The sequence below is a fragment of the Oncorhynchus nerka genome, linkage group LG7, assembly GCF_034236695.1.
Source record: "Oncorhynchus nerka isolate Pitt River linkage group LG7, Oner_Uvic_2.0, whole genome shotgun sequence".
NCBI lineage: Eukaryota > Metazoa > Chordata > Actinopteri > Salmoniformes > Salmonidae > Oncorhynchus > Oncorhynchus nerka.
Genome location: NC_088402.1, coordinates 23,113,234 through 23,257,412, shown reverse-complemented (window position 1 = coordinate 23,257,412; position 144,179 = coordinate 23,113,234). Strand labels below are relative to the sequence as shown.

The 144,179-nt window shown below is 41.9% G+C and overlaps 4 protein-coding genes and 1 pseudogene across 8 annotated transcripts in view; 1 reads left to right on the top strand and 4 right to left on the bottom strand.

Annotated features, from left to right (window-relative positions):
* Window positions 1-32,329: 32,329 nt before the first annotated feature.
* On the bottom strand, window positions 32,330-62,369 carry slc39a4 (solute carrier family 39 member 4). 2 transcript variants are annotated; one of them, XM_029651355.2, is made up of 12 exons: window positions 61,957-62,369; window positions 60,512-60,853; window positions 59,888-60,092; window positions 59,096-59,337; window positions 49,975-50,146; window positions 48,693-48,865; window positions 46,976-47,143; window positions 46,496-46,591; window positions 45,293-45,347; window positions 40,614-40,766; window positions 40,056-40,243; window positions 32,330-33,659 (listed from the first exon to the last, which is right to left on the bottom strand). In XM_029651355.2, exons 1-12 carry the CDS (start codon window positions 62,164-62,166, stop codon window positions 33,546-33,548), a joined length of 2,118 nt encoding a protein of 705 aa, XP_029507215.2. In that variant the 5' UTR covers window positions 62,167-62,369; the 3' UTR covers window positions 32,330-33,545. The 2 variants fall into 2 exon arrangements, with proteins under 2 accessions (XP_029507215.2, XP_029507214.2); XM_029651354.2 differs by lacking the exon at window positions 32,330-33,659 and adding an exon at window positions 39,100-39,777 and having other exon boundaries at window positions 61,957-62,361.
* A 4,612-nt stretch (window positions 62,370-66,981) lies between these two features.
* Window positions 66,982-96,982, bottom strand: LOC115122154 (ATP-dependent DNA helicase Q4-like; annotated as a pseudogene).
* A 111-nt stretch (window positions 96,983-97,093) lies between these two features.
* Window positions 97,094-102,941, top strand: hgh1 (HGH1 homolog (S. cerevisiae)). 2 transcript variants are annotated; one of them, XM_029651351.1, is made up of 7 exons: window positions 97,094-97,143; window positions 97,513-98,145; window positions 98,742-98,842; window positions 99,028-99,126; window positions 100,722-100,813; window positions 101,190-101,312; window positions 102,527-102,941. In XM_029651351.1, the coding sequence occupies exons 2-7, from the start codon at window positions 97,604-97,606 to the stop codon at window positions 102,710-102,712; spliced, it is 1,143 nt and encodes a 380-aa protein (XP_029507211.1). In that variant the 5' UTR covers window positions 97,094-97,143; window positions 97,513-97,603; the 3' UTR covers window positions 102,713-102,941. The 2 variants fall into 2 exon arrangements, with proteins under 2 accessions (XP_029507211.1, XP_029507210.1); XM_029651350.2 differs by having other exon boundaries at window positions 97,096-97,143; window positions 97,571-98,145.
* A 123-nt stretch (window positions 102,942-103,064) lies between these two features.
* On the bottom strand, window positions 103,065-121,843 carry LOC135572618 (testis-specific serine/threonine-protein kinase 5-like). The gene is made up of 8 exons (XM_065021037.1): window positions 121,615-121,843; window positions 121,254-121,361; window positions 116,895-117,097; window positions 107,910-107,965; window positions 107,633-107,765; window positions 107,132-107,247; window positions 106,489-106,668; window positions 103,065-103,477 (listed from the first exon to the last, which is right to left on the bottom strand). The coding sequence occupies exons 1-8, from the start codon at window positions 121,819-121,821 to the stop codon at window positions 103,065-103,067; spliced, it is 1,416 nt and encodes a 471-aa protein (XP_064877109.1). The 5' UTR covers window positions 121,822-121,843.
* Window positions 121,844-140,902: 19,059 nt separating this feature from the next.
* Window positions 140,903-144,179, bottom strand: part of LOC115131278 (ribosome biogenesis protein bop1-like) — a 124,962-nt gene continuing 121,685 nt past the window's right edge. For 2 of the 3 annotated variants that reach the window (XM_065020332.1, XM_065020331.1), the window contains exons 13-16: window positions 142,858-143,149; window positions 142,596-142,680; window positions 142,354-142,461; window positions 140,903-141,997 (exon numbers count right to left, since the gene is read on the bottom strand). In XM_065020332.1, the coding sequence (XP_064876404.1) occupies window positions 141,844-141,997; window positions 142,354-142,461; window positions 142,596-142,680; window positions 142,858-143,149 (639 nt within the window). In that variant the 3' untranslated portion in view covers window positions 140,903-141,843. Of the gene's footprint in view, window positions 141,998-142,353; window positions 142,462-142,595; window positions 142,700-142,857; window positions 143,150-144,179 lie in introns of those variants that run through there. The other variant, XM_065020333.1, reaches the window with a different exon arrangement.

The window sequence follows — 144,179 nt, the reverse complement described above, 5'->3', positions numbered from 1 at the left end:
ATGTTATTACACATGAACGGTTATGTTAGTACTCCTTAATGAATATGTTATTACACGTGAACGGTTATGTTAGTACTCCTTAATGAATATGTTATCACACATGAATGGTTATGTTAGTACTCCTTAATGAATATGTTATTACACATGAATGGTTATGTTAGTACTCCTTAATGAATATGTTATTACACATGAACGGTTATGTTAGCACTCCTTAATATGTTATTACACATGAATGGTTATGTTAGTACTCCTTAATTAATATGTTATTACACATGAACGGTTATGTTAGTACTCCTTAATGAATATGTTATTACACATGAATGGTTATGTTAGTACTCCTTAATGAATATGTTATTACACATGAATGGTTATGTCAGTACTCCTTAATGAATATGTTATTACACATGAACGGTTATGTTAGTACTCCTTAATGAATATGTTATTACACATGAATAGTTATGTTAGTACCACTTAATGAATATGTTATTACACATGAATGGTTGTTAGTACTCCTTAATGAATATGTTATTACACATGAATGGTTATGATAGTACTCCTTAATGAATATGTTATTACACATGAATGGTTATGTTTGTACTCACTTAATGAATATGTTATTACACATGAATGGTTATGTTATTACACATGAATTTATGTATTACTCCTTAATGAATATGTTATTACACATGAATGGTTATGTTAGTACTCCTTAATGAATATGTTATTACACATGAATGGTTGTTAGTACTCCTTAATGAATATGTTATTACACATGAATGGTTATGTTAGTACTCCTTAATGAATATGTTATTACACATGAATGGTTGTTAGTACTCCTTAATGAATATGTTATTACACATGAATGGTTGTTAGTACTCCTTAATGAATATGTTATTACACATGAATGGTTATGTTAGTACTCCTTAATGAATATGTTATTACACATGAATGGTTGTTAGTACTCCTTAATGAATATGTTATTACACATGAATGGTTATGTTAGTACTCCTTAATGAATATGTTATTACACATGAATGGTTGTTAGTACTCCTTAATGAATATGTTATTACACATGAATGGTTATGTTAGTACTCCTTAATGAATATGTTATCACACATGAATGGTTATGTTAGTACCACTTAATGAATATGTTATTACACATGAATGGTTATGTTAGTACTCCTTAATATGTTATTACACATGAATGGTTATGTTAGTACTCCTTAATGAATATGTTATTACACATGAATGGTTATGTCAGTACTCCTTAATGAATATGTTATTACACATGAATGGTTATGTTAGTACTCCTTAATGAATATGTTATCACACATGAATGGTTATGTTAGTACTCCTTAACGAATATGTTATTACACATGAATGGTTATGTTAGTACTCCTTAACGAATATGTTATTACACATGAATGATTATGTTAGTACTCCTTAATAAAATGTTATTACACATGAATGGTTATGTTAGTATTCCTTAATGAATATGTTATCACACATGAATGGTTATGTTAGTACTCCTTAATGAATATGTTATTACACATGAACGGTTATGTTATTACTCCTTAATGAGTATGTTATTACACATGAATGGTTATGTTAGTACTCCTTAATGAGTATGTTATTACACATGAACGGTTATGTTATTACTCCTTAATGAATATGTTATTACACATGAACGGTTATGTTAGTACTCCTTAATGAATATGTTATTACACATGAATGGTTATGTTAGTACTCCTTAATGAATATGTTATTACACATGAATGGTTATGTTAGTACTCCTTAATATGTTATCACACATGAATGGTTATGTTAGTACTCCTTAATGAATATGTTATTACACATGAATGGTTATGTTAGTACTCCTTAATGAATATGTTATTACACATGAATGGTTGTTAGTACTCCTTAATAAATATGTTATTACACATGAATGGTTATGTTAGTACTCCTTAATGAATATGTTATTACACATGAATGGTTATGTTAGTACTCCTTAATGAATATGTTATTACACATGAATGGTTATGTTAGTACTCCTTAATGAATATGTTATTACACATGAATGGTTATGTTAGTACTCCTTAATGAATATGTTATTACACATGACTGGTTATGTCAGTACTCCTTAATTAATATGTTATTACACATGAACGGTTATGTTAGTACTCCTTAATGAATATGTTATTACACATGAATAGTTATGTTAGTACCACTTAATGAATATGTTATTACACATGAATGGTTATGTTAGTACTCCTTAATGAATATGTTATTACACATGAATGGTTATGATAGTACTCCTTAATGAATATGTTATTACACATGAATGGTTATGTTTGTACCACTTAATGAATATGTTATTACACATGAATGGTTATGTTATTACACATGAATTGTTATGTTAGTACTCCTTAATGAATATGTTATTACACATGAATGGTTATGTTAGTACTCCTTAATGAATATGTTATCACACATGAATGGTTATGTTAGTACTCCTTAATGAATATGTTATTACACATGAATGGTTATGTTAGTACTCCTTAATGAATATGTTATTACACATGAATGGTTATGTTAGTACTCCTTAATGAATATGTTATTACACATGAATGGTTATGTTAGTACTCCTTAATTAATATGTTATTACACATGAACGGTTATGTTAGTACTCCTTAATGAATGTGTTATTACACATGAATGGTTATGTTAGTACTCCTTAATATGTTATCACACATGAATGGTTATGTTAGTACTCCTTAATATGTTATCACACATGAATGGTTATGTTAGTACTCCTTAATGAATATGTTATTACACATGAATGGTTATGTTAGTACTCCTTAATGAATATGTTATTACACATGAATGGTTGTTAGTACTCCTTAATAAATATGTTATTACACATGAATGGTTATGTTAGTACTCCTTAATGAATATGTTATTACACATGAATGGTTATGTTAGTACTCCTTAATGAATATGTTATTACACATGAATGGTTATGTTAGTACTCCTTAATGAATATGTTATTACACATGAATGGTTATGTCAGTACTCCTTAATTAATATGTTATTACACATGAACGGTTATGTTAGTACTCCTTAATGAATATGTTATTACACATGAATAGTTATGTTAGTACCACTTAATGAATATGTTATTACACATGAATGGTTGTTAGTACTCCTTAATGAATATGTTATTACACATGAATGGTTATGATAGTACTCCTTAATGAATATGTTATTACACATGAATGGTTATGTTTGTACCACTTAATGAATATGTTATTACACATGAATGGTTATGTTATTACACATGAATGGTTATGTTATTACTCCTTAATGAGTATGTTATTACACATGAATGGTTATGTCAGTACTCCTTAATTAATATGTTATTACACATGAACGGTTATGTTAGTACTCCTTAATGAATATGTTATTACACATGAATAGTTATGTTAGTACCACTTAATGAATATGTTATTACACATGAATGGTTGTTAGTACTCCTTAATGAATATGTTATTACACATGAATGGTTATGATAGTACTCCTTAATGAATATGTTATTACACATGAATGGTTATGTTTGTACCACTTAATGAATATGTTATTACACATGAATGGTTATGTTATTACACATGAATGGTTATGTTATTACTCCTTAATGAGTATGTTATTACACATGAATGGTTATGTTAGTACTCCTTAATGAATAAGTTATTAAACATGAATGGTTATGTTAGTAATCCTTAATGAATATGTTATTACACATGAATGGTTGTTAGTACTCCTTAATGAATATGTTATTACACATGAATGGTTATGTTAGTACTCCTTAATGAATATGTTATTACACATGAATGGTTGTTAGTACTCCTTAATGAATATGTTATTACACATGAACGGTTATGTTAGTACTCCTTAATGAATATGTTATTAAACATGAATGGTTATGTTAGTACTCCTTAATGAATATGTTATTACACATGAATGGTTATGTTAGTACTCCTTAATGAATATGTTATCACACATGAATGGTTATGTTAGTACCACTTAATGAATATGTTATTACACATGAATGGTTATGTTAGTACTCCTTAATATGTTATTACACATGAATGGTTATGTTAGTACTCCTTAATTAATATGTTATTACACATGAACGGTTATGTTAGTACTCCTTAATGAATATGTTATTACACATGAATGGTTATGTTAGTACTCCTTAATGAATATGTTATTACACATGAACGGTTATGTTAGTACTCCTTAATGAATATGTTATTACACATGAACGGTTATGTTAGTACTCCTTAATGAATATGTTATTACACATGAATGGTTATGTTAGTACTCCTTAATGAATATGTTATTACACATGAACGGTTATGTTAGTACTCCTTAATGAATATGTTATTACACATGAACGGTTATGTTAGTACTCCTTAATGAATATGTTATCACACATGAATGGTTATGTTAGTACTCCTTAATGAATATGTTATTACACATGAATGGTTATGTTAGTACTCCTTAATGAATATGTTATTACACATGAACGGTTATGTTAGCACTCCTTAATATGTTATTACACATGAATGGTTATGTTAGTACTCCTTAATTAATATGTTATTACACATGAACGGTTATGTTAGTACTCCTTACTGAATATGTTATTACACATGAATGGTTATGTTAGTACTCCTTAATGAATATGTTATTACACATGAATGGTTATGTCAGTACTCCTTAATGAATATGTTATTACACATGAACGGTTATGTTAGTACTCCTTAATGAATATGTTATTACACATGAATGGTTATGTTAGTACTCCTTAATGAATATGTTATTACACATGAATGGTTATGTTAGTACTCCTTAATTAATATGTTATTACACATGAACGGTTATGTTAGTACTCCTTAATGAATATGTTATTACACATGAATGGTTATGTTAGTACTCCTTAATATGTTATTACACATGAATGGTTATGTTAGTACTCCTTAATTAATATGGTATTACACATGAACGGTTATGTTAGTACTCCTTAATATGTTATCACACATGAATGGTTATGTTAGTACTGCTTAATGAATATGTTATTACACATGAATGGTTATGTTAGCACTCCTTAATGAATATGTTATTACACATGAATGGTTATGTTAGTACTCCTTAATATGTTATCACACATGAATGGTTATGTTAGTACTCCTTAATGAATATGTTATTACACATGAATGGTTATGTCAGTACTCCTTAATTAATATGTTATTACACATGAATGGTTATGTTAGTACTCCTTAATGAATATGTTATTACACATGAATGGTTATGTTAGTACCACTTAATGAATATGTTATTACACATGAATGGTTATGTTATTACACATGAATTGTTATGTTAGTACTCCTTAATGAATATGTTATTACACATGAATGGTTATGTTAGTACTCCTTAATGAATATGTTATCACACATGAATGGTTATGTTAGTACTCCTTAATGAATATGTTATTACACATGAATGGTTGTTAGTACTCCTTAATGAATATGTTATTACACATGAATGGTTATGTTAGTACTCCTTAATGAATATGTTATTACACATGAATGGTTATGTTAGTACTCCTTAATGAATATGTTATTACACATGAATGGTTATGTTAGTACTCCTTAATGAATATGTTATTACACATGAATGGTTATGTTAGTACTCCTTAATATATGTTATTACACATGAATGGTTATGTTAGTACTCCTTAATTAATATGTTATTACACATGAACGGTTATGTTAGTACTCCTTAATGAATATGTTATTACACATGAATGGTTATGTTAGTACTCCTTAATGAATATGTTATCACACATGAATGGTTATGTTAGTACTCCTTAATGAATATGTTATTACACATGAATGGTTATGTCAGTACTCCTTAATTAATATGTTATTACACATGAATGGTTATGTTAGTACTCCTTAATGAATATGTTATTACACATGAATAGTTATGTTAGTACCACTTAATGAATATGTTATTACACATGAATGGTTATGTTAGTACTCCTTAATGAATATGTTATTACACATGAATGGTTATGATAGTACTCCTTAATGAATATGTTATTACACATGAATGGTTATGTTTGTACCACTTAATGAATATGTTATTACATGAATGGTTATGTTATTACACATGAATTGTTATGTTAGTACTCCTTAATGAATATGTTATTACACATGAATGGTTATGTTAGTACTCCTTAATGAATATGTTATCACACATGAATGGTTATGTTAGTACTCCTTAACGAATATGTTATTACACATGAATGGTTATGTTAGTACTCCTTAACGAATATGTTATTACACATGAATGATTATGTTAGTACTCCTTAATAAAAATGTTATTACACATGAATGGTTATGTTAGTACTCCTTAATGAATATGTTATCACACATGAATGGTTATGTTAGTACTCCTTAATGAATATGTTATTACACATGAACGGTTATGTTATTACTCCTTAATGAGTATGTTATTACACATGAATGGTTATGTTAGTACTCCTTAATGAGTATGTTATTACACATGAACGGTTATGTTATTACTCCTTAATGAATATGTTATTACACATGAACGGTTATGTTAGTACTCCTTAATGAATATGTTATTACACATGAATGGTTATGTTAGTACTCCTTAATGAATATGTTATTACACATGAATGGTTATGTTAGTACTCCTTAATATGTTATCACACATGAACGGATATGTTAGTACTCCTTAATGAATATGTTATTACACATGAATGGTTATGTTAGTACTCCTTAATATGTTATCACACATGAATGGTTATGTTAGTACTCCTTAATGAATATGTTATTACACATGAATGGTTATGTTAGTACTCCTTAATGAATATGTTATTACACATGAATGGTTGTTAGTACTCCTTAATAAATATGTTATTACACATGAATGGTTATGTTAGTACTCCTTAATGAATATGTTATTACACATGAATGGTTATGTTAGTACTCCTTAATGAATATGTTATTACACATGAATGGTTATGTTAGTACTCCTTAATGAATATGTTATTACACATGAATGGTTATGTTAGTACTCCTTAATGAATATGTTATTACACATGAATGGTTATGTTAGTACTCCTTAATTAATATGTTATTACACATGAACGGTTATGTTAGTACTCCTTAATGAATATGTTATTACACATGAATAGTTATGTTAGTACCACTTAATGAATATGTTATTACACATGAATGGTTATGTTAGTACTCCTTAATTAATATGTTATTACACATGAATGGTTATGTTAGTACTCCTTAATGAATATGTTATTACACATGAATGGTTATGTTAGTACTCCTTAATGAATATGTTATTACACATGAACGGTTATGTTAGTACTCCTTAATGAATATGTTATTACACATGAACGGTTATGTTAGTACTCCTTAATGAATATGTTATCACACATGAATGGTTATGTTAGTACTCCTTAATGAATATGTTATTACACATGAATGGTTGTTAGTACTCCTTAATGAATATGTTATTACACATGAACGGTTATGTTAGTACTCCTTAATGAATATGTTATTAAACATGAATGGTTATGTTAGTACTCCTTAATGAATATGTTATTACACATGAATGGTTATGTTAGTACTCCTTAATGAATATGTTATCACACATGAATGGTTATGTTAGTACCACTTAATGAATATGTTATTACACATGAACGGTTATGTTAGTACTCCTTAATGAATATGTTATTACACATGAACGGTTATGTTAGTACTCCTTAATGAATATGTTATCACACATGAATGGTTATGTTAGTACTCCTTAATGAATATGTTATTACACATGAACGGTTATGTTAGTACTCCTTAATGAATATGTTATTACACATGAACGGTTATGTTAGTACTCCTTAATGAATATGTTATCACACATGAATGGTTATGTTAGTACTCCTTAATGAATATGTTATTACACATGAATGGTTATGTTAGTACTCCTTAATGAATATGTTATTACACATGAACGGTTATGTTAGCACTCCTTAATATGTTATTACACATGAATGGTTATGTTAGTACTCCTTAATTAATATGTTATTACACATGAACGGTTATGTTAGTACTCCTTACTGAATATGTTATTACACATGAATGGTTATGTTAGTACTCCTTAATGAATATGTTATTACACATGAATGGTTATGTCAGTACTCCTTAATGAATATGTTATTACACATGAACGGTTATGTTAGTACTCCTTAATGAATATGTTATTACACATGAATGGTTATGTTAGTACTCCTTAATGAATATGTTATTACACATGAATGGTTATGTTAGTACTCCTTAATTAATATGTTATTACACATGAACGGTTATGTTAGTACTCCTTAATGAATATGTTATTACACATGAATGGTTATGTTAGTACTCCTTAATATGTTATTACACATGAATGGTTATGTTAGTACTCCTTAATTAATATGGTATTACACATGAACGGTTATGTTAGTACTCCTTAATATGTTATCACACATGAATGGTTATGTTAGTACTGCTTAATGAATATGTTATTACACATGAATGGTTATGTTAGCACTCCTTAATGAATATGTTATTACACATGAATGGTTATGTTAGTACTCCTTAATATGTTATCACACATGAATGGTTATGTTAGTACTCCTTAATGAATATGTTATTACACATGAATGGTTATGTCAGTACTCCTTAATTAATATGTTATTACACATGAATGGTTATGTTAGTACTCCTTAATGAATATGTTATTACACATGAATGGTTATGTTAGTACCACTTAATGAATATGTTATTACACATGAATGGTTATGTTATTACATGAATTGTTATGTTAGTACTCCTTAATGAATATGTTATTACACATGAATGGTTATGTTAGTACTCCTTAATGAATATGTTATCACACATGAATGGTTATGTTAGTACTCCTTAATGAATATGTTATTACACATGAATGGTTGTTAGTACTCCTTAATGAATATGTTATTACACATGAATGGTTATGTTAGTACTCCTTAATGAATATGTTATTACACATGAACGGTTATGTTAGTACTCCTTAATGAATATGTTATTACACATGAATGGTTATGTTAGTACTCCTTAATGAATATGTTATTACACATGAATGGTTATGTTAGTACTCCTTAATATGTTATTACACATGAATGGTTATGTTAGTACTCCTTAATTAATATGTTATTACACATGAACGGTTATGTTAGTACTCCTTAATGAATATGTTATTACACATGAACGGTTATGTTAGTACTCCTTAATGAATATGTTATCACACATGAATGGTTATGTTAGTACTCCTTAATGAATATGTTATTACACATGAATGGTTATGTCAGTACTCCTTAATTAATATGTTATTACACATGAACGGTTATGTTAGTACTCCTTAATGAATATGTTATTACACATGAATAGTTATGTTAGTACCACTTAATGAATATGTTATTACACATGAATGGTTATGTTAGTACTCCTTAATGAATATGTTATTACACATGAATGGTTATGATAGTACTCCTTAATGAATATGTTATTACACATGAATGGTTATGTTTGTACCACTTAATGAATATGTTATTACACATGAATGGTTATGTTATTACACATGAATTGTTATGTTAGTACTCCTTAATGAATATGTTATTACACATGAATGGTTATGTTAGTACTCCTTAATGAATATGTTATCACACATGAATGGTTATGTTAGTACTCCTTAACGAATATGTTATTACACATGAATGGTTATGTTAGTACTCCTTAACGAATATGTTATTACACATGAATGATTATGTTAGTACTCCTTAATAAAAATGTTATTACACATGAATGGTTATGTTAGTACTCCTTAATGAATATGTTATCACACATGAATGGTTATGTTAGTACTCCTTAATGAATATGTTATTACACATGAACGGTTATGTTATTACTCCTTAATGAGTATGTTATTACACATGAATGGTTATGTTAGTACTCCTTAATGAGTATGTTATTACACATGAACGGTTATGTTATTACTCCTTAATGAATATGTTATTACACATGAACGGTTATGTTAGTACTCCTTAATGAATATGTTATTACACATGAATGGTTATGTTAGTACTCCTTAATGAATATGTTATTACACATGAATGGTTATGTTAGTACTCCTTAATATGTTATCACACATGAACGGATATGTTAGTACTCCTTAATGAATATGTTATTACACATGAATGGTTATGTTAGTACTCCTTAATATGTTATCACACATGAATGGTTATGTTAGTACTCCTTAATGAATATGTTATTACACATGAATGGTTATGTTAGTACTCCTTAATGAATATGTTATTACACATGAATGGTTGTTAGTACTCCTTAATAAATATGTTATTACACATGAATGGTTATGTTAGTACTCCTTAATGAATATGTTATTACACATGAATGGTTATGTTAGTACTCCTTAATGAATATGTTATTACACATGAATGGTTATGTTAGTACTCCTTAATGAATATGTTATTACACATGAATGGTTATGTTAGTACTCCTTAATGAATATGTTATTACACATGAATGGTTATGTCAGTACTCCTTAATTAATATGTTATTACACATGAACGGTTATGTTAGTACTCCTTAATGAATATGTTATTACACATGAATAGTTATGTTAGTACCACTTAATGAATATGTTATTACACATGAATGGTTATGTTAGTACTCCTTAATTAATATGTTATTACACATGAACGGTTATGTTAGTACTCCTTAATGAATATGTTATTACACATGAATGGTTATGTTAGTACTCCTTAATGAATATGTTATTACACATGAACGGTTATGTTAGTACTCCTTAATGAATATGTTATTACACATGAACGGTTATGTTAGTACTCCTTAATGAATATGTTATCACACATGAATGGTTATGTTAGTACTCCTTAATGAATATGTTATTACACATGAATGGTTGTTAGTACTCCTTAATGAATATGTTATTACACATGAACGGTTATGTTAGTACTCCTTAATGAATATGTTATTAAACATGAATGGTTATGTTAGTACTCCTTAATGAATATGTTATTACACATGAATGGTTATGTTAGTACTCCTTAATGAATATGTTATCACACATGAATGGTTATGTTAGTACCACTTAATGAATATGTTATTACACATGAATGGTTATGTTAGTACTCCTTAATATGTTATTACACATGAATGGTTATGTTAGTACTCCTTAATTAATATGTTATTATACATGAACGGTTATGTTAGTACTCCTTAATGAATATGTTATTACACATGAATGGTTATGTTAGTACTCCTTAATGAATATGTTATTACACATGAACGGTTATGTTAGTACTCCTTAATGAATATGTTATTACACATGAATGGTTATGTTAGTACTCCTTAATGAATATGTTATTACACATGAATGGTTATGTTAGTACTCCTTAATGAATATGTTATTACACATGAACGGTTATGTTAGTACTCCTTAATGAATATGTTATTACACATGAACGGTTATGTTAGTACTCCTTAATGAATATGTTATCACACATGAATGGTTATGTTAGTACTCCTTAATGAATATGTTATTACACATGAATGGTTATGTTAGTACTCCTTAATGAATATGTTATTACACATGAACGGTTATGTTAGCACTCCTTAATATGTTATTACACATGAATGGTTATGTTAGTACTCCTTAATTAATATGTTATTACACATGAACGGTTATGTTAGTACTCCTTACTGAATATGTTATTACACATGAATGGTTATGTTAGTACTCCTTAATGAATATGTTATTACACATGAATGGTTATGTCAGTACTCCTTAATGAATATGTTATTACACATGAACGGTTATGTTAGTACTCCTTAATGAATATGTTATTACACATGAATGGTTATGTTAGTACTCCTTAATGAATATGTTATTACACATGAATGGTTATGTTAGTACTCCTTAATTAATATGTTATTACACATGAACGTTATGTTAGTACTCCTTAATGAATATGTTATTACACATGAATGGTTATGTTAGTACTCCTTAATATGTTATTACACATGAATGGTTATGTTAGTACTCCTTAATTAATATGGTATTACACATGAACGGTTATGTTAGTACTCCTTAATATGTTATCACACATGAATGGTTATGTTAGTACTGCTTAATGAATATGTTATTACACATGAATGGTTATGTTAGCACTCCTTAATGAATATGTTATTACACATGAATGGTTATGTTAGTACTCCTTAATATGTTATCACACATGAATGGTTATGTTAGTACTCCTTAATGAATATGTTATTACACATGAATGGTTATGTCAGTACTCCTTAATTAATATGTTATTACACATGAATGGTTATGTTAGTACTCCTTAATGAATATGTTATTACACATGAATGGTTATGTTAGTACCACTTAATGAATATGTTATTACACATGAATGGTTATGTTATTACACATGAATTGTTATGTTAGTACTCCTTAATGAATATGTTATTACACATGAATGGTTATGTTAGTACTCCTTAATGAATATGTTATCACACATGAATGGTTATGTTAGTACTCCTTAATGAATATGTTATTACACATGAATGGTTGTTAGTACTCCTTAATGAATATGTTATTACACATGAATGGTTATGTTAGTACTCCTTAATGAATATGTTATTACACATGAACGGTTATGTTAGTACTCCTTAATGAATATGTTATTACACATGAATGGTTATGTTAGTACTCCTTAATGAATATGTTATTACACATGAATGGTTATGTTAGTACTCCTTAATATGTTATTACACATGAATGGTTATGTTAGTACTCCTTAATTAATATGTTATTACACATGAACGGTTATGTTAGTACTCCTTAATGAATATGTTATTACACATGAACGGTTATGTTAGTACTCCTTAATGAATATGTTATCACACATGAATGGTTATGTTAGTACTCCTTAATCAATATGTTATTACACATGAATGGTTATGTCAGTACTCCTTAATTAATATGTTATTACACATGAACGGTTATGTTAGTACTCCTTAATGAATATGTTATTACACATGAATAGTTATGTTAGTACCACTTAATGAATATGTTATTACACATGAATGGTTATGTTAGTACTCCTTAATGAATATGTTATTACACATGAATGGTTATGATAGTACTCCTTAATGAATATGTTATTACACATGAATGGTTATGTTTGTACCACTTAATGAATATGTTATTACACATGAATGGTTATGTTATTACACATGAATTGTTATGTTAGTACTCCTTAATGAATATGTTATTACACATGAATGGTTATGTTAGTACTCCTTAATGAATATGTTATCACACATGAATGGTTATGTTAGTACTCCTTAACGAATATGTTATTACACATGAATGGTTATGTTAGTACTCCTTAACGAATATGTTATTACACATGAATGATTATGTTAGTACTCCTTAATAAAAATGTTATTACACATGAATGGTTATGTTAGTACTCCTTAATGAATATGTTATCACACATGAATGGTTATGTTAGTACTCCTTAATGAATATGTTATTACACATGAACGGTTATGTTATTACTCCTTAATGAGTATGTTATTACACATGAATGGTTATGTTAGTACTCCTTAATGAGTATGTTATTACACATGAACGGTTATGTTATTACTCCTTAATGAATATGTTATTACACATGAACGGTTATGTTAGTACTCCTTAATGAATATGTTATTACACATGAATGGTTATGTTAGTACTCCTTAATGAATATGTTATTACACATGAATGGTTATGTTAGTACTCCTTAATATGTTATCACACATGAACGGATATGTTAGTACTCCTTAATGAATATGTTATTACACATGAATGGTTATGTTAGTACTCCTTAATATGTTATCACACATGAATGGTTATGTTAGTACTCCTTAATGAATATGTTATTACACATGAATGGTTATGTTAGTACTCCTTAATGAATATGTTATTACACATGAATGGTTGTTAGTACTCCTTAATAAATATGTTATTACACATGAATGGTTATGTTAGTACTCCTTAATGAATATGTTATTACACATGAATGGTTATGTTAGTACTCCTTAATGAATATGTTATTACACATTAATGGTTATGTTAGTACTCCTTAATGAATATGTTATTACACATGAATGGTTATGTTAGTACTCCTTAATGAATATGTTATTACACATGAATGGTTATGTTAGTACTCCTTAATGAATATGTTATTACACATGAATGGTTATGTCAGTACTCCTTAATTAATATGTTATTACACATGAACGGTTATGTTAGTACTCCTTAATGAATATGTTATTACACATGAATAGTTATGTTAGTACCACTTAATGAATATGTTATTACACATGAATGGTTATGTTAGTACTCCTTAATTAATATGTTATTACACATGAACGGTTATGTTAGTACTCCTTAATGAATATGTTATTACACATGAATGGTTATGTTAGTACTCCTTAATGAATATGTTATTACACATGAACGGTTATGTTAGTACTCCTTAATGAATATGTTATTACACATGAACGGTTATGTTAGTACTCCTTAATGAATATGTTATCACACATGAATGGTTATGTTAGTACTCCTTAATGAATATGTTATTACACATGAATGGTTATGTTAGTACTCCTTAATGAATATGTTATTACACATGAACGGTTATGTTAGCACTCCTTAATATGTTATTACACATGAATGGTTATGTTAGTACTCCTTAATTAATATGTTATTACACATGAACGGTTATGTTAGTACTCCTTAATGAATATGTTATTACACATGAATGGTTATGTTAGTACTCCTTAATGAATATGTTATTACACATGAATGGTTATGTCAGTACTCCTTAATGAATATGTTATTACACATGAACGGTTATGTTAGTACTCCTTAATGAATATGTTATTACACATGAATAGTTATGTTAGTACCACTTAATGAATATGTTATTACACATGAATGGTTGTTAGTACTCCTTAATGAATATGTTATTACACATGAATGGTTATGATAGTACTCCTTAATGAATATGTTATTACACATGAATGGTTATGTTTGTACCACTTAATGAATATGTTATTACACATGAATGGTTATGTTATTACACATGAATGGTTATGTTATTACTCCTTAATGAGTATGTTATTACACATGAATGGTTATGTTAGTACTCCTTAATGAATATGTTATTACACATGAATGGTTGTTAGTACTCCTTAATGAATATGTTATTACACATGAATGGTTATGTTAGTACTCCTTAATGAATATGTTATTACACATGAATGGTTGTTAGTACTCCTTAATGAATATGTTATTACACATGAATGGTTGTTAGTACTCCTTAATGAATATGTTATTACACATGAATGGTTATGTTAGTACTCCTTAATGAATATGTTATTACACATGAATGGTTGTTAGTACTCCTTAATGAATATGTTATTACACATGAATGGTTATGTTAGTACTCCTTAATGAATATGTTATTACACATGAATGGTTGTTAGTACTCCTTAATGAATATGTTATTACACATGAATGGTTATGTTAGTACTCCTTAATGAATATGTTATCACACATGAATGGTTATGTTAGTACCACTTAATGAATATGTTATTACACATGAATGGTTATGTTAGTACTCCTTAATATGTTATTACACATGAATGGTTATGTTAGTACTCCTTAATGAATATGTTATTACACATGAATGGTTATGTCAGTACTCCTTAATGAATATGTTATTACACATGAATGGTTATGTTAGTACTCCTTAATGAATATGTTATCACACATGAATGGTTATGTTAGTACTCCTTAACGAATATGTTATTACACATGAATGGTTATGTTAGTACTCCTTAACGAATATGTTATTACACATGAATGATTATGTTAGTACTCCTTAATAAAAATGTTATTACACATGAATGGTTATGTTAGTACTCCTTAATGAATATGTTATCACACATGAATGGTTATGTTAGTACTCCTTAATGAATATGTTATTACACATGAACGGTTATGTTATTACTCCTTAATGAGTATGTTATTACACATGAATGGTTATGTTAGTACTCCTTAATGAGTATGTTATTACACATGAACGGTTATGTTATTACTCCTTAATGAATATGTTATTACACATGAACGGTTATGTTAGTACTCCTTAATGAATATGTTATTACACATGAATGGTTATGTTAGTACTCCTTAATGAATATGTTATTACACATGAATGGTTATGTTAGTACTCCTTAATATGTTATCACACATGAATGGTTATGTTAGTACTCCTTAATGAATATGTTATTACACATGAATGGTTATGTTAGTACTCCTTAATGAATATGTTATTACACATGAATGGTTGTTAGTACTCCTTAATAAATATGTTATTACACATGAATGGTTATGTTAGTACTCCTTAATGAATATGTTATTACACATGACTGGTTATGTCAGTACTCCTTAATTAATATGTTATTACACATGAACGGTTATGTTAGTACTCCTTAATGAATATGTTATTACACATGAATAGTTATGTTAGTACCACTTAATGAATATGTTATTACACATGAATGGTTATGTTAGTACTCCTTAATGAATATGTTATTACACATGAATGGTTATGATAGTACTCCTTAATGAATATGTTATTACACATGAATGGTTATGTTTGTACCACTTAATGAATATGTTATTACACATGAATGGTTATGTTATTACACATGAATTGTTATGTTAGTACTCCTTAATGAATATGTTATTACACATGAATGGTTATGTTAGTACTCCTTAATGAATATGTTATCACACATGAATGGTTATGTTAGTACTCCTTAATGAATATGTTATTACACATGAATGGTTATGGTAGTACTCCTTAATGAATATGTTATTACACATGAATGGTTATGTTAGTACTCCTTAATGAATATGTTATTACACATGAATGGTTATGTTAGTACTCCTTAATTAATATGTTATTACACATGAACGGTTATGTTAGTACTCCTTAATGAATGTGTTATTACACATGAATGGTTATGTTAGTACTCCTTAATATGTTATCACACATGAATGGTTATGTTAGTACTCCTTAATATGTTATCACACATGAATGGTTATGTTAGTACTCCTTAATTAATATGTTATTACACATGAATGGTTATGTTAGTACTCCTTAATGAATATGTTATTACACATGAACGGTTATGTTATTACTCCTTAATGAATATGTTATTACACATGAATGGTTATGTTAGTACTCCTTAATGAATGTTATTACACATGAATGGTTATGTTAGTACTCCTTAATGAATATGTTATCACACATGATTATTCTATTATTTTACTGCTTCTATCCCAGACAACAGAGGTTGTATCTCTGGCCCTTCATCTCCATAAAGCTGCTTCACACTGCGTCTCTACAAAGAAAGCATACACAGCATTCTTCACTCTGTAATTTAGCTCCCATAACCAAGGACATTCCTACTTGGAAGCCAAGTTCACCTTGGAAGAAAACAAAAGCAGTTTTCCAAATTGACTTTTCCGGATGAACCAAGGGACAATTACTGTGGATGAACATGTACCCAGTCATCTGTGGAATCTGACGCAAGCTCAACCGCTTACCACACTGAACTGCCCTGTCCCTTAGGAGCATGGGTTTTAGACTTACCCCACCGCCACCAGAAAACTATTTGAGGACACTTGCGATTAAGTGGTTCAAGTAGCGTTTAATTACATATAGAAATGAGGGCTGATTTCTTGTTAATCAAAGCTCTATTAACGGCCAGTGAATCCCAATTAACGTCCAATACATATTTAACAGATAAGGAGCTGGCTGAAAAACACCCTCACCTTTCCTTCCCCCTCTCTTTTTCCCCTCCTATGTAATATTTGTGAAGCGGTGCATATTACCTATCATAACAGGTTTAATTAGCTCTCTGACCTAGCCCTGAAGCATGTAGGACAAAATGGCACCTACTTCTCCAGCACTCTACTCAGCGCCTCTGAAGAGCTCTAGCAGTCACTTTGACCTCATTGTATTCAACACAGAGGTGGTGCTAACCTTCTTTGAACAACGGGAGTAAAATTTGAACCTGGATTAATATTTTTGTTGTTGTTGACACATTAGGAAATAGTATTTCCTTTAAGCAGGCAAAGGAAAAGATTGACCCTCAGTCGAGAAGTGAATTTCAAACACAGATTCAAACACAAAGCCCAGGAGGCTTTCCAATGCCTCGCAAAGAAGGGCATCTATTGGCTGATGGGTAAAAAAAGAAGAAGAAGCAAACATTGAATATACCTTTGAGCCTGGTGAAGTTATTAATTACACTTTGGATGGTGTATCAATACACCCAGCCACTACAAAGATACATGCTTCCTTCATAACTCAGTTGCCGGAGAGGAAGGAAACCACTCATGGATTTCACCATGAGACGAATGGTGACTTTAAAACAGTTACACAGTTTAATGGCTGTGATAGAAGAAAACTGGGGATGGATCAACAACATTATCATAACTCCACAATACTAACCAACCATCCTTATCAAGAAGACAGTGAATGTTCCTGAGTGGCCGAGTTACAATTTTGCTTTATTTCTACTTTAAAATATATGGCAAGACTTGTAAATGGTTGTCTACATGATGATCAACAACCAATTTGACAGAGATTGAAGAATTTTGAAAATAATAATGGGCAAATATTGTATTATCCAGGTGTGCAAAGCTCTTAGAGACTTACCCAGAAAGACTCACAGCTGTAATCACTCCCAAAGGTGATTCTAACATGTATTGAATACTTATGTAAATATATATTTCCTAACATTTCAACAACAAAAAAATGTATCACTTTGACATTATGGGGTATTGCGTGTAGATGGTTGAGAAAAAAATACTTTGGGGCTGTTTTTCTGCAAAGGGACCAGGACGTGTAAAGGAAAGAATGAATGGGGCCATGTATTGTGAGATTTTGAGTGAAAACCTCCTTCCATCAGCAAGGGCATTGAAGATGAAACGTGGCTGGGTCTTTCAGCATGACAATGATCCCAAACACATCGCCCGGGCAACGAAGGAGTGGCTTCGTAAGAAGCATTTCAAGGTCCTGGAGTGGCCTAGCCAGTCTCCAGAACTCAACCCCATATAAAATCTTTGGAGGGAGTTGAAAGTCCGTGTTGCCCAGCAACAGCCCCAAAACATCACTGCTCTAGAGGAGATCTGCATGGAGGAATGGGCCAAAATACCCGCAACAGTGTGTGAAAACCTTGTGAAGACTTACAGAAAACATTTGACCTCTGTCATTGCCAACAAAGGGTATATAACAAAGTATTGAGATAAACTTTTGTTATTGACCAAATACTTATTTTCCACCATAATTTGCAAATAAATTCATTAAAAATCCTACAATGTGATTTTCTGGATTTTTGTTTCTCATTTTGTCTGTCATAGTTGAAGTGTACCTATGATGAAAATTACAGGCCTCTCTCATCTTTTTAAGTGGGAGAACTTGCACAATTGGTGGCTGACTAAATACTTTTTTTGCCCCACTGTAACTAATTATGTGACTTCTGAAGGTAATTGGTTGCACCAGATCTTATATAGGGGCATCATAGCAAAGGGGGTGAATACATATACTTGCACCACTTAAAAACATTTTTTTTGTCTTTTTTTTTCAAACAAGTAATTTTTTTCAATTCACTTCACCAATTGGGACTATTTTGTGTATGTCCATTACATGAAATCCAAATAAAAATCCATTTAAATTACAGGTTGTTACGCAACAAAATAGGAAAAACGCCAAGGGGAATGAATACCTTTGCAAGGCACCGTACACTACTGTTCAAATGTCTGTAGTCACTTTCCTTGTTTTCCATGAAAACATACATGAAATAAGTTGCAAAATGAATAGGAAATATAGTCAAGACATTGACAAGGTAATAAAGAATGATTTTTAATTGAAATAATAATTTTGTCCTTCAAACTTTGCTTTCGTCAAAGAATCCTCCATTTGCAGCAATTACATCCTTTCAGACCTTTGACATTCTAGTTGTCAATTTGTTGAGGTAATCTGAAGAGATTTCACCCCATGCTTCCTGAAGCACCTCCCACAAGTTGGATTGGCTTGCAGGGCACGTACCATACGGTCAAGCTGCTCCCACAACAGCTCAGTAGGGTTGAGATCCAGTGACTCTGCTGGCCACTCCATTATAGACATAATACCAGCTGACTGCTTCTTCCCTAAGTAGTTCTTGTATAGTTTGGAGCTGTGCTTTGGGTCGTTGTCCTGTTGTAGGAGGAAATTGGCTCCAATGAAGCGCTGTCCACAGGGTATGGCATGGCGTTGCAAATTAGAGTGATAGTCTTCCTTCTTCAAGATCCATTTTACCCTGTAAAATTCTCCCACTTTACCACCACTAAAGCACCCCCAGACCATCACATTTCCTCCACCATGCTTCACAGATGGTGTCAAGCACCCCTTCAGCATCTTTTCATTTTTTCTGCGTCTCACAAATGTTCTACTTTGTGATCCAAACACCTCAAACTTAGATTAGTATGTCCATAACACTTTATTCCAATCTTCCTCTGTCCAGTGTCTGTGTTCTTTTGCCCATCTTAATCTTTTCTTTTTATTGGCCAGTCTGAGATATGGCTTTTTCTCTGCAACTCTGCCTAGAAGGCCAGCATCCTGGAGTCGCCTCTTCACTGTTGATGTTGAGACTGGTGTTTTGAGGGTACTCTTTCATGAAGTTGCCAGTTGTGGACACTGTTTCTCAAACTAGACACGAATGTACTTGTTCTCTTGCTCAGTTGCTCAGGCCTCCCACTACTCTTTCTATTCTGGTTAGAGCCAGTTTGCGCTGTTCTGTGAAGGGAGTAGTACACAGCGTTGTACGAGATCTTCAGTTTCTTGGCAATTTCTCGCATGGAATAGCCTTCATTTCTCAGAACAAGAATAGACTGACGAGTTTCAGAGGAAAGTTATTTGTTTCTGGCCATTTTGAGCCTGTAATCGTACCCACAAATGCTGATGCTCCAGATACTCAACTAGTTTAAAAGAAGGTCGGTTTTATTGCTTCTTTAATCAGAACAACAGTTTTCAGCTGTGCTAACATAATTGCAAAAGGGTTTTCTAATGATCAATTAGTCTTTTAAAATGATAAACTTGGATTAGCTAACACAACGTGCCATTGGAACACAGGAGTGATGGTTGCTGATAATGGGCCTCTGTACGCCTATGTAGATATCCTATTTTAAAAATCTGCCATTTCCAGCTACAATAGTGTTAGTGGAATTTCTAAATTCCTATATGTTTTATAGCCAAAATCAAATTCGCACTCGCTCTAGTTCATTAATGAGGTGTAAGTTCATTAATTATGCATGAAGTAGATCGAGACCCGTCTTAAAAGCCAGGTAAACTGCGTTTAATTCAAGTGAATACTAACCAAAAATACAAAGACCCTTACATTATATGAGAGAACATAAAATGACATCATCAAGTTTCTTACACTCTCTCCGATTCCCACCATAGCCCAGTGTTTTCAGGTCCGGAGATGTCTTCCTCTCCCCTCATAAACCAGACATTCCAATCTGTCTAAAAGATATCTTCTCCTCCACAAATGGTACATCAAGGACCATTCTTATCTGTCAGAAAAGATACATCAGCCCTCTCCCTTAAACTTCCTGTGAGGTACAGACAATTAATTCGTTTTGCTTACATTTTCAGTAACAGCTTAACCAAGCACCCATACTTTTCATACCATAACATAATAGTATTAGAATAAATGGTTCTGTCACGAATATTACCGAACGTGACTCCCCTTCTTGTTCGGGTGGTGCTCGGCGGTCGTCGTCGCCGGTCTACTAGCTATCGCCGATCCGTTGTTCTGTGTTCGTTTAGTTCTGTCTAATTGGTAGCACCTGTTTCTTGTTTGGTTGTTAGGATAGGGTTATATATAGTCTGTTCAGCCCGCTTCTGTTTCGTGCGGGCTTGTTCGCCTGTTTTCTTGTTTGAGTGTATTTTTGTTGGCATTTGGGTTTTACGCTGTCCGTTTATATTTCTGTTCATTTGTGTTTCCACTTTTGTTCATGTTATGTTTCCGGGACATTAAAGCGTGTTGTTTTTCCCACATCTTTTGCTCTCTGCGCCTGACTCCACACCTCTTCACTCATTTACTCGTAACAGAAGCCCGCACCTTCTATGGAGTCAGCAGGAGCAGCGATCACTCCTCTTCCCACTATGGAGGAGCGAGTCCAACATCACACGTCCATCCTCCATCGCCTAGGATCAGCGATGGATCAGATGATGGAGAGGATGGATCGTTGGGAGAGGAATGGTTTCCCTACTACTAACCCACCGACCCTCCCACCAGCAACTCTACCATCTCCCCCATCTGGATCCGGTTCCAGCGCTCTGCACATGACGCCTCCGAGGAATTACGATGGAGCAGCGACGGGGTGCCAGGGATTCCTGCTTCAATTAGACCTCTACCTGGCCACCGTTCGGCCGGCCCCCTCGGAGGAGGAGAGAGTAGGGGTCCTCATCACATGCCTGACCGGTAGAGCCCTGGAGTGGGCTAATGCGGTCTGGAACGGGCCCGACTCAGCGAAGGACAACTACCCGGAGTTCATCCGCCGTTTCAGGGCCGTGTTCGATCACCCTCCAGAAGGTCGAGCGGCGGGTGAGAGATTGTTCCATCTTAGACAGGGGACGAGGAGCGCGCAGGACTTCGCGCTGGAGTTCCGGACCTTGGCTGCGGGAGCAGGGTGGAACGACAGGGCCCTGATAGACCATTACAGGTGTAGCCTGAGAGAGGACGTCCGTAGGGAGCTTGCCTGTCGAGATACTACACTCAGCCTGGATGGACTGATAGACCTGTCGATCCGGTTGGACCATCTGCTAGCTGCTCGTGGACGTTCTGAAAGGGTCCTGTCAGTTCTACCTCCTGACCCTCCTGCTCCTATCCCGATGGAGCAAGGAGGGACCGCGTCTAGGGAGATCGGCGGAGGAAGCTCCTCCTGTACCAGTTGTGGCCGGAGAGGGCACACGTCTGGTCGGTGCTGGAGGAATTCATCTGGGAATCGAGAGGGCAGGCAGAACACTCATCGGTCACCCCAGGTGAGTAAGCACCACACTCTCCCAGAGTTTCCTGTTGGTCACATGTTCCTATTAATTTGTTTCCTTAATTATTCTCCTTCTCTCCAGCATAAGGCACTGGTAGATTCAGGCGCAGCTGGAAACTTTATAGATCGCGGACTCGCTCAGAGGTTGAGGATTCCGTTAGTAAAAGTAGACCCCCCTTTTACCGTGCACTCTTTAGATAGTCGACCATTAGGGTCAGGGCTGGTGAAGAGAGCCACAATTTCGTTGGAGATGATTACGCAGGGGAATCACAAGGAGCGAATTAGTTTGTTCCTTATCGATTCACCTGCGTTTCCAGTTGTACTGGGGATTCCCTGGCTAGCTATTCATAATCCTACGATTTCGTGGAAACAGGGAACTCTACAGGGGTGGTCTGATGAGTGTTCAGGCAGGTGTGTAGGGGTTTCCATCGGTGCGACAACGGTGGAGAGTCCAGACCAGGTTTCCACCGTGCGCATTCCAGCTGAGTATGACGATTTGGCTATCGTTTTCAGTAAAAAGAAGGCGACCCAATTACCACCCCATAGGCAGGGGGATTGCGTGATAAACCTCCAGGGTAACGCTGCACTCCCCCGGAGTCATGTGTATCCTTTGTCCCAGGAGGAGAAGGTGGCTATGGAAACTTATATCACCGAGGCTCTGGGACTGGGGTATATTCGGCCCTCCATGTCACCTGTCTCTTCGAGTTTCTTTTTTGTGAAGAAAAAAGATGGTGGTTTACGTCTGTGTATTGATTATAGAGGTCTAAATTCCATCACAGTGGGTTTTAGTTACCCACTACCTCTTATTGCTATGGCAGTGGAACCATTTCACGGAGCGCAGTTCTTCACTAAACTGGATCTCAGGAGTGCTTATAATCTGGTGCGTATTCGGGAGGGAGATGAGTGGAAAACTGCATTTAGCACTACGTCTGGCCATTATGAGTACCTCGTCATGCCATACGGTTTAAAGAATGCTCCAGCTATATTTCAATCCTTCGTGGATGAGATTCTCAGAGACCTGCACGGACAGGGTGTAGTGGTGTATATTGACGATATTTTGATCTACTCCACTACATGCACTGCGCATGTATCTCTTGTGCGCAAGGTTCTTAGACGACTGCTGGAGCATGACCTGTATGTGAAGGCGGAGAAATGTGAGTTTTCCAAACAATCAGTTTCCTTCCTGGGTTATCGCATTTCCAGCTCTGGTTTGGTAATGGAGGGTGACCGCGTAAAGGCTGTGCGTAATTGGCTGACTCCGACCACGGTAAAGGAGGTGCAGCGGTTCTTGGGATTTGCCAATTACTACCGGAGGTTTATCCGGGGTTTTGGTCAGGTAGCTGCCCCTATTACCTCACTGCTGAAGGGGGGGCCGGTGCGTTTGCAGTGGTCAGCAGAGGCGAACGGAGCTTTTCATAAGTTGAAGGCGATGTTTACTGAGGCGCCGGTGTTGGCACATCCGGACCCTTCTTTGGCATTTATAGTAGAGGTGGACGCATCCGAGGCTGGGGTTGGAGCGGTGCTCTCACAGCGTTCGGGTGCGCCACTGAAGCTCCGCCCCTGTGCCTTTTTTTCGAAGAAACTCGGGCCAGCGGAGCGGAATTATGATGTGGGGGATAGGGAGTTGTTGGCTATGGTTAAGGCCCTGAAGGTGTGGAGACACTGGCTTGAGGGGGCTAAGCACCCTTTCCTTATCTGGACTGACCATCGTAACCTGGAGTATATCCGATCAGCTAGGAGACTGAATCCTCGTCAGGCAAGGTGGGCCATGTTTTTCACTAGATTTCGTTTCACTATCTCGTATCGACCAGGTTCCCTCAACACTAAGGCTGACGCGCTGTCAAGACTCTATGACACTGAGGACAGGTCCATCGATCCTACTCCCATCATTCCGGCAGCTAAGCTGGTGGCACCAGTAGTATGGGATGTGGACGCGGACATCGAGCGGGCGTTAAGGGAGGAACCTGCGCCTCCACAGGTTCCGGAGGGTCGTAGGTACGTGCCGCTGGCTGTCCGTGATCAATTGATTCGATGGGCTCATTGTCTACCCTCGTCGGGTCACCCAGGTATTTTTAGGACAGTGAGAGGTCTTGAGAGGAAGTACTGGTGGCCCACTTTGAGGAGGGATGTGCGATTCTATGTTTCCTCCTGTTCGGTGTGCGCCCAGAGTAAGGCTCCTAGACACCTGCCAAGAGGTAAATTACAACCTCTTCCCGTTCCACAACGGCCGTGGACCCATCTATCGGTAGATTTTCTTACTGACCTTCCCCCCTCTCAGGGTAACACTACAATCCTGGTCGTTGTGGATCGGTTCTCTAAGTCCTGCCGTCTTATCCCATTGCCCGGTCTCCCTACGGCCCTACAGACTGCGGAAACTCTTTTCACCCATGTCTTCCGGCACTACGGGGTGCCCGAGGATATAGTTTCTGATCGGGGCCCCCAATTTATCTCCCGTGTTTGGAGGGCATTTATGGAACGTCTGGGGGTCTCGGTCAGCCTGACCTCAGGGTATCACCCGGAGAGTAATGGGCAGGTGGAGAGAGTTAACCAGGAGGTGGGTAGGTTTCTGCGGTCGTATTGCCAGGACCGGCCAGGGGAGTGGGCGAGATATATTCCCTGGGCAGAAATAGCCCAGAACTCACTAAGCCACTCCTCTACCAACATGTCACCATTTGAGTGCGTGTTGGGGTACCAGCCAGTCCTGGCACCGTGGCATCAGAGCCAGACTGAGGCTCCTGCGGTGGAGGAGTGGGTACAGCGCTCTAAGGAGACCTGGAGGGCGGTCCAAGAGTCATTACGCCAAGCGAGTATAAGGCAGAAGAAGAGCGCTGACCGTCACCGCAGTGAGGCCCCCGTGTTTGCACCTGGGGACAGGGTCTGGCTCTCGACCCGAAATCTGCCCCTCCACTTGCCCTGCCGGAAGCTGGGTCCGTAGTGTATAGGGCCATTTAAAGTCCTGAGGAGAATAAATGAGTTTTGTTATCGATTATTACTTCCTTCGTATTATCGTATTAACCCCTCATTTCATGTGTCTCTTCTCAGGCCGGTGGTAGCTGGTCCCATGCAGGAAGATGAGGTTCCGGAGGTTCCTCCGCCCCCTCTGGACATCGAGGGGTCCCCGGCGTACAAGATACGAGCTATTCTGGACTCGAGACGCCGGGTGAGGGGCTTGCAGTACCTCGTTGACTGGGAGGGGTACGGTCCGGAGGAGAGGTGCTGGGTTCCGGTGAGGGATATTCTAGACCCATCTATGTTGAGTGAATTCCATCGCCTCCGTCCGGATCGCCCAGCGCCTCGGCCCCCGGGTCGTCCCCGAGGCCAGCGTCGGCGCGCTGCGGGAGCTGCGTGTCAGGGGGGGGGGGGGTACTGTCACAAATATTACCGAAGGTGACTCCCCTTCTTGTTCGGGTGGCGCTCGGCGGTCGTCGTCGCCGGTCTACTAGCTATCGCCGATCCGTTGTTCTGTGTTCGTTTAGTTCTGTCTAATTGGTAGCACCTGTTTCTTGTTTGGTTGTTAGGATAGGGTTATATATATAGTCTGTTCAGCCCGCATCTGTTTCGTGCGGGCTTGTTCGCCTGTTTTCTTGTTTGAGTGTATTTTTGTTGGCATTTGGGTTTTACGCTGTCCGTTTATATTTCTGTTCATTTGTGTTTCCACTTTTGTTCATGTTATGTTTCCGGGACATTAAAGCGTGTTGTTTTTCCCACATCTTTTGCTCTCTGCGCCTGACTCCACACCTCTTCACTCATTTACTCGTAACAGGTTCTAATTTAAATGTATACATTATTAATCATTTCAACTATAATTTCCTCCATCAAATAGTCATTTACAACATTAACAATGTCTACACTGTATTTTCTGATCAATTTGGTGTTATTTTAATGGACAAAAAAAAACTATTTTCTTTCAAAAACAAGGACATTTCTAAGTGACCCCAAACTTTTGAACTGTAGTGTGTAATTAGTGGATAATATCCAATGCAATTGTGGTGATCCTTCACATAACAATGGACCTCATGGGAGGTTCCTGTTTAGCATACAAGGCCAGGGGACAAACAGCTTGGCAGGGCGATGGTCTACCAACACACATCAAATCAAATTTGATTTGTCACGTGCCGAATACAGCAGGTGTAGTAGACCTTACCATGAAATGTGTACTTACAAGCCCTTAACCAACAATGCAGTTCAAGAAATAGAGCTAAGAAAATATTTATTAAATTAACAACAAGAAAAAATCTATAAATTCAAAAAGTAACACAAGAAAATAACATAACAATAATGAGGCTGTATGGCTATATACAGGGGGTACCGGTAATTTGTTAAGTGACTATGCATAGATAATAAACAGCGAGTAGCAGCAGTGTAAAAACTAAGGGGGGGGGGGGCAATGTAAATAGTTAAGGTGGCCATTTGATTAATTGTTCTGCAGTCTTATGGCTTAGAAGCTGGGGTAGAAGCTGTTAAGGAGCCGTTTGGTCCTTAGACTTAACACTTTTTAAACGGCTAAACGTCACACGTTATTTTCGTAATGGAAACATCAGCAGAGGAAATATAACGGAGTTCTGATTCTGCTTCCTTTTCGGTAGGAGAGAGAGAACAGTCTATGACCTGGGTGATTGGAGTCTTTGACCATTTTTTGGGCCTTCCTCTGACACACCTAGTATATAGGTCTCCTTCACTCATATACTACTCCACCTTTCCAACTCTCCATCCCTCTCCCCACAAACCCTCCATCCCTCATCTCATCAGCCCATGTCCATCACCTCCCATCTGCCTGATGAGGCTGGCCACATGTGACCATTAATGGGAGGTGAGAGACAGCTGAGGTGGTTAGGTATCAGAACAATGTTGGTGGGTGAGTGACATGCAGAGAGGAAACTGGGCATGGCCCTCTAAATCATAGGTCACTTAGCTGTGGCTGGGGGGCGAACATCTCACAGTAGTCATATCAGTAACATTATCTGTGTTAGGAAGAGAGAGAGAGGCACAGAGAGAAAGAGAGACAGAGAGAGAGAGAGAGAGAGCGACAGAGAGAGAGAGACAGAGGGAGGGAGGGAGGGAGGGGAGGGAGGGAGGGAGGGAGGGAGATAGAGAGCGAGAGAGAGAGAGGGAGGGAGGGAGGGAGGGGGAGATAGAGAGAGAGGGTAGAGACAGACGTATTAGAGGGAGAGAGAGAATGATTACAGAGGAGTGAAAAGGTGTTTGATGGAGGAAGACGAAGGGAGAGAGGTTGATGTTCCTCCCAGCTGGTGAGGACAGTCCATGCCCCCCCTCCATCCCTTCATCTTAACTCACGACCACCTCTCCCTTCTGTTCTGACATGTGAGACAGAGCTGCTGTTAATTATCTTAATCACTCTTTACAGCTTTTCTAGGCTTATCGGCCCTCTCACTCCTTCAAAGACACTCACAGAGGCCTTCGCAGCCAACAGCTGAGCCGGCTCCCAAATAACAAAGAGAAGTGGAGAACAGCATTGGGGGGCGGAGGGATAGGGCTACAGGAGGATCTGATCTGAGAAAAGTTCTCCTGAGTACCCATCTTTAGGAAGTGTGTTGAGAACGGTCTTCAGAGATTACCAATGTTTTTTATTTATTTCCGGAGGTAGCAACTTCATGTGAAAGCACAGCGGGAGTCCCAGCTTCAATCAGCCCAACTAGCGCTTGGAGACAAGGACACTGCTTTTCTACTTGGCCATGCTCTTGAAAAATAGAAAGAGGAAAAACACTTTTTAAACGGCTAAATGGATTAGCCGTCACACGTTATTTTCGTAATGGAAACATCAGCAGAGGAAATATAACGGAGTAAGAAGTGAATACATGGAGGGTCGTCCAGTGTAGATGCATCCAGGGTGGCAGTATCATCTGAAAACTCTCCCAGTTGGATAAAGGATCTGCCACTAATGCCACCAATGAGACATTTTCCTTAACCATACCCACTTTGAAATCTGAGGACACCAAAACACACTTTTAATCTGTCCAGTCTTAAGCATCCATGTATTTCAAATGGAAGATGGGCTTTAGTTGGTATGTGATTGAGTAAGTGTGTGTGTGTGTGTGTGTGTGTGTGTGTGTGTGTGTGTGTGTGTGTGTGTGGTGAGGGACTTGATGAATCTCTGTTGAGTGGGGCTACAGGTTCATCTGAAAGCTGACAAAACAGAGAGCGACTGGAGAAAGGGAGATAGAGTGATGGAGGGAAAGAAGGAGGGAGGGAGGGAGTGATGGAGGGAAAGAAGGAGGGAGGGAGGGAGTGATGGAGGGAAAGAAGGAGGGCGAGAGGGAGTGATGAAGGGAAAGAAGGAGGGAGGGAGGGAGTGATTAAGGGAAAGCAGGTCAGTGTGCAGCTAGGACAGTGTGGGGGTTAGGGGCAGCATTGGGTGGTGACGGCAGTGTGTATGTTTGCGTGCATGTGTGTGGTTTAGTCTCAGCTCAGGGATTAGGAACACCACGCCGACCAGGGGAGGAATGAGGGGGGGGGGGCAGATGTCCAGGGTCCCACGGCTGGCCCCAGGGGAAACCAAACGAAGGAACACAGCAGCGGAATCCCGCCCGCCCACTGTCACCATGGCAACGTGCCAGGGCCAGAGCTGCCATACACTGTATCACTATAACGTCTTATACTGAGATAAAAACTTTGGAATCAGATGGTAAACGAAAGGATATATTTAATCAAATGTCTTACCTTCACTTTGAAGACCATGTTCAACAACGGCTAATTTAACCTTGAGTGTGAAACAGCTCTTCCCATCCACTCTGTACACTCTATTGACAGAATGATCCAGAGGGGACTATACTTTACATATGGTAGACTACCACCATCCGTATCACAATGAGGCTATGTGAATCACTGCATTATAAACACTGTAAACTACTGAAGCAAGCCCACCAAGTCAACTTCTCAGATCATCATTTACTACCAAACCTAAAAGGTCCTTGACTCTTGACAGAGTCAATGGAGAATACTGTTGCGTTGCTGCCAGTGTTAGTGATCAGAGCGAGGACGACACAGCCTTAAGGAGTAAACGGCTTCGGCACTGTTCAGGCCCACTGTTCACCAGGCAGGGCATTCATCTTCTTGTGTTAGCATCATCAGCCTCAGCAACACACACACACAGTCTTCTACCCAGCATCACGCTACACACGCACACGCAAACGGACAAGCACACACGTGCGCGCGCACACACACACATGAACACACACACTGTCTCTACCCAGAATCATAGCACTATCTCTCACCGCCACATATTCATCATCCACTCAACTGATGAGGACCACAATACCTGCTCCAGCTATAAAACTTATCATCGTAACGCTACTAGGCATAAATCTTGTGCTAAGGAGACAGGCTACATTGAGGAATGGGGAGCCCGTGTGTTTTGGCTGTATGGGGATTAGATTGATGATTTAGATATGCTTATACTTCCCAGCAGCGTGGTTTATAATATGAGACAATGTTGTGGAACAGGGAACAGGAACATGGGTTTTGAAGTCCGTTCAAGTGAGAAATAAATTGGATGGAGAGCGCGGGTTTTGCTTAGCTGGGCAAGCATGAAGCGTCACATCTAAGAGAAGTCTACTTCACACATCCCCCACAACTGGAATACTGTCATTACTAGACTCTGTTTACACTTGAACTTGATCATCAAAGAACCAAACTTTTCGGTCATTTAGCATCAGACAGAGGTGAGCTAATTGGCCAATTCAGAGTGACAGGACAGGGGGCGAGCAAGGCCCTGAGACAAGTCTCCCAACCCTAACTGCCAATCACAGATTGACACATTGTAATCTCAGAATGTGAGACTGTGAGAGAGTAAATCCCCCTCATCCAGACTCTTGCCCCGGGGCTGTCCTGTCCTGCTTTCCCATAGCTGTCACTAGGCCTCAGAGCTGGGCACATGCACACACACGCACACACACGCACACACACAGGCACAAGCACGCACATAGACATACACAACATGGACGCACACACACAGAGCAGGATAGTTTCTTTCCCCCGTCCCCCAGGCAGTACCGATAATCCTAGCTGGATTAGTAAAATTATGGGGGAGCTGCTGTGGAGGAAGTTTTCTGACCCAGGAGATTAATTTGAGTGTGTGACTAGTCGTTTAACAGCTAAAATGACTCAGACTGACTCCTAATGGCCAGCCACCGCCTGCCTGCTCAGTGTAAATATATAAACTCTGTGTAAATATATATGTATATGATGCTGTGTATAGACAATTCGGGCAGTAAATTAATAGACAAGGTATGTACAGCAGTACTTATATAGGATAGGCCTTGACTAGAATACAGTATATACATATGAAGTGGGTAAAACAGCATGTAAACATTATTAGTGACCATGACTATACGGCAACAGTCTTTAAGTTGCAGGGTTGAGTACCCGGAGATAGCCGGCTAGCAACAGTGACTAAAGTTCAGGGCAGGGTATTGGGTGGACGCGGGTTGGTGGTGAGTCTGGTGACTGACTGTTTAACAGTCTGATGGCCAAGACATAGAAGCTCTTTTTCAGTCTCTCGGTCCCAGCTTTGATGCACCTGTACTGTCTCCGCCTTCTAGATGGCAGCAGGGTGAACAGGCCCTGGCTCGGGTGACGGAGGTCCTTAATTATCTTCTTGGCCTTCCTGTGTGCTGTAGATGTCCTGGAGGGAAGGCAGTGTGCCCCTTGTGATGTACTGGGCTGACCGCACCACCCTCTGGAGAGCACTGCAGTTGCGGACGTTGTAGTTGCCATACCAGGCGGTGATACAGACCACCAGGATGCTCTCACCGGTGCATCTGTAGAAGTTTGTGAGTGTCTTAGGGGCCAAGCCGAATTTCTTCAGTCTCCTGAGGTTGAAGAGGTGCTGTTGCACCTTCTTCACCGCACTGTCTGTGTGGACGTATCATTTCAGGTGATATGCACACTGAGGAACTTAACGCTTTTCACGCTCTCCACTGCTGCCCAGTGGATGTCATTTTATTGACATTGATAAAGCAAATCTGAAGAAAATTCTACCAAAGTTTTATCAACACATCGCCATGCACCCTTGTGGGGCCCCCATGTTGAAGAGCAGTTTTTGCCTACCCTCACCATCTGGGGACGGCCTGTCAGGAAGTCCAGGACCCAGTTGCACAATGCGGGGTTCAGACCCAGGGCCCCGAGCTTAATGATGAGCTTGGAGGGCACTATGGTATTGAAGGCTGAGCTGTAGTCGATGAACAGCACTCCTACATAGGTATTCCTCTTGTCCAGATGGGTATTAAAGTCCTGAGCTACAATAAACGTGATCTCAGCATATGCGGTTTCCAGTTTGCACAAAGTCCAGAGCAGTCGCAGTGTTGGCTTGAGGGGGACTATACACGGCCGTGACAATGTCCAAAGAGAATTCTCTCGGGAGGTAATGCGGTCGGCATTTGATAGTGAGGTATTCCAAATCGGGAGATCAAAAGGACTTGAGTTCTTGTACATTACCACAATCACACCATGAGTAGGTTTTTAAATTTTGTTTTACCTTTATTTAACTAGGCAAGTCAGTTAAGAACAAATTATTATTTTCAATGACGGCCTAGGAACAGTGGGTTAACTGCCTTGTTCAGGGGCAGAACGACAGATTTTTACCTTGTCAGTTTGGGGATTTGATCTTGCAGCGGTTTTCGGTTAATAGTCCAACGCTCTAACCACTAGGCTACCTGCCGCCCCCAGTTCATGGTGAAGCATACACCTCTGCCTTTCTTTTTCCCATAGATGTATTTCTTCCTGTCTGTGCGATGTAAGGAGAACCCCGCTGGTTGTATGGACAGGGACAGTATATCCGGAGAGAGCCATGATTCTGTGAAACAGAGTATGTTACAGTCCCTGATGTCTCTCTGGAAAGAAATCCTCACCCTGAGCTCGTATACTTTATTGTCCAGGGATACTCGGAAGCGGTGGATGCTACAAGTCCACTCGATAATCCTCTTCTCCGTTGGCAGCGTCTTGGAGCAGCCCTTGGGATGAGTGGAAATGCCTCGGGGGATAAGAACAAAGGAACCAAATCAGGAAAGTATTATTTTTTTGAAATTCTGGTGAGTGACTGCTGATCTAATATCCTAAATGTATTTCCGGACTAGCTAATATTGCAAGAAATGTTCTGAGCAAATAATGTAAGAAATAACACAAAAAAATATATATGGCAAAGTTTGTTAGGCGCTAGGAACAGGGCGACCATGTCTGTCGGCACCATCTTGTTCCATCTTGCTCCGTCTCCATCTCTCTCTCTCTCTTGCTCCCTCTCTCACAAGGTGCTCCGCTCGAGCCTTAAAAAGATAAAGAAATAAACAAGAGCGGAATGTTGACAAAGAACCTCTGACACTCACACAAAAAACTACTGGGCAGGAGCAGTCTGAGAGCTGCAGTAGTACAGTTACTGCAGGGCTCTTCTCAATCTCAAATATCCACGAGAGGCTGAAAAAAAACGCTACACACAGGAAGCATTTAGCTGGAGAAACCAAACAAGCTGCAGGGGTCTGGACCAGGCAGGGGGCTGTGGAGTGAAGCCTTTTTCTCTGGGTTGTTTTGGCCATCCAGAGAGGACAGATAGGCGGCGTCTCAAATGGCATTATATTCCCTTTATAGTGTATTAGTTCTGACCAGAGCCCCGTAAGGTCCTGGTCAAAAATAGTGCACTTCATAGGGAATAGGGTGCCATTTGGGATGTACATATAGATCAGTGGTGTCCTATCAAGGCCGGTGTTACTGGGGCTGCGTCTCTCTCCCCCGATGGATGCTCTTTTGTGGAGGGCTAACCTTTAATTGGCTAGTGAAGTGGTGAGGCGAATAGGAGGGTCTGTCTGTCTGTCGATCTGTCTGTCTTTGTGAAGCTAATGACTCTTTGGTCTCAGCCACACATTCCCTTTGAATAGGGAGTGGAGCCCCACTCCCCTGAGAACACGGCGATCTGTTTCTTCATTTAACGCTTCATTTGTGATTGCTGTCACAGTAATGGTGTGCGTGTGTGTGTGTGTGTGTGTGTGTGTGTGTGTGTGTGTGTGTGTGTGTGTGTGTGTGTGTGTCTGTGTGTGCGTGTACGCACATGACAGCATATGTGCTTGTTTGTCAGTAAATTGGTAAGAAAGAATGAAAAAGGAGTGAAACTGAGACACTGAAGGATTTATGTGTGTGTGTGTGTGTGTGTGTATTGGGGAGGGTGTTAGGCAGAGGATGGTGTTAACATCCTCAGTGTGTGTCGTCTATCCAGACACAAAGGGTGTCCCCATGTGGGAGCAGCAGGAGCAACCCTCCCCAGCCCTCCTCAACCCACTATAGGGTCCCACAGGGCACCTAATGGGAATATCATTAACCACACAGACAGCTAGAGCTGAATGGGAATGAGGGGAGAACAGGCCATGGATTAGATTAGAAAGCCATTTATGTCACTCTCCTACTTCAACAGTGAATGACACTAGTGTTCCATGTCAACACATGTCAAACACATGAAATGTTACAATTTTATGATGATTACAAAATGATAGGGATCTTGCAAAGGCAATCTCCATGTAACTCACCAACGTACAGTGCAAATGAAAAATATAAAAAAGAAAACTGTTTTCGAGCAACAGAATGTAGAGCAACATCAATTAGCTCTTTACCTGTTGACATCAAAACATTACAACATCCAAGACCTTAAGTTCTGCTAAAAGTATGAATAACAAAACATTTGCATAATGTATAAATAGATTCTTCACATGATAGTTCAGCTTCTTTATCTTTGTATCTGAGGACCCTCCTGGCATGTCACACCTTTTGTCCGATGCCTACCATATTCCTCCGTATCTGGCACCTAAAACCAAAGTTATTGGATCTTTTCCGCTTTTCCTACAACAAACAATGACACATGCATTCTATCCTGCAGAGCTAAGCATGCCTCTGTGTCTATGAATAAATTAATCGATGCTTTCTAAAGAAGACTGGCAGGCTTACCACAATGGTTCTTAACATTAGCTAAGATTACGCTGCCATCCTATTGGCTCACACAGAAGCTTCACCCCCGCAGGAGGACGATAAGTAACGAATCAGATTCCTGATAGACTCCATGGGTGTGTCTCAAATGGCACCATATTATAGTATATAGTGCACTATTTTTTGAGCAGAGCCCTACGGGCCATTTGGGACGCAAGCTCTGTGTTTACAATCTAGCTCGGGGCTTCTGTGATTCTGAAGGTTCTCCATGCAGTTTAGCACCACAATAGCAGGGATTATAAGGTATCTCCAGTTTGATTCTGAATGGGTACATTGTCGATTTCTAGCTATTTGTAGTTGTAAAGATGACAATTGTATCAACCTTGTTTTCTACAGAATTGTCACATCATTGTCATATTATGATGCTGCTTTCATAAGGTTGGACATGGAGAATATTTGACAGGGAGGAGTTTATGAATAGCCTGACAGTTTGAAATGCTCTGCAGTATTTCTTTGCCTATGTCATCAGCAGTTGCAAAACAGGCAAATTATAGGTGGTAAATCATAAATATTCTAACAACATGTTCAATTAATGTTACTGTTAAGCTGTGACTGTAGTGAACTGACAAGGAAAGCGTAAGTATATTTGTAGCCCTGTTCTGTAAAATGTTCTCTACCATTATACTACTTTAAATACACCAATTCATGTCAAGTTAAAAATAATAAAATATATTTTTTAATTGCTCACACCATTCAAGCCAATGGGGGGGGTTTGGTACTTCAAAGCCAATTATCTTAGAGTCATCTTTTTGCAGATAGAACCTTATAATTTGAAGGTAATGCGACTTATCTATCATTGCTGTGGAAAGACATCCTATGGTGACATACAGTATCTCTCCTCTAATGTGGCCATGTGTCTGGGAAATACATAATATTATGAGTCTCAGAGCTCCCTCCAGTGGTCCATTTCAACACATACACCACTTATAAGCTACTTCATAATTTTTCCTCAATCAAGTCTTTAAAAAAAAGCCTCAATTGACTATAAACTTAACATTGAAATCTTATCTTCAACTCACCATAACCCTCTCACATTCATACACACTGTGTACACTTGCATCAACTTCACACTTCAGAAGATCACAAATTCAAACAGCATCTACCTACAGTGCACACTGCCACGTACAGTAGCATCAGAAAGTATTCATACCTTTTGACTTATTCCACTTGTTGTTGTGTTACAGCCTGAATTCGTAAAGGATTACATGTATTTCTTTTTCTCACCCATCTACACACAATACCTCCTAATGACAAAGTGGAAGCATGTTTTTAGAAATGTTTGTACATTTATTAAAATGAAATACAGAAATATCTCATGTACAGTAAACAAGTATTCACACCCCTGAGTCAATACATGTTAGAATCCCCTTTGGCAGCAACTACAGGTGTGAGTCTTTCTGGGTAAGTCTAAGAGTTTTGCACACCTGGATTCTAAAATATTTTTATTATTATTATTTTAATTTTTTAATTCTTCCAGCTCTGTCAAGTTGGTTGTTGATCATTGCTACACAACCATTTTTAAGTCTTGCTATAGATGTTTGAAAGGCTGGTCATGGCTCACATCAACACCATCATGTCGGAAACCCTAGACCCACTCCAATTCGTATACCGCCCCAACAGATCCACAGATAACGCAATCTCAATCGCACTCCACACTGCACTTTCCCACCTGGACAAAATGATCACCTATGTGAGAATGCTGTTCATTGACTACAGTTCAGCATTCAACACCATAGTACCCACAAAGATCCTCACTAAGCTAAGGACCCTGGGACTAAACACCTCCCTCTGCAACTGGATCCTGGACTTCCTGACGGGACGCCCCCAGGTGGTAAGGGTAGGCAACAACACATCTGCCACACTGATCCCGAACACTGGGGCCCCTCAGGGGTGAGTGCTCAGTCCCCTCCTGTACTCCCTGTTCACCCACGACTGCGTGGCCAAGCACGACTACAACACCATCATTAAGTTTGCTGACGACACAACAGCCTGATCACCGACAACGATGAGACAGCCTATAGAAAGGAGGTCAGAGACATGGCAGTGTGGTGCCAGGACAACAACCTCTCCCTCAATGTGAGCAAGACAAAGGAGCTGATCGTGGACCATAGGAAAAGAAGGTCCGAACAGGCCCCCTGTGGAACGAGTCGAGAGTTTCAAGTTCCTTGGTGTCCACCAACGAACTATCATGGTCCAAACACACCAAGACAGTTGTGAAGAGGGCACGACAACACCTTTTCCCCCTCAGGAGACTGAAAAGATTTAGCATGGATCCCCAGAACCTCAAAAGGTTCTACAGCTGCACCATCGAGAACATCCTGACCAGTTGCATCACCGCCTGGTATGGCAACTGCTCGGCATCTGACCGCAAGGCGCTACAGAGGGTAGTGCGTACGGCTCAGTACATCACTGGGGCCAAGCTTCCTACCATCCAGGACCATCCAAGACCTATATCCAGGACCCCTCTCTTCTTACACTGCTGCTACTCTCTGTTTATTATCTATGCATAGTCACTATACAAAATACCTGGACTAACCTGTACCCCCACATATTGACTCGGTATCGGTATCCCCTGTATATAGCCTCGTTATTGTTATGTAATTTTCTTGTGTTACTTCATTTTTTTACCTTAGTTTATTTAGTAAATATTATCTTAACTCTCTTGAACTGCATTGTTGGTTAAGGGCTTGTAAGTAAGCATTTCACGGTAAAGTCTACACCTGTTGTATTCAGCATTTCACAGTAATATTTGATTTGATGTTCAAGCTGATTTAAGTCAAAACTGTAACTAGGCCACTCAGGAACTTTCAATGTCATCTTGGGAAGCACATCCAGTGTAGATTTGGCCTTGTGTTTAAGGTTATTGTCCTGCTGAAAGGTGAATTTGTCAGACTGTTTTCTTCTAGGATTTTGCCTGTGCTTAGCTCCATTCTGTTTATTTTTTATCATAAAACACTCCCTAGTGCTCTACCGATGGCAAGCATACCTATAACATGATGCAGCTACCACCATGCTTCAAAATATGAAGTGTTACTCCGTGATTTGTTTTGTTGGATTTTCCCCAAACACAACACTTTGTCTTCAGGACATAAAGTTCCTCACTTTGCCACATTATTTGCAGTTTTACTTTAGTGTCTTGTTGCAAATAGGATGCATGTTTTGAAATATTTGTATTCTGTACAGGCTTCCTTATTTTAACTCTGTCAATTAGGTTACTATTGTGGAGTAACTACAATGTTGTTGATCCATCAGTTTTCTCCTGTCACAGCCATTGTAACTGTTTTAAAGTTACCATTGGCCTCACGGTGAAATCCCTGAGCGGTGTCCTTCCTCTCTGGCAACTAGGAAGGACGCCTGTATCTTTGTAGTGACTGGGTGTATTGATACATCATCCAAAGTGTAATTAATAACTTCACCATGCTCAAAAAAATATTCAATGTCTGCTTTTTTCCTTTTAACCCATCTACCAATAGGTGCCCTTCTTTGCGAGGCATTGGAAAACATCCCTGTTCTTTGTGGTTGAAATTCATCGCTCTACTGAGGGACCTTACAGATAATTAATTGTATGTGTGGGGTACAGATATGAGGTAGTCATTAAACAAATGGTGTTAAACACTATTATTGCACACAGAGTGAGTCCATGCAACTTATTATGTGACTTGTTAAGAACAGTTTTACTCCTGAACTTATTTAGGTTTGACATAACAAAGGGGTTGAATACTTATTGACTCAAGAAAGTTCAGCTTTTAATTTTTAATTAATTTGTAAACATTTCTAAAAACATAATTCCCCTTTGACATGATGGGGTATTTTTTATAAGCCAGTGACACAAGATCTCATTTGAATCCATGTGGAAAAAGTCAAGGGGTGTGAATACTTTCTGAAGACACTGTACATGAGGTTAATACAAAAGGTGTGACAATTAGAGAGGAAGTAGCCTGAGGACCTGTGAGTCCCATTATAAATATAGGTTGTATAATTTACAGTTTGAACCAATCACATTCAGATGATATCCCTTCAAATAGTAACATTAGCACCTACGGCAGGATGTGTCCACACAGAAGACCAACAGAATATACTTCTATGTGTTAGATGCATAAGATACACCAGAACTAGCCTGTATGCTCATACTGTGTATAACATAGAGAAAAGTAATGTCAGGAAACGTTGAATCATATAGAAATACCAAGCGTGTTACAGATACAGTAAAACAGATGAAATACAGCATAGCCTACATAGTGTCATTTGTAATTGTATTGTACTGTACAGTGTTAGGAATGGGAGGCTCTAGAAGCCAATTGTATCCTCATATAGAGAGAGGAGGAGCAGGATGCCCCAGCCAGACAGCAGTCCTACGTTCTGCAGCAGGAACATGAGCCAGGGCCTACGGTTGTCCACATGGACCATGGTGGGGAGCTGGGGGATGAGGATTAAGACAATCAAATGCATTTCACTCATTCTTCAAAATATATAATATTTATAGAGGAAATTATGCATTTCTGAAAGGAATAGGAGCAACTGTGTCATAACTCGGGGTCAGAGTTCTTCCTGGTCAGGTCACATGGCCAGGAGATGCTAAAGGCCCAAGTCAAAGCAATTGAACTATTCGTGCGACAGATTCTCATTTGAAAAGAACCACCAAGAAGCTATTCCTCCTATCCTGTTTGAGAATGTGGTAAAACTAGCATACTAACCATATCAGCCAGACCCACGTACAGGAAGAGACCAGAGGTGATGGCAGCGATCCACTGCTTGGTGGCCAGGTCAGTAGAGATGGTGAGGGCGATGTAGAGACCGATGAAGGATGTGAGGGCACTGGCCACGTTCAGCATCAAGGCCTTCTTCACTGACACCCCGCTGTGCAGCAGGATAGCGAAGTCACCTGGGTGATGTAGAGAAAGGAGAAAGGAGGGGTATAATGGGATGACACTGGTGATCAAATGTCAGTCTTAGCTTGATGTCATTGGAAAGATTGTGTGAATTAGAAACAGAGCCAAATGGCTAAACTGTGTATCTGCTAATCATCTACCTTTCATATATTGCTATTAATCCATTCTAATACTTTATTGTTTGAAATGAAAGATAATCTTCTGAAATCAACTAAATATATATATCGAGTTCGATTTGTTTGATTTCAGAAGATTATTGTTCATTTCAAACAATAAAGTATATATATATATATGGCTGGACCTTATTCTCAAGAGCCTTTTTCAACATGGCCAACTAGAGGAATCAGTCGGTGCTCCACTCACCCAGTTCGTGAGGCAGCTCATGACAGAACACAGCCAGAGACGTGGCAAGACCTGACTTCCAGGAAACAGAAAAGGCTGCTCCGATAGCCAGGCCATCGGCAAAGTTATGTATCCCGTCCCCTATGGTAACCATGTAGGGTAGCAGACGCTGTTCTAGTGGAGGGGAGAGACAGAAGGGAAACTCAGAGAGAGGCTCAGTTGTCTAAATAAGTCCATTCAAAATGCAGCTATTGTTAATAATTGTATATATATATTTGTAAATACAGAATATACTGTATGACTACATGACCAAAAGTACTGTATGTGGATACCTACTCGTCGAATATCTAATTTCAAAATCATGGGCATTAATATAGAGTTGGTCCCCGCTTTGCTGCTATAACAGCCTCCACTCTTCTGGGAAGGATTTCCACTAGATATTAGAACATAGCTGTGGGGACTTGCTTCCATTCAGCAACAAGAGCATTAGTGAAGACGAGCACTGATGTTGGGCGATTAAGCCTGGCTCACAGACAGCGTTCCAGTTCATCCCAAATGTGTTCAATGGGGTTGAGGTCAGGGCTCTGCGCAGTCAAGTTCTTCCACACAGATTTCCCTTCATTGGAACTAAGGGGCCTAGTCCGAACCATGAAAAACAGCCCCAGACCATTATTCCTCCTCCACCAAACATTACAGTTGGCATATTACATTGGGGCAGGTAGCGTTCTCCTGGCATCCACCAAACCCTGATTCGTCCATCGGACTACCAGATATTGAAGCGTGATTCATCACTCCAGAGAATGCGTTTCCACTGCTCCAGAGTTCAATGGTGGAGAGCTTTACACCGCTCCAGCCGACACTTGGCATGATGATCTTAGGCTTGTATTGGGCTCCCGACGTACAGTTATTGTGCTGACATTGCTTCCAAAGGCTGTTTGGAACTCGGTAGTGAGTGTTGGAACCAAGGACAGACAATATTTACGTGCTACACGCTTCAGCACACGACGGGCCGTTCTGTGAGCTTGTGTGGCCTACCACTTTGCGGCTGAGCCATTGTTGCTCCTAGATGTTTTCACTTCACAATAACAGCACTTACAGTTGACAGTGGCAGCTCTAGCAGGGCAGAAATCTGACAAACTGACTTGTTGGAAAGGTGGCATCCTTCGGCGGGGCCAAGTTGCAAGTCGCTGAGCTCTTCAGTAAGGCCATTCTACTGCCAATGTTTGTCTATGGAGATTGCATGTCTGTGTGCTCGATTTTATACGCCTGTCAACAACTGGTGTGGCTGAAATAGACGAATCCACTCATTTGAAGGGGTGTCCACATACTTTGTATATATAGTGTGTATATACAGTTGAAGTCGGAAGTTTACATACACTTAGGTTGGAGTCATTAAAACTCGTTTTTCAACCACTCCACACATTTCTATAGTTTTGGCAAGTCGGTTAGGACATATACTCTGTGCATGACACAAGTAATGTTTCCAACAATTGTTTACAGACAGATTATTTCACTTATAATTCACTGTATCACAATTCCAGTGGGTCAGAAGTTTACATATACTAAGTTGACTTAAACAGCTTGAAAAATTCCAGAAAATTCTGTCATGTCTTTAGAAGATTCTGATAGGCTAATTGACATAATTTGAGTCAATTGGAGGTGTACCTGTGGATGTATTTCAAGATCTACCTTCAAACTCAGTGCCTCTACACTTGGCATCATGGGAAAATCAAAAGAAATCAGCCAAAACCCCATTTAAAAAAGTCTGGTTCATCCTTGGGAGCAATTTCCAAACACCTGAAGGTACCACGTTCATCTGTACAAACAATTGTACACAAGTATAAACACCATTGGGGCCACACAGTCGTCAGACAGCTCAGGAAGGAGATGCGTTCTGTCTCCTAGAGATGAGCGTACTTTGGTGCGAAAAGTGCAAATCAATCCCAGAACAACAGCAACGGACCTTGTGAAGATGCTGGAGGAAACAGGTACAAAAGTATCTATATCCACAGTAAAACGAGTCCTATATCAACATAACCTGAAAGACCGCTCAGCAAGGAAGAATCCACTGCTCCAAAACCACCATAAAAAAGCCAGACTACGGTTGGCAACTGCACATAGGGACAAAGATCGTACTTTTTGGAGAAATGTCCTGTGGTCTGATGAAACGAAAATTGAACTGTTTGGCCATAATGACCATCGTTATGTTTGGAGGAAAAAGGGGGAGGCTTGCAAGCCGAAGAACACCGTGAAGCACGGGGGTGGCAGCATCATGCTGTGGGGGTGCTTTGCTGCAGGAGGGACTGGTGCACTTCACAAAATAGATGTCATCATGAGGTAGGAAAATATGTGGATATCTCAAGACATCAGTCGGGAAGTTAAAGCTTGGTCGCAAATGGGTCTTCCAAATGGACAATGACCCCAAGCATACTTCCAAAGTTGTGGAAAAATGGCTTAAGGACAACAAAGTCAAGGTATTGGAGTGGCCATCACAAAGCCCTGACCTCAGTCCTATTGAAAGTTTGTGGGCAGAACTGAAAAAGCGTGTGTGAGCAAGGAGGCCTACGAACCTGACTCAGTTACACCAGCTCTGTCAGGAGGAATGGGCCCAAATTCACCCAACTTATTGTGGGAAGTTTGCAGAAGGCATCAAGAAACATTTGAACAAAGCCAAAGTTAACCATTTAAAGGCAATGCTACCAAATACTAATTGAGTGTATGTAAACTTCTGACCCACTGGGAATGTGATGAAAGAAATAAAAGCTGAAATAAATGATTCTCTCTACTATTATTCTGACATTATTCACACATTCTTAAATGAAGTGGTGATGCTACCTGACCTAAAACAGGGAATTTTTACTAGGATTAAATGTCAGCAATTGTGAAAAACTGAGTTGAAATGTATATGGCTAAGGTGTATGTAAAGTTCCAACTTCAACTGTATATATATATATACATAAATAATGGTGTGAATAGACAGTATGGACAGTATATGAACAGAAGATATGTGTACAGCAGTACCGTAATTGCTGGACTATTAAGCGCACCCGAATATAAACCGCACCCACTGAATTATTAAAAAATATGTATTTCGTACATAAATAAGCCGCACATGTCTATAAGCCGCAGGTGCCTACCGGTACATTGAAACAAATGATAAACTTTACATAGCCTTATTATAACTTTACACAGCCTTTAAACGAAACATGGCTTGTAACAAAAATAAATAGGCTTTAACGAAACACGGCTTGTAACAAAAATTAAACAGTAGCCTACCATTAAAGTCATTGGTCACTATCTTCCTCCTCCTATGCACTGAAACCACTGAAGTCATCTCCTTCGGTGTCGGAGTTGAATAGCCTCAGAATTGCTTCATCCGATGTTGGATCGTTTTCATTGTCGCTCTCGTCACATTCATCCGGAGGCAAATACCCCGCTGAGCTCATGCTGCCCCTTCAACACGCAGCAGTCCAGCCTTTCGAAACCCGTTGATGATAGTGGATTTTTTGACAATGCTCCACGCTGTCAGGACCCACTGGCAGACTTGACCATAAGTTGCTCTTCGCATGCGGCCCGTTTTAGTGAATGATTTCTCCCCACTTGTCATCCAAGCCTCCCACTGAACAAGGAGCGCCACCTTAAATGCATGATTTACACTGATGTCGAGTGGCTGCAAATACTTTGGGCCATCTGCTTTTCTTCCCTCTGAAAGCTTTTGTTGTCTTTTTGCACTGAGTCAGTTCCTCACGCTGCTGTTTCCAACGTCTTATCATCGACTCATTAAGGCCAAGCTCCCGTGCAGCAGCTCTATTTCCTTTTCCAACAGCCAGATCGATCGCCTTCAACTTGAAAGCTGCATCATATGCATTTCTCCGTGTCTTTGCCATGATGAGGGTGACAAAATCATTACTGTAATCAGAATGATGGGAAGTTTGAGCGCGCTCGATTTAGGTCACATTATGTGACGGTGCTCAGTTTTTTGGCGGCATGAATCTTGTGAAAGCGGGAAAAATCCATAAATTAGCCGCGTCATTGTATAAACCGCGAGGTTCAAAGTGTGGGAATAAAGTAGCGGCTTATAGTCCAGAAATTACGGTAGTTATATAGGATGAGTTTTGACTAGAATACAGTATATACATATGGAGTGGCTAAAACAGTACAGTGCTAAACATGATTCAAGTGACCAGTGTTCAATTACTATGTACTGTAGGGCAGCAGTCTAAGGTATCATTGTAAATGATATTATAATTTACAACGATGACGGGTTGTACCTGCAGCTAAAATGTTCTATCCCTTTAGCAAATATCCTTTTTAACTGTTCATTAGAAAAGAACACAGCTCTTTTGTGCACCTTACTCTTTGTCACACTGAATGTGTGTAAACATTGACTAGACCTGAGACTTGACTCGCACAGTAAGTTTACAGTTTGACATTGTAGCTACTTCCTGAATGTCAAACCTTGACCTATTTTTGTATTATTATTATTATTATTATTATTATTATTATCTTTGCTACTCAGTCATGTCTTACTGACTTACTTCAACACATTTCTTAGTCTATATTGTATATTCTTATTGCGTATATATTTCCAAACATTAATATAAAAAGAAAAAGGCTTTCCTGTGCAAGTGACCAATAAACTTTGATTAGATGTAATGTCTTATGAAAAGGTTGTAAGTAGACCCAGAAGACTTTCTTACCTCTTGAGTGTTGGTTTTGTTCTGGAAAGGCTTTCTCTGTGTCATTGCTATCAACCTAGCAGGATCAGAATATTACAGAATAATAACACCTGAATTAAAGCAGTGAAAGGGTTAGTGAGGGACAAGGTGTTCAGAAACACGGATAGTAGAGACGTAAGACTACATGCTGTGCCAGGTAAAATATAGGCTTACTATGAAACTGGCTTTTCAGTCATGGATCTATATCTGACTCAGTTCTCCAAGAGAGAGGTTAGAGGGTTTACAACCTACCAAGTCTGCCTGTGAATAACTGTCACACAACCTACCAGGTCTGTCTGTGAATAACTAGTACATAACCTACCAGGTCTCTGTGAATAACTGGTACAGAACCTACCAGGTCTGTCTGTGAATAACTGGTACAGAACCTACCAGGTATGTCTGTGAATAACTGGTACAGTACCTACCAGGTCTGTCTGTGAATAACTGGTACAGAACCTACCAGGTCTCTGTGAATAACTGGTACAGAACCTACCAGGTATGTCTGTGAATAACTGGTACAGAACCTACCAGGTCTCTGTGAATAACTGGTACAGAACCTACCAGGTGTGTCTGTGAATAACTGGTACAGAACATACCAGGTCTGTCTGTGAATAACTGGTACAGAACCTACCAGGTCTGTCTGTGAATAACTAGTACAGAACATACCAGGTATGTCTGTGAATAACTGGTACAGAACCTACCAGGTCTCTGTGAATAACTGGTACAGAACCTACCAGGTATGTCTGTGAATAACTGGTACAGAACCTACCAGGTCTCTGTGAATAACTGGTACAGAACCTACCAGGTGTGTATGTGAATAACTGGTACAGAACATACCAGGTATGTCTGTGAATAACTGGTACAGAACCTACCAGGTCTGTCTGTGAATAACTGGTACAGAACCTACCAGGTCTGTCTGTGAATAACTGGTACAGAACATACCAGGTCTGTCTGTGAATAACTGGTACAGAACATACCAGGTCTGTCTGTGAATAACTGGTACAGAACATACCAGGTATGTCTGTGAATAACTGGTACAGAACATACCAGGTATGTCTGTGAATAACTGGTACAGAACCTACCAGGTCTCTGTGAATAACTGGTACAGAACCTACCAGGTGTGTCTGTGAATAACTGGTACAGAACCTACCAGGTGTCTCTGTGAATAACTGGTACAGAACCTACCAGGTCTGTCTGCGATACAGACTGCTTGTTATTTTTGTCCTGCAGGTACATCTCCACGACTTTACCATGGTCACAGTGATGGGGCTCAGACTCCACCTGGAAACACAATGAGACAATGTGCTCATAATATCATATCTTTTGATTGCAGACAGCATAGAACATGTATCTACTGTTATTACCTAACAATTATCACATTTTGGAACCAGTAAGACCTGACTAATTTCTGTGACCGAAGCATTGCACTTTATTAAAAGTTTATTGCAAATATACGTGTGTGTTTTTTTTCACCATGGATCCACTGAACCAGTAAGCAGACAGAACAGTGGGGTTCAGTAAGAAGATAACATTTCGAAACAGAGTGAAATTGGGAGGTACTACCTGAAATTGTCCAATTACGTCACAGATTTTTGTTTCTTGATGCAAAACATTTTGCTACATTGAGCCCTACTAAACACAGCCCAGGGGATAGACACTACTTACCCCATGGTGATGCGGAGCATGGTGCGTGGTGATGATGGAGAAAATAGTCTCCATGAGATAGAAGCAGTAGATTCCAGCCATCAGCACCAGTATCTTATAGATGTAGTCTGGAACCTCCTCTGAGTGGCTGTGGTCTGTTCCTTCACTGTGAACATGGAGGCCTAGGAACTGAATCAAAAGAGGAAACACGGTCACAACACGGTCAGACACAGTCAGCCCAATGTCATTATAATGACAGTGTTATGACAGTGTTATGTAACCTTTATGACGGCAATACACAGGGAAGGATAAAACCAAATACTGGTGATGCAATCAACCTGTGGGTCCATTACTCTGAAATGGCCTCCTTCAGATGCCACTGTTCTGACAGATGAATGTTTAGAGTGGAGACTGGTACCTATCCACCATATTGCTTTCACCAATCATGTCCTCTCAATAGGTAGTTGTTAAGGAGAGAAGAGGGGGATAAGAAACCATTTCGGCACCATAGGGACACAGTGTTATTTTACTCTCATCATTGGCTTTGTAATGACCGAAGATTCCCCGAAGCAACATCGGCCCATTTCTCTGTTTGTCCAATGAGAGGGTGTCGTTTCAGTTCCTTAATCACATTATTTGACACTGTAGCTGAGGATAGGGTGTGACAGCCTGCTAATACGTCGTCCTGTGATGTTGGCATGGATCTAAAAGGATTGAGCTACAGGAACAGGAAGTTCTGGATCTCCTTTAGAAGAGTCTGTCTGCCCTGGGGGAAATTAGCCAACTAAACTCAACTCCACGATTTACGATGCAGTTGAGTGGCAACAATGTCATGTGTAAATGCAAGCTACTCTTTGGGTGCTGAAATCAGTATTTCTTGATTAAAAAAAACATTTTATGTGACGTCGTAGCTCCAGTCCGCCCACACTAGTTGCAGCACAACTCCATCGTAAATTGTGGAGTTAAGTTTAATCAAAGGCCCTCAGACATCTAGATGAGCATTGGGTTGCACAGACATTAAAGGCCCAGTGCAGTCAAAACTGGATTTCCTGTGTTTTATATTTATTTCCCACAATATGTAGTTGGAATAATACTGTGAAATTGTGAAAATTATGACAACGGCCATTTGGTGTAAGAGCTGTTTGAAAAGACCCCCTGAAATTTCAGCCTGTTTTGGTGGGATGGAGTTTTGGTCTTCCATGGTGACATCACCATGCAGTAAATTAGTTAACAGAGTTTCAAACCTCTGGCAATAACGGCTAGTTTTCACCCTCCCAACTCAGACCACTCGCAGACAGTCCCAGCAAAAATTCTTGCTTGAGAAATTGCTTTGTTTAGAATCTATTTCTTTATATTTTTTTGTAACATTTTAATTTAAAACAATCACAGTAAGGTACTAAATTGTTACCTAGAAATGATTTGATGTTGAGATAAAAACGGCTGCATTGGATCTTTAATCATAGAAAGAGGCCTAGCTGGTTAGATTGTGATGTTGCGTGTGATGCGCTGCTGGTACAATCTAAAAGGTAATGCTGCTGAACAATAACCAGATGATACCTGATGATATACCTGTTATGCTATAAAGTGAGTATAAAGTCTAAATCTGTGTTTTTTCCCACATTGTCCATTCCAGGCACAGTTCCAGCAACTATGATGGGTGTGTAACCAGGCCAGCACAGTACAGCTCAGCTTGAATCAGCTGGGCTCGGTAATGTGAATATGGTACTGTGGTGCTCACCATAGGCAGGAGGTGCAACAGGGCGTCCCCAGTGAGGGAGCCCACGGCCAGGCTGACACAGAACTGGATGATGAGCTGGAAGACACTACTACAGGAAGTACACAGCAGCACCACAACGCCAACCACAGCGGCCAGACAGATCAGAAGATTGGCGATGGTGGCATACACATACTCTGTGGAGAGAGAGAATTAACATTACTGGGTTCAACGTATACAGTAATAACAGGACAAGCAAATCAGTCAGTCAAGCCATGAAAGGTCTGTTAGATGATAATATATTCCACATACTGTGGATGTTACCTAATGATAACATCCATCTATACTGAACAAAAATATGCAACATGCAACAATTTCAAGTTAAAGTTCATATAAGGAAATCAGTCCATTTAAATCAATTCATTAGGCACTCATCTATGGATGTCACATGACTGGGCAGAGGTGCAGCCATGGGTGGGTCTGGGGAGGTATAGGCCCACCCACTAATCCAATGGGGAGCCAGGCCCAGCCAATCAGAATGAGTTTTTCCCCACAAAAGGGCTTTATTACAGACAAAAATACTCCTCAGTTTCATCAGCTGCCTGGGTGGCTCAGATGAACCCACAGGTGAAGAACGCAGATGTGGAGGTCCTGGGCTTGGCGTTACACATGGTCTGCGGTTGTGAGGCCGGTTGGACGTACTGCCAAATTCTCTAAAACAACGTTGGAGGCGGCTTAAGGTAGAGAAATTAAAATTAAATGATCTGGCAACAGCTCAGGTGGACATTCCTGCAGTCATGCTGTTTAATCAGCTTCTTGATACTTCTTGACCTGTCAGGTGGATGGATTATCTTGGCAAAGGATAAATGCTCACTAACAGGGATGTAAACAAGCATGTGCACAAAATTAGAGAAATAAGCTTTTTGTGTATATGGAACATTTCTGGGATCTTTTATTTCAGCTCATGGAACATGGGACCAACACTTTACATGTTGATTTTATATTTTTGTTCAGTATAGTTTAAATTTTGGAGCGTTTATATTTATGAACATAGTAAATGTATAGGTGCAGAGTCTCACTATCATTCCCTTTTCATTAAAAAGTAAATAGTGACGAATGGGCCTTTCTGTATCAAAAGGAGAGGAGTGAGTGTTGAATAGAGTGTGTATTGTAGTAGTCAATCAATCACATATATTTTATAAATCCCTTTTAACATCAGAAGTTTACATATATCCATCCTAAACTCCCAAAGAGCAAGCAATGCAGAGGCAGAAGCATGGAGCTAGGACTGTAGCAGTCCACTCACTCTCTATGGTGCTGAGCTGGTCTGATGGTCCAGTGGGGGGAGAGGTGCTGTTGCAGGCCCCACTGAGGATCTGCTGGACCAGGGCTGGGCTAAGCCGGGCCACGTCATACCTGGACAGGCTAGATCCATTCAGCCCATGGATCTTTACCAGTTCCTCTGGGCTGAAACATGTCTATATGGAGAAAACAGGGCTTAAACACATCTACATAAGCAGGAAATGCCAACAACGAACAGTCTAACTCATATTTATGCATTAAAAGCACATAATAAAAGAAAAGCATTGTACGTTTTAGTTTTGTAAAGTTGGCGCGGGAGAGGTGGATTTCTTCTTGTTATCGATCAATAATGACAAACCTTCTGGCATTGACAACTTAGATGGAAAGCTACTGAGGAGGGTAGCTGACTATAGCCACTCCTATATGTCATATCTTTAATCTAAGCATACAGGAAAGTGTGTGCTCTCAGGCCTGGAGAGAAGCCAAAGTCATTCTGCTACCCAATCAGAACTATCAGCTTGCTGCCAGCTCTTAGCAAACTGTTGCAAACAAATGCAATACTATTTCTCTGTAAATAAATGTTCTCTGTAAATAAATTGACGTTCAGCATGCTTATCGAGAAGGGCACTCAACATGTACTGCACTGACATAAATGACTGATGATTGGTTGAAATAAATTGATAATAAGAAGATTGTGGGAGCTGTACTGTTCGATTTCAGTGCAGCCTTTGATATTATTGCCAATAACCTGTTGTTGAGAAAACGTATGTTTTATGGCTTTTCAACCTCTGCCATATCGTGGATTCAGAGCTTTTCTTCTAATAGAACTCAGAGTTTGTTTTTATAGAAGCCTCTCTCTAATGTAAAACATGTATGGTATGGTATACAGCAGGCAGGTCTCTAGGCCTGCTATTCTTTTCCATTTGACCAATGACCTGCCACTGGCATTAAACCAAGCCTGTGTGTCCATGTATGCTGATTATTCAACCCTATACGTGTCAGCAACCACCGCTAATGAAGTCACTGAAACTCTTAACAAGGAGTTGCAGTCAGTTTTGGAAAGGGTGGCCAGTATTAAACTGGTCCTGAACATCTCGTAAACTAAGAGCATTGTATTTGGTACAAATCAGTCCCTAAGCTCTAGACCTCTAGCTGAATCTGATAATGAATGGTATGGCTGTTGAACAGGTTGAGGAGACTAAATTACTTGGTGTTCCCTTAGATTGTAAACTGTCATGGTCAAAACATATAGATTCAATGGTTGTAAAGATGGGGAGAGGTCTGTCCATAATAAAGAGATGCTCAGCTTTTTTGACACCACACTCCAAAAATCAAGTCCTGCAGGCGCTAGTTTTGTCTTATCTTGATTATTGTCCAGTCATGTGGTCAAGTTTTGCAAAGAAAGGTCTAGTTAAGCTGCAACTGGCCCAGAACAGAGCGGCACATCTTGCTCTTCACTGTAATAAGAGGGCTAATATAAATACTATGCATTCCAGTCTCGCTTGGCTAAAAGTAGAGGTGAGACTGACTGCATCACTTCTTACTTTTATAAGAAACATTAATGTGCTGAAAATTCTACATTTTTGCATACAGCTCTGATACACACACTTACATACCGGACATGCCACCAGGGGTCTTTTCACAGTCCCCAAATCCAGAACAAAGTCAAGAAAGCTTACAGTATTATATAGAGACATTATTGCATGGAACTCCGTTCCATCTCTTTGCTCAAGTGATCAGCAAACCTGGTTTAAAAAAACAGATGAGGCAATACTTCACGGCACAACGCCTCTCCCCTATTTGACCTAGATATTTTATGTGCATGTATTGATATGTAGGCTACGTCTGCCGTTAAAAAAGTATGTAGTTCTGTCCTTGAGCTGTTCTAGTCTATTATTGTTCTGTATTATGTCATGTTTCATGTTTTGTGTGAACCCCAGGAAGAGTAGCTGCTGCTTTCACAACAGCTAATGGAGATCCTAATAAAATACCAAATACATGGAGGAAACAGTCCTGAAACATGTCTACATTGAGGAAACAGCACTTAAACATGTCTATATGGAGAAAACCAAGATGAAACAAGTATACATGGAGGAAACAGCGCTGAAACATGTCTACATTGAGGAAACAGCACTTAAACATGTCTATATGGAGAAAACCAAGATGAAACAAGTATACATGGAGGAAACAAAGATGAAACAAGTATACATGGAGGAAACAAGTATACATGGAGGAAACAGGGATGACACAAGTATACATGGAGGAAACAAAGATGAAACAAGTATACATGGAGAAAACCAAGATGAAACAAGTATACATGGAGGAAACAAAGATGAAACAAGTATACATGGAGGAAACAGGGATGAAACAAGTATACATGGATGAAACAAAGATGAAACAAGTATACATGGATGAAACAAAGATGAAACAAGTATACAGGGAGGAAACAAAGATGAAACAAGTATACAGGGAGGAAACAAAGATGAAACAAGTATACATGGAGGAAACAAAGATGAAACAAGTATACATGGAGGAAACAAAGATGAAACAAGTATACAGGGAGGAAACAAAGATGAAACAAGTATACATGGAGGAAACAAAGATGAAACAAGTATACATGGAGGAAACAAAGATGAAACAAGTATACAGGGAGGAAACAAAGATGAAACAAGTATACAGGGAGGAAACAAAGATGAAACAAGTATACATGGAGGAAACAAAGATGAAACAAGTATACATGGAGGAAACAGGAATGAAACAAGTATACATGGAGGAAACAAAGATGAAACAAGTATACATGGAAACAAAGATTAAACAAGTATACATGGAGGAAACAGGGCTGAAACAAGTATACATGGAGGAAACAAAGATGAAACAAGTATACATGGAGAAAACCAAGATGAAACAAGTATACATGGATGAAACAAATATGAAACAAGTATACATGGATGAAACAAAGATGAAACAAGTATACAGGGAGGAAACAAAGATGAAAAAAGTATACAGGGAGGAAACAAAGATGAAACAAGTATACATGGAGGAAACAAAGATGAAACAAGTATACATGGAGGAAACAAAGATGAAACAAGTATACAGGGAGGAAACAAAGATGAAACAAGTATACATGGAGGAAACAAAGATGAAACAAGTATACATGGAGGAAACAAAGATGAAACAAGTATACAGGGAGGAAACAAAGATGAAAAAAGTATACAGGGAGGAAACAAAGATGAAACAAGTATACATGGAGGAAACAAAGATGAAACAAGTATACATGGAGGAAACAAAGATGAAACAAGTATACAGGGAGGAAACAAAGATGAAACAAGTATACAGGGAGGAAACAAAGATGAAACAAGTATACATGGAGGAAACAAAGATGAAACAAGTATACATGGAGGAAACAGGAATGAAACAAGTATACATGGAGGAAACAAAGATGAAACAAGTATACATGGAAACAAAGATGAAACAAGTATACATGGAGGAAACAGGGCTGAAACAAGTATACATGGAGGAAACAAAGATGAAACAAGTATACATGGAGAAAACCAAGATGAAACAAGTATACATGGATGAAACAAATATGAAACAAGTATACATGGATGAAACAAAGATGAAACAAGTATACAGGGAGGAAACAAAGATGAAAAAAAGTATACAGGGAGGAAACAAAGATGAAACAAGTATACATGGAGGAAACAAAGATGAAACAAGTATACATGGAGGAAACAAAGATGAAACAAGTATACAGGGAGGAAACAAAGATGAAACAAGTATACATGGAGGAAACAAAGATGAAACAAGTATACATGGAGGAAACAAAGATGAAACAAGTATACAGGGAGGAAACAAAGATGAAAAAAGTATACAGGGAGGAAACAAAGATGAAACAAGTATACATGGAGGAAACAAAGATGAAACAAGTATACATGGAGGAAACAAAGATGAAACAAGTATACAGGGAGGAAACAAAGATGAAACAAGTATACATGGAGGAAACAAAGATGAAACAAGTATACATGGAGGAAACAAAGATGAAACAAGTATACAGGGAGGAAACAAAGATGAAACAAGTATACAGGGAGGAAACAAAGATGAAACAAGTATACATGGAGGAAACAGGGTTGAAACAAGTATACATGGAGGAAACAAAGATGAAACAAGTATACATGGAAACAAAGATGAAACAAGTATACATGGAGGAAACAGGGCTGAAACAAGTATACATGGAGGAAACAAAGATGAAACAAGTATACATGGAGAAAACCAAGATGAAAAAAGTATACATGGAGGAAACAAAGATGAAACAAGTATACATGGAGGAAACAAAGATGAAACAAGTATACATGGAGGAAACAGGGATGAAACAAGTATACATGGAGGAAACAAAGATGAAACAAGTATACATGGATGAAACAAAGATGAAACAAGTATACATGGATGAAACAAAGATAAAACAAGTATACAGGGAGGAAACAAAGATGAAACAAGTATACAGGGAGGAAACAAAGATGAAACAAGTATACATGGAGGAAACAAAGATGAAACAATTATACATGGAGGAAACAAAGATGAAACAAGTATACATGGAGGAAACAAAGATGAAACAAGTATACAGGGAGGAAACAAAGATGAAACAAGTATACAGGGAGGAAACAAAGATGAAACAAGTATACATGGAGGAAACAGGGTTGAAACAAGTATACATGGAGGAAACAAAGATGAAACAAGTATACATGGAAACAAAGATGAAACAAGTATACATCGAGGAAACAGGGCTGAAACAAGTATACATGGAGGAAACAAAGATGAAACAAGTATACATGGAGAAAACCAAGATGAAACAAGTATACATGGAGGAAACAAAGATGAAACAAGTATACATGGAGGAAACAAAGATGAAACAAGTATACAGGGAGGAAACAAAGATGAAACAAGTATACAGGGAGGAAACAAAGATGAAACAAGTATACAGGGAGGAAACAAAGATGAAACAAGTATACATGGAGGAAACAAAGATGAAACAAGTATACATGGAGGAAACAAAGATGAAACAAGTATACAGGGAGGAAACAAAGATGAAACAAGTATACAGGGAGGAAACAAAGATGAAACAAGTATACATGGAGGAAACAAAGATGAAACAAGTATACATGGAGGAAACAAAGATGAAACAAGTATACATGGAGGAAACAAAGATGAAACAAGTATACATGGAGGAAACAAAGATGAAACAAGTATACAGGGAGGAAACAAATATGAAACAAGTATACATGGAGGAAACAAAGATGAAACAAGTATACATGGAGGAAACAAAGATGAAACAAGTATACAGGGAGGAAACAAAGATGAAACAAGTATACATGGAGGAAACAGGGATGAAACAAGTATACATGGAGGAAACAGGGATGAAACAAGTATACATGGAGGAAACAAAGATGAAACAAGTATACATGGAGGAAACAAAGATGAAACAAGTATACATGGAGGAAACAAAGATGAAACAAGTATACAGGGAGGAAACAAATATGAAACAAGTATACATGGAGGAAACAAAGATGAAACAAGTATACATGGAGGAAACAAAGATGAAACAAGTATACAGTGAGGAAACAAAGATGAAACAAGTATACATGGAGGAAACAGGGATGAAACAAGTATACATGGAGGAAACAGGGATGAAACAAGTATACATGGAGGAAACAAAGATGAAACAAGTATACATGGATGAAACAAAGATGAAACAAGTATACATGGATGAAACAAAGATAAAACAAGTATACAGGGAGGAAACAAAGATGAAACAAGTATACAGGGAGGAAACAAAGATGAAACAAGTATACATGGAGGAAACAAAGATGAAACAAGTATACATGGAGGAAACAAAGATGAAACAAGTATACATGGAGGAAACAAAGATTAAACAAGTATACATGGAGGAAACAAAGATGAAACAAGTATACATGGAGGAAACAGGGATGAAACACATGTACAGTGGCTTGCGAAAGTATTCACCCCCCTTGGCATTTTTCCTATTTTGCTGCCTTTCAACTTGGAATTAAAATAGATTTTTTGGGGGGGGTTATATCATTTGATTTACACAACACTTTGAAGATGCAAAATATGTTTTATTGTGAAACAAACAAGAAATAAGACAAAAAACAGAAATCTTGAGAGTGCAAAACTATTCCCCCTCCCAAAGTCAATACTTTGTAGATCCACCTTTTGCAGTAATTACAGTTGCAAGTCTCTTGGGGTATGTCTCTATAAGCTTGGCACATCTAGCCACTGGGATTTTTGCCTATTCTTCAAGGAAAAACTGCTCCAGCTCCTTCAAGTTGGATGGGTTCCTCTGGTGTACAGCAATCTTTAAGTCATACCACAGATTCTCAATTGGATTGAGGTATGGGCTTTGACTAGGCCATTCCAAGACATTTAAATGTTTCCCCTTAAACCACTCGAGTGTTGCTTTATCACTATGCTTAGGGTCATTGTTCTGCTGGAAGGTGAACCTCCATCCCATCCTCAAATCTCTGGAAGACTGAAACAGGTCTCCCTCAAGAATTTCCCTGTATTTAGCGCCATCCATCATTCCTTCAATTTTGACCAGTTTCCCAGTCCCTGCCGAATAAAAACATTCCCACAGCATGATGCTGCTGCCACCATGCTTCACTGTGGGGATGGTGTTCTCGGGGTGATGAGAGGTGTTGGGTTTGCGCCAGACATAGCGCTTTCCTTGACAGCCAAAAAGCAACATTTTTGTCTCATCTGACCAGAGTAACTTCTTCCATATGTTTGGGGTCTCCCACATTCCTTTTGGCGAACACCAAATGTGTTTGCTTATTTTCTTCTTTAAGTAATTGCTTTTTTCTGGCCACTCTTCCGTAAAGCCCAGCTCTGTGGAGTGTACGGCTTAAAGTGGTCCTATGGACAGATACTCCAATCTCCGCTGCGGAGCTTTGCAGCTCCTTCAGGGTTATCTTTGGTCTCTTTGTTGCCTCTCTGATTAATGCCCTCCTTGCCTGGTCTGTGAGTTTAGGTGGGGCGGCCCTCTATTGGCAGATTTGTTGTGGTGCCATATTCTTTCAATTCTTTAATAATGGATTTAATGGTGCTCCATGTGATGTTCAAAGTTTCAGATATTTTTTTATAACCCAACCCTGCTCTGTACTTCTCCACAACTTTGTCCCTGACCTGAGCTGCTTGGTTTTCATGGTTCCCCTTGCTTAGTGGTGCTGTAGACTCTGGAGCCTTTCAGAACATCTGTATATATACTGAGATCATGTGACACTTAGATTTCACAAAAGTGGACTTTATTTAACTAATTATGTGACTTCTGAAGGTAATTGGTTGCACCAGATCTTATTTAGGGGCTTCATAGCAAAGGGGGTGAATACATATGCACACACCACTTTTCTATTTTTTTTCTTGTTTTTCTTCTTTTAAACAAGTGATTTTTTTTCATTTCACTTTGTGTATGTCCATTACCTTAAATCCAAATAAAAATACATTTTAATTACAGGTTGTAATGCAACAGAATAGGAAAAATATCAAGGGGAATGAATACTTTTGCAAGGCACTGTATATGGAGGAAACAGGGCTGTAACACCCTATAGTGCACTGTTTTGGGCACTATGAAGGGAATAGTGTGCCATTTGGGACACAGTCAGATACAGTATTTGGATGAGTAGACAAGTATATTAATTAAATAATTCATTTGCATTTCCATTTTACATTGATGCACTGCACAGCACAGCATGTTCAGCTATTCTTTCAGCTATTTCATCTTTATTTAACCAGGTAGGCTAGTTGAGAACAAGTTCTCATTTACAACTGCGACCTGGCCAAGATAAAGCCAAGCAGTGCGACAGAAACGACAACACAGAGTTACACATAAACAAACGTACAATATAAAAATCTATGTACAGTGTGTGCAAATGTAGAAGAGTAGGGAGGTAGGTAATAAATGGGCCACAGTGGCAAAATAACACTGGAGTGGTAGATGTGCAAGTAGTGATACTGGGGTGCAAAAGAGCAAGAGGGTAAGTAATAATATGGGGATGAGATAGTTGGGTGGGCTATTTACAGATTCACTGTACCTGTACACAGCCATCGGTAAGCTGCTCTGACAGCTGATGCTTAAAGTTAGGGAGGGAGATATAAGACCCCAGCTTCAGTGATTTTTGCAATTCGTTCTAGTCAATGCCTTAAATGTACACTCCTTAATGACTAAAGGAAAGATGTCATTGGGAATTCATTCATCTCTTGTGGAAAGACTATGGAAACATAAATGGTTCATCTGACCAAATTACACAAGATTTTAGTTCTGGGTTTAGTTTGAGATTAGGCATTTATAAAGTGGGGACCACTTTTACAAGTGACATGTCATTATGCCTCAGCTGTGCTCCTTTTCATTCAGATTTCTCCAATAGAGATGTTACCATGGAGGGAATCCTATAGCTCCCAATAGCTCAGGCAATCTAAAGCACATCTAATGCTCATTACAACACACAGGAGGAGCAGCAGACACCATGGGTTTAGCAGTTTGATAATGAATCTGAGTGAAGGAGTGTGTGTGTGTGTGTGTGTGTGTGTGTGTGTGTGTGTGTGTGTGTGTGTGTGTGTGCTGTGCCTTTAAGCCCCGAAGAGAGAGTGAAGCTCAGGCCTTGAACTAATAACCCAACAATTACACACCAAGCACTGAGGTGGTTCAGTGTAATAATTACCCACCAAGCACTGAGGTGGTTCAGTAAAATAATGACACACCAAGCACTGAGGTGGTTTAGTAAAATAATGACACACCAAGCACTGAGGTGGTTCAGTATAATAATGACACACCAAGCACTGAGGTGGTTCAGTATAATAATGACACACCAAGCACTGAGGTGGTTCAGTATAATAATGACACACCAAGCACTGAGGTGGTTCAGTATAATAATTACCCATCAAGCACTGAGGTGGTTCAGTATAATAATTACCCACCAAGCACTGAGGTGGTTCAGTATAATAATTACCCACCAAGCACTGAGGTGGTTCAGTAAAATAATGACACACCAAGCACTGAGGTGGTTCAGTAAAATAATGACACACCAAGCGCTGGGGTGGTTCAGTATAATAATTACCAGGTCCCAGCTGCTGATGTTCCTCTGGTGGTACCCCTCCTCGTGACTCTGCCTGAAGGCTGCACTTCCACCTCGACCCCCCCAACCACTCTGAGCACCTCGACCCCCGCTAGCGGTACTGTGGTGACTATGATCATCATGACCATGGTCATTGTTGTGTCCATCTTGATCTCCATGTTCATGATCGTGTTCCTCTTTGTGGATTCCACCCAGTTGCAAGCTCTTCATAATACCTTCCAGCTCTACGGAGATGAATCAGAATGATATGATTGGTGGTAATGTATATAGCAGGCCATTGGGGAACAGCAGGGGCGAAACTTTGGCTTTAGAAGTGGGGGGGACATATTTTTTTCGTATAACTTTTTTTTCTTCAGTCAGATTAACACTCCAAGAGCCTACCCGGCACCTCGGAGTCGTCAGCATGGTCCTAAAGCACACTGTTGCCTCGTTTTGTATCACATTCCAATGATAAAACTGGGGGGAACATGTCCCCCCCGTCCCCAGTGAAAGTTGCGCCCCTGGGGAAAAGTAATATACACTCTCATTACCAGTGGTTTTCATGGGGTAATGTTAATAACATAGCCCCTCAAGGGTAACATGCTAAATAAATGATGAATTATGTATGACACAACATGGATGAATGAGTAGGTTGAAGTACAGGCAGGAGGATGACATTACATGGCAGTGTAATAAAACTAAAGAATAAGATCAAAATGATTCATACTAATAGGAATATTCACTTGTTATGAGGTAATATGACAGTAACAACATTAAAGGGTTATCGTACGGTACCATGAATAGTGATGTTGTCAGAGCCGAAGCGGTTGAGTATGAAATCCAAAAAATACTCTTCTTCAGGTAGTGCTCTGGCTGTCATGCAGTCACCTCGTAAAGCATGGTACACTATGTATCCAAACACCACATCTGTGTTGTGAGGGTCACCATCACTAGTTGACGCGCTGCTCTCCTCTAAGATGTCTTGACCAGTGAGACAGTGCTAAATGACCATGATAACAAGACAGGACAGACTTACACTGTTGAATAGAAATACTTTGTTGAGACAAATTAACTATTTAGAAAACAGGTCAGTATATACAGTATTTTGCTATTCTTCATTATAAACTGGGTAGTTCCAGCCCTGGATTCCGATTGGCTAAAATGCATGGCATATGAGACAATATACCACAGGTATGACGCAATCTCCTGGTTTACTGTTCTAATTACGTTGGTAACCTGTTTATAAAAGCAATAAGGCACCTCTGGGGGTTTGCAGTATATGGCCAATATAACACGGCTAAGGGCTGTAGCCAGGCACTCTGCATTGTTAAAACTTTAACAGCCCTTAGCCGTGGTATACTGGCAATATACCACACCCCCTCGGGCCTTATTACTTAATTATTACACATCAGCTCCAACCTGGTCGTACTGCTGATCAGGTTTGTAGTGCTTCTCCATGTTTCGGAGCAGAGTCTCTATCCCACTGCTCTCCATGTCTCCGTGTCCATGCCCATCCCTGTGCCTGTGGTGGTCATGGCCTGTGATTTCCTGGATGAGGTGGTCATGGCCTGTGATTTCCTGGATGAGGTGGTCCGTCTCATCCCCCCACCTCCCTGCCCTCACGGCAGAGCAGGCCTCGGTGGGAGAGCTGAGGTAGAGGTGGCATCCTGCCGCTACTCTGAAGAAGCCCTCGTTGTGAAGGAGACCACCAGTGCTGGTAAAGTTACCCACCAGCTGGTCTACTGACTGCACAGAGAGGCACTAGAAACAAGCTTCAGTGTTACATGTAGATTATTTATGTACTAAGGACAAATATAGGTGTAATTTATAAGAGAAAACATAAGGTCGTAAGGTCTTATTGTTTTGTCATTATGACCGCAAGCTAAAGGAAAGGAGTTTGGGTTGGTTTGACTTGGGTGACATTTTCTGATCTTTAAGAGCAGACTATACTCTGGGTTTTTTAGTCAGGACATACAGTGACTTTGCACAGTATCATAATGTAGATAATAGTCCGAATCTACCGCACATCCAAAACCGACTAGTGAATGTGCTGGAGGCTAAATGCAAAACTGGAGGAACAGGAAAAAGTCTCCACACATTTTCAGTCAGCTGTAAATGGATTTTAGAAGAGGCTGAGCTTGATGCAGGTCAGACTGACTGAAAGAAATATGAAATAGAATTTCAGAAATGTAAGGAAAATAGAATGCCTGATCATTAAGATGCAATTTAAACAACCTGCACAGTGAAGGTTGATACAACCAAGACATTCAAATGAATTGGTGATGTAAAAAGCATTAATATAAAATATTATATTGGGTTTATGATCATTGTAATAGTCATATAGAAGGCTATGCTAATACTTGTAACCCAGCCATACGCCATTTAAGCCTAAGACATTGTTCTATAATATCTACTACCCTGCTTTAGTGTTGGTTTTATGTCATTGCAATAGTAAGAACATAAAGGTCGGGATAAATGTTGTTACAAAAATCGGGTACAAAACAATCGGCAATGCTGACGTCGTGTAATATCTCTCTGTGTAATAATAACACGAATCATTATTGTTTTTAATCTATAATACAGTAATAATAACAATATATATATATTTTTTAAAATATTATGGGGCAAGCTTTAACTTTAAAATTGCTCAAGATATATGTATCAATAAAAATGTAAATAAACTCTGTCAGAGGCTGATAAAAAAAACGGATATATTTTAGCTATTGGTCTAACAAAGAACTGTGACTGTACGTACAGCGTAGTCTCCAGTAGTGTAGCGCACGACACAGTACAGTAACAGGTGCAGAATGGACCTCGACCTTTCCTAAAGCGCGAGCTGTAGCGAGTGTAGGAAAAAAAGTTACCTTTTCACACGACACACCAGGGCACTGCACACGCTTCTCTAACAGTTTGAAAAAGGAGCGAACTGACATTTCATCCAGGTATTCCTCTCCTGGCGACACGAGCTCCACCACTTTGTCATATACATCCACAGGTGAATACCACGCATAGCTGAATAGGTTAATACTCAGACATAGGAGAATAACGGGGAAATAATTATATGTAGTTTCCATTGTTATATCTATAAAGATAAAATACTCTATAAACAAATAATCAAAAATAAAGTGCTAAAACAGTGAGTTTAGTCGATGAGTTGTTTCCCGAGTGGCGCAGATCATTCCACACGCGGTTTTTAAGTTCATCATACAGGTCTCTATAATTACGAAGTTAGAGATTTCATCGACCTGTAAGCTTGCCTTTGATTGGTCCAGAGGCGAGATGTGCTTCTCTACCAGTCCATAAATAAGTGACCATTGCAGTTAACCTGAATGAGGGGTACATGTCCAAATCACCTGTCTTCATTGTAGATTCAGCGTAAACTGACCTAAACTGAAATAATGGCAAGTTCGTTTTTTTAAATGTCAGTACAATATGTTGCTAAGAACACAGGCAAAATATGTGTGCCAAGTGACACACTTACACCCTCAATGGCCAGAACTGTCTTGATGATGACCATCACTAGCTGTTGTTATCTAAATATCAAATAATTGTACAATGAAGTACCTTACTGTGAATATTTACATTTAAAATGGTCAAAAATAAACCAAAATAGCTTCTTAGTAAAGGGCAATTTCTCAAGCAAGAATTTTGCTTGGACTGTCTGAATGGTCTAAGTGGGGAGGGGAAAACGCTGCTGTTATTTGCAGAGAGGTTACTGCCTGGTGATGTCTCCATGGAACATGGAAAGCCAAAACTCCATCCTACCAAAACAGGCTGAAATTACAGGTGGTCTTTTCAAACAGCTCTTAAACTAAAAGGGCATAATCATAATTTTCACAATTTCCCAGTATTATTCCAACCCCATAGTGTGGAAATATATCAAACGCAGGGAAATCTCATGTTTTACTGCCCTGGGCCTTTAACACTTCCCTTTACTGACAACAGGTTGTGTATTAGGAAAATTGACAACATGATGTAACGAGACAATGTATTACTGTCAGCGTGGAAGGTGGCTGGTGGAACTTTTGTCAAAACAAATCATTCACATACTGTCATTTCTACAGAACTTTTTCTGTTCAAAAAAATAAAGAGCCAACACATAGTTGAGGAAATGTATTGATGAGTGAATTCAGAGGCCCCATTCTTTACGTATACCCATTTTGTGGAGTAAAAGCACTTTCCATGGACAACATTCAAAATGTTGCATTGACCGTGTGCCTGGATGATTGAGTCCCATAGTTTTTCCTGGCAATGACTAAGAGAAACTTTCTCACGGCAAACCAAGAAGATAAGATGTACCAATGCATACACAACCTTCAGTATAATCTAGAAGCCATATGTTGCCATGTTAACTAATTCACAAAGTGTTCATGTGAATTACCAATGAGGGCATATAGGTGTTCATCTACTTGACCAATGATAATGAGACCAATGTTGTGTTACATGTTGTGTAAGTACAACGAGCAGGAGTAAAATGTATGTTTGGCAAGGTGTTGTCTGAGCACGATCCTTCCATCGCAATGTAAATGAAAGACTGGAGTAAAATACTTTCCATGGACATCCATCATTTGTATTGACCGTGTGGCTGGATGATTGGGTCCAGTATTTAGGGACAATAGTTTTTCCTTACCATGACTAAGATAAACTCCTGGCCCTCAAAATGGTTAGTGGACTGCCATTACTGTAACACCTGTTGTCACAAGTGCATCTCAAGCTATTGGGGGGAAGTTTCCCCTTGGTACAGATCTGTGATCAGCTTTCCCTCCCCCAATCCTAACCATTACTGTGGAAAATTGAAAACTGACCCAAGATCAGTGTCTAGGGGCGACCACCCTACAATGCATCATCAGAACAGAGGCTGGGCCAGGTGAGACTGGTCTAACACATCCTTGTGTCATTGTCAACAGGATATGAGGAGGAGATCCCCTGTCTCCAAGTCAAACATGAAACTGTTTGAAGGGTCTTCGGATGTAAGTGTGAGTATGAATATCCAAAGAGGTACCCAATGTAGACCTTCAGTGGTTTGCCACCTGTGTTACTTTGAACATATTTGGATGAAAGAAAGGCATGTGCAGAGTAGAAGAGCAGTGAGCGTGAAACTGCTGCCTCGTGGGAGATTTTGTTCTGAAGGGCCTAGCAGGATTTCTGGATCTGTATAATGGGTTTGTGACGTGTCATAGCCTTGAACGAACGAATGACATTACATTATCAAAGGAACAGTCATCATGTGGTAATGATCTTATAAAAACAACATTATCATGGTCAATATTAACATTATCATAGTCAATATTGATGTTATTATGGTCAATATTAACATTATTATGGTCAATATTAACATTATTATGGTCAATATTAACATTATTATGCTCAATGTTAACATTATTATGCTCAATTTTAACATTTTTATGGTCAATATTAACATTTTTATGGTCAATGTTGATGTTATTATGGCAATATTAACATTATTGTTAATATTAAACACATATTTGATTCATATTTTGCCACAACAAATCCCCATAAGCCTACATTCAAAAGAATAATGTAATATATTTGATGTTTGGTTTCATAGACCACTCTCTCCATACAACAAGGTTGCCAGGGATAGGTAATTAGTTTAGCTTCCCATTCAGTGAATGCATGCTACCTGACAAAGTTCACAGTCGACAGAGACAATAAACCTTATCTTGAGTTACAGCTACACAACTTTAATCTCAAAAGGTCATCACTGATAGACTACAGTGCCTTCAGAAAGTATTCATAGTACCCATTGACTTATTGCACATTTTGTTGTGTTACAGCCTGAATTCAAAATGTAATAATTAATTTCTCATTCATCTACACACAATACCCCATAATAACAAAGTGAAAACATGCTTTTAGACATTTTAGCAAATGTATTGAAAATTAAATACCGAAATATCAAATTTACACACCGTAAATATTCCCACATCTGAGTCTATACTTTGTAGAATCACCTTTGGCAGTGATTACATCTGTGAGTCCTTCTGGCTAAATCTTTAAGAGCTTTCCATACCTGGATTGTTCAATATTTGCCCATTATTCTTCTCAAAATTCTTCAAGCTCTGTCAAATTGGTTGTTGATCATTGCTTGATAACCATTTTCAGGTCTTGCCATAGATTCAAGTCAAAACTGTAACTCAGCCACTTAGGAACATTCACTGTCTTCTTGGTAAGCAACTCCAGTGTAGATTTGGCCTTGTAGTTTAGGTTATTGTCCTGCTGAAAGGTGAATTCATCTCCCAGTATCTGTTGGAAAGCAGACTGAACCAGGTTTTAACCCTAACCCTAACCCTTTTCCATTCATTTTCTTTTTATCCTGTAAAACCCACCAGTCCTTAACGATTACAAGCATACCCATGACATGATGCAGCCACTACTATGCTTAAAAATATGGAGAGTGGTACTCAGTAATGTGTTGTATTGGATTTGCCCCAAACATAACACATTGTATTCAGGACAAAAAGTGAATTCCTTTGCCACATTTTTTGCAGTTTTACTTTAGTGTCTTGTTGCAAACAGGATGCATGTTTTGGAATATTTGTATTCTGTACAGGCTTCCTTATTTTCACTGTCAATTAGATTAGTATTGTGGAGTAACTACAATGTTGTTGATCCATCAGTTTTCTCCTATTACAGCCACTAAACTATGTAACTATTTTAAAGTTACCATTGGCCTCATGGTGAAATCCCTGAGTGGTGTCCTTCCTCTCTGGCAACTGAGTGAGGAAGGACACCTGTATCTTTGTAGTGGCTGGGTGTATTGATACACTATCCAAAGTGTAATTAGTAACTTCACCAGGCTCAAAGGGATAGTCAGTCTGATTTTTTTTACCCATCTACCAATATGTGCCCTTCTTTGTGAGTCATTGGAAAACCTCCCAGGTCTTTGTAGTTGAATCTGTGTTTGAAATTCACTGATCCACTGAGGGACCTTACAGATAATTGTATGTGTGGGGTACAGAGCTGAAGTAGTCATTGAAAAATCATGTTAAACACTATTATTGCACACAGAGTGAGTCCATGCAACTTATGTGACTTGTTAAACACATTTTTACTCCTGAACTTATTTAGGCTTGCCATAACAAAGGGGTTGAATACTTATTGACTCAAGACATTTCGGCTTTCATTTGTAAAAATGTCTAAAAACATAATTTCACTTTTACATTATGGGGTATTGTGTGTTGGCTAGTGACCATTTAAAAAATATATTTTAATCAATTTTATATTCAGGCTGTAACAACAAAATGTGGTAGAAGCCAAGGGGTGTGAATAATTTCTGAAGGCACCGTATTTCCCCAAATAATCAGATAAAAGACAAAGACAAAATCTTTTTTTTCTCTACCTACAGCATCTGATAAACAGCTGTAGTCTATTGATTGTGTTATGTTCACATTATCTGTCCAGAAGTCTTCCTTCAAGACTGTTACAGACATGTTGGCAGAAACCTAAGTCAGCAGTAGCTGAGGTTGTTCTGAACTGATAGTTAGACTGCACTGCAGTCATTTCATCTAGCAGACGTTACTCAGAATGTCCTCACTTTGTGGTCACCATCACCACTTAGACAGAGAAGTCATACTATCTGCTACTTAAAGTAAACTGACACTGCTCTCTGTGGAGTCAGTCAGCATTTTCCCTCTGACCCTGAGAAGACAGACAAGGCCAACACACAACCTCCTTAACTGCAGCAACATCAGGGGTGCTTCAAGATACTGTAGAGCGCAAAATACATTTTCACAACTCTAAGTTGAAGAGTTCACAGTGTGACAAGGTTTAGGTCCAACGTGGCATTATTCCATCTCATAACAGTTTCACACTTATCCTGTACCATTCTGCAGCAACAAAGGTGCAATACTGGAAATACTGTGTGACCCAGTTAATTATCAGTTTTATTTGACCTTGTTCCTTAAAAATGTGTTTATATTTCAGTTCAAAGATAATAAAACAGGTTATCAACATAAAAAAACAACAACCTTTATTTAACTAGGCAAGTCAGTTAAGAACAAATTCTTATCTTCAATGACGGCCTGGGGGGGGGGGGGGTTTAACTGCCTGTCCAGGGGCAGAACGACAGATTTGTACCATGTCAGCTCGGGGATTTGGACTAGTAACCGAAAGGTTGCTAGTTCAAATCCCCGAGCTGACAAGGTACAAACACTCTAACCACAAGGCTACCCTGCCGCCCCAACATTGACCAGCTTAGTCAAATAAATTGCTGGCGCAGACGCTTCAAAATCGAATAAGCGTAATCTTGAATACATATTAACTAAAGAGTAATCTTGAATATATAAATCAATGTTTATACAATGGGAGTCACATTTGTAGGTTCATATTTGAACTTCCTCATTCCAGCCATCCATTTCCTTAACCCTGTGAGACCCAAGCGAGGAATTAATGTTACTACCCTTCAGAAATACTTGTATTAGGCCTCTGATTATGACAATAATCTGATTTTTCTTCTCAAATGTGTAGTACAATTTTCTGGAAACGTTTCAAAAATGCAACATTGTGCTTCAATGGTAGGGAACATTTGTGGAAAGAAAACTGTGAAATGTTATGGAAATCACATCAAAATGTATCAAAATAATTGACATGTGATGGGACATATGTTCTAGTGGTATATACAGTATATCACAAAAGTGAGTACACCCCTCACATTTTTGTAAATATTTGAGTATATCTTTTCATGTGACAACACTGAAGAAATGACACTTTGCTACAATGTAAAGTAGTGAGTGTACAGCTTGTATAACAGTGTAAATTTGCTGTCCCCTCAAAATAACTCAACACACAGCCATTAATGTCTAAACCACTGGCAACAAAAGTGAGTACACCCCGAAGTGAAAATGACCAAATTGGGCCCAAAGTGTCAATATTTTGTGTGGCCACCATCATTTTCCACTGCAATGCAGTGCCCTAGACCACTGCGCCACCCAGTAGGCCCCCCCTACAGATGGAATTTAGACCAAGTAATTTACACAATCTACATACAGTATAGATCACAGGATGTTGGTGGCACCTTAATTGGGGAGGACAGGCACGTGGTAATGGCTGGAGCAGAATGAGTGGAATGGTATCATATACAGTACATTCAGAAAGTATTCAGACCCCTTGACTTTTTCCACATTTTGTTAAGTTACAGCCTTATTCTAAAAAGGATTAAATAATTTCCCTCCCTTCATCAATCTACACACAATACCCCATAATGACAAAGCAAAAACAGGTTTATAGAAATGTTTATAGCAAATGTATTACAAATAAAAAACAGAAACATCACATTTACACAAGTATTCAGACCCTTTACTCAGTACTTTGTTGAAGCACCTTTGGCAGCTATTACAGCCTTGAGTCTTCTCGGGTATGACACCACCAGCTTGGCACACCTGTATTTGGGGAGTTTATCCCATTCTTCTACACAGATCCTCTCAAGCTCTGTCAGGTTGGATGAGGAGCGTCGCTGCACAGCTATTTTCAGGTCTCTCTAGAGATGTTAGATCAGCTTCAAGTCCGGGCTCTGGCTGGGCCACTCAAGGACATTCAGAGACTTGTCCCGAAGCCACACCTGTGTTGTCTTTGCTTAGGATCGTTTTCATGTTGGAAGGTGAACCTTCACCCCAGTCTGAGGTCCTGAGTGCTCTGGAGCAGGTTTTCATCAAGGACCTCGCTGTACTTTGCTCCATTCATCTTTCCCTCGATCCTGACAAGTCTCACAGTCCCTGCCGCTGAAAAAAATCCCTACAGCAGGGATTTACCGTAGGGATGGTGCCAGGTTTCCTCCAGACGTGACGCTTGGCATTCAGGCAAAAAAGTGTTAAATCTTGGTTTCGTCAGACCAGAGAATCTTGTTTCTCACGGTCTGAGAGTCTTTAGGTGCCTTTTGGCAAACTCCAAGCGGGCTGTCATGTGCCTTTTAGTGAGGAGTGGTTTCCATCTGGCCACTGTAACATAAAGGCCTGATTGGTGTAGTGCTGCATGGAAGGTTCTCCCATTTCCACAGAGGAACTCTGGAGCTCTGTCAAAGTTACCATCACCTCCCCCGATTGCTCAGTTTGGCCTGGGCAGCCAGCTCTAGGAAGAGTCTTGGTGGTTCCAAACTTCTTCCATTTATGAATGAGGTCAATCTGTTCTTGGGGACCTTCAATGGTGCAGACATTTTTCGGTATCCTTCCCCAGATCTGTGCCTCGACACAATCCTGTCTCGGAGCTCTACAGACAGTACCTTCGACTTCATGGCTTGGTTTTTGCTCTGCCATGCACTGTGAGACCTTATATAGACAGGTGTGTGCCTTTCCAAATCTTGTCCAATCAATTGAATTTAACACAGGTGGACTCCATTCCAGTTGTAGAAACATCTCAAAGATAATCAATGGAAACAGGATGCACCTGAGCTGAATTTCGAGTCTCATAACAAAGGGTCTGAATGCAAATAAGGTATTTCTGTTTTTTTAAATGTTGATAAATGTGCCAAAATGTCTAAAAACCTGTTTCACTTTGTCATTATGGGGTATTGTGTGTAGATTGATGAGGAAAATGTATTATTTCATCCATTTTACAATAAGGCTGTAATATATCAAAATGTGGAAAAAGTCTCGGGGTCTGAATACTTTCTGAATGCACTGTAAATCACACATGGTTTCCATTCAAATGAGCTGTCCTCCCCTCATCAGCCTTCTGTGGTATAGATACAGTAAAAACAAAACAATTATACATCATTAAAAAAGTATATAATAAACATATTTAAAGTAGAGGATATACAATATAAAGTGTTCAAAATATTCTAAACTAACTACGTTACTCTAAAAATGCGATGGCCCAGATTTATCTCTATTAGGTTAGAACAGGACAGGGCTCCGGGCAGCCGAGCGGAAATGGAGGAAAACTCGCCTCCCTGCGGACCTGACATCCTTTCACTCCCTCCTCTCTACATTTTCCTCTTCTCTCTCTGCTGCTAAAGCCACTTTCTACCACTCTAAATTCCAAGCATCTGCCTCTAACCCTAGGAAGCTCTTTGCAACCTTCTCCTCCCTCCTGAATCCTCCTCCCCCTCCCCCCCCCTCCTCCCTCTCTGCAGATGACTTCGTCAACCATTTTGAAAAGAAGGTCGACGACATCCGATCCTCGTTTGCTAAGTCAAACGACACCGCTGGTTCTGCTCACACTGCCCTACCCTGTGCTCTGACCTCTTTCTCCCCTCTCTCTCCAGATGAAATCTCGCGTCTTGTGACGGCCGGCCCCCTACAACCTGCCCGCTTGACCCTATCCCCTCCTCTCTTCTCCAGACCATTTCCGGAGACCTCCTCCCTTACCTCACCTCGCTCATCAACTCATCCCTGACCGCTGGCTACGTCCCTTCCGTCTTCAAGAGAGCGAGAGTTGCACCCCTTCTGAAAAAACCTACACTCGATCCCTCCGATGTCAACAACTACAGACCAGTATCCCTTCTTTCTTTTCTCTCCAAAACTCTTGAACGTGCCGTCCTTGGCCAGCTCTCCCGCTATCTCTCTCAGAATGACCTTCTTGATCCAAATCAGTCAGGTTTCAAGACTAGTCATTCAACTGAGACTGCTCTTCTCTGTATCACGGAGGCGCTCCGCACTGCTAAAGCTAACTCTCTCTCCTCTGCTCTCATCCTTCTAGACCTATCGGCTGCCTTCGATACTGTGAACCATCAGATCCTCCTCTCCACCCTCTCCGAGTTGGGCATCTCCGGCGCGGCCCACGCTTGGATTGCGTCCTACCTGACAGGTCGCTCCTACCAGGTGGCGTGGCGAGAATCCGTCTCCACACCACGTGCTCTCACCACTGGTGTCCCCCAGGGCTCTGTTCTAGGCCCTCTCCTATTCTCGCTATACACCAAGTCACTTGGCTCTGTCATAACCTCACATGGTCTCTCCTATCATTGCTATGCAGACGACACACAATTAATCTTCTCCTTTCCCCCTTCTGATGACCAGGTGGCGAATCGCATCTCTGCATGTCTGGCAGACATATCCGTGTGGATGACGGATCACCACCTCAAGCTGAACCTCGGCAAGACGGAACTGCTCTTCCTCCCGGGGAAGGACTGCCCGTTCCATGATCTCGCCATCACGGTTGACAACTCCATTGTGTCCTCCTCCCAGAGCGCTAAGAACCTTGGCGTGATCCTGGACAACACCCTGTCGTTCTCAACTAACATCAAGGCGGTGGCCCGTTCCTGTAGGTTCATGCTCTACAACATCCGCAGAGTACGACCCTGCCTCACACAGGAAGCGGCGCAGGTCCTAATCCAGGCACTTGTCATCTCCCGTCTGGATTACTGCAACTCGCTGTTGGCTGGGCTCCCTGCCTGTGCCATTAAACCCCTACAACTCATCCAGAACGCCGCAGCCCGTCTGGTGTTCAACCTTCCCAAGTTCTCTCACGTCACCCCGCTCCTCCGCTCCCTCCACTGGCTTCCAGTTGAAGCTCGCATCCGCTACAAGACCATGGTGCTTGCCTACGGAGCTGTGAGGGGAACGGCACCTCAGTACCTCCAGGCTCTGATCAGGCCCTACACCCAAACAAGGGCACTGCGTTCATCCACCTCTGGCCTGCTCGCCTCCCTACCACTGAGGAAGTACAGTTCCCGCTCAGCCCAGTCAAAACTGTTCGCTGCTCTGGCCCCCCAATGGTGGAACAAACTCCCTCACGACGCCAGGACAGCGGAGTCAATCACCACCTTCCGGAGACACCTGAAACCCCACCTCTTTAAGGAATACCTAGGATAGGATAAAGTAATCCCTCTCACCCCCCCTCCCCCTGAAAAGATTTAGATGCACTACTGTTCCACTGGAGGTCATAAGGTGAATGCACCAATTTGTAAGTCGCTCTGGATAAGAGCGTCTGCTAAATGACTTAAATGTAAATGTAAATTATCGGGTTAAAACATTTTTATTTTCTATTTTTTTTATTAGCCCCTCCACCAACACCCCTCTTCAAATTTTCTGCTACATATACATACATTTTACATACACAGTACTTATATACAGAAATCACATAACAATAATACATTACCAAACATAAACTCTGTAATCCCACCCCTCAGCCACTCTCAGCCCATCACAACTATCACCATAGACCTCAGCTCTGTAATCCCACCCCTCAGCCACTCTCAGCCCATCACAACTATCACCATAGACCTCAGCTCTGTAATCCCACCCCTCAGCCACTCTCAGCCCATCACAACTATCACCATAGACCTCAGCTCTGTAATCCCACCCCTCAGCCACTCTCAGCCCATCACAACTATCACCATAGACCTCAGCTCTGTAATCCCACCCCTCAGTCCCTCTCAGCCCATCACAACTATCACCATAGACCTCAGCTCTGTAATCCCACCCCTCAGCCACTCTCAGCCCATCACAACTATCACCATAGACCTCAGCTCTGTAATCCCACCCCTCAGTCCCTCTCAGCCCATCACAACTATCACCATAGACCTCAGCTCTGTAATCCCACCCCTCAGTCCCTCTCAGCCCATCACAACTATCACCATAGACCTCAGCTCTGTAATCCCACCCCTCAGCCACTCTCAGCCCATCACAACTATCACCATAGACCTCAGCTCTGTAATCCCACCCCTCAGTCCCTCTCAGCCCATCACAACTATCACCATAGACCTCAGCTCTGTAATCCCACCCCTCAGTCCCTCTCAGCCCATCACAACTATCACCATAGACCTCAGCTCTGTAATCCCACCCCTCAGCCACTCTCAGCCCATCACAACTATCACCATAGACCTCAGCTCTGTAATCCCACCCCTCAGCCACTCTCAGCCCATCACAACTATCACCATAGACCTCAGCTCTGTAATCCCACCCCTCAGCCACTCTCAGCCCATCACAACTATCACCATAGACCTCAGCTCTGTAATCCCACCCCTCAGTCCCTCTCAGCCCATCACAACTATCACCATAGACCTCAGCTCTGTAATCACACCCCTCAGTCCCTCTCAGCCCATCCCACCTATCACCATTGACCTCAGCTCTGTAATCCCACCCCTCAGCCACTCTCAGCCCATCACAACTATCACCATAGACCTCAGCTCTGTAATCCCACCCCTCAGTCCCTCTCAGCCCATCCCACCTATCACCATTGACCTCAGCTCTGTAATCCCACCCCTCAGCCCATCACAACTATCATCATAGACCTCAGCTCTGTAATCCCACCCCTCAGCCACTCTCAGCCCATCACAACTATCCCCATAGACCTCAGCTCTGTAATCCCACCCCTCAGCCACTCTCAGCCCATCCCACCTATCACCATAGACCCCCCTCGTTTGGTTTCCATGTGCCATATATTTTTCAGTAGTAAGGGTACTTCTTTAAGTTTAGTATTAGATCAAGGCATTAGCTTCACTTACAGCCAGTAAAAAACATCACGGAATCTTATGAGAAACAAACCTTGCATTTCATCAACACCTCCTCATCCTCTCCATCCTTCTCTTCCTAGAACTTCCTGCTCAGGTCCAGGTCTCTCCTCTTGTCAAAGTAATCCCCCAGAAGCCCTTGCTGCTTCAGGCTTCGCCGCTCGTCCGTGCAGAGAGTGCAGCTCTTGTATGCGACACTGCAGAGCGGCATACAGTGTGACCTTATCAAAAACACTACGCAAAAAGAGTAATAAACACAACATCCAAAAGATGCACAGTTGCATAAACTGATCTAGAAATATCAATGTCTTTAAACATACTCCAAGCACCATCGGGTTAAGAGCTACAATAACAGGCCTATCAGGCCATGTAACTCTGGTAACCAGGAGCCTCTTCAGTACCTTTTAGATGCTCCTCTATGATACAATTTGGTGCTATATTTGTGTAGTCTAGTGCTGGTTAGAGTTCTTAATAGTGGTATATAGTGCAGGCTTTGAGCTGGTACAGCTTGGTGCTCTCCTGGGCCACCACTCTGCCATGCAGGAACTCACACACTCGGTCCATCTCGACCGGGGTCAAGTCACCGTAGGAACGAAAATAGAAGGACAGGTTGGACAACTCCACCAAGACTCCTGGAAGACAGGATATGAAGGACAGGTTGGACAACTCCACCAAGACTCCTGGAAGACAGGATATACCCTATGAAGGACAGGTTGGACAACTCCACCAAGACTCCTAGAAGACAGGATATACCCTATGAAGGACAGGTTGGACAACTCCACCAAGACTCCTGGAAGACAGGATATACCCTATGAAGGACAGGTTGGACAACTCCACCAAGACTCCTGGAAGACAGGATATACCCTATGAAGGACAGGTTGGACAACTCCACCAAGACTCCTGGAAGACAGGATATACCCTATGAAGGACAGGTTGGACAACTCCACAAGACAGGATATATATGATACGGAGATAGACGTATAATTATTTATCTTGAATGAATTTTAATCAAAATGTAACACTTATTCAGGCAGAATGTGACTCACTATGGTTTATTAACACACATTGTAATAACCAGTGCACACAATTGTGTGTGATACACATTTTTGACTATGCTCCACTGTAAATTGCATTTTTTCAACTATAGAAAACACACACACACACACACACGTTTGTGGCCCATTGTAGTTGTCTGAGACCTCTCTTCACCAGACCCAGCTGCCAGCCCATAGTGTCTGCCACCTCCACCACGTCAAAGTCCAGCAAATCACAAGCCTCCACTCGCTCCCCTGCCATCCATTTCCGGGCCAACACCACGGCAACAGGTGGGCAGCTGCCAATCAGACGGCACACACCCATCATCAACACCCCTCACCATAAACATTACTTATCTACAGCAAAGCGGTTTAAGCACCTGGTGAACATTAGTAATCTATTGCCTGAACATGAAAATAACAAACCACATGACAAACGTACCTGACTTTACTTGACCACAAAAACGTCACATGAGCAAATAATACACACCTACATACTAAACACAAACACAACCTATCCAACACGACTTTGTTTCTTAGAGGTAAACAGTCTACTGTAACAGACTGGCCAGGTGTTCAGAGTGAGTTTGCAGTACTTGTCGAGGTTCTGCAAACTGAAAATGCACACAGTTTAAAAATAAATATATACGGTGTGCCCTAATGAATGAACATGAGCCGGGTGTTGTGATGTTGCCCTACATCTTGGTGAGTTTGCAGAGCTGACCATCTTACAGACGGAGAGGGTGGGGTGGAGCAGCTCTACCCACTGCTGACGGTGCAGCTCCAGGTAGCACAGCAGAGTCTCCAAACCTGACAGACACACAGAGACACACAGAGACAGAGGGGACAGTCTTTGACTTACAATGACTTACAAGTTACATTGTTACTCTGATGTCTGAAGGGCACTGGTCTTGACAGAAAAAGATACATTAAACTGGGATTTCATTCTAATTACATATTTACTGTTTTCTGATCCTTGAATCAATTATCTGAGTGACACAATTGACCGTTTTATTGAATTAAACAACAGACAAGACATTTCACCTGTCCTGTGTTAGGTATAGTGAGGTACTCACCTTCCTCAGTGATGTCCAGGGCTTCCACAGTGTCCTGCATAGGGATGGCCCTCTCATGGGTGTGACACACCCTAGTCGTGGGCCAATCATCACCTCCCCCTGGCCCCTCCTCCTCTTCCTGTTCGCCATCCCCTCTCCGGGGAAGTGGAACACTCAACTCTGGTGGTTCTTTCTGCTTCCCCTCTGATGGTTGAAGAGTTGGTACATCCTTGTCCTCAGTAGGGACTTTGGCCTGTTCCAACTGCTCAAAGGGGGTGTCTTTGTTTGTTCTGGTGCTGCAGCAGAGGTCTCATCACAGGTGTCCATCAGTTCCATCATCTCGGAGTCGTCAACCTCCTCCAGAGCCTAAGAAAGCGTGAAAGAAATGAGAACAACTCCTCAAAAAGATATGCTTGGTTTATGTCCTACACAGAGACAAATTACATTACAATGAAGGAATTCAATGGTGCAATAAAACTTGTTAAAATAAACATTTTGACATGAATTCGAAATTAAGTTTAGCTTTTTTTTATGTCTTAAAGATCCAATGCAGCCCTTTTCATTTTAATATCTAATCATTTATGGGTAACAATTAAGTACCTTGCTGTGAATGCAATTTCTCAAGGAAGAATTTAGCTAGTCTGAGTGGGTAGGGAAAAACGGAAAACAAACTCTTGGCAGAGAGGTTTGGAACTCTCTTATTGGCCGGTTAACTAATTTGGTGACTTCACCAGGCAGGCCAAAACTCCATCCCACCAAAACAGGCTGAAATTGCAGGTGTTTTTCCCCAAACAGCTCTTATACTAAAAAGGGCATTATCATCACAATTTCACAGAAGTATTCCAACCTCATAGTGTGGAAATATATATAAAACACAAAATAAAATAAATAAATCAGGTTTCAGTGGACCTTTAATTAGGGTTCATATAATGAGTGTAGATGGAGAGAATGGGGAAAGAATACATAAGTATGTCAACATTACACTGGCTAGATGCTGCTACTTCTGGTAGACCTGGCTGCACTTCCAGGGAGGAAACACCTTCTGCACCAGCTTCTTCACAGTGTAGTAGTCCACCGTATCTGCATAGATGTGCCTCCGCAACTCATGCAGGTCCCCTCCCTACAACCACAGCAGACAAGAATGTAGGATTACAGTGATGTTGAATAAAAGTGTAAAATATTGTACATCCAACCAAAAAAATACGAGAGAGAGAGAGAGAGCTGGAGAGCTAGAGAGAGAAAAATAACAATCTTGAGAAACCTCACCTCAGGATCCAGGAAGAGATGACAGTGGGCCGGTACTCCGTCTCTCCCTGCCCTCCCGATCTCCTGCACGTAGCTCTCAAAGCTCTTGGGCATGTCGTAGTGCACGATGCCGCGCACGTCCGACTTGTCCAGGCCCATGCTGAAGGCTACCGTGGCAACCACCATGCGCAGTTCTCCACACATGAAGCTGTTCTGGACACGATGACGCTCGGATGACGACATGCTGGCGTGGTAGGACTCAGCCATCCACTTCAGAGGCTTACGGATCTTCTTCCTGGCTGAGGAAACACAGCAGAGAGAGGTCAGGGCCCGTATTCAACAAAGTGTCTCATAGTACAAGTGCTTCAAAACTGCTAATCTATTGTCATCAAGCCAAACGCAAATAGATAGGTACCCAAAACTTTCTTCTTCTTCCCTATAGGGTTGCCAGCCAGGAGGAAGATGACAACACCACCCCCTGGAGGCAGATCCTGAGCAGGGCAGATATACGGGTGGCCTCATCTCTCCTGGTGCAGTAGACGATGACGGACTCCAGAGACCCGAACCTCTCTCCCTTCAACAGAGACACCAGGGCCTAGACAGGGGAAAGGCACACGCAGCATCAAACCTGGGTTCAAATACTCAGGGCTCTATGCTGACATTATTTTTTACATTTTTTTAAGTTGAAAAATGTAAGAGCACACAAAGACATTTAGGAGCAGAATGAAAGTATTTGAGGAAGAGTGTTTTTATGATAAGAAATGACAAAAAGTTAATGAATAAAAGGTTTTTGGAGTGTTCCATGCTCAATCAAGCACAATGTATTCTCAAACATTTGAGTCACTTAGGTGAGACACATTTTCAGCTTCCCCTTTAAAAAGGTGGGAGGTTACCGTGGTATGGGGAACTGGCATGTCTTGGTGCTTTCAAGACAATTGGGAGCTCGGGAAAACCATGATGTCAGTGATCTTCAGGTCGTAAAGTCAGCACTCTAGAAAGATGCACAAGTTTCTGACAGAGTTCCAAGTCAGGAGTTCGCTCCCCCCCCTCTTTCAGCAATTCACTCACTATTGCCGTGTGCAAGTTGGGATATATATTTGTATTTTATTTAACTAGGGAAGACAGATAAGAACAAATTATTATTTACAATGACGGCCTACCAAAAGGCAAAAGGCCACCTGCGGGGACGGGGGCTGAGATTAAAATAAACACAAATATAGGGCTAAACACAAATCACGACAAGAGAGACACCACAACACTACATAAAGAGAGACCTAAGACATATATAGGACTCCACATAGTTCTTTATGTGATTAGCGACCAGTTATGAAACAGAACAGCAGAAATCCTTTTAAAATAGCTACAGCAGCATTTATTTTTTGATATAGATCACAACTCGCCATGTGCTCATACCTTTTCATCTATTTCTAGGTGCAATTGTAACGATCCTGATACTATGGGTGTGTCGTGAGTGTGCTCTGGGCATTCGTAAATTCACTCTGGAGTGCCAGAGTGTGCTCTGGGCATTCGTAAATTCACTCTGGAGTGCCAGAGTGTGCTCTGGGCATTCGTAAATTCACTCTGGAGTGCCAGAGTGTGCTCTGGGCATTCGTAGATTCACTCTGGAGTGCCAGAGTGTGCTCTGGGCATTCGTAAATTTAGAGCGTTGTCAGATTGTCCGTTCATAAATTCAGAGCGTTTCACTCTCAGGGGGGAAAACTGGATGATCTGGCAGAGGAGTAGGGTTGATCCAAGCATTCTGACCTCAAGCACCCAAGCTACCTGGCTAAAGTTGGCTAGCTACTTCCAGACAAAAAAATGAACTCACCTCACTCTGACCATTTTAGCAGTGCTGGTTAGGCTGTTTTCATGTTATCCAGAGTGTTGGCGACTGAAACTGTGCTGCTGGAAATATTTTTTGCCGACCTTATTCAACGGGTGTTGAGCGTTAGTAAATTCATCAGTTATTCTGCGCTCTGGTACACTCAGACGAGAGTGCTCTGAAATCGGAGTAGACAGTGAATTTACAAACGCACCCTATTAGTTTTCTTTCAAATAGTTTAGCTCTGCTTGATTGGGCTTGCCTGGCCTAAGGAACGGATGAGCGATGACATAGTCCCAGATTGAAAACTCCATCCAAGCAGACTCAATCAAATGATCAAAGTCTTTGGAAGAAAACACATATTTGCATCCTGGCCTACACAGCATACACACTCACAAATGTTGCAGATATCAACCTTTAAGTCTTTATTGAAGACTCATCTCTTCAGTAGGTCCTATGATTGAGTGTAGTCTGGCCCAGGAGTGTGAAGGTGAACGGAAAGGCACTGGAGCAACGAACTGCCCTTGCTGTCTCTGCCTGGCCGGTTCCCCTCTTTCCACTGGGATTCTCTGCCTCTAACCCTATTACAGGGGCTGAGTCACTGGCTTACTGGTGCTCTTCCATGACGTCCCTAGGAGGGGTGCGTCACTTGAGTGGCTTGAGTCACTGGGTTTTTGTACAGCACTGTGACATCAGCTGATGTAAGAAGGGCTTTATAAATACATTTGATTGATTGAATTTGAGTATCTGTTCTACAATACATTTCTGATGTAAAATAGTGAATGATGTCAGATCTATCTACTACAGTTTTAGGTTCTGAACATTTTGAATGTTTCACTACACTAAACACCTCAACTAAGGGTGTGCAGAGTAGTCAGACAAAATGAGTATCATAACAGATATGGGACATTTTCTGGATACAAGTATTTTTTGTAATTATCCATAATCCAAGTATGTTTCTCATGTCAGTCAGTCACAGTTTCTAAACTATACGTTCTGTCCTTGAGTCAGTCGGGCCTCCCGAGTGGCGCAGCGGTCTAAGGCACTGCATCGCAGTGCAATAGGCGTCACCCGGGTTCGATCCCAGGCTGTGTCGCAGCCGGCCACAACCAGGAGACCTATGAGGTGGTGCACAATTGGCCCAGCGTCATCCGGGTTAGGGGAGGGTTTGGCCGGCCGGGAAGTCCTTGTCCCATCGCACTCTAGAGACTCCTTGTGGGGGGCCGGGGCGCATGCACTCTGACACGGTCGCCAGTTGTACGGCGTTTCCTCCAACACATTGGTGCGGCTGGCTTCCTGGTTAAGCGGGCATTGTGTCAAGAAGCAGTGTGGCTTGGCAGGGTCATGTTTCGGAGGACGCGCGGCTCTCGACCTTTGCCTCTCCTGAGTCCGTACGGGAGTTGCAGCGATGGGACAAGACTGTAACTACCAATTTAATATCATGAAAAAAGGGGGTAAAAATGACAAAAATAGAGCCAGTCATGTGCATGCTAGTTTGCCTGTCGGTAAAGAGAAGGGCGGGCTGTACATTGATCCTGCTGCTCTGATTGGATAGAGTGAATCTGTATTTCCCCGTTCACTCACTTCATAATTTCACATGATCATGAGAAAGACCCCACTGACCGATTTAGAAAATTAAGAATCATGTTTCTGGTCTGATCATTTAGATTGCTGCTGCCACCCACTATGATTAATCACACCGTAAGGGCGGTTTGCTATCAATATATCAATGAGCATAATATCTAACAAGTGGGGCAAGGTTAGGGGAAAAATATGAAACATTGGCAAGCATTCTGACTAAGTAACAGCAAACTTGGCTGCCCGCTGGAAGTGGAGGACAGACACACACCTCTCCGCTCGCTGCTACTAATCTGCAGCTTTTTTGCAGTGAGAATGTACAGGGAGGTATTTTTCCAACATCTATTTAGGAATATTAAAACACTTAATTTTTTTCCAATTACAAGTATCATTTGATCTGCCTATCAACTGTTAATTTATGGATACGATTACGAGTATTTGCATGTCAACACACCCCTAACCTCAATCGTATGTGTGTGTGTGTGTGTGTGTGTGCACGTTGCTATCCAACCTAGTCCTTGTCTCGGTCCATGGAGACAGACAGCTGCAGGTTGTCAGGCACGGCGGCCGAGCGGACAGCGATACCGTCCTGATCAGTGATGTCCAGGTGTTGAGCGATGTCGAGGGCTGTGGACAGGGTGGCGGTGGCAGTCAGACCCAGCAGGCAACGCACGCCCAGAGGGTCCCTCAACACCTAGGAGATGGAACAGAGGTGGTTCAGTTAAAAACCTACCTGAGACCTGAAGACTGACTAGTAATGCCTAGGCTTTAGCTCAGCAGGCTAATATCGTCTAGCGGTGTGTAGATGACCTGGACAGTCCCTCAACACCTAGGAGACTGAACATACACTAAGAGGGCACTTTAATACTGAGGGGAAGAATGGCATTTACTGTATGTGTGTAACCATGTACAGCTATAATGGTAAGAGACATGCTCCTAATTTAGGAAAGGACTTAAAAAACATTGAGTTATTATATTCATTTTAAATGAGTTAATAAATGTTTTATACACAAAGAGGCCATTGGCGGTTCTATATATGACAGAAGAGATGACATATCATTTGCTCCTACCAAAAATCTTTGGTTTTGCTTGTTTTGTGAGTTGAGAGTGGATTTAGAGATTCCTGAGTGAGTTACAATGGTTCATTTGCAGACATGGAAACTAAGTGGAAAGAACAGAGCTTCTGCTCTTCTCTGATCTGACACTTACTTGACAGTTGCTGTTTATCATATATTGGGTGGTCAATGACCAGATCTCACCCTGCAGAGACGCAGGTAGCAGGGCCTGAAGTTGTGGCACCACTCTGAGACACAGTGGGCCTCGTCAATACAGGCAAAGGCCACCCGGGGGAGCTTGTCAGCTGGGGGCAGACCGCCAAAGCCAGAGTGACCTCCACCTACCAACGCCTCAGGGGACAGGAGCAGGAAATGGACCTCACCTGCCTTAACCTGGAGGGAACACACAGACAGAGATACCCAAAGCATATACAATCAAATCAGGAAACTTTATTGTCATGAAAATCACCACCAACATCAATGCAAATATGACTGACACCATTGTAGTAGCAGCTTCATGGCATCACACAGACAGATGACACAGACAGATGACACAGACAGGTTATACATGAGCAAAAAGACATCAGATCAACATGATCAACAGCTCAGTTGGTATGGTAGAGCAAGATTAACTAAGTCGGTTTGGATAAAAGCGTGTGGCATATTTAATTCAGTTCAAGTCTGAAATATATAAATGTTATGCAAAAATAGAGAGGAAGTCGATGTTTAGGACTAGATAGAGCGTAGTTTAACTCGGCAGATTGTAATCGGATGTCAGAACCTTTTCAATGGTTGCCTCCCTCTGTTTTTTTTAGACATATTGGAGGGAATGGCAGCTGCTTTCAGTTTGGATGGGAGTCCAGATAGCTAAGGAGACAAAATCATTTACTGTCAGTATTTCATCCAATGACCTTTATTGAGACATTCACAAGACAGTGTCCGTATCAATAATGTGTTGTACAACTAGGGGACAGATATGTTACCTGATCGTCCATAAGACATACCAGTGGTGATACCACAAGAGTGATACTGTTGGACCTCTGGGCATAGAGGTAGGCAGGCAGCTGGTAGCACAGAGACTTCCCCATGCCTGTGGAGAGCACCACTAGAGTTGACAGACCTGGAGGGACACACACACAAAGTGAGCATCATGCTTGTAACAAACACAAATCTGGATGTGAGGAAGCGACCACTTGTTCGATCTGGACAATATCAATTTACCGAGGTAGTAAATTAAGTACTGTATAATTCTGTTCACTGTGTTTTACCCTCTATCTGCATACCTGATAGAATTCTCATGATGGCCTGTTCCTGCCCTGGTCTGAAAGACTTGTACCCAAAGTCTTTGAGTGCTTCAGAAACTTCAGAACGCGCCACTGCAGAAATAAAGTAAGAAAATAGGTATATAAACCCTACTGTACTAGTTATTTGATTCGCTGAATCAATCAACTAAATCAAATGTATTTTATAAAGCTCTTTTTACATAAGCAGTTGTGCTTTACAGATACTAGGCCTAGAAACAATTAATTGAATAGTTGTATTTACAACAAAAAAACAAAAAAACTGGGTACCTTGCACTTTTCCGTCCTCCCCTAGGGGGTAGAGGGGCTGCATGGGGTGCGGAGAAGGAGGGCGTTTGTAGTCTGGCCTGATCACATTCAACAAGACCTCATCACCATCCTCCTGCTGCTTCTCTCCCTGACACTCATTCTCCTCTTTAACACTGGGGGGTGCCACTGTGTAACAGAGATAGGCAGGTTACGGCCCAAATGTTACCCTATTCCCTTTATTTTACAATTATAAAAAGTACAGGGAGTACTATACAGGGAACAGGGTGTACTATACAGGGAACAGGGTGTACTACACAGGGAACAGGGTGTACTACACAGGGAACAGGGTGTACTATACAGGGAACATGGTGTACTATACAGGGAACAGGGTGTACTATACAGGGAACAGGGTGTACTATACAGGGAACAGGGTGTACTATACAGGGAACAGGGTGTACTACACAGGGAACAGGGTGTACTACACAGGGAACAGGGTGTACTACACAGGGAACATGGTGTACTATACAGGGAACAGGGTGTACTATACAGGGAACAGGGTGTACTATACAGGGAACAGGGTGTACTATACAGAGAACAGGGTGTACTATACAGGGAACATGGTGTACTATACAGGGAACAGGGTGTACTATACAGGGAACAGGGTGTACTATACAGGGAACAGGGTGTACTATACAGAGAACAGGGTGTACTATACAGGGAACATGGTGTACTATACAGGGAACAGGGTGTACTATACAGGGAACAGGGTGTACTATACAGGGAACAGGGAGTACTATACAGGGAACAGGGTGTACTGTACAGGGAACAGGGTGTACTATACAGGGAACAGGGTGTACTATACAGGGAACAGGGTGTACTATACAGGGAACAGGGTGTACTACACAGGGAACAGGGTGTACAATACAGACAACAGTGTGTACTACACAGGGAACAGGGTGTACTATACAGGGAACAGGGTGTACTATACAGAGAACAGTGTGTACTACACAGGGAACAGGGTGTACTATATAGGGAACATGGTGTACTATACAGGGAACAGGGTGTACTATACAGAGAACAGGGTGTACTATACAGGGAACAGGGTGTACTATACAGGGAACAGGGTGTACTATACAGGGAACAGGGTGTACTATACAGGGAACAGGGTGTACTACACAGGGAACAGGGTGTACTACACAGAGAACAGGGTGTACTATACAGAGAACAGGGTGTACTATACAGAGAACAGGGTGTACTATACAGGGAACAGGGTGTACTATACAGGGAACAGTGTGTACTATACAGGGAACAGGGTGTACTACACAGGGAACAGGGTGTACTATACAGGAACATGGTGTACTATACAGGGAACAGGGTGTACTATACAGGGAACAGGGTGTACTATACAGGGAACAGGGTGTACTATACAGGGAACATGGTGTACTATACAGGGAACAGGGTGTACTATACAGGGAACAGGGTGTACTATACAGGGAACAGGGTGTACTATACAGGGAACAGGGTGTACTATACAGGGAACAGGGTGTACTATACACGGAACAGGGTGTACTATACAGGGAACAGGGTGTACTATACAGGGAACAGGGTGTACTATACAGAGAACAGGGTGTACTACACAGGGAACAGGGTGTACTATACAGGGAACAGGGTGTACTATACAGGGAACATGGTGTACTACACAGGGAACAGGGTGTACTATACAGAGAACATGGTGTACTATACAGGGAACAGGGTGTACTATACAGGGAACATGGTGTACTATACAGGGAACATGGTGTACTATACAGGGAACAGGGTGTACTATACAGGGAACAGGGTGTACTATACAGGAACAGGGTGTACTATACAGAGAACAGGGTGTACTACACAGGGAACAGGGTGTACTATACAGGGAACAGGGTGTACTATACAGGAACATGGTGTACTATACAGGGAACAGGGTGTACTACACAGGGAACAGGGTGTACTACACAGGGAACAGGGTGTACTATACAGGAACAGGGTGTACTATACAGGGAACAGGGTGTACTATACAGGGAACATGGTGTACTATACAGGGAACAGGGTGTACTATACAGGGAACAGGGTGTACTATACAGAGAACAGGGTGTACTACACAGGGAACAGGGTGTACTATACAGGGAACAGGGTGTACTATACAGGGAACATGGTGTACTATACAGGGAACAGGGTGTACTACACAGGGAACAGGGTGTACTACACAGGGAACAGGGTGTACTATACAGGGAACAGGGTGTACTATACAGGGAATGGGGTGTACTATACAGGGAATGGGGTGTACTATACAGGGAACGGGGTGTACTATACAGGGAACAGGGAGTACTATACAGGGAACAGGGAGTACTGTACAGGGAACAGGGTGTACTGTACAGGGAACAGGGTGTACTATACAGGGAATGGTGTGTAATATAAAGATAATAGGCTGTACTATAAAGGGAATAGGGTGTACTATAAAGATAATAGGGTGCACTACAAAGAGAATAAAGTGTACTACACTGGAAATAGGGTGCACTATAAAGAGAATAGGGTGCACTATAAAGGGAATACACAAACAACGGTTTGATTTGTCTAATCTTAGCAATTTCTTCTTAGCTAGCTACATAGCCGTCTTTGTATCATAGATAATTGCGTAATTATCGTATTTCGTCGTCCTAACGCAGTCTACACTGCCCTGCAGCTAGCCAGCTAGCTAACGTCCACCGTTAGCTAGTCCACCGTCTACCGATTAGCAGCACAACTATTACACTCAACTGAACGACTTGATTAGTGTAGTGTTAGCTAGCTACATAGTTGTCTTTGCTGTCTTCGTATCCAAGATAATTGTGTAGTTTAGAGTGTGTAGTTTTAGAGTGATTATCTTAATTTACCGAGGTTAGCTAGCCAGCTATTTGTCGTCCTTAACGTAGGAGACTCTGCTAGCTAGCCAACAGCTAGTCAACGTCTACCGAACAGAACTTCTGCACTCAACAATCCGGTCGCATTTCGCCGCTCCACAGGTAGTATCACATTTTTTCATTTCATTTCATTACAGTACAACGGCTTGATTTGTTTGATCGTAGCTAGCTACATAGCTAGCTACATAGCCGTCTTTGTATCAAAGATAATTGTGTAGTCTAGAGCGATTTCCTAGGTTAGCTAGCCAGCTATTGTCGTTCTTTTAGCATGGCGTAACGTAATCAACACTGCTAGCTAGCCAGCTAGCCCCGAATAGCAGCACAGTAGAAACTATTACACTCAGCGGAACGACTTGATTAGTGTAGTGTCAACAACGCAGCCAATGCCAGCTAGACCTACATAGTCAACAACGCAGCCTCTGCCAGCTAGCCTACTTCAGCAGTACTGTATCATTTTAATCATTTTAGTCAATAAGATTCTTGCTACGTAAGCTTAACTTTCTGAACACTCGAGACGTGTAGTCCACTTGTCATTCAATCTCCTTTGCATTAGCGTAGCCTCTTGTGTAGCCTGTCAACTATGTGTCTGTCTATCCCTGTTCTCTCCTCTCTGCACAGACCATACAAACGCTCCACACCGCATGGCCGCGGCCACCCTAATCTGGTGGTCCCAGCGCGCACGACCCACGTGGAGTTCCAGGTCTCCGGTAGCCTCTGGAACTGCCGATCTGCGGCCAACAAGGCAGAGTTCATCTCAGCCTATGCCTCCCTCCAGTCCCTCGACTTCTTGGCACTGACGGAAACATGGATCACCACAGACAACACTGCTACTCCTACTGCTCTCTCTTCGTCTGCCCACGTGTTCTCGCACACCCCGAGAGCTTCTGGTCAGCGGGGTGGTGGCACCGGGATCCTCATCTCTCCCAAGTGGTCATTCTCTCTTTCTCCCCTTACCCATCTGTCTATCGCCTCCTTTGAATTCCATGCTGTCACAGTTACCAGCCCTTTCAAGCTTAACATCCTTATCATTTATCGCCCTCCAGGTTCCCTCGGAGAGTTCATCAATGAGCTTGATGCCTTGATAAGCTCCTTTCCTGAGGACGGCTCACCTCTCACAGTTCTGGGCGACTTTAACCTCCCCACGTCTACCTTTGACTCATTCCTCTCTGCCTCCTTCTTTCCACTCCTCTCCTCTTTTGACCTCACCCTCTCACCTTCCCCCCCTACTCACAAGGCAGGAAATACGCTCGACCTCATCTTTACTAGATGCTGTTCTTCCACTAACCTCATTGCAACTCCCCTCCAAGTTTCCGACCACTGCCTTGTATCCTTTTCCCTCTCGCTCTCATCCAACACTTCCCACACTGCCCCTACTCGGATGGTATCGCGCCGTCCCAACCTTCGCTCTCTCTCCCCCGCTACTCTCTCATCCTATCATCTCTTCCCTCTGCTCAAACCTTCTCCAACCTATCTCCTGATTCTGCCTCCTCAACCCTCCTCTCCTCCCTTTCTGCATCCTTTGACTCTCTATGTCCCCTATCCTCCAGGCCGGCTCGGTCCTCCCCTCCCGCTCCGTGGCTCGACGACTCATTGCGACCTCACAGAACAGGGCTCCGGGCAGCCGAGCGGAAATGGAGGAAAACTCGCCTCCCTGCGGACCTGACATCCTTTCACTCCCTCCTCTCTACATTTTCCTCTTCTCTCTCTGCTGCTAAAGCCACTTTCTACCACTCTAAATTCCAAGCATCTGCCTCTAACCCTAGGAAGCTCTTTGCAACCTTCTCCTCCCTCCTGAATCCTCCTCCCCCCCCTCCCTCTCTGCAGATGACTTCGTCAACCATTTTGAAAAGAAGGTCGACGACATCCGATCCTCGTTTGCTAAGTCAAACGACACCGCTGGTTCTGCTCACACTGCCCTACCCTGTGCTCTGACCTCTTTCTCCCCTCTCTCTCCAGATGAAATCTCGCGTCTTGTGACGGCCGGCCGCCCAACAACCTGCCCGCTTGACCCTATCCCCTCCTCTCTTCTCCAGACCATTTCCGGAGACCTTCTCCCTTACCTCACCTCGCTCATCAACTCATCCCTGACCGCTGGCTACGTCCCTTCCATCTTCAAGAGAGCGAGAGTTGCACCCCTTCTGAAAAAACCTACACTCGATCCCTCCGATGTCAACAACTACAGACCAGTATCCCTTCTTTCTTTTCTCTCCAAAACTCTTGAACGTGCCGTCCTTGGCCAGCTCTCCCGCTATCTCTCTCAGAATGACCTTCTTGATCCAAATCAGTCAGGTTTCAAGACTAGTCATTCAACTGAGACTGCTCTTCTCTGTATCACGGAGGCGCTCCGCACTGCTAAAGCTAACTCTCTCTCCTCTGCTCTCATCCTTCTAGACCTATCGGCTGCCTTCGATACTGTGAACCATCAGATCCTCCTCTCCACCCTCTCCGAGTTGGGCATCTCCGGCGCGGCCCACGCTTGGATTGCGTCCTACCTGACAGGTCGCTCCTACCAGGTGGCGTGGCGAGAATCCGTCTCCACACCACGTGCTCTCACCACTGGTGTCCCCCAGGGCTCTGTTCTAGGCCCTCTCCTATTCTCGCTATACACCAAGTCACTTGGCTCTGTCATAACCTCACATGGTCTCTCCTATCATTGCTATGCAGACGACACACAATTAATCTTCTCCTTTCCCCCTTCTGATGACCAGGTGGCGAATCGCATCTCTGCATGTCTGGCAGACATATCAGTGTGGATGACGGATCACCACCTCAAGCTGAACCTCGGCAAGACGGAGCTGCTCTTCCTCCCGGGGAAGGACTGCCCGTTCCATGATCTCGCCATCACGGTTGACAACTCCATTGTGTCCTCCTCCCAGAGCGCTAAGAACCTTGGCGTGATCCTGGACAACACCCTGTCGTTCTCAACTAACATCAAGGCGGTGGCCCGTTCCTGTAGGTTCATGCTCTACAACATCCGCAGAGTACGACCCTGCCTCACACAGGAAGCGGCGCAGGTCCTAATCCAGGCACTTGTCATCTCCCGTCTGGATTACTGCAACTCGCTGTTGGCTGGGCTCCCTGCCTGTGCCATTAAACCCCTACAACTCATCCAGAACGCCGCAGCCCGTCTGGTGTTCAACCTTCCCAAGTTCTCTCACGTCACCCCGCTCCTCCACTCTCTCCACTGGCTTCCAGTTGAAGCTCGCATCCGCTACAAGACCATGGTGCTTGCCTACGGAGCTGTGAGGGGAACGGCACCTCAGTACCTCCAGGCTCTGATCAGGCCCTACACCCAAACAAGGGCACTGCGTTCATCCACCTCTGGCCTGCTCGCCTCCCTACCACTGAGGAAGTACAGTTCCCGCTCAGCCCAGTCAAAACTGTTCGCTGCTCTAGCCCCCCAATGTGGGAACAAACTCCCTCACGACGCCAGGACAGCGGAGTCAATCACCACCTTCCGGAGACACCTGAAACCCCACCTCTTTAAGGAATACCTAGGATAGGATAAAGTAATCCCTCTCACCCCCTTAAAAGATTTAGATGCACTACTGTTCCACTGGATGTCATAAGGTGAATGCACCAATTTGTAAGTCGCTCTGGATAAGAGCGTCTGCTAAATGACTTCAATGTAAAATGTAAATGGAATAGGGTGCACTATAAAGAGAATAAAGTGTACTATAAAGAGAATAAAGTGCACTATAAAGAGAATAAAGTGCACTATAAAGAGAATAAAGTGTACTATAAAGAGAATAAAGTGCACTAAAGAGAATAAAGTGTACTATAAAGAGAATAATGTGTACTATAAAGAGAATAAAGTGTACTATAAAGAGAATAAAGTGTACTACACTGGGAATAGGGTGTACTATAATAAAGAGAATAGGGTGCACTATAAAGAGAATAAAGTGTAATATAAAGAGATTAGGGTGCACTATAAAGAGAATAGGGTGCACTATAAAGAGAATAAAGTGTACTATAAAGAGAATAAAGTGTACTATAAAGAGAATAAAGTGTAACATTAAGAGAATAAAGTGTACTACACAGGGAATAGGGTGTACTATAAAGAGAATAGGGTGCACTATAAAGAGAACAAAGTGTACTATAAAGAGAATAAAGTGTACTACACAGGTAATAGGGTGCACTATAATAAAGAGAATAGGGTGCACTATAAAGAGAATAAAGTGTAATATAAAGAGATTAGGGTGCACTATAAAGAGAATAGCGTGCACTATAAAGAGAATAAAGTGTACTATAAAGAGAATAAAGTGTAATATAAAGAGAATAAAGTGTACTATAAAGAGAATAAAGTGTAATATAAAGAGAATAAAGTGTAACATTAAGAGAATAAAGTGTACTACACAGGGAATAGGGTGTACTATAAAGAGAATAGGGTGCACTATAAAGAGAATAGGGTGCACTATAAAGAGAATAAAGTGTAATATAAAGAGATTAGGGTGCACTATAAAGAGAATAGGGTGCACTATAAAGAGAATAAAGTGTAATATAAAGAGAATAAAGTGTAATATAAAGAGAATAAAGTGTAACATTAAGAGAATAAAGTGTACTACACAGGGAATAGGGTGTACTATAAAGAGAATAGGGTGCACTATAAAGAGAATAGGGTGTACTATAAAGAGAATAAAGTGTACTACACAGGTAATAGGGTGCACTATAAAGGGAATAGGGTGTACTATAAAGAGAACAGGGTGCACTGTAAAGGGAATAGGGTATACTATAAAGGGAATAGGGTGTCATTTGGGACGTATCCATCGACAGAGGGACCTCACGTACAGAGCTGTAATGACCTAATTCCACCACTGGTCTAGGGGTCAGCTTTGGTGTAGAGTTTGTTATGACTGAGGTTTGTATTGGAGTCGGGAGAAACTGAGCCTAAATCAGTTGTTGTTATGGGCAGGGAACTGGGAGGAAGTAACCGGAGTGAGAGAATTGCAGGGGGGCAAGCATGAGCTCTTTGACCTTTTGGCATGCAGGTTAGTTTAGTAGCATGACATCATTGCTTTGCCAGACAGTGGAGGAGCTGTTATGCTCATCTAGTTTTAAACTGTAGGTCTGCCTGTTCTGTCTTGGTTTAGAGGGGCCTCTGTTTCTGCCTGCACAATCACTCCAACGTTTGCTGGACATCGTCTGTGTGTGGGGCTGCATTTCACTCTATGTGCTTCCCAAATGGCACCCTATTCCCTACATTGTGCACTACTTCTGACCAGAGCTCTATGGGTTTCCTGGTCACAAGTAGTGCACTATATAGGGAACAGGGTGCCATTTGGGACACATGGCGTGCTATGAAAATGAGTGTTGAGCGTTCCGTGGGGACCCTCCGTGATTGGTCTTACCAGTGACATTTTTCCCCCTTAAGTCCATGCTAGACACATCTTGCGGGCTCCGATGCCTTACAGTACAGACTGTATCCAGCTAAACTAAATAGCCGCTTGAGTTTGGAGTTGTGGTTTTATCTCCAGTTGGGATGTCTGGGGCCTGCGTTCAGACATGTGGAGAGTGGAGATGTATTACAGAGAGTGGAAAGACGGATGGTTTCCACTCTGTTGTGCTGGGTAGACACTGTGCCAGGGCCCGAGGCCTTCACCATAAAAGACTGCTTTTAACATCACAGCCCATTGTAACCCAAAGTGTGTGTGTGTTGTTTTTATTTATTTGTTGTGTTTCTACTAGTGAAACAGATGCTCTGGGCTACTGAAGGGAGTTAGACTTGGGTGAAATACTCACAGCTGACAGATACACTGTTAGAACCTCGCTTATCAACAAACTATATCAACTGGATCAACAAAGTTACTGAGTGTATGGGGAGGATTCTAATCTAATCAGTCACATTTCTACAAAGTTAGTGTCTATTTAGCTTATTGTAATGCTTCAAAGTATGCGTGTCCCAAATAGCACCCTATCCCCTTCACAGAGCCCTACTTTTGAGCAGGGCCACCCTATCCCCTTCACAGAGCCCTACTTTTGAGCAGGGCCAATAGGGCTAAGGTCAAAAGTAGTGCACAATATAGTGAATAGGGTGCCATTTGGTATGTACATTGGGAAAATTTTGATTGAGATTGAAGAGAGAATCTGCCTCAACATTTTCACTAAAGTAAATCTCATCACCAGACAGGGTGACAATGACATACCCAGAGGCTCGGAACGCAGAGTTCCTGTTGCCCGGGCAACCTCCTCCAAGGTTGGCAGCTCAAAGGGCTCCTCCTCAACCGCAGACGCCTCATCAGCAGCAGCACTGTCTACTGGAGCTGCAACTGGAAACAGGAGGGGCACACAAAAGGTTAAATAGGGGTTATATAACAGTCAATATATAACATTCACAGGGTACAGGGATGTATTCAATAGGGAGAAACTTACCAAATGTTGCAGACAGAAATGTCATGTAGAGCAAAAATGACTATTGTATAGGACAGAGAATCAGATCTGTTGAACAAAATACATTTCTATCTGAATGTCCTGTAATGTTGCACCTGACCTTGCTCAACAGACCTCCGGTGCATCAAAGAAAACCGTTTAGTACAGTACTTTATATATCAACTTAAAGATGAGTAAAGATAAGCATGATGTGGTAAATGAGACTAGTTTCTGAAGAACCAATCAACTAAACAAGCTAATTTTGCTACTACGGCTCATAGTGAGTTGTTGGTGTGTAGCATTCTTCAGTGTAAGTCCTGTGACCTCTCACCTCTGCCCTTGCAGTTCATAGCCCAGTGTTCTGTGTACTCACACCTCTGCCCTCGCAGTTCATAGCCCAGTGTCCTGACCTCTCACCTCTGTCCTTGCAGTTCATAGCCCAGTGTCCTGTGACCTCTCAAGTTCATAGCCCAGTGTCCTATGCCTCCACACTTGAAGCAGCTGTCACCTGGACGTTTGAACCCTCCGAAGCTGCCTCTAAACCCTCCTCTGCTGAAGCCCCCTCTAAACCTTGAGTCTGGCCCTCCAAACCTCTCCCCCTTTAGCTGGAACTTATCCATGGTCAACTGAAACAGAGAGAAAACAGGACAAATGCTGCTATATGCTGATATCATATATACATACTGTCTTCCTAGGCAGGGACATTATGCTGTTCAACTGTACTCAAAACAGAGAATCAATAACGGTCCTGTATGTATTTTCTAATGCTATTACTACTAAAGTTTTCTTACCTGCTTCCGTAGGCCAGCGCCCCTACATACGTATCCTTTGACGTGAGGCTTATTTTTCAGGTTGATCTTCACAAAGTTACCGTCCGAGTTCTTGGTGTTTCTGGATAGATGAATGGAGCAACAGAAAAATCACATTAATACAAAACAATTACATTTGTAAAATTAAGGTCCAGTTATTTGACAATTACAGTCAATGAGGAATATGTATTTAAAGGGGCTCTTGCAAGTGCATAGGTCAATTTGTAAATATAAATAATATTATTTGTTGAAATATATTAGTAGTCTAAGGGTAATATAGAGTATAACCCACTTAGGTCTCATAGTGTTACTCCCTCTGTTCCTGGCAGCTTTGATGTCTTCCTCATCCACCTCTCCTAGCAGGTTCTCCTGTGGAACCCTTGGTTTCTGCTTCACCACTTCCTTCTCTGTGACATCACCATCCTCCTGATCGCTGACGTCTCCATCACCTGTCTTAGCCTTCTTCCTCGCTTGGGGGGCTTTATCTGTCCTTCTCTTTTTTCACCACCCTCTCCTCTTTCTCCGTGCCTGCAGGGTTCTCTCCATCTGTGTCAGGATTCCTTTGTCTTTTCACCACCCACTCCTCTTTCTCCGTGCCTGCAGGGTTCTCTCCATCTGTGTCAGGATTCCTTTGTCTTTTCACCACCCACTCCTTTTTCTCCGTGCCTGCAGGGTTCTCTCCATCTGTGTCAGGATTCCTTTGACTTTTCACCACCCATCTCCTCTTTCTCCGTGCCTGCAGGGTTCTCTCCATCTGTGTCAGGATTCCTTTGTCTTTTCACCACCCACTCCTCTTTCTCCGTGCCTGCAGGGTTCTCTCCATCTGTGTCAGGATTCCTTTGTCTTTTCACCACCCACTCCTCTTTCTCCGTGCCTGCAGGGTTCTCTCCATCTGTGTCAGGATTCCTTTGACTTTTCACCACCATCTCCTCTTTCTCCGTGCCTGCAGGGTTCTCTCCATCTGTCAGGATTCCTTTGTCTTTTCACCACCCACTCCTCTTTCTCCGTGCCTGCAGGGTTCTCTCCATCTGTGTCAGGATTCCTTTGTCTTTTTCCACCCCTTTTCTTTGTACCCTTCTTCTCCAATCCGAGCTCATCACCTCCGGCCTGCGGTGGCTGCGTTAACACTCTTGCCTCCTCCACATCCCCTCCTCCCCGGCCCTGTCTGGCCCTCACTCGAGATTTCTTGGCAGTGGTGGCGCCGACGGCGGTCTCCTCTATCGTCCCGCCCTCTGCCTGTCCTTTGAGACCTGATCTGGTTTCTTCATCCTCTACTCCTCCAGAGCCAGACCCTAATGAGGAGCGTTGTCCAGCGGGCCACAGACTGGCTGGGTCTGTTGCAGACGTTACGCCACCACCAACCTGGGGCTGGTGCTCGTCAGGAGAAGGCAGATCCTGTGGCATGGTACTCTTGGAAGCCCTCTCCCCCAGGAGAGTTGTCCCTTCGTTCTGCCTGGAAGGTGTGACAAAGGAACTGGCGGCACGTCCTGCGATCTCTCCCTTGCCAGCACCTCCCCTTTTGGCGTGCGGCGAACTCATCGCCGCTTCCACGGCAAGAGACAAATTACCCACAACAGGCTACTCTGCGTCACCCACCTCATCAAATACAGAGGTCAGCCTCTTGGTGAAGGTCTGTCTGAGCTGCTGGGCCCTGCTGCCTGCCTGTCTGTATGATGAGGATACCCCGCTGCAGGAGACCATAGCTTGGAGGGCGTGAAGGCTGTTAGGGGCTCAAAGGGCTCCTCCGGCAGCTGCTCTGGGTGTTCTGTCCCTGTCTGCATTGGAGAGGCCAGGGGGTCTTTACGTGTGTTGGCTGGCTTTGGCAGAGGGGATAACAGGGTATGTCTGACTGCCTGCAGCTCCAGCTGTAGGGTATGGCTGTCTGCCCGCAGCTCCAGCTGCAGGGTATGACTGTCTGCCTGCAGCTTAGCTGTAGGGTATGGCTGTCTGCCCGCAGCTCCAGCTGTAGGGTATGGCTGTCTGCCCGCAGCTCCAGCTGCAGGGTATGACTGTCTGCCCGCAGCTCCAGCTGCAGGGTATGACTGTCTTCCCGCAGCTCCAGCTACAGGGTATGTCTGTCTGTCTGCCCACAGCTCCAGCTGCAGGGTATGTCTGTCTGCCCGCAGCTCCAGCTGTATGGTATGACTGTCGGTCCGCAGCTCCAGCTGTAGGGTATGTCTGTTGGCCTGCAGCTCCAGGGTATGTCTGTCTGCCCGCAGCTCCAGCTGTAGGGTATGGCTGTCTGCAGCTCCAGCTGCAGGGTATGGGCTCTGGACATCTTTCCATGACTTCAGAGGAGTTCCACGAGGAGTGAAAGACTTCTTCAGAGAAACCGGTCTCTCCTACAAACAGTTTATAGTGCAGGAAAAATGTATAAATGGCAGAGCTCCAAATTCTCCACATCTGATTCATGATTTCTTGCAATTGATGTTTGCATTTTACACTAAGTCTTCATCTATGCAAATCACATTTATGCTACAGAGTTTGGAATGTGGAACTGGACACACACAGACCGTACCTTTGTTAGAGCTCCCAGGTCCAGGTTTGACTTGAGTTTCATGCCAAAGTACTGGGCCGAGGCTTGGAGGGACTCCCTTTCCTTGGCTGTCAGAGTCAGTTTGGGGGCAGCCACCGGCATGCTCTGACAGTTCAGCTGAGTGCCCCAGCAACCTGAGTCCTTCAAAGAGAAAACATATTCAAATGGGAAATCTGCAACAAAGCAGTCAATGGGTATACATCATTATTTGAAAAATCCCAAAATGTATGTACCAATCTCAAATAGCACCTTTATGTACAGTTAATAAATTATAACTGGAGTTAAGGAGATTTATAACAATATAATTATACTGAACCGAATGTAACCTACCTTTTCAGATGATTGAGTCTGTGAGGTAGGTGTTGGGTCTGTGTGCCCATTTATTTGCTTGCTTGAGCGTTCGATATTCTTTGTGGAACACACGCAGAAACACAAAATTCAAAGCAACATATTTCAGTAACTGACATGAATTATAGGAGGATACCTGGGTCCTATTCAGTAGAAGCAAACAGACCAAAACAGAGAGACCTAGCTGAATTTGTCCAATAAGAAACACTTGTTTTTGTTTAACTGTTGCTAAACGTTTTGCCACAGTGTTCCTTAACGAATACAAGCCTAAGGACAGCAATATATTGGTCCTGTGTTTGAGTTCTGTTAATGTAGGGAGTCCGTTGATTATTGTTATGCACTTACTTTTAGTCTCTTCTGGGGCTCCTTCAATATCACCCTGACTAATAGAACAAGTCAGAGTGGGAAAGACAATATGTTAGTTACTGTAGTCTCCGAGTAATGCATGATACAAAAATTGAATAGATAACTAGCTACATAACTAGCTACGTTGTTGGGCTTTCTTTGATGTTCTTGAACAAATGACTGCTCCCAGGTTTTCAAAATAATCTTGACATCGTTGTATCGAGCCATCACTTCCACAGATATTATCGACCTTGTAGGAATCAGTTTGCTGAGATGATGAATAATTAATATTACAGCCGGTAGCAATTTGTTGTAAATATGACATGTTAGACTAGAGTTCAGAGAGTTTGTGCAAGTGTGAAAGTGAACGGTAACGTTATCTATATAAATATATAAGTCAGTGATTTCAGCAGTATCCAAAGAGCTGGCTCTCATGACAGTAATACTCCAAATCATTGTTAGCATTCATTATAAACGTAGTAGCTACCTAAGGTTTCAGACAAGAGCCACATATGAGAATGTAAACAACGTCAAATCAGAGAGCAGACACATCTAGCCTTAGCCATCCTGCTCTCTGAGCTAAAGCTACAACAGTGGGTTAAAAAAGTCCCAAAAGGCCGTCATCTCAAACGAAATAAGTCTGACGTTTCTTACCTGACTGCGGGCAATAATAAATCATCCTAAACGCTGCCTTAAGGGGTTTAATTTAGCTTCTTACACCAGGAATATGACATCGCTAACTATTGTACAGAGCAGTTATTTCCACAATTTTAGCGCCCTGTAAAAGTGACGGCCACCTATCTACCAACGGAAGGCTGCTGAGGAAGTAAAAACCAATCAGAAGGAAGGATTACTTTTGAGGGCGGGTATATGTTGGTTATCCGTAATCCTATTGGAGATGTAAAATATCATCTCAAAATACGGAAGTACCTGTTTATCAGCATGGAAAGGCGCATGAGGATGATGTGAGTGTGCTTCAACATTTTATCAACTTTACAGAACCACACGATCGTTTTTTTAGCTACTTTGTTTTATATATTTTTAACATTCAAGAAAGTCGTGTGGTTGTGGATGAGTTAGAACCTAGCTTACGTTATCCTAATTTCGACCGACTAACTAGCTACAACGATCGAAATGACTCAAAGTGATGATCATGCCATGACAGCATGAGTTTTAACACTATTTATCTTACGGACTATGTTGTGTCAGCTTGCTGGGGTTCTTGTTTTGGATGCACCTCGCAACTGTTTATGTTGTGTTCTAGCTAGGTACATTGTCTTGCTAACGTTAGCTATTATTGCTTCTCGTTTTCCTCCCTCTCTCTCTCTTTGTAGATAGTTATCTTTACAGGTGATGAACTGTAACCCTGTGTCAACTTTGTGATTTCTTAAGATTTGGATTACAATAGTTCTACTGACCACCAACATGCTGAGTGAGGTAGAGGCCAAAGAGCTGCTGTCCTTCCTCACACTGGACACCAGGCCAGACGTCAAGGGCCAGGCTACTGAGTACATCCTGGGCCTCTCTGGCAACAGGGACGGCTGTCGCTACCTACAGACAAAACCTGACTTCCTTAAAGCCTTGGTGACCCTCACTACCGACCCCTCCATCGCTATCGTCAAAGACTGTTACCACTCTCTCATCAACCTCTCGGCTGATGAGACCATGCACCAACCGCTGATCAAAGACTCGGACTTCCTCCCTATGTTGTTTAAAAACATCCTGGACCCAGAATTTATGTTTGCGGACCGTATCTGTACGATCCTCACTAACCTGTCGCGGCACGTGAAGACGTGTAAAGAGGTGTTTAAGGCTATGCAGAAGCAGGAGATAGGTTTGGCACAGATAGTGGACATCTTCTGCACTGAGGGCTACAACAAGCAGGCATCGCTCCATTACCTGGGCCCCCTCCTCTCCAACCTCACACAGCTGCCCGAGACCAGACACTTTATCCTGGATAAGGAGAGGTCAGTGGCTGGGTGGTTAGCTCATGAGATACAGGGCTAGACTGTCTTTGACTTCTCTCATAATCCAGTAACACCAATGCTATACAGGCCTGGAGAGCTGTAAAACCAGTCCTGTATTCAGTGTCTATCATGATTTAGAAGATAAACTGATTGTACATCAGCAACACTCCTTTTCTGAGACGCTTAATTGCATATGGGCCTGGTGCTTTCTTTTTCTGCCCCATAAAAAGTGCTTCCTTTCTTTTGCCTATCATCCAGCATGTTGCCTATGGAAGACCACTCAAATCAAATGTTATTTGTCACATACACATGGTTAGCAGATGTTAATGCGAGTGTAGCGAAATGCTTGTGCTTCTAGTTCCGACAATGCAGTAATAACCAACAAGTAATCTAACTAACAATTCCAAAACTACTGTCTTATACACACAAGTGTAAGGGGATAAAGAATATGTACATAAAGATATGAATGAGTGATAGTACAGAGCGGCGTAGGCAAGATACAGTAGATGGTATCGAGTACAGTATATACATATGAGATGAGTATGTAAACAAAGTGGCACTCACTCTGTGTGTGTGTGTTTTAAAATGTTCCACAGGTGTGTAGTTCAGAGGCTCCTTCCCTACACCCAATACCAGGCCTCAACGATCAGACGAGGGGGAGTCATTGGCACTCTGAGAAATTGTTGCTTTGATCATGGTAGGCAAGACCCAGAATCTTAATAGGTGTACGACAGTCAGTTTTAACCTTCATAGTTCATGCCTGTTTTGTGTTGAATTGAGTAGGATTCATTTTTGATAAATGCTCTAGATATGTAGAGCTTTTACCTTGTAATCAATGGGAAGATCTCAGTTGCATCCTCCTAACTTTTTTTTTCTTCCCAGCTCATCATGAGTGGTTGCTGAGTGATGCGGTGGACATTCTGCCTTTCCTGTTGCTGCCTCTCGCTGGGCCTGAGGAACTGTCTGACGAGGAGAATGAAGGTAAATCATTGTTCCTGTCTGAGTGACATTGCGGTTTAACCCCCCCGCAGTCGGCACATGTACGCCCCCCCCCCCCCCTACAAATCCAGGCATCTACCGGCCCCTACTCTATCTCCCATATCCCTGTTGTCTCTAGAAAAATAAAATATAGAATGATTTTTAAAAAATTTAAAAGGACTTTGTCTGGGACATGACCATGTCTGCTGCAGTGGCCCTCTCGTCCATAGGGGGCAGTGTGTTTGTTCTGCACAGATGACAGGTGGAATTTCAGGGCACCACCCTATTTTATTTTGCATTATGAGTAGACACAATTCGCATCAGGCTAAAGTCAGATTAGAGGGGCCCCAAATGGAAACTGTTTTAGATCCTTCTAAGGAAGTTGTGCTGTACTCCGCGTCGGTTCAAAGGCGGTGAACACAAAAACAGATTTCTAACTATTTTATATGTTTCACTCTTGTGGAACATACTAATGTTAACCAGTCTTTATAGTAGCCTAAGCAGCCTGAGATGCCGGAGAAGAGCCAAGCTCCTAGAGAGATGGTGGGCGTCACAAGGCCCACACTCAGTAGTGTAAACAACATAATACATACTGTGTGTGTATGTGGTATTTATTAGCTAGCTAAACATAGATATAGTGCCTTCTGAAAGTATTCAGACCGCTTGACTTTTCTACATTTTGTTACGTTACAGCCTTATTCTAAAGTTGATTGAATTGTTTTTATTCCTCATCAATCTACACACAATACCCCATAATGACAGCAAATGTGTTACAAATAAACTGAAATATCACAGTTATAAGTATTCAGACACTTTACTCAGTACTTTGTTGAAGCACCTTTGGCAGCGATTACAGCATTGAGTCTTTGGTATGACACTACAAGCTTGGCACACCTGTATTTGGGATGTTTCTCCCATTCTTCTCTGCACATCCTCTCAAGCTCTGTCAGGTTGGATGGGGAGTGTCACTGCACAGCTATTTTTAGGTCTCCAGAGATGTTTGATCGGGTTCAGGTCCGGGCTCTTGCTGGGCCACTAAAGGACATTCAGAAACTGCGTTCTTGGGGACCTTCAATGCTGCAGACATTTTTTTGTACCCTTCCCCAGATCTGTGCCTCGACACAATCCTGTCTCTGAGCTCTACGGACAATTCATTCGACCTCATGGCTTGGTTTTTGCTCTGACATTCAGTGTCAACTGTGGGACATTATATAAACAGGTGTGCTACTTTCCAAATCATGTCCAATAAATTTAATTTACCACATGTGGACTCCAAGTTGTAGAAACATCTCAAGGAGGATCAAAGGAAACAGGATGCAGCTGAGCTCAATTTTGAGTGTCATAACAAAGGGTCTGAATACTTATGTAAATAAGGTATTTCTAAACTTGTTTTCGCTTTGACATTATGGGGTATTGTGTGTAGATTGAGGATTTTTATTTGATCAAATTTACAATAAGGCTGTAATGTAACAAAATGTGGGGAAAGTAAAGGGGTCTGAATACTTTCCGAAGACACTGTATATTGCTACTGCACTTCAAGATATCTGCATTGAAAATATAGCCTAGTACTGATGGTACTTTGGTCTTATTCAATGAAGGGTTACCCGTCGACCTCCAGTACTTACCAGAGGACAAGGAAAGAGAGGAGGATCCTGACATTCGCAAGATGCTCATTGAGACCATGATACTGGTTGGTGTCACCTGGAGTTTAATTATTATTTTTTTTAACTAGGCAAGTCAGTTAAGAACAAATTCTTATTTTCAATGACTGCCTAGGAACAGTGGGTTAACTGCCTTGTTCAGGGGCAGAAGTACAGATTTTGTACCTTGTCAGCTCAGGGATTCGATCTTGCAACCTTTCGGTTACTAGTCCAACGCTCTAACCACTAGGCTACGCTGCCTCCCCCGAGTCAATGCCATGCTTCCACCAACAATTAAACATCTGTGTCACTGAACCAGTAAAGCTTTGTTTCTCTGTATAATCCAAACGGTTTTAACAGCAAAAAAAACAACAGTTTGCTTGCTGGAAGTACTCGTATCTTTACGTGTGTCTCTTTTGCACCCAGTTGACAGCTACCAAAGTAGGTAGGCAGATTCTGAAGGCCAAGAATGTCTATGCCATCATGAGGGAGTTCCACAACTGGGAAAAGGAGCCTCACGTGGCCGCTGCTTGTGAGAAGCTCATACAGGTAAACTATGAATATAACTTCCATACATTTTTATGTTTGTACTAAGGTACAAAAACATACCTATGGTTTACCATAGTAAATCAATACAGAGCAACCTCATGGTGAGCTGCTGGTGATGTGTTATTCACAACCCAGTCCAGAGCTGGGGTGTCCCAGCTGTCGTCATGGCACCTTGGCAGTTATGTAGTAGTAGAAGAAAAAGGTGGGTATTACTATGATCATCCGGACGCAGTGAAAAAGGTAACGCTTACTATACTTTCAATGCATTTTTCAGCAAAAGGTGGGTAAACTGTTGAAAGAAAAAAATAAGTGTGTGAACTGCGTTTACCTTGGTAACTGTTACATTCAGGAAGAACAACTCTTTTCTTTTCATGACTTCTTATTGTGCTTGGTAAGACAACCCAGTCTATGGCGCCAATGAATCTCATGACATCTCAGTACTCTGAGTGCTGAAATTTACAGCATCGGCAGGTTTAAGAAAACAGAGTTCACGTTCCAAATGGCACCCTATTTCCTACATTATATGGAGTCCTATAGGCCCTGGCCAAAGGTAGCACACTATATAGGGAATAGGATGCCATTGGGGACGCAGGCAGGATGTTCTGATTGGCTGGAAAAAGCTTCCACTGTTCCGTTCCTGCCTAGTGCCTGCTCTGCACTGCGGTGGCAGTCTTGTAGTGGGGAACGACCGAGTGGAAAAGATGTCACTCGGTCTCGCATAAAAATAAAACCCTGATACACTCCATAACAGCTCGGAGATCCCTTTTGAACTGTGGTCCAGAGGCACAAGTTCAGTCTTTAGCTACCCAGCCAGTTTTAATCACTGTCATAAAACGTTGAAATCCGAGCGTGATATTTATCCAAGACTAATGGGCTTTTTATGCTGAATCTTGTGGATAACAAGGCTGTAACGTTTTATCATATTACTTTAAAAAAACAACTTTATTTCCACTAAGTTTTTCTTCAATTGTTTGGAGCTTGTCCCGATGCCGTTCTGACATTTCTTGGGCTAATTTGTTGTCAATTACAGTCTGCGGTAATGTTGAGGATGTCATTGGAATATTTTGGTCTCTACTGTTTTTCACCTAGTAGTAGCCAAAATACGGGATAGGAAGATCTTAAAGCCAAGGCAGCATTCGACTGAGAGTTGGGGTCAAGACACTTTTTTTATGTGTGTTTTTATCCACGTGTGTATGCACATGTGTCTCTGCCAGGTGCTGATCGGGGACGAGCCAGAGCCAGACATGGAGAACCTGTTGGAGGTGGAGATTCCTGAGGACGTGGAGGTGAAGCTCAAAGACATGGATGCCAAGGAGCAGGAGCAGTTGGAGAAGGACCAGGAAGATCTGTTAAATCCAGACAAGTCCCAGCAGTGTGCTGGCATAGTGAGGATGATGTAGCAAGGTGGTCTTTTCTACATTTAAACTGGTCAACCATCTTATGAACAATGGAACCAACTGCTAACTCAAATTTAACAGAAAATTATTGACATCACAATAACAAACGGCATGAAATCAGGACTCGGAAGGACTGTGTGCAATCTGAAACCAATTGTATTTTCACACCATGTAATTTCGCACCACAAAGTCTTAAATCGATGAAAATAATGTAATTTTATTTTTAACGAAAGGAGTATGTCCTTGATTTTGTTTTCTGTACGAATCCCAAAATGTTTCCGTCACACTTGATTGAGCACATGGAAGAAGTCCATGGTTAGCAGCCCCCTAGGCTAGTACCGAGGAGTAGAACACCTCAGAAGGTGGTTGGGGGTGCGGCTGTTGTCAGCTTGCCTGAGGGGCTATGCAGCTGCCTGTTGGCCGAGCCAGGCTTCCTGAAGTTGGGGAGGTTGTGGAAGGGCTTTGGGGCGAAGGGCGGCCGGGGCCGGGTCATGAAGAGACGGTTGGTGTTGGTGCTCTGGCATTGGGTGGGTCTCATCAGGAGCCGACACGGGGACACCAAGGGGGGCTTGGGGCAGGGCGGCTCCTCTCTCTTCTCCTGTGGCGGTTCACGGCGATGGCAGCCGGCGCTGCTGTCCCCGGTGAGGTAGTGGGGGGCCACTACAGTTCGCTGGGGCCTCTCAGGCAGGCTGGTGTGTCTGAAGGATGAACGGGTGAAGGTGCCAGGGCCTGAGTGGCAGGAGCGGCCTGTTACACATCCAGTCGGATCTGTAATTCAACATGCCAGGTAGACTGACTTTATAACACATCCAGTCGGCTCTGTATTTCAACATGTCAGGTAGACTGACTTTATGACACATCCAGTCGGCTCTGTAATTCAACATGCCAGGTAGACTGACTTTATAACACATCCAGTCAGCTCTGTATTTCAACATGCCAGGTAGACTGACTTTATAACACATCCAGTCAGCTCTGTATTTCAACATGCCAGGTAGACTGACTATAACACATCCAGTCAGCTCTGTATTTCAACATGCCAGGTAGAGTGACTTTATAACACATCCAGTCGGCTCTGTAATTCAACATGCCAGGTAGACTGACTTTATAACACATCCAGTCAGCTCTGTATTTCAACATGCCAGGTAGACTGACTATAACACATCCAGTCAGCTCTGTATTTCAACATGCCAGGTAGAGTGACTTTATAACACATCCAGTCGGCTCTGTAATTCAACATGCCAGGTAGTCTGACTTTATAACACATCCAGTCAGCTCTGTAATTCAACATGCCAGGTAGACTGACTTTATAACACATCCAGTCAGCTCTGTATTTCAACATGCCAGGTAGACTGACTTTATAACACATCCAGTCAGCTCTGTAATTCAACATGCCAGGTAGACTGACTTTATAACACATCCAGTCGGCTCTGTATTTCAACATGCCAGGTAGACTGACTTTATAACACATCCAGTCGGCTCTGTAATTCAACATGCCAGGTAGACTGACATTATAACACATCCAGTCAGCTCTGTATTTTAACATGCCAGGTAGACTGACTTTTATAACACATCCAGTCGGCTCTGTAATTCAACATGCCAGGTAGACTAACTTTATAACACATCCAGTCAGCTCTGTATTTCAACATGCCAGGTAGACTGACTTTTATAACATTTTAGTCTTGTGGAAAAGGGTTTCCAAAAGTCTGCCCGGGGCCTCCTGGGTGCACGTTTTGGTTTTTACTCTAGCACTACACAGCTGATTCAAATAATCAAAGCTTGATGATGATGAGTTGCTTATTTGACCAAACATGCACCCAAGGCGGGCCCCAGGACCGAATTTGCGAAGCCCTTATTTATAAGACTTATCCAGAATGATTTACAGGAGCAATTAGGGTTGAGTGCCTTGCTCAAGGGCACAGCGACAGATTTTTCACCTAGGCGGCTCAGGGATTCAATCCAGCAACCTTTAGGTTACTGGCCCATGTTCTTAACCACTAGGCTACCTGCTGAAGCTGGTTTATATAGACAAAGAACCATAGTAGTAGTATTTCACATACTGCTAGATATCTAACTTACATGATGTATAACAGTCATTTACAAAAATGTCATGCCATCTAAAATAATTATGGTGTTAACTTGCTTGAAAGAACCAGACTATAGGGAAGTAGTGGACTACAGTGGCAAGAAAAGTATGTGAACCCTTTGGATTTCTGCATAAACTGGTCATAAAATTAGATCTGATCTTCATCTAAGTCACAACAACAGGCACACAGTCTGCTTAAACTAATAACACACATGGTTATATTTTTGGATAAAGTATGTGAACCCCGAGGCGAATGACTTCCCCAAAAGCTAATTGGAGTCAGGAGTCAGCTAACCGGGAATACAATCATTGAGATGAGATTGGAGATGTTGGTTAGAGCTGCCTTGCCCTATAAAAAACACTCACAAAAAGAGTTTGCTATTCACAAGAAGCATTGCCTGATGTGAACCATGCCTTGAAAAAAAGAGATCTCATTAGACCCAAGATTAAGAATTGTTGACTTGCATAAAGCTGGAAAGGGTTACAAAAGTATCTCTAAAAGCCTTGATGTTCATCAGTCCAAGGTAAGACAAATTGTCTATAAATGGAGAAAGTTCAGCACTGTTGCTACTCTACCTAGGAGTGGCCGTCCTGCAAAGATGACTGCAAGATCACAGAATGATTAATAAGGTTAAGAATCTTAGTGTCAGCTAAAGACTTAGAAATCTCTGGGACATGCTAACATCTCTGTTGACAACACTAAACAAGAATGGTGTTCATGGGAGGACACCACGGAAGAAGCCACTGCTGTCCAAAAAAAACATTGCTGCACGTCTGAAGTTTGCAAAAGTGCATCTTGATGTTCCACAGCGCTACTGGCAAAATATTCTCTGGACAGATGAACTAAAGTTCAATTGTTTGGAAGGAACACAACACTGCTTGGAGAAAAAAAGGCACAGAACACCAACATCAAAACCTCATCCCCACTGTAAAGTATGGTGGAGGGAGCATCATGGTTTGGAGCTGCTTTGCTGCCTCAGGGCCTGGACAGCTTTCTATCAACGGAAAAATGAATTCCCAAGTTTATCAAGACATTTTGCAGGAGAATGTAAGACTCCAGAATATATCTGTTGGGTAAGAAAAGGGAGTATAGGGAACACAGGAAAACAAAATCATGGATCTCGTCAAATAAATATGGTTATTGCTATCTGGAATCATTGTCCTCCAAATTAAGTTCAACAGAAGTTGGTTGATGCAACAGGACAACGGCCGAAAACACAGAAGTAAATCAACAACAGAATGGCTTCAACAAAAGAAAATACTCCTTCTGGAGTGGCCCAGTCAGTGTCCTGACCTCAACCTGATTGAGATGCTGTGGCATGACCTCGAGAGTGGTTCACACCAGACATTACAAGAATATTACTGAACAAACAGTTTTGTAAAGATGAATGGTCCAAAATTCCTCCTGACCGTTGTCTGATCCGCAACTACAGAAAACGTTTGGTTGAGGTTATTGCTCAACCAGTTATTAAATCCTAGGGTTCACATACTTTTTCCACCCTGCACTGTGAATGTTTACACAGTGTTCAATAAAGACATGAAAACGTATAATTGTTTGTGTGTTATTAGTTTAAGCAGATTGTCTATTGTTGACCAATTTAAGTCCAGGTAATTTCAAAGGGTTCACATACTTTTTCTTGCCACTGTAGATAGAAAATAGGGCACCATTTATGGAGTGACAGAGGGAACATCTCACCGTCTTTAAGCTTCTTGTCCAAGGCTTTGTTCTTGTGGGTGATGTCGCTCCTGGTGGCACGCAGCTTGTAGAGCGGGCCGGTCATGGATGGCATCATCCACTGGTGTGTGTTGACCTGGTCCAGAGGCAGGCGGGCGGTGGGCTGCCACTCTAACAGCTTCTTAATCAGGTCCTGGCAGCCTGGACGGGCACAGACAGCCAGTGAACATTAGGACTGGAGCTTTTTATGTCAAAAGTCTTTTTATTGACTTTAAATTAATACACATGTCAACAAGTAAAGACAGGCACACACCCTCCCCCCCAAAAAATCCACTTTGCATTACTATCGTTCTATAATAATCATACAGATGGACATTTCAGAAATTGATGAGAGCATTTGTTTTTTTGAAGCTGGGCTGGAATGCGTTTGGGTACTCTTTCTTTCCAAAGCAAACAGTGTTATATATATTTTTAAACACATTTCTCAGACCAGGGCCCGTATCCACAAAGCATCACAAAGTGGGAGTGCTGTTCTCGGATCAGTCGTGTTTCCTAAATCTTTAAATAATAAGATTGCATAGACACTGGGGACCTGATCCTAGATCAGCACTCCTACTCTGAGATGCTTTATGACTATGGCCCCTGTTCATTGCTGGCAGAATACCTGAAGAAAGTGGGTGGTGGAACGGCAGCTCTTTCCTGATGAGTTGGACCAGTTTGCGTGGGTGCTTCTCATGGTAGGGCAGCTTCCCTGTGACCATGGCATACAGAATCACCCCTCTGGAGATGGAGAGGAGATACATGGCCAACGAACTTCCAGTAAGCAGAAGACAGAAAACTGTTGTGTTCAAAACTATCACACTTGGAATATGTGATGCCCCCTTGACCGTGTGATTTTCTTTTGATAACATGACTGTCAGTATATACAGTAAGCAACTAGTATGTAGGTGCACTGGGACCAATGAGAAAAGTTGTTCTGTAGAAGTTGTGGAATGAAACTCGTATAGCTATTTAACTAAGTGTGAGCTTTGGGTCGAGGCTGTGTCCCAAATGACTCCCTAATCCATATAGTGCACTACTTTATACCAGGGCCCATGGTCAAAAGCAGAGCACTAAATAGGGAAAAGGGTGCCATTTTGGACAGAATGTGTGTCTGATGACTCACAGGCTCCACAGGTCAGCTTGTTCTCCGTTGTATTTGCGAGACAGTAGGATCTCTGGGGCAGTGTAGGCTACGGAACCACAGAAGGTGTTCATCAGAGCACTCCTGTCTGTGTAGTGGTTGGCAAAGCCAAAGTCTGCCAGGCACAGCGCAAGCACACACACACACACACACACACACACACACACACACAGAGAGTCCGTGATGCACATGGTTTTACCAGAGGCTGGATTTAAAACCTGTCTGGTGAGGTGGTTATTGGAGTGCATGGTTATTTTACCAGTTAATTTCACAAATCCTTGCTCGTCCAACAGTATGTTTTCACATTTCAGGTCTCTGAAAAGGAAAAGGACATCGTCATGGTGAATGCAAGACATATTGACATTACCTGTGACTATTGTGGGTGTGTCAGGCAGCAACAGTGCTTGATGACCTGTGTTTGGTTGCTGTGGTATTACTGTAAACTACGATATGTGATTGTTGTAGCAGTCATACACTAAGTGGTTGCTGTGGTATTACTGTAAACTACGATATGTGATTGTTGTAGCAGTCATACACTAAGTGGTTGCTGTGGTATTACTGTAAACTACGATATGTGATTGTTGTAGCAGTCATACACTAAGTGGTTGCTGTGGTATTACTGTAAACTACGATATGTGATTGTTGTAGCAGTCATACACTAAGTGGTTGCTGTGGTATTACTGTAAACTACGATATGTGATTGTTGTAGCAGTCATGCACTAAGTGGTTGCTGTGGTATTACTGTAAACTACGATATGTGATTGTTGTAGCAGTCATGCACTAGGTGGTTGCTGTGGTATTACTGTAAACTACGATATGTGATTGTTGTAGCAGTCATGCACTAGGTGGTTGCTGTGGTATTACTGTAAACTACGATATGTGATTGTTGTAGCAGTCATGCACTAAGTGGTTGCTGTGGTATTACTGTAAACTACGATATGTGATTGTTGTAGCAGTCATGCACTAAGTGGTTGCTGTGGTATTACTGTAAACTACGATATGTGATTGTTGTAGCAGTCATGCACTAAGTGGTTGCTGTGGTATTACTGTAAACTACGATATGTGATTGTTGTAGCAGTCATGCACTAAGTGGTTGCTGTGGTATTACTGTAAACTACGATATGTGATTGTTGTAGTAGTCATGCACTAAGTGGTTGCTGTGATATTACTGTAAACTACGATATGTGATTGTTGTAGCAGTCATGCACTAAGTGGTTGCTGTGGTATTACTGTAAACTACGATATGTGATTGTAGCAGTCATGCACTAAGTGGTTGCTGTGGTATTACTGTACTCTACGTTGTGATTGTTGTAGCAGCTGTGGTATTACTGTAAACTACGATATGTGAGTGCATGACTGCTACAAGAATCACATATCGTAGTTTACAGTAATACCACAGCTGCTACAACAATTATGTGGTTGTTGTGGTTTTACTCAACATTACCTGTGATTGTTGCAGATATAGAATTAGATGGTTGCAGGAACAAAAGTTGTGTTACCTGTGTACTATGTGGTTGTTGTGACAGACAGTGAGGTGTTACCTGTGTACTATGTGGTTGTTATGGCAGACAGTGAGGTGTTACCTGTGTACTATGTGGTTGTTGTGACAGACAGTGAGGTGTTACCTGTGTACTATGTGGTTGTTGTGACAGACAGTGAGGTGTTACCTGTGTACTATGTGGTTGTTGTGACAGTGAGGTATTACCTGTGTACTATGTGGTTGTTATGGCAGACAGTGAGGTGTTACCTGTGTACTATGTGGTTGTTGTGACAGTGAGGTGTTACCTGTGTACTATGTGGTTGTTGTGACAGTGAGGTGTTACCTGTGTACTATGTGGTTGTTGTGACAGTGAGGTGTTACCTGTGTACTATGTGGTTGTTGTGACAGTGAGGTGTTACCTGTGTACTATGTGGATGTTGTGACAGTGAGGTGTTACCTGTGTACTATGTGGTTGTTGTGACAGTGAGGTGTCACCTGTGTACTATGTGGTTGTTGTGACAGACAGTGAGGTGTTACCTGTGTACTATGTGGTTGTTGTGACAGACAGTGAGGTGTTACCTGTGTACTATGTGGTTGTTGTGACAGACAGTGAGGTGTTACCTGTGTACTATGTGGTTGTTATGGCAGACAGTGAGGTATTACCTGTGTACTATGTGGTTGTTGTGACAGACAGTGAGGTGTTACCTGTGTACTATGTGGTTGTTGTGACAGTGAGGTGTTACCTGTGTACTATGTGGTTGTTGTGACAGTGAGGTGTTACCTGTGTACTATGTGGTTGTTGTGACAGACAGTGAGGTGTTACCTGTGTACTATGTGGATATTGTGACAGACAGTGAGGTGTTACCTGTGTACTATGTGGATGTTGTGACAGTGAGGTGTTACCTGTGTACTATGTGGTTGTTGTGACAGTGAGGTGTTACCTGTGTACTATGTGGTTGTTGTGACAGTGAGGTGTTACCTGTGTACTATGTGGATGTTGTGACAGTGAGGTGTTACCTGTGTACTATGTGGCTGTTGTGACAGTGAGGTGTTACCTGTGTACTATGTGGTTGTTGTGACAGTGAGGTGTTACCTGTGTACTATGTGGCTGTTGTGACAGACAGTGAGGTATTACCTGTGTATTATGTGGTTGTTGTGACAGACAGTGAGGTGTTACCTGTGTACTATGTGGTTGTTGTGACAGACAGTGAGGTGTTACCTGTGTACTATGTGGTTGTTATGGCAGACAGTGAGGTGTTACCTGTGTACTATGTGGTTGTTGTGACAGACAGTGAGGTGTTACCTGTGTACTATGTGGTTGTTGTGACAGACAGTGAGGTGTTACCTGTGTACTATGTGGTTGTTGTGACAGTGAGGTATTACCTGTGTACTATGTGGTTGTTATGGCAGACAGTGAGGTGTTACCTGTGTACTATGTGGTTGTTGTGACAGTGAGGTGTTACCTGTGTACTATGTGGTTGTTGTGACAGTGAGGTGTTACCTGTGTACTATGTGGATGTTGTGACAGTGAGGTGTTACCTGTGTACTATGTGGTTGTTGTGACAGTGAGGTATTACCTGTGTACTATGTGGTTGTTATGGCAGACAGTGAGGTGTTACCTGTGTACTATGTGGTTGTTGTGACAGTGAGGTGTTACCTGTGTACTATGTGGTTGTTGTGACAGTGAGGTGTTACCTGTGTACTATGTGGATGTTGTGACAGTGAGGTGTTACCTGTGTACTATGTGGTTGTTGTGACAGTGAGGTGTCACCTGTGTACTATGTGGTTGTTGTGACAGACAGTGAGGTGTTACCTGTGTACTATGTGGTTGTTGTGACAGACAGTGAGGTGTTACCTGTGTACTATGTGGTTGTTGTGACAGACAGTGAGGTGTTACCTGTGTACTATGTGGTTGTTATGGCAGACAGTGAGGTATTACCTGTGTACTATGTGGTTGTTGTGACAGACAGTGAGGTGTTACCTGTGTACTATGTGGTTGTTGTGACAGTGAGGTGTTACCTGTGTACTATGTGGTTGTTGTGACAGTGAGGTGTTACCTGTGTACTATGTGGTTGTTGTGACAGACAGTGAGGTGTTACCTGTGTACTATGTGGATATTGTGACAGACAGTGAGGTGTTACCTGTGTACTATGTGGATGTTGTGACAGTGAGGTGTTACCTGTGTACTATGTGGTTGTTGTGACAGTGAGGTGTTACCTGTGTACTATGTGGTTGTTGTGACAGTGAGGTGTTACCTGTGTACTATGTGGATGTTGTGACAGTGAGGTGTTACCTGTGTACTATGTGGCTGTTGTGACAGTGAGGTGTTACCTGTGTACTATGTGGTTGTTGTGACAGTGAGGTGTTACCTGTGTACTATGTGGCTGTTGTGACAGACAGTGAGGTATTACCTGTGTATTATGTGGTTGTTGTGACAGACAGTGAGGTGTTACCTGTGTACTATGTGGTTGTTGTGACAGTGAGGTATTACCTGTGTATTATGTGGTTGTTGTGACATACAGTGAGGTGTTACCTGTGTACTATGTGGATGTTGTGACAGACAGTGAGGTGTTACCTGTGTACTATGTGGATGTTGTGACAGTGAGGTGTTACCTGTGTACTATGTGGATGTTGTGACAGTGAGGTGTTACCTGTGTACTATGTGGTTGTTGTGACAGTGAGGTGTTATCTGTGTACTATGTGGTTGTTATGGCAGACAGTGAGATGTTACCTGTGTACTATGTGGTTGTTATGGCAGACAGTGAGATGTTACCTGTGTACTATGTGGATGTTGTGACAGACAGTGAGGTGTTACCTGTGTACTATGTGGATGTTGTGACAGTGAGGTGTTACCTGTGTACTATGTGGCTGTTGTGACAGTGAGGTATTACCTGTGTACAATGTGGTTGTTGTGACAGTGAGGTGTTACCTGTGTACTATGTGGTTGTTGTGACAGACAGTGAGGTGTTACCTGTGTACAATGTGGTTGTTGTGACAGACAGTGAGGTGTTACCTGTGTACTATGTGGTTGTTGTGACAGTGAGGTGTTACCTGTGTACTATGTGGATGTTGTGACAGTGAGGTGTTACCTGTGTACTATGTGGATGTTGTGACAGTGAGGTGTTACCTGTGTACTATGTGGTTGTTGTGACAGTGAGGTGTTACCTGTGTACTATGTGGTTGTTATGGCAGACAGTGAGATGTTACCTGTGTACTATGTGGTTGTTATGGCAGACAGTGAGATGTTACCTGTGTACTATGTGGTTGTTATGGCAGACAGTGAGGTGTTACCTGTGTACTATGTGGTTGTTATGGCAGACAGTGAGATGTTACATGTGTACTATGTGGTTGTTGTGACAGACAGTGAGGTGTTACCTGTGTACTATGTGGTTGTTATGGAGACAGTGAGGTATTCCCTGTGTACTATGTGGTTGTTGTGACAGACAGTGAGGTGTTACCTGTGTACTATGTGGTTGTTGTGACAGTGAGGTGTTACCTGTGTACTATGTGGTTGTTGTGACAGTGAGGTGTTACCTGTGTACTATGTGGTTGTTGTGACAGTGAGGTATTACCTGTGTACAATGTGTACTATGTGACAGTGAGGTATTACCTGTGTACTATGTGGTTGTTGTGACAGTGAGGTGTTACCTGTGTACTATGTGGTTGTTGTGACAGTGAGGTATTACCTGTGTACAATGTGTACTATGTGACAGTGAGGTATTACCTGTGTACTATGTGGTTGTTGTGACAGTGAGATATGACCTGTGTACTATGTGGTTGTTGTGACAGTGAGGTATTACCTGTGTACTATGTGGTTGTTGTGACAGTGAGGTATTACCTGTGTACAATGTGGTTGTTGTGACAGTGAGGTGTTACCTGTGTACTATGTGGTTGTTGTGACAGACATTGAGGTGTTACCTGTGTACAATGTGGTTGTTGTGACAGACAGTGAGGTGTTACCTGTGTACTATGTGGTTGTTGTGACAGTGAGGTGTTACCTGTGTACTATGTGGATGTTGTGACAGTGAGGTGTTACCTGTGTACTATGTGGTTGTTGTAACAGTGAGGTGTTACCTGTGTACTATGTGACAGTGAGGTGTTACCTGTGTACTATGTGGATGTTGTGACAGTGAGGTGTTACCTGTGTACTATGTGGTTGTTGTGACAGTAAGGTGTTACCTGTGTACTATGTGGTTGTTGTGACAGTGAGGTATTACCTGTGTACTATGTGGTTGTTGTGACAGACAGTGAGGTGTTACCTGTGTACTATGTGGTTGTTGTGACAGTGAGGTGTTACCTGTGTACTATGTGACAGTGAGGTATTACCTGTGTACTATGTGGTTGTTGTGACAGTGAGGTGTTACCTGTGTACTATGTGGTTGTTGTGACAGACAGTGAGGTGTTACCTGTGTACTATGTGGATGTTGTGACAGACAGTGAGGTGTTACCTGTGTACTATGTGGATGTTGTGACAGTGAGGTGTTACCTGTGTACTATGTGGATGTTGTGACAGTGAGGTGTTACCTGTGTACTATGTGGTTGTTGTGACAGTGAGGTGTTACCTGTGTACTATGTGGTTGTTATGGCAGACAGTGAGATGTTACCTGTGTACTATGTGGTTGTTATGGCAGACAGTGAGATGTTACCTGTGTACTATGTGGTTGTTATGGCAGACAGTGAGATGTTACCTGTGTACTATGTGGTTGTTATGGCAGACAGTGAGGTATTACCTGTGTACTATGTGGTTGTTGTGACAGTGAGATATGACCTGTGTACTATGTGGTTGTTGTGACAGTGAGGTATTACCTGTGTACTATGTGGTTGTTGTGACAGTGAGGTATTACCTGTGTACAATGTGGTTGTTGTGACAGTGAGGTGTTACCTGTGTACTATGTGGTTGTTGTGACAGACAGTGAGGTGTTACCTGTGTACAATGTGGTTGTTGTGACAGACAGTGAGGTGTTACCTGTGTACTATGTGGTTGTTGTGACAGTGAGGTGTTACCTGTGTACTATGTGGATGTTGTGACAGTGAGGTGTTACCTGTGTACTATGTGGTTGTTGTAACAGTGAGGTGTTACCTGTGTACTATGTGACAGTGAGGTGTTACCTGTGTACTATGTGGATGTTGTGACAGTGAGGTGTTACCTGTGTACTATGTGGTTGTTGTGACAGTAAGGTGTTACCTGTGTACTATGTGGTTGTTGTGACAGTGAGGTATTACCTGTGTACTATGTGGTTGTTGTGACAGACAGTGAGGTGTTACCTGTGTACTATGTGGTTGTTGTGACAGTGAGGTGTTACCTGTGTACTATGTGACAGTGAGGTATTACCTGTGTACTATGTGGTTGTTGTGACAGTGAGGTGTTACCTGTGTACTATGTGGTTGTTGTGACAGACAGTGAGGTGTTACCTGTGTACTATGTGGATGTTGTGACAGACAGTGAGGTGTTACCTGTGTACTATGTGGATGTTGTGACAGTGAGGTGTTACCTGTGTACTATGTGGATGTTGTGACAGTGAGGTGTTACCTGTGTACTATGTGGTTGTTGTGACAGTGAGGTGTTACCTGTGTACTATGTGGTTGTTATGGCAGACAGTGAGATGTTACCTGTGTACTATGTGGTTGTTATAGCAGACAGTGAGATGTTACCTGTGTACTATGTGGTTGTTATGGCAGACAGTGAGGTGTTACCTGTGTACTATGTGGTTGTTATGGCAGACAGTGAGATGTTACCTGTGTACTATGTGGTTGTTGTGACAGACAGTGAGGTGTTACCTGTGTACTATGCGGTTGTTATGGAGACAGTGAGGTATTCCCTGTGTACTATGTGGTTGTTGTGACAGACAGTGAGGTGTTACCTGTGTACTATGTGGTTGTTGTGACAGTGAGGTGTTACCTGTGTCCTATATGGTTGTTGTGACAGTGAGGTGTTACCTGTGTACTATGTGACAGTGAGGTGTTACCTGTGTACTATGTGGTTGTTGTGACAGTAAGGTGTTACCTGTGTACTATGTGGTTGTTGTGACAGTGAGGTATTACCTGTGTACTATGTGGTTGTTGTGACAGACAGTGAGGTGTTACCTGTGTACTATGTGGTTGTTGTGACAGTGAGGTGTTACCTGTGTACTATGTGACAGTGAGGTATTACCTGTGTACTATGTGGTTGTTGTGACAGTGAGGTGTTACCTGTGTACTATGTGACAGTGAGATGTTACCTGTGTACTATGTGGTTGTTGTGACAGTGAGGTGTTACCTGTGTACTATGTGGCTGTTGTGACAGACAGTGAGGTATTACCTGTGTATTATGTGGTTGTTGTGACAGACAGTAAGGTGTTACCTGTGTACTATGTGGTTGTTGTGACAGTGAGGTATTACCTGTGTATTATGTGGTTGTTGTGACATACAGTGAGGTGTTACCTGTGTACTATGTGGTTGTTGTGACAGACAGTGAGGTGTTACCTGTGTACTATGTGGATGTTGTGACAGACAGTGAGGTGTTACCTGTGTACTATGTGGATGTTGTGACAGTGAGGTGTTACCTGTGTACTATGTGGATGTTGTGACAGTGAGGTGTTACCTGTGTACTATGTGGATGTTGTGACAGTGAGATGTTACCTGTGTACTATGTGGTTGTTGTGACAGACAGTGAGGTGTTACCTGTGTACTATGTGGTTGTTATGGAGACAGTGAGGTATTCCCTGTGTACTATGTGGTTGTTGTGACAGACAGTGAGGTGTTACCTGTGTACTATGTGGTTGTTGTGACAGACAGTGAGGTGTTACCTGTGTACTATGGGGTTATGGCAGACAGTGAGATGTTACCTGTGTACTATGTGGTTGTTGTGACAGTGAGGTGTTACCTGTGTACTATGTGGTTGTTGTGACAGTGAGGTATTACCTGTGTACAATGTGTACTATGTGACAGTGAGGTGTTACCTGTGTACTATGGGGTTATGGCAGACAGTGAGATGTTACCTGTGTACTATGTGGTTGTTATGGCAAACAGTGAGGTGTTACCTGTGTACTATGTGGTTATTGTGACAGTGAGGTATTACCTGTGTACTATGTGGTTATTGTGACAGTGAGGTATTACCTGTGTACTATGTGGTTGTTGTGACAGTGAGGTATTACCTGTGTACTATGTGGTTGTTGTGACAGTGAGGTATTACCTGTGTACTATGTGGTTGTTGTGACAGTGAGGTATTACCTGTGTACTATGTGGTTGTTGTGACAGTGAGGTGTTACCTGTGTACTATGTGGTTGTTGTGACAGACAGTGAGGTGTTACCTGTGTACAATGTGGTTGTTGTGACAGACAGTGAGGTGTTACCTGTGTACTATGTGGTTGTTGTGACAGTGAGGTGTTACCTGTGTACTATGTGGATGTTGTGACAGTGAGGTGTTACCTGTGTACTATGTGGTTGTTGTGACAGTGAGGTGTTACCTGTGTACTATGTGACAGTGAGGTGTTACCTGTGTACTATGTGGATGTTGTGACAGTGAGGTGTTACCTGTGTACTATGTGGTTGTTGTGACAGTAAGGTGTTACCTGTGTACTATGTGGTTGTTGTGACAGTGAGGTATTACCTGTGTACTATGTGGTTGTTGTGACAGACAGTGAGGTGTTACCTGTGTACTATGTGGTTGTTGTGACAGTGAGGTGTTACCTGTGTACTATGTGACAGTGAGGTATTACCTGTGTACTATGTGGTTGTTGTGACAGTGAGGTGTTACCTGTGTACTATGTGACAGTGAGATGTTACCTGTGTACTATGTGGTTGTTGTGACAGTGCATGACAGCGTTGACTATCTGTTTGAAGAGCCTGCGAGCCTCCTCTTCACTGAGGCCCGGGCTGCCCTTGCTATGGGACACGGCGTTGATGTGTTCTAAAAGGTCTCCGCTCAGAGCCAGCTCCAGAATCAGATAGAACCGCTTCAGTGAACGGAACATGTCATACAGCTGGACCTGTTCAAAAGTAGAGTACCCACCACATAAATATAATCTATTTACCTAATGATTCTACTTCTATGGTACACATTCTATGGTACACACTCTGGATGCAGGTGCATGCTTGACATCACATCAAAACTTTCTTGCAAAACCATTTACGTATCTAAGGGCCAGTTTCCCGGAGCCAGATTAGGCCTATTCCTGGACTAAAAGGCATGTTCAATGGAGATACCCAACTAGTCTAAAGGACAGTTTTATTGCTTCTTTAATCGGGACAGTTTACAGCTGTGCTAACACAATTGCAAAAGGGTTTTATAATGATCAATTAGCCTTTTAAAATGATACATTTGGATTAGCTAACACAACGTGCCGTTGGAACACAGGAGTGATGCTTGCTGATAATGGGTCTCTGCACGCCTATGTAAATATTCCATTAAGAATCAGCCGTTTCCAGCTACAATAGTCATTTACAGCATTAACAATGTCTACACTGTATGTCTGATCAATTTTATCTTATTTTAATGGACAAAAAATGAGCTTTTCTAAGTGACCCCAAACTTTTGAATGGTAGTGTACAGTACCAGTCAAAAGTTTGGACACACCTAATCATTCAAGGGTTTTTCTTTTTTTGTACTATTTTCTACATTGTAGAATAATAGTGAAGACATCAAAACTATGAAATTAACACACATGGAATCATGTAGTAACCGAATAAGTGCTAAACCAATCTAAATCTATTTTATATTTGAGATTCATCAAAGTAGCCACCCTTTGCCTTGATGACAGCTTTGCACACTCGTGACATTCTCTCAACCAGCTTCACCTGGAATGCTTTTCCAACAGTCTTGAAGGAGTTCCCACATTTGCTGAGCACTAGCTGCTTTTCGGGCGGCAGGGTAGCCTAGGGGTTAGAGCGTTGGACTAGTAACCGGAAGGTTGCAAGTTCAAATCCCCGAGCTGACAAGGTACAAATCTGTTGTTCTGCCCCTGAACAGGCAGTTAACCCACTGTTCCTAGGCCGTCATTGAAAATAAGAATTTGTTCTTAACTGATTTGCCTATAAAGGTAAAATAAAAGGTAAAATAAAATAAAAAATTCCTTCACTCTGCGGTCCAACTCATCCCAAAACATCTCAATTGGGTTGAGGGCGGGTGATTGTGGAGGCCAGGTCATCTGATGCAGCACTCCATCACTCTCCTTCTTGGTCAAATAGCCCTTCCACAGCCTGGAGATGTGTTGGGTCATTGTCCTGTTGAAAAACAAATGATAGTCCCACTAAGCACAAACCAGATGGGATGGTGCATCGCTGCAGAATGCTGTGGTAGCCATGCTGGTTAAGTGTGCCTTGAATTCTAAATAAATCAAAGACAGTGTCACCAGTAAAGCACCGTCACACCTCCTCCATGCTTCACGGTGGGAACCACACAAGCGGAGATCATCTGTGTTTTACAAAGACACAGCATTAAGAAGGAACCAAAAATCTCACATTTGGATTCATCTCTTCTTCATATTGGTGTCCTTGAGTAGTGGTTTCTTTGCAGCAATTCGACCATGAAGGCCTGATTCACACAGTCTCCTCTGAACAATTGATGTTGAGATTTGTTTGCTACTTGAACTCTGTGAAGCATTTATTTGGGCTGCAATTTCTGAGGCTGACAACTCTAATGAACTTATCCTCTGCAGCAGAGGTAACTCTGGGTCTTCCTTTCCTGTGGTGGTCCTCATGAGAGCCAGTTTCATCACAGCACTTAATGTTTTTTGCAACTGCACTTAAAGTAACGTTCAAATTGAAACTTTCCGCATTGATTGACCTTCATGTCTTAATGTAATGATGGACTGTCATTTATCTTTGCTTATTTGAGCTGTTCTTGCCATAATATGGATTTGGTATTTTGCCAAATAGGGCTATCTTCTGTATACCACCCCTACCGTGTCACAACACAACTGATTGGCTCAAATGCATTAAGAAGGAAAGAAATTCCACAAATGAACTTTTGACTACCTCATGAAGCTGGTTGAGAGAATGCCAAGAGTGTGCAAATCTGTCATCAAGGCAAAGGTTGGATACTTTGAAGAATCTCAAATATGTAGATTTGTTTAACACTTTTTTTGGTTACTACATTATTCCATACAGTGGGGAGAACAGGTATTTGATACACTGACGATTTTGCAGGTTTTCCTACTTAACAAAGCATGTAGAGGTCTGTAATGTTTATCATAGGTACACTTCAACTGTGAGAGACGGAATCTAAAACAAAAATCCAGAAAATCACATTGCATGACATAAGTATTTGATACATCAGAAAAGCAGAACTTAATATTTGGTACAGAAACCTTTGTTTGCAATTACAGAGATCATACGTTTCCTGTAGTTCTTGACCAGGTTTGCACACACTGTAGCAGGGATTTTGGCCCACTCCTCCATACAGACCTTCTCCGGATCTTTCAGGTTTTGGGGCTGTCGCTGGGCAATACAGACTTTCAGCTCCCTCAAAAGATTTTCTATTGGGTTCAGGTCTGGAGACTGGCTAGGCCACTCCAGGACCTTGAGATGCTTCTTACGGAGCCACTCCTTAGTTGCCCTGGCTGTGTGTTTCGGGTCGTTGTCATGCTGGAAGACCCAGCCACGACCCATCTTTAATGCTCTTACTGAGGGAAGGAGGTTGTTGGCCAAGATCTCACGATACATGGCCCCATCCACCCTCCCCTCAACACGGTGCAGTCGTCCTGTCCCCTTTGCAGAAAAGCATCCCCAAAGAATGATGTTTCATTTAACATTACATTTACATTTAAGTCATTTAGCAGACGCTCTTATCCAGAGCGACTTACAAATTGGTGCGTTCACCTTATGTTTCCACCTCCATGCTTCACCGTTGGGATGTTGTTCTCAGGGTTGTACTCATCCTTCTTCTTCCTCCAAACACGGCGAGTGGAGTTTAGACCAAACAGCTCTATTTTTGTCTCATCAGACCACAAGACCTCCTCCCGTTCCTTCTCTGGATCATCCAGATGGTCATTGGCAAACTTCAGACGGGCCTGGACATGTGCTGGCTTGAGCAGGGGGACCTTGCGTGCGCTGTGTGTTACTAATGGTTTTCTTTGAGACTGTGGTCCCAGCTCTCTTCAGGTCATTGACCAGGTCCTGCCGTGTAGTTCTGGGCTGATCTCTCACCTTCCTCATGATCATTGATGCCCCACGAGGTGAGATCTTGCATGGAGCCCCAGACTGAGGGTGATTGACCGTCATCTTGAACTTCTTCCATTTTCTAATAATTGCGGCAACAGTTGTTGCCTTCTCACCAAGCTGCTTGTCTATTATCCTGTAGCCCATCCCAGCCTAGTGCAGGTCTACAATTTTATCCCTGATGTCCTTACACAGCTCTCTGGTCTTGGCCATTGTGGAGAGGTTTGAGTGTGTGGACAGGTGTCTTTTATACAGGTAACGAGTTCAAACAGGTGCAGTTAATACAGGTAATGAGTGGAGGACAGGAGGGCTTCTTAAAGAAAAACTGTGAGAGCCAGAATTCTTACTGGTTGGTTGGTGATCAAATACTTATGTCATGCAATACAATGCAAATTAATTACTTAATCATACAATGTGATTTTCTGGATTTTTGTTCTAGATTCCGTGTACCTATGATAAAAATTACAGACCTCTACATGCTTTGTACGTAGGAAAACCTGCAAACTCGGCAGTGTATCAAATACTTGTTCTCCCCACTGTATGTGTTATTTCATAGGTTTGATGCCTTCACTATTATTCTACAATGTAGAAAATAGTAAAAATAAAGAAAAACCCTTGAATGAGTAGGTGTGTCCATACTTCTGACTGGTACTGTATATCAATCTGAAGTTGTAGGTGTTTGATACCTTAACAACACTCACCACCCCTGGCTGTCTGTACGTGGCGTTCAGAGCATATATCTCTCTGTGTAGGAATTCCTTAACAACACTCACCACCCCTGGGTGTCTGTACGTGGCGTTCAGAGCATATATCTCTCTGTGTTTGATACCTTAACAACACTCACCACCCCTGGGTGTCTGTACGTGGCGTTCAGAGCATATATCTCTCTGTGTAGGAATTCCTTAACAACACTCACCACCCCTGGGTGTCTGTACGTGGCGTTCAGAGCATATATCTCTCTGTGTTTGATACCTTAACAACACTCACCACCCCTGGGTGTCTGTACGTGGCGTTCAGAGCATATATCTCTCTGTGTAGGAATTTCTTGGAGTATTCTAGGGGAGCCTCGTTGATAGAGATGATTTTGATAGCCACCTGAACAATTTATGGTTGTATGGGTGAACATCCTCATCCACACAGTTCACAAAAATTACAGCAAGGTTGTTTTTAAAAGTGTCACTGCAGTGCTAGTCTTAGTTAGATACTATTGTTATAAAACTTGTCCAGCAAATATAAAGGTCTGGATATAAAAAAAAAAGTGCTAGTGTTATGCACATTAAATGAAGTTGAGAATGTCTTTTAAAATGATTTACCATGGTAAACATGTGTCAGAGAAACAGTACTTTACCATATTGTGGTTCTTGCTCCTCAGGTCATTGGCCAGCTTGTAGTTCTTACTGATCTTATTTGGGGTGGCGTACCCCAGGTAGACCTTGGAGAAAGCACCTGTCCCAATCTTCTTGCCAGAGAGAAGGTAGCCATTCTCTCGACACTCTATGGTCCTCTCATGAAGCGACTTCCCAGAGTCCTTTACTCTCGTGCCAGTTGCACTCATACTAAAGTGCAGTATATAACTTCAATCCACTTCTTCTCCTAATGGCTGCATCTCTTTTCCTGTGCATCTCAGATTATGCTCCCTATTAAATCATTTTATGCATGACAGATATTTGATATTCATCTTTGTCATTTTTAGCTCTAACCATGCCCACACAAAAGGTGTGAACTGTCTGAAATGAGGACAATGCATTTGGAACCTTCTCCATGGCAACATGAATGTTACAGTACAAACACATTCTAAAATAGAATGTTAAGGGGGTTCTCTTTGCTTTTACATGAATGGAATGGAACCCTTTGCTAATAATCCATTGTTCCACTCTTACATGCTGGAGTATAATATTTTGTAGCTCATAACTCCTTGCTCTAGCTGCAGTACTGTAGTTATTTAGACAGGCTATAACAGTGCATTCAGTGCTTCACAACTCCACATATTTTCCTTCCACGAATCATCTCATTCTCTAAGCCAAAGTTGAGCTAAATAGAGGGATGATTTCAAATGGTATTAATCAAACTTAGACAAGTCTGGCCAGAGGGGCAAGCGATGACTTGTGAGACCAGCTCATTAGGAATGCATGACAATAGGAAAACATTATGGCCCAAATGGCACCCTATTCCCTTTTTAGTGCACTACTTTTATCCAGGGACCATAGGGCTCTAGTCAAAAGAAGCTGCCATTTGGGACATCGCCCATGGCCCTGGCCCAGATTAATACAGGGCTGAAAACAATTAAGGAGTCTATTAAATTGACTTAGTTATTCCTGCTGGAGAGGCCAGCTTGAGGAAGAGACACTTCATAAGTGTAAGTGATATATCAATAGCTCATGGCTCACCATCCAGGCCAATTTAGTTTCAACACTGCATACTTGGGCCAAGGAGAGAGAGTTGTTCTGGCTTAAGTGATACTGGGGCCATAATACATTAGCCTTTTATTTTGTGTAATTGCTTAGATGAATACTGATTTGCATATGGCCTAGCAAGTAAAATGGAAGAGAAACTGAGGTGAGGATTCCACTCAACAAACTCATCTCTAAGATTGTATTTATCCAACCTACCTTTGTCAAGGCACTATACTATTTTAAACTTCTATGATATATCTACAATGCACATTTATTTATCTTTTTTGACTGTTCCGCAATAACATTCACAGACATACAAGAGGTCAGTGTTTTTAGCCATTGGTTGTTATATGGTTGTTATATGTCACCATCTTGTGGACATCTACGAAGGTATTTTATCTTACCGGTATGCATTTGCTTGCCCCCAGCTACAAGGAAAAAAACATTCCACCTAAATATATGTGAAGGATTAGTTTGAATAATATCAGCACATTCTCCAGGTTCATGGAATCTACCTCAAAAGGTCTATAGTAGATAATATAGTGCTGCGCTTCCTCTCTGAAGTACTCTAAATATGCCCCCTATCATGGTAAAAACATTGAATATTTCCACTAGGGCTTTGCTTGACTACCAGCGGACTCTGAACACCTCATCCGGAAGAGCGTAAGAGGTAGGGTTCGTCACAAATGGCACCGTATTCCCTATACAGTGCATTCTGAAAGATTTCAGATCATTTACATTTTGTTACGTTACAGCCTTATTCTAAAATGTAATGAATAGTTTTTTCCCCTTCATCAATCTACACACAATACCTCATAACAAAGCAAAAACAGGTCGTTAGACATTTTTGCTAATTTATGGCAATATACCATTTACATAAGTATTCAAACCAAACCAGTATTCAAGCACCTTTGGCAGCGATTACAGCCTCGAGTCTTCTTGGGTATGACGCTACAAGCTTGGCACACCTGTATTTGGGGAGTTTCTCCCTTCTCTACAGATCCTCTCAAGCTCTGTCAGGTTGGATGGGGAGCGTCGCTGCACAGCTATTTTCAGGTCTCTCCAAAGATGTTCGATCGGGTTCAAGTCCGGGCTCTGGCTGGGCCACTCAAGGACATTCAGAGACTTGTCCAGAAGCCGCTCCTGCGTTGACTTGGCTGTGTGCTTAGCGTTGTTATCCTGTTGGAAGGGGAACCTTTGCCCCAGTCAGAGGTCCTGAGTGCTCTGGAGCAGGTTTTCATCAAGGATCTCTCTGTACTTGGTTCCGTTCATCTTTCCCTCGATCCTGACTAGTCCCTGCCACTGAAAACATCCTCACAGCATGATGCTGCCCCCACCATGCTTCACCGTACGGATGGTGCCAGGTTTCTTCCAGACGTGACGCTTGGCATTCAGGAAAAAGCGTTCAATCTTGGTTTCATCAGACCAGAGAATCCTGTTTCTCATGGTCTGAGAGTCTTTAGGTGCCTTTTGTCAAACTCCAAGTGGACTCTCATGTGCCTTTTACAGAGGAGTGCCTTCCGTCTGGTCACTCCACCATAAAGGCCTGATATGCAGAGTGCTGCAAGGATGGTTGTCCTTCTGGAAGGTTCTCCCATCTCCACAGAGGAACTCTGGAGCTCTATCAGAGTGACCATCGGGTTCTTGGTCACCTCCCTGGCCAAGGCCCTTCTCCAATGATTGTTCAGCGGCCAGCTCTAGGAAGATTCTTGGTGGTTCCAAACTTCTTCCATTTGAGAATGATGGAGGCCACTGTGTTCTTGGGGACATTCAACGCTGCAGACATTTTTTGATACCCTTCCCCAGATCTGTGCCTCGGCACAATCCTGTCTCGGAGCTCTATGGACAATTCCTTCAACCTCATGGCTTGGTTTTTGCCCTGACATGCACTGTCAACTGTGGGACCTTATATAGACAGGTGTGTGCCTTTCCAAATCATGTCCAATCAATTGAATTTACCACAGGTGAACTCCAATCAAGTTGTAGAAACATCTCAAGGATGATCAATGGAAACAGGATGTACCTGAGCTCAATTTCGAGTCTCATAGCAAAGGGTCTGAATACTTGTGTCAGTAAGGTATTTCTGTCATCTATTTTTAATACATTTTGCAAAAAATGATTAAAAACTTGTTTTCCCTTTGTCATAATGGGTTATTGTGTGTAGATTGATGAAGAAAAGGCTGTAACAAAATGTGGAGAAAGGTAAAGTATTCAGACCTCTTCCGAGTGCACTACTTCTGGCCAGGGCGCCATTTGAAATGCAACCATAGACAAGGAAGGAGAGCCGCAAAACGTTGCATTACTCTCCTTTCACCATTGCTCTCCACACCTCGTTTTCTATTGGCTCCTGCAGGAGCTGGAAATGACACTTTCTACTGTACTTAGTAGTACCCTGGTTCACTTTGGAGCTTTAATGGTTGAAACTGATGACCAGGAAAGAAATCTTGGGCTTTGATCCGCTAATAGCACATTTACCATCACCTGAACATTAATGCTCTCCAAACGAACTTGAAACCTTGAGAGAGGCTGGATTCCAGGGGAGAGACTGGTCAGACTGTTTGACTTTGATGACATAGGTGTTCATCATCCTATGTGAACAGAAAACGGTGTGAAATTCGATATTGGACTATGTGTATCTCGTACGAACAGAACACACCGAGTCTGCATGTAGTATCATGCTACTTTATTCTGTTTAGCGTTTTTCATTACAAAGAGAATCTCAAAGACGCCTTAATATCAAAACTAAAGCAACTTTGGGTTCAAACAGTGGCAGGTCTTGACTTAGGCAATGATCTTCCACAACTGAAAGGATGTTGAGGCAGTTCAGAATGCCAGGAGTTGTCAATTGAATAATTAGGGCCAGGAGTTTTTCCTGACCTTGTGAGCTGACCAACAACAACTCTGGGACTCAGTTACAGGATTCAACTAGGGCCCAGGGTGTTTCAGTTACAGGCTACAACTAGGGCCCAGAGTGTTACAGGCTTCAACTAGGTTCCAGTGTGTTACAGGCTTCAACTAGGGCCCACGGTGTTACAGGCTTCAACTAGGGCCCAGGGTGTTACAGGCTTCAACTAGGGCCCAGGGTGTTGCCAACTCCTCCCTTTATTTGTGATTCCTTCTTGATAAAAAAAACAGACATTTGTTTCACACATGAATCACCAACACTATTGGGTTTTTGTGGGGACCCATTTTGTGCAGCCCCTGTGTTTTACAGTGAAATTGCGGTTTGATAAACTCTCCTCAACATAGGGCTAAGGCTAAGAGTAGCGTAGCGTCGTAGACTAAACTTATGTGGAGATGGAACAGGTGGTAAGAGTATTATCCAGAAAGAACTTGGAAACCAGATGGACACACGCCACCGAAAACAATCTCCAGCGATTCATGCGGCAGGACAGGGTAAACGAGGAAGAATAACAAATTACATAAAGTAAAATCGGGTTCTGCTAAAATAAACGTTGAATAAGTTTAGCTTCTTTTTCAGCGACTGGACCATCATCCAGGTGGGTTGTGGAGGTGCAGGAGTAGTGATACTTCTGTTTTCCTTTGATTATGTGCCCCCTCCACTCCATTCCTCTACCCCCTTCCTCCTTCCCCTCCACCTCTCTCTCGTCCCCCTCCCTAACTTCCTCCCACTGCCAAACCATGGAGGTGGAGGGGTTACCTGGAGGCAAAGCCCTTTGACTGACAGACAGTGTGCTGCTGTTACTCCACCATACACTGTCCAGACAAGTGAAACACTAGTAGCTACCTCACTGTCACCGCTAAAAATACTTTCATACTGGCACACAGCTCATCAGACTGAAGACGGGCGGTTTTCACTCAGTCTCTCAAACAAGAAGAGATGCTGCCTGCCCGGCCCACAGCCTGAGAAACCTGGCCTGCATCTGAAATGCCATTTCAATACCATTTTCATTTTTCATACCATTTTCACCATTTTCAATGTCATTTCAGACTAGTCAAAAGTAGTAAACTATATAGGAAATGGGATGCCATTTTATCTGCAGCCACAGGGAAATCCCTGAGCTGGTGCCCCGGGTTGCTCTTCCAGAGTATGTATTTCAGGGGATGGCTCGGGGGAATGAAGGTGAAACGCTCTCAAAATATTTGCACTACAGGATGAACAAATAGAGTGTATGTAATGGAGAAAAAAGCAGCCTGAAAAATGAGCATGCAACTAGGTCGAACAAAGTCCGACTCCAGGTCCCAAATCAGGATTTTTGTACTACGGAAAACTGCGCAGTCCAATTTCAGCGCCCTAACTGTGAACGTACACTGAGCAGAGGCGACGGGTAATATATTTCAGAAATTCTCCTTCACCTTCTCATGAGTTGTGACCTAAATTTGACAAACCCTGTCTGTTCATAAATGTGAGGAACACCAGTGTTTGGGCCTTGCCCATAGAGCTCCTGTTTCTCCCAGAAACTCAGGCAGCCTCCTTCCTTGCCAAATGGCTCCACATCGACTCAAGGCTACTTTTCTGGCAAACTCACCGTGCACTTTAGCACTGCACTGTTTTACTACCTAATTGGGCTTTCTCTTATTGACCACAGAGAAAATATCACTGTGTTTAAACAGCTGTTAACTACAATTCGCTATCTCTGGAGTACTGTCAACACTTTGAGAAGAACGAGGGTCCTTACCCAGACCGGGTTCTCACCCAGTCGCCTCACTGACTTATACCTACCAGTTCCTAAATCACTAGATTTGCATCATACCGGCAGTATTTCTGGATTTTGAAAGTTATATATCTTGAAAACTTGATTGCTGACATGCACAACATCTTGTGACTATATCAACAATACCAAAATATAGTTTTGGGGTGGAATTGTTCTTTAAATGCCCCATGGCATCAACTAAACTATAACCATAATTGAAATTCTCCACCTCCTGTGTGATATTGGCTTGCCTAAAGTCTGACTGACATGTTGTGACAATGTGTAATAGTGTTTGGATAATCAAGCCTTTAATTGCCAGTTAAATTTCCAAAAGCAATAACTCATTATTCCCCTTTCCTGTAGGAAAAGTGTATATTTACACTGGTTACTAAAAGCCCTAAAAGTGTACTGTTAAGCATAGTTGTCTTGAGGTTTAGAAAAATTAAGTGACAGGATGGAGTTCGATTTCATTGTTAAACATGAAGAAAATATCTGTCCATATATTTAACAAGAGGCTACATTGGCATGCATCCATCCAGTTGCATGGACGGATAAGTACATAAATAAATAACAAATAAACTTCCTATCACTAAGTTATGGCTGTTTCTGCTGCCTGAAACAGTGAGCCATATGAAAACCATATGTGTAGCATATTAGCATCATAGGTCTGAGTCCTGTGTCACTCTGCTCTGTCGAGGTTCACATCCTGATCTGCCTGCTCCCGCTGGCCTATCGCCAGGGGTAAATGACAGTGACACAGCTGAGGGGTCCACTCCCTGGCTTGGCGGGGTCTCAGGTTCGACATCCTGTAGAGCTGTGAACGGACCGTGTCACAGAGGGCTGATGAAGATGGATAGAAGGTCCACAGTGGAGGGAGGGTCAGAGCCGGGCCAGCGCCAGGGTTATTTCCTCATTATTATGCCCTAAAGTGCTGTAGAGTAAGAAGGGTCTGTGGACTGCACTCCGCTGCATGCTCCCTCTATGACACGTTAAGTTACGCAGTTCCATGCAGGTTGGACTCTGTGGCTTTGACCTTCCGCTCATAAACACCATCCGATCCTTTCGGGGAGAGGCTGGATATCCCTTACAGCCCAGACCATACCAGACCACACCAAAACACTGTCTGGAACACAACATGTCCCCATATCCAGAACAGCCTCTAGACCAGGTCCAAGCCTAGTCCCAATGATCATGTCTCTGTTATTACACCGTACTGATTAACTTATTATAATGTACTATAATAACATCACAATAATAAGAACACCGTGAAGCAACATGTTACTGTCAGTTCATGTTGAAGTCATCCCAGACAGCGAACCTGCACTTACTGTACACGCACAATGACAGACAGACACAAACTCAGAAAACTGGACTCTCTCTCATGACAGCCTTGAACCATTTATCATCAGTGACAATACCAATAATGTTTTCAGAGCAGGCCCTCTCAGCCTGCTGTACCTGTGTAGACTACTCAGAGGGCCAGTCTGAGGAAGGCCACTAGCACAGACAGCATCTGTCTCCCATTTAGCACATTATCCTTGAACGGGACCACCTCCAGTGTGATACAGGCCCTTAACAGCCCCCCAGGGACACGCCCCCAACCCCGCCTCCGAGAGCCAGGCGCGTTTCAGCACCGTCGAGCCCCCTTCTCTTATGGTGGCCAGATTGATTGCATTCGATATGAATTGTATTTCGTTTAGCCCCAACATCAGGTGTTCGATTTCTCAGAGAGCTTAATGTCCATTGTAAATTTATATAATTGTTGAGATTGAGAGATTTTTTTTTTTTCAATCTCTTGGTGATTTATTATTGAGTTTTTGTGGAAATTGAACAGTGTTTTAGTTGCAAAGCGTGGGAGAGCTCAGAGCTGTGTTTGGTTATTGCTTCACCTGTTGCTTTAGTCTGCTCCGTTGAAGGGGATAAAAAAATAACCAAATGTAATATTCAAATGTTACCCAAGATCATAAATTGGAGTGTCACAACGTAATTTGCTGGGCCATCATTGTAAATAAGAATGTGTTCTTAATTGACCTGTCGGGTAAAATAAAGGTAAAATTTAAAATAGCCCCAGAGAACCATGAAAATACTACTAGTAGTGGCGTTCCATGGTAATACTATGCTCTGCTATTAGTACTACTAGTAGTGGTATACCATGGTACGCTAGTAGTGGTACCATGGTAATACTCTCCTATTAGTACTACTAGTAGTGGTGGACCATGGTAATACTCTCCTATTAATACTACTAGTAGTGGTGGACTATGGTAATAGTCTCCTATTAGTAGTACTCGTAGTGGTGTACCATGGTAATACTATGCTCTGCCATTAGTACTACCAGTAGTGGTATACCATGGTACGCTAGTAGTGGTACCATGGTGATACTCTTCTATTAATACTACTAGTAGTGGTACCATGGTAATACTCTCCTATTAATACTACTAGTAGTGGCGTTCCATGGTAATACTACGCTCTGCTATTAGTACTACTAGTAGTGGTACCATGGTAATACTCTCATATTAGTACTACTAGTAGTGGTGGACCATGATACTACTCTCCTATTAATACTACTAGTCGTGGCGTTCCATGGTAATACTATGCTCTGCTATTAGTACTACTAGTAGTGGTATACCATGGTACGCTAGTAGTGGAACCATGGTAACACTCTCCTATTAGTACTACTAGTAGTGGTGTACCATGGTAATACTCTCATATTAGTACTACCAGTAGTGGTGGACCGTGGTAATACTCTCCTATTAGTACTACTAGTAGTGGTGTACCATGGTAATACTATGCTATTAGTGCTACTAGTAGTGGTGTACCATGGTAATACTCTCCTATTAGTACTACTAGTAGTGGTGTACCATGGTAATACTATGCTATTAGTACTACTAGTAGTGGTGTACCATGGTAATACTCTCATATTAGTACTACCAGTAGTGGTGGACCGTGGTAATACTCTCCTATTAGTACTACTAGTAGTGGTGTACCATGGTAATACTATGCTATTAGTGCTACTAGTAGTGGTGTACCATGGTAATACTCTCCTATTAGTACTACTAGTAGTGGTACCATGGTACTACTCTCCTATTAGTACTACTCGTAGTGGTGTACCATGGTAATACTCTCCTATTAGTATTACTAGTAGTGGTGTACCATGGTAATACTATGCTCTGCTATTAGTACTACTAGTAGTTGTGTACCATGGTAATACTCTCCTATTAGTACTACTAGTAGTGGTGTACCATGGTAATACTATGCTCTGCTATTAGTACTACTAGTAGTGGTGTACCATGGTAATACTCTCCTATTAGTACTACTAGTAGTGGTGTACCATGGTAATACTATGCTCTGCTATTAGTACTACTAGTAGTGGTGTACCATGGTAATACTATGCTCTGCTATTAGTACTACTAGTAGTGGTGTACCATGGTAATACTATGCTCTGCTATTAGTACTACTAGTAGTGGTGTACCATGGTAATACTCTCCTATTAGTACTACTAGTAGTGGTGTACCATGGTAATACTATGCTCTGCTATTAGTACTACTAGTAGTGGTGTACCATGGTAATACTATGCTCTGCTATTAGTACTACTAGTAGTGGTGTACCATGGTAATACTATGCTCTGCTATTAGTACTACTAGTAGTGGTGTACCATGGTAATACTCTCCTATTAGTACTACTAGTAGTGGTGTACCATGGTAATACTCTCCTATAAGTACTACTAGTAGTGGTGTACCATGGTAATACTATGCTATTAGTACTACTAGTAGTGTCGGACATACTCTGTCTGTTTCTACAGCTGTGTGTAGTATCTTTAATATCATCCAAACCCCTGCTGTTGTTTCTGTTGATAAACACTCAACATTATCAGACAGTAAAAACATAACTCAATCATACTGAAGAAAAATCATCTTATGACAAATATAGTAACACAATCTCTTAAGAGTGCTTTTTCAAGAGACCCGTAGGTAATTGGAGAGAGAAGTCTAGTAATGAATAGATGAGGGGTTATTGGATGTATGAGTACCCCATCATTACCCTGTTAACCCGTCCCTCTTTATTAGAGGGATCAGCCCGAGTCCTCTAAAGCTGTGTGGGGTCACGACCGGGACTCACTCACAGATGTGGGTGACACACACACACACACACGACCGGGAGGGACTCACTCACAGATGTGGGGAAGTGGTACTTGGTCAAAACGTCACTGATTTCATTTGACCCAACAGTTGGTGTGGTATTGTGTGTGTGGAAACCAGAGAACCACTAAAATCAGAGGTGTGTGTGTATGCTTATGATGGGGTTATCCCCCCAGCCCCATCATGCCTGGGGGAAACAGGCCCTCCCTCCCTCAGCCTCCCCTGTAATTACCTCCAGTCTGGAATTAAACAGTGTTCACTCTACAGAGGGCTAATGTACAACAGATGAGTACCGGTAGACTTGATCCTCCATGAACGTGCCTCACCAAAATAGAGCCCACCTAAATCGGCGTCACAACATAGTGCACGATTTTTTAATAATAATAGTGCACTGTATAAGGGATAGGATGCCATTACGGACACACACTGGCAACACAAAGAGGGAGTCCGTGTAAAGCTGACCCTGGTCTGGCCAGTTCTGTACCGTGTCTCCGTATGGCAAGCGCTAGCCAGCTTAACAGTGGAATTGTCCTGCTCAATGCTCCCATTCGCTTTTTTTATACCAGTGAACGAGCTGCAGTCCAACAAACACATACTTCATTTGCAGTGATCTGCTACAGGCCCCACGGGAACCACCTGTGATTGACACCCAGGTCCAGACTTCCGTCGTCCGACCCCCTCGGCTCTCCCCCCTCCCCGTGCACCTACCCTGGGTCTTGGTCCAAGGACGTGCGACGGGAGGGAGCGCTATACAAACAAACAAACAGAGCATCTGCTTCCTGTCCTCGTCCTGTAAGCCCCTCCAGATAGCACATTAAGAATCACGACCCGCGGAGCAATAGGGAGCTCACTTAGCCTGCGGGGACTTGGACCGGCTACCCCAGTTCAGAGAGAGTGCAGTTAAATGGCATCACACATCCACCTAACACTGGGGGAAGCAGAGTAAACATCCCCACAAAGAAGACACCTTGAGAGAGTTCAGACAGAGAAAGTCTGTCTGCTGTCCTGTGTATGAAAGATGCACTGTGTATTTAAGACTAAGGACAGGGGAACTACTGTATCTCTCTCTCTCTGACGGTGTGATTCACTCAGAGGGCTAGCTCAGGGATCATGTTGCCCCCAGGCTCCATCCCCCACATCCACCCCCAACCTTCCTGAATCCTGCCTAAGGGGAGAGCACTTTCGGGGGCTGCCCAGGTAAGGATTTAGGGGCTCTGATTTACGGCCCTGTGGGGTCCCCACAGCTGGGGTGGGGATTAGGCCCAGGGCCGGGGCAGGAAGGCTTGGGGATGAGGGGCGGGGGTAAATCAGAGGTTCTCGTTCGAACTCAAGGAGAGGAGGAGGAGGCGATGAATGGAGGGATGGGAGGAAGAGAGAGTAAGACAGATGAGAATTAACAGAGATTAAAACCTGTACAGATGAATATAGTCCTACTGGGACATTAAAATGATGATCAGTCTTTCTCTGTATTAGTCATTAGGTCCCTTTGAGCTTGGTTTTCAAAATGTTCTATCAGATATTTTGTGTTGATTTAGCCCATCTCAATGCTGAGTCGGCTTTTGAACCTTATTAACCCTCCTGCTGTTTTCTGGTCGAATTGGACCGATTTACAAGTTTTCGCTCTGAAAAATGTAGTTCATTTAATCTGATTGTCATAAGGTTCCATGACTTTGTCCACACAGGACATCTGAACACACAAAATACATTTTGTGTCACGCCCTGGTCGAAGTATAGTATGTTTGTCTTCATTTATTTGGTCAGGCCAGGGTGTGACATGGGTTTTTGTGGTGCGTTTTTGTCTTGGGGTTTTGTGGGGTGTCTAGCATAGTCTATGGCTGCCTGAGGCGGTTCTCAATCAGAGTCAGGTGATTATCGTTGTCTCTGATTGGGAACCATATTTAGGCAGCCATATTCTTTGAGTATTTTGTGGGTGATTGTTCCTGTCTCTGTGTTAGTTGTCACCAGATAGGCTGTATAGGTTTTCACATTCCGTTTGTTGTTTTTGTATTGTTCGTGTTTTTTCTTCATTAAAGATGTATCGAACTAACCACGCTGCATTTTGGTCCGACTCTCCTTCGACGGAAGAAAACCGTAACATTTTGATGATTTTCATTACATTTTGGGTGTTTTATTTAACTTTTATAATACACCTGTGGTGTTCCCGTTCAAAAATGATCTGTCATTAGAAATTAATGGGTGAGATTACAATGTGTATAAAATTGAGTTCAGGCACATGCCCATTCATCAGATGGACACACTTCCTCTCCCAGACCCCCACATGCATGTGTGTTTGCGCACACACACTCACACCTCAGCTTCCATGGCAACCCCCACGGGAACCTTTCCCCATTGTTTCAATAATATATAGAACTTTTCTCGCAGCTCTGGTATATCAAGCTTTTTTGAGACCTTGCTCACAATTCATTCTGTGGCACCACAATGACCAAACAGTAAACAGTATGTGAGGCTCTTGATCATCTCTTTGACCATGACACTGGTGAGAGAGTCCTTGTAAAACTTTGACAGAAAGTAGTCTGTGATAAACAGCACAATATGTTTTCATCTGAGTATTTGTTATAGTCACAATAATCCATACATTATGTTTTTTTTAAAACTCAAAAACAAGTTGTATGAGCTCAGGTCAATGAGGCCTACAGGTCATAAATAGCAAATAGAAGTAAAAAAATTGTAATGTTCACAAGAACTTAAGTTGATAAAAAGATCTAACAACATTAGGCGATAATATATGTATTATTATGGATTTATAATCCTATATAATGGGGAGGTCATTTTGGACCGGGAACACGGAATGAATTAACATGAAGCAAACACAACAAGAGGGTTAAGAACCAAGAGATGTTCTTCTTCTCGTCTTAAAATCTACCTCAAACAGTCAAGGTCCTGGGCCCAGATTCACAAAACACTTCTTATGCAAAAACTGAGGAAGCTCATTCATAAGATAGTTTGTAAGTGCAATTCCAACAATATTTTAAGATCTAATAATTTTCTTACTAACTTCTCAAATCTCTTTTTACAAATATTCTTAAAATGTTTGTTGCTATGCAACCAATTTAGCTAGCTGTCTAGCTAGCAATGGCAATCATGTTAGCACATTTCTTACTGAGATTACTGTTAAACATTTACTTGGGTTTAAAATAATCATAATAAGTTTGTGAGTGAATTAAACATGTTCAATTGCTTTTATGAGCTTTTTCTCTCACTGCCCTGAGTTTAAGACAAGGGTTTAGATATTTTGGAATTAAGAACATTTAAGGACTTTATTTTCAAGAATAGTTTTGCTTAATTAAGGAGAAACAAACAGCATGAGAAAAAATGTCAGTTAAGAAGCAAATTCTTCTTAAGAAGGTTTTATGAATCTGGCCCCTGGTCAGGATCTCAAACAAGCTGTGGTTGCAGCCTAGGGCCACACACACTGTATACACAAGTATTTAAACGTGCTGTGTCTACGACAGAGTGAGTGATGGTGCACACCGCCTCTGGAGGGCTGGAGAGACACAGCGGGAAGGGAAGGCTGATCCCCAAACCAGCTGCAGGTCCAGGGACAACATGACTGGGAATTTGTCCCTAATGGCCCTGGTCAAAAGTAGTGCACTATATAGGGAATAGGGCGCAATTTGGGATGTAATCTGAGGCTACGTCCCGATTCTCCACCCTTTTCCCAACATGTTCACTTGTGTACTTCTCTTGTGGATTTAACAATGGAAACCCCTTCCAGCCAATGATTACACTAATACAATGCTTTGAAATACAAGAGAGGAGAGAAGTTTGAAGAATCAGGATGTAGCCTGGGACAACATGACTGTGAGCCAACTAGGCAGCAGGCTGCTGCTGTACACAGAGCCATATAAGAGCTGCCTGCCTGGTGAAAACTGGTCATCTGCCGGAGTCATGAGCACTATAGCTAGCCTAGCTTTCCACATCCTGTTTTGAGAGAGATGCCGATGTCAATTTACGGAAGAATCACGGCCGCCATAGGGCTAGCGTGCCCAGTAGTGGGTACCGAGGTATTTTTATCGTTGCCGTTTGGTTAATACTCCAGCTGACTGCTAATACTCCCCTAAAGCCACAATCCAGACTAACAGCCCTCCCTGTTCCAGCCTTAAGGTATGATGAAAGAGGTAGAACTGTACTCTTGTTTTGATCCATCTAGCTACGCCGCAAGAGTTCACATGTACTATCAATCTGTGACTATCATGCTAATACTCAAACGGGCTAGATTCAATCCGTACTGCTGAAGATCTGCGCTACAGTATGATTTAAATTGAAAGGCAATGTGCCTGCGTTCACAGAGACTGCATTCATGGTAAATGCTGTGTATGTGGTTCAATCTGAAATTACCTTTACATTTCAATAGCTCTATAGCACAGATCTTCAGCAGTGTGGATTTAATCTAGGCCAAAGTGACATCCCTTCACTATGTATTGTACCTATAATCAAGGTTTTAAAACAACCCCATAGGATCTAGTGACAGTTCCATAATTTGGGCAAGGGAGGGAGACAATTTGGAAAAAGTGAAGTAAAATGTAAAAAAAAATATTAACAAAACACACTTATTATACAGTACATTGCAGGTAAGGCCCTTTGATACCACATTTGCTACCATATAGGAAACACATAAAAACGATCTGGAACCCTGTTGAGTTACAGACACACGAAACCAGCCCGGCGGATGTCAGTGTAGGTGTGAAAGTCTCCCAAGCTGCCTCCCTTCTTTTCCCTCTCTCTCTGTCCACCACACCTCCGCTCTCCCTCTCCACCCTAGAAGAAGTCCTCTGTGTCCAGATAATAAAAGACTGCTGCTGGGTGCCGCCAGCCCTCGTTACTCGCACGCGGAGGCCAGGAGACTGCTGCTTCAGCCTAGGCCTGGCCTCCCCTTCAAAGCCAACCCTCCTCCATATCAAATGTGGTGCTTAAAGTAACCAGAGAGTGGCCTTTTACTTTTCTTTAAATTAGCTCAGGCAACTCAATTTCACTGTGGTTTACTTCCACCACCGTCTGCACGGCTGGAGCACCATGATGTCATTGGGCCCGGGCTGTAGTAAGGACATGTGCAGGCAGGCAGCAGGAAAATAAAAAAAGGTTCCCTCTATTTAGGGGTAATTTGTAACAGATCTGAATTAAGCCAACTGCCAAGAGTTCACAGTGCTGTTTTCCCCTCCAATTAAAAGACTGTAAACTCCCCAAGAATTGAATTTTGCAGGTGCTGCAAATTGGGGTCAAAGAGTATCAAATCTGTCCACTTTCTCTCTCGCTGAAGATACCCAGTTTAAACTGCTTGTGCGGGGGCTTTGGTTCCTCGCATGCTTTTTAGTAACCCCTCCGCCCTAAGAAGAGAGAAAGAAAATAGCATAGGAATGTTTTTAGCACGACATCTGCCAAAGTCTTCAAAGTGGAAGAAGGGCTCCATTGTCAGCGAGGGAAAGGACAGACAGACGAAACAAGATTGAGGATCTGTGAGAGAGAACACCTTGGCCCCGACCCTCAGTACGCTGGCCCGGCCCTCAGTACGCTGGCCCGGCCCTCAGTACGCTGGCCCGGCCCTCAGTACGCTGGCCTGGCCCGGCCCTCAGTACGCTGGCCTGGCCCGGCCCTCAGTACGCTGGCCTGGCCCGGCCCTCAGTACGCTGGCCCGGCCCTCAGTACGCTGGCCCGGCCCTCAGTACGCTGGCCCGGCTCTCAGTACGCTGGCCCGGCCCTCAGTACGCTGGCCCGGCCCTCAGAGCTCTGGGTGTCTCTCTGTGTCCCCAATTCTATGGGGAAAGAAGAGGTCAACGTGTGTGTGTGTGTGTATCCCATATTCTCTAAGGAAGCTCTGTGCATAATGTTGTCTATTCCAGGTCCTGAGGCACATGATAGATGAGGTTCATTTTAGGGCAAAATCTGTGATCAAATGTGTCCGTTAACAGAACTCAGTAGCTGCCAGCGAAATACTTATTTTATTGAGGTGAGTGGGTACTGTATGTGAAGCATCAACAGGGCCCTGTATTGTTCATACCAATAGGGCCAAGCTGAATGTGGTGCGAGATAAACCCTGACGTATGTCATCGCAGAGCTCCAATAGAGGGGGAGAAATGTGAGGCTCACCAAAAACCATTCAAAACCAAAAGTGGCTCATAGTTCCAATCCTAAAGATTCCAGAAGAAAAACATCATCTCTTACTATAGCTGCGATTAAGTAGAAAAGCGAAGGAAAAAATAGGACCACAAACATCAAATGCGAGGAAAGTATTAATGTGCCCTCGCAATGTCAATAATGTGTTTGGCTGCTACCGTTTGGAGTGACTCAATGTTTGAAAAGCAAAGCCTCTTTAAAACCGCCCGTCTGTGGCAATATGCAGTATATCTGGATTCAACCCCCCCCGTCCTTTTCACTTTCTCTCTCTCTTTTCTGTGTGTTACGCTCATATTTCTCATCCTGGTACGTGCATCCCTAATGCTCGCTGGCTACCTCCGAGAGGATGAAGCCACTAATAACACCCTAACAACCAGAAATAACCACATTGTTCATCAACATCATTACAGACAGTACAACTCTTGCCTGTTCAGTGTAAACCTCTTCGTAATGCAGGCGTGAATTGCATAGCTAGCTCATTAAGACAATGTAATAATGAGCCACCACCAGTGTTCTGTAGTTACTCTGAATGGTAGACAGCAGTGGAATACCCACACAGGGGCAGCCTCGTCCAACGCTGCTGACAATCACAAAAAACCCAGAGAGCCCATTGGGGAAACCAGCACCCAGAGCCACTAGATTCCCAAATTAACGTTGTGGAAGCAAGGTCTCTAAGAGCTTCAAAACACAGGCAGGAGAGAATGGGGCTCAAATTTTTTCCACTTATCCTGGAATGTGTCCTTCTCCAAGCCCAGTTTCTCTACACAGACCGCATATTTGCTGTTTGTTTTGACCACTCTCCCTAAGGGTGAAAAAAACGAATGGGGGGAGAAAAGAAGGAAAGGAAAGGCGATGGAAACATTCACCGTCTGCCAGGACTGCATCAATTTCTTTAAAAACTATTCAGAGTGATGCAATGGGAGTGTTATTGGGTTTCACTGACAGGAAAACCGCAGGTACACACACACACACTCGCAGCTCAGTGTTGTGGGCGCGACACAGTAACAGACATTCAAAGCCTTTCCAAAGAGCCTGTGCTTTTCAGACTGTTTCAGTGCCACTGTCTGAAGTCATCTTCAGAAACAGGGTAGAACCGTAATGCATGAACTACACACAGAAACACAAGGGCCTTTAACTTACTGTACTCAGGAACCCACATGCAACACAAAACCTATACACATGTTATAGTAATGGGCCGTGGCAACAACACATTTACAATGGAGGCCCTTGGTGGGGCCCCCATGCAGGCAGGGCTCAAAGCTCTGTGGTAGTGGGGCCCCTGGGAAGGGCTCAAAGCAGTGTGGCAGTGGGGCCCCTGGGAAGGGCTCAAAGCAGTGTGGCAGTGGGGCCCCTGGGAAGGGCTCAAAGCAGTGTGGCGGCGGTCAGTCAAAGGAGCAGAGAGGAGGAAGTCATTAAAAGGTCAGCAAGTCTTTTTAAAACTTCATGATGTCATCTCAGAGCTGCAGACAGAGGAGAGGAATTTGTCTTGTGTCATTTTCAGTTTTGACCAAGAGCGTGTGTAGGCCGAGCCCCGTCTCAGTCTGGTTCTCCCTGGTGTGACGTCTCCCCGGCTACTGGCAACCCAGTCAGCTAATTTATTACAACAGAAAAACTCATCTGCTCTGACTGAGCCTGCCTGGCCTGCTGCCAATCTAATGGTTTTTGTAAAATATCATGTATGGGACCAATCCCTTTGCGTTGATTAAAAATGATTTTATGCATGTCCATTTCCTCCCTCCCGGTACAGCTTGGGAGAGCTGGGAAAAACGGGACTTCAAAACAGGGACAGCTGCAATCAATTGACTGGTTTCTCTGGCTACTGCCAGTGTTAATTGATAAATGTGGTAAAGCGAACCAAGCCCAACAGTTTCCTGCTTTGCTTTTTTTCTTTCTTCTTAAAGATGAAATTCAAGAGTGGAAACATTAAATGGTGGAGGAGAGACAGTGCAATGTACTTTATGAGCCATGGAGTTTTTCACTGCTCTCATGCATGTATGCAATATCAAAGCACTTCCATACTTATTTGTATGGCTCCTTAAATGTAGCGTTTTAATGTTTGGGTCCCTTCACCAATAAGAAGCTTCAGGGGGAAACTAACATTACCGCCCGCCCAAAGGGCTTTCGTGGCAGCAGCTTCAGTTTTCCATCACTTTAGCTCTAGTATGCTTTCCTTGACAAAGGGAATGGAGGAACTTCCTCTGAACACTCGAAAAACAACCTTTTTTAGACCTGTCAAACAGTTTTGTGGTTTAAAGTAGTTGGCTTTTCTTTATTTCCATTTTGACCCAATTGAAAGTTGATTTCAAGAGCAGCTGAGTCATTCTACATGTATACATGGTGTTTGTGATGAAACAAACTGCCATCAGTCAGAGCTAAAGTAGAAGAGCGGCTTGAAGTGAAACAAATTGCATTGTATTCCTAAAACACATCGTCAGGCCTACTTCTCATGTTGAATATGCCAAGTGTGTTAAAATCAGCCAATGACATCATTAACGTCTATACAGGATCTTGGCCAAATCAATCCAGGAAATCTGACCTACATACCAGGAAGAGAGGATATTCACAACGAACTGATCAGCGGAGAGGAAATGTAGTTTTAGCGGCTAGAAACGCTCATTTATAAATGACCTGGCATTTGATTCATTGGCATACATTGTAATAAACAACAAAACATTTCAACAGTTGAGACGATTAACAGTTGAGGTACACATTTCGAGGCTCTAACATACATATACTAATATTTAGAACATACGTATCAGTCAGCTGAACTGTATATTTCTTAGTTCCCTCATGGTCACTGTTGTGATCTACATTGAATAACATTGCTTTCAAGAAAACCTCAAAATGACAAAAATTCTATATAGACCTCAAATTTAGTACATTTGTTTGCCAGAGTCAATTTCATTCACAATATTTTCAGATTTTGACCATAGCTAGAGACTGACCGACAGACTGTCTTCGTCACACTATTCCCTATATAGTGCACTAGTTCCGAACAGAGCCCTGCCCAAAAGTAGTGCACTGCATTGCCATCTGGGACAAAGGCAATGATACAGCGATGTGAGAGAGGGAGGGAGCCACAGGTGTACAGTGTCGTACACCACGGCTTTGCCTCGTCTTGACAGAGAATGATATATAATCCACTGCTTTCTGAAGAATCTCGTCTGGGGCTGAGCTGACGAGCAAAGGAAAAGGAAACCCACTTCCACGTCCCTGGTTGCATATATTTCAGAGGTTTTGAGTTTACCCTTCTTGACCCCCTGGCCACCGATGCAAAAGAGAAGAGTGAGACCCAAACAAAACACACATGCATCAACCGCTTCAGGGAACACCCGTTTTAATTCAAAAGAAATACTTGTAGCAGAACGACAAAGTCGTCGAGAAAAGGAGTCAGAAGATTTTACAATAAAAAATAAAAAAGGGATCACACATCGCCATACATAGTGTTTGTGATCGGAACAAGTCCTGCAGAACCTCAACTGGACATGACTTTGGTTGCATACACAAAGAGAGGCCGATATAATTACACATATCCTTCTAGGACAGGGGCTGACAGGGGCCTTCTGGGGGCTCACAACATCTTTGTTCTATTGTTTCTATTGGCAAGCTTAATCTCTGAACATACAGTATATTTTGTCACGGGGGCTGTCTGAAGTGTCCAAGAATTAGTGGTTTGACTCGTATGCGCTGCTATGAGGTCAGCTGCACAGAACAGCAACGTAGACGGAAATGGGTTTTCCTGCCCAGGCCAGATTTGAGGTGCCGTTTGAAACCAAACATATTTTTACTGTCTCAGTTTCACTGAGGAGAGAAAGAGATTATGGCTGTGTGGTCGATGTTCTCTTAGCTTGGAAAAAGTACTAAACATGAGGATAATATACATGATGTCAGGCACTTGATTTGATTATTCCGTCAGGGATAGCTGTCAGAGGACATGGGAGGAGACTGGGAAGTGTCTTAAATACAGTACACATATTGCTCAGATATAGCCCTATGTGGGCTCTGGTCAAAAGTAGTGCACTATACAGGGAATAGGGTGCCATTTGAAATGTAACCAAGGTATCCATATTCCCTATATAGTGCACCACTTTGGTAAAACTGTTCTGGTCAAAAGTAGTGCACTATATAGGGCATAGCATGTCATTTGAGATAAAAAGGTATCCCTATATACTGTAGTGCACTGCTTTTGTCAAACTGCTCTGGTCAAAAGTAGTGCACTAGATAGGGAATAGGGTGTGATTTGAGATGTGACCAAGGTGGTTTAGGTGAAGAGGCGGATGGTGGTGTCAGCCCCCGAGGAGAAGACCCAGGGCTGGGTGGGGTGGAAGGTCACGTCTAGGACCCCCAGATCATTGGTGATCTGGTGACCCTTCAGTACCTTGACTGGTACAATGAGAGGATTCTGGAGCAGGTCACTGGAAAGAAAGAATGAAAGAGAGAACGAGAGATTGATGGATAGAGTTATGACAGTGCAGAAGACTGAACACAGACAATATTCTACAGTATTATTTTTCTTCATTTAAAACCTCTTGACGGTTATACAGCCAAAATAAAATGTACCAATCAGGAAATATGGTTTGTAGGATACGCATCAACATTTCGATGAGTTGGAGAAGGAACGCAGGGGGAAAAACAACGTGACATCTTCAGAGAGAGAGAGCGAGAACGACAGAGGAAAGGAGAGATGGTGAAAAACAGACATGAGAGAGTGAAGAGGAGAGGTGTTTATATTGTATTGGTACAGCAGGTGTGATTGGGTGATGTGACTTACTTGTAGACCATGCCGTGGCAGACGATCACGCTGCCGTCATCAGCACCAGAGGCGAATAGGGGGTAGTTCCTGTGATAAGCCACGCCCCTCAAGGCCTTCTTGTGGTGCCTGGGTCGCCAAAACAGACAAAAGACTTCAGAACCAATAAAACCCAGGCCTCATGTCACGTGGTCAATGACTATTATTCATTGGCAATCAATAATTACAAATGAATACATGAGAATGTATAGGAGGTGCCTCACCGCAGCATCTTGTACGGTTTGGTAGAGAGGTCCAGATCAAACCAGGCCAGTCTGCAGTCATAGCTGCCACAGATCAGGTTATCACCTGGCCAGGAGTAGTGTTACTACAGAAAACATGCATTTCACTCATATATCACCACATTCCTCCTCTTGAGAATGACCATCAAATCCCAGCTTATTGGAGGTGCATTTAGCCATCTCCACAGGTGTTACAGTAGGACATACTCCCCTCTCTGAAGGGGACCTGTGATAGAGCACTAACCTCCAGGGTGAATGGCCATGCTGGAGATCCACTTGCAGTTGGTCATCAGCTTCTTGGTCAGCTCTTGCTTGATGAGGTTGTAGACGCGCACATAGCGCTGCGTGGCCACGAAGAAGTAGGGCCGCAGCGGGTGGAAGGAGACGCACTGCACCAGGCCCTTGTTCTTGCGGAAGGGGTTCTGCGTCCGCCGCTTGCTCACCTGGTGGATCAGCACCTGCAGGTTGCTGCTGTTGTCAGGCATGACGCTGGACAGGTAGTCACCCTTACCGTGCCAAACTACCTGCTTTACTGCCTGGAGGAGGGTGGAAGGGAGGAAGGGAGGGTGGAAGGGAAGGGAAGAAGGAGAGGGTAAGGGAGGGTGGAAGGGAGACAGGAGAGGGTAAGGGAGGGTGGAAGGGAGACAGGAGAGAAAGGAAGAGCGGAGGATTTAAGTATGATTCAATATGAATTATATTATCACAATTCAAAACGATATTACTATTACTATACAGTACTATTATCATTACTACAGTAGTAGTATAGTTTTAATACATATTTGTTATAATACACCTAGGACTATAGCTAAGGCAAATACAGAAATGTGAAAATATGGGTGGTAGCTAGCATCACTGTTGCAGTCTTTCCAAATGCCATGTGCATCTGTGTCAATTTTGTCAAAGCTTTTCTTTCCACCCTATTTTAAATTGGAAAAACTAGAAAGCTCTTCTCTTATATGTTTCTTTCCATTTACTTGAGGAAAAAGGCTAACCACAATCTACTCTGGTGTTTCTTTAAAAGCCTCCTCCAGCTGTTGGACTAAAAAGGTTTTCTGGGGTAAAGACAAAAAATATGTCTGAATGTCATCATAGGGTCTGAGTGTTTGTCTTCACTATATCCCTAACATTCTGAGTTACCTGTGGCCTTAAAGGGGCAATCTTGGATTCAAACAAAAACAAAGCATCCAACCTCCACTTTTCTGGCAACCAGCCGAGGGATCGGGCTGGAGAAATGTAACCAGCCGAGGGATCGGGCTGGAGAAATGTAACCAGCCGAGGGATCGTGCTGGAGAAATGTAACCAGCCGAGGGATCGTGCTGGAGGAAAGTAATCAGCCCAGGGATCGTGCTGGAGAAATGTAACCAGCCGAGGGATCGTGCTGGAGAAATGTAACCAGCCGAGGGATCGTGCTGGAGAAATGTAACCAGCCGAGGGATCGTGCTGGAGAAATGTAACCAGCCGAGGGATCGTGCTGGAGAAATGTAACCAGCCGAGGGATCGTGCTGGAGAAATGTAACCAGCCGAGGGATCGTGCTGGAGGAATGTAACCAGCCGAGGGATCGTGCT

Excerpts from the sequence above, each read along its gene's own strand:
- LOC135572618 (XM_065021037.1), bottom strand. The coding sequence starts at position 121,821 with ATGAGTGCAACTGGCACGAGAGTAAAGGACTCTGGGAAGTCGCTTCAT. Across the intron at positions 106,669-107,131 it reads CCACCACCCACTTTCTTCAG|GCTGCCAGGACCTGATTAAG; the intron begins GTATTCTGCCAG and ends GTGCCCGTCCAG. Across the intron at positions 103,478-106,488 it reads GGACAAGAAGCTTAAAGACG|ATCCGACTGGATGTGTAACA; the intron begins GTGAGATGTTCC and ends GTTGAATTACAG.
- hgh1 (XM_029651351.1), top strand. The coding sequence starts at position 97,604 with ATGCTGAGTGAGGTAGAGGCCAAAGAGCTGCTGTCCTTCCTCACACTG. Across the intron at positions 98,843-99,027 it reads AAATTGTTGCTTTGATCATG|CTCATCATGAGTGGTTGCTG; the intron begins GTAGGCAAGACC and ends TTTTCTTCCCAG. Across the intron at positions 101,313-102,526 it reads CTTGTGAGAAGCTCATACAG|GTGCTGATCGGGGACGAGCC; the intron begins GTAAACTATGAA and ends TGTCTCTGCCAG.
- slc39a4 (XM_029651354.2), bottom strand. The coding sequence starts at position 62,166 with ATGGAAACTACATATAATTATTTCCCCGTTATTCTCCTATGTCTGAGT. Across the intron at positions 60,854-61,956 it reads CTGGTGTGTCGTGTGAAAAG|TGCCTCTCTGTGCAGTCAGT; the intron begins GTAACTTTTTTT and ends GCTTGTTTCTAG. Across the intron at positions 50,147-59,095 it reads ACATCAGCAGCTGGGACCTG|ACATGTTTCAGCCCAGAGGA; the intron begins GTAATTATTATA and ends TTCTCCATATAG.